We start from the raw sequence: 144,179 nt of genomic DNA, 5'->3' as shown, positions 1-144,179 counted from the left end.
AAGTTTTCATGGGCATGAACAAATTTCAAGGCTAGCTCCCACTTTAACAATGCTCGTCTCTCTCACTTTCACTTTTCTTTTGTGAAGTTTTAAGTTCCCCTCTATATTTTTTTGTTTTTAAACTTTAAAAATCACACAACAGAATAAAATGACTCCCTAAAACTTCTGGGTTGTCTCCCTGGCAGTGCTTTCTTTAAATCCATTAAGCTAGGCATAAAGTGCTCAAGTGATGGATCCACCCTGATCCCAAGGTATATCAAAGCCAATTTTAATTAGCAATGATTTGGAATTTAGTAGTGAGCACAAAGCAACATATATCATGCAATGATAGAGTCTAACTCTCTTCCTATGCATCGACATGTCATACAAGAACAATTCAGGCACATCTAGTAAAGGCCAATACATAGCATAAGCAGTTTCTTGCAACTTTATCATGTTGGAAACATAGAGAGGTGGAGATATAGTTCCTATCTCATAATAATTGCAAGTAGGAGCAGCAAGCGCATGCATATTATATTCATCAAAAATATCATGTGCAACGGTAAAAGGCAACCCATCAATGTAATCCTTAATAAGTGCAAATTTCTCCGATATAGTGTAGTTTGGAGAGTTCAAAAACATAATAGGACTATCATGCATGGGTGCAATAGCAACAATTTTATTCTTAACATAAGGAACTATAGAAATTTCATCTCCATAAGCATAATTCATATTGGCATCAAGGCCACAAGCATAGCAAGCATCAAGTTCATCAAAAAGGGATATTTCAAATGAATCAATGAGGTCATAGCAATTATCATAGCATTCATACTTTGGTAAGCATGAAGGTAAATTAAATAATGTATGAGTTGAAGAGTTACTCTCATTAGAAGGTGGGCACAAGTAGCTAATCCACTCTTCCTTGTTTTGTTCTTCGCTCTCCTCATCATATTTTTCATCCAATGAGCTCACAATTTCATCAATTCCTTCTTCCATAGACTCCTAAAAAATATCAGTCTCTTCTTGGACAGCGGAGACTTTCTCAATAAATACATCAATATCGGAGTATAGCAAAATTTCCATGTCTATAAACTGAATCATCAAAATATTCATACTTTTCAAACAAAGATTCAATTTCATAAGCACCCTTCAAAGCAACAAATTCTTCTATTCCTTCCAGATCATAGTAATCATATATACCATTAGCATAAGAAGCCAATGTTTCATTACACTAAATTCACATGAAAAGGGAAGGTGTGGAGCCTTCATCCTAGAGCAACAAGTATAATCATATCCCGAGCATACCAATGCAACATATGAATTTGATCCCATAAATGTTTCCCTTTTTGAGTCAAGCGATAATCCCTAAAGTATTCACGTTGATCCAACGTGCCTCCCATTATAAAGATGAATGGGGTTTTCTCAGGATTATCAAAGTAGTGCATAATATTTTTCACATAGCAAGCATCGAGGGTTTTAGGAGGTTCCCCATCTCCATGAGTAGCAAGTACAACTAAATATTTTTGGTGTTTCATGTTCCATATCCATAACTAAAGACAGAGACCAACTTAGAACAGAAAATAAAAACTATTAGTGATAAATCAAACAAGCACACACGACAATATTCACACCACGCTATTGCTCATCAGCAACGGCGCTAGAAAAAGGTCTTGATAACCCACAAGTGTAGGGGGTTGTTTGTAGCCTTCTTTGATAAATAAGAGTGTCGAACCCAACGAGGAGCTAAAGGTAGAACAAATATTCCCTGAAGTTCTATCGACCATCGATACAACTCTACGCACACTTAACGTCCTTTACCTAGAACAATAATAAAACTAGAAGTACTTTACGAGAATAAAACTATGAATAAATCGCGATATAATAAAAGTAGATAACTTTTGTCAATAGGAAAGTCATTTGTCCCTAGGCAATCGATAACTAGACTGGTAATCATTCTTGCAATTTTATATGAGGGAGAGGCATGAGGTAACATACTTTCTCTACTTGGATCATATGCACTTACGATTGGAACTCTAGCAAGCATCCGCAACTACTAAAGATCATTAAGGTCGTAAAACCCAACCATAGCATTAATTATGAAGTCCTCTTTATCCCATACGCAATGACCCCCAAACTCGGGTCTGTGCTTCAGTCAGTCACGCCACCCACCATAAGCGAACCATGAATGTATTGCAACACCCTACAACAGGGATCCCTCCGTTTGTGCGACACGAAGGGCATCGTAGTACAACATCAAAATTAAATATAATCCTCAAGCCAATCATGATCATCTATCAACCCATAGGACAAAACAGATCTACTCAAACATCATAGGACAACCACGTATCATTGGGAAATAATATATAGTGTTGAGCACCATGTTTAAGTAGAGATTATAGAGGGGGAAAGATGTGTTACACTGCTGCATAGAGGAGAGAAAGTTGGTGTTGACAGTAGCAAGGTTGTTGATGTAGATCGCCGTCATGATCCTAGCCCCGGCGGCACTCCGGCACCACCAGGAGAGAGGGGAAGAGAGCCCCCTCATTCTTCTTCTTCCTTGGCCTCCCCCTAGATGGGAGGAGAGTGCCCCCTCTGGTCGATGTCCTCCATGGCGGCAGAGGGGCTGGAGCCCTTCCGAGATTGGATCTCCCTCTCTGTTATCCTCTATTTCACCTTTTCCCGATCTAGCCAAAAACCGTTTCTTAAATATCCGTAGATACGTAACTCCGATTGCACTGAGATTCTAACACGATTTTTTTCCGGATATAAGCTTCCTTGCGCCCGAAGTAGAGCTCCAATGGACGTTCAAGGAGGGAACAACCCACCACCATGCACCTGGGCTGCCTGGCGCGCCCATTTGTCTTGTGGTGGCTGTGGGCCCCCGTTTGCGTGGATTCCACCTCCCAAAAATCACAAATATTCCAAAATAATTTTTCGTAAATTTTTATCACATTTGGACTTTGTTTGATATGGATATTCTGCGAAGCAAAAAAACATGCAAAAAACAGGAACTGGCACTAGGCACTTGTTCAATAGGTTAGTCCAATAAATCATATAAATTGTTGCCAAAAGTATGTAAAAGTTGTATAATATTGGGATGGAATAATAAAAAAATATAGATACAACGGAGACGTATCAGCAGCTCAAGATGACAGTGAGGGAATCCTGGATTAGGGGGTCCTCGGACAGCCGGACTATATACTTTGGCCGGACTATTGGACTATGAAGATACAAGATTGAAGACTTTGTCCCGTGTCTAGGTGGGACTCTCCTTTGCGTGGAAGGCAAGCTTGGTAATTCGGATATGTAGATCTCCTTCTCTGTAACCGACTCTGTTTAACCCTAGCCCCCTCCGGTGTCTATATAAACCGGAGGGTTTAGTCCGTAGGACAACAACAATCAGAATCATAGGCTAGCTTCTAGGGTTTAGCCTCTACTTTCTCGTGGTAGATCAACTCTTGTAATACTCATATCATCAAGATCAATCAAGAAGGAAGTAGGGTATTACCTCCATCGAGAGGGCCCGAACCTGGGTAAACATCGTGTCCCCCACCTCCTGTTACCATCAGCCTTAGACGTACAGTTCAGAACCCCCTACCCGAGATCCGCCGGTTTTGACACCGACATTGGTGCTTTCATTGAGAGTTCCACTGTGCCATCACGATAAGGCTTGATGGCTCGCCTTGTTATCATGGACAACATCACCTCTGGGGGATCCCTGGCTGTAGGCCAGACTCTCCAGCTGGGCGGCTTCGTCATGACCACCCGTTCGGCCGCCGCGCCGATGATGACTTCTCAGGTCATCAAGAACAGCCTCCACGTCAGCTCAGAATTCACCGAGCAGATGGATCCAATGGAGCTCTCCTCCCTGAACGAGCTCTTGGATCGCATCGCCACCCTGAGAGTCGCTATGGACTATGATCGGATAGGGCTTAAACCCGACCAAAGGGACATTAACTCTCCGCCGGTCACCCATCAGATAGCGGTGGTGGAGGAACAATGCAGCGATTCTTCCTCTATTTTGAGGACGAACTATGTCCGGATTCCCGAGCTCTCTGAACCGGATACCCGTCTACGGGAGGACATGGCCCAGGCTCCAAACCTAGAATCAGATGACGACCCAGGAAAATTGGGCAGCATCCGAGAGTCCGAGCCGCCAAGCTCGGAAGCTCCTCTGCCCCTGGGTCTCAGATCGGGTCAGGGTTTGGACTTAAGTCTACCCACCCACCCAGGCACAAGTGATCTTCCCCACATTAGACAAGAGCCCCAAGAGATAGTACATCACTTCTGGGCCAGATTCCTCCTTGTAATGAGCAAGGTTAAGGACTGTCACGAGGAAGACGCAATCTCATTCTTTTGCAAAAATTGCACGGACAGGGGAATTCTCAACGCCATAAGTCGTCGTGACATAGCACACTTTGCTGACTTGGCAGCCATAGTACATAAGTACTGTGCGATGGAAAGCGCATGGAAAACCCAAACAAAATTCTGGGATCCTCCGGCTCTCACTAAACGCCTCGTCTGAACAAAAAGGGTGCACTCTCGCAAGTCACCCGATCCAATTACAAAGAAACCAAAGCCCACTACAGGACGTGGAACCATATTGGAGGGATGGCTCAATGGGCCATGCAAAATTCACAGTACACCGGATACCATACCAACACACAGCCTTAGAGCATGTTGGATACTCTGACAGGTGGCTAAGAGCGGCGAGGATCTCCTCATCAACAATAGCGCAGAGCACCATCCCGCAGAAAATAACAATATAGTACTAACAGTCTTTGAGACTTTCGCCTCAAATAAAAGGCGTAAGCAAGCACTCCGCAGCCTCGCCGAAGTCTTCCATGTTGCAACAATAAATTCGTGGAACGACATGGCCATAACCTTCAATGCCAGTGACGAACCTCAATTTCGAACAGTCCGAGCACCAGCCGCTTTGGTCCTTAGTCCAATTGTGGATGGCTTCCGGCTTACTAAAGTGCTCATGGACGGTGGCAGCGGATTAAACCTCATCTACAAGGAAACTCTTAACAAAATGGAAATAGACATGAGCCGCATTAAGCAAAGCAGCACGACCTTCAGAGGTATCATCCCTAGTCGGGAGGCACGATGCGCGGGAAAAATCACACTAGATGTGGTATTTGGCACACCGGAGAATTATAGGTCCGAAGAAATCACATTCCAAGTGGCCCCGTTCAGTAGCGGATACCACACCCTGTTAGGGCAGGATGCATTCACGAGCTTCCAAGCTATACCCCATTACGGATACATGAAGCTCAAGATGCCCGGCCCCAATGGAATAATCACTCTAGCTAGTGATCCGGATGTAGCACTCCGCACAGAAAATAAAACCGCCGCTCTAGCCCTTGAGGCATTATCCAAAGCCCTCGCGGCCGAAGAACTAAATGCGTTGTGCTCCATGGTGGAAGGGACAACGTGATACTCGACAAACGACCCAAGTCCACCTCTTTCACACCAGCGGACAAAATAGTCAAATTCCAGGTCCACCAAACGGACCCTACAAAAACAGCATCCATCGGGGCACAGCCGAGCCCCACAATAGATGCCGCACTGCGAGAGTTCTTGCGCGAGAATGGGACATCTTCGCCTGACATCCTTCAGACATGCCAGGTATCCCACGCAGGCTGGCCGAGCATAGCCTAAACATACTGAAGGGATACAAGCCGGTCAAGCAGACTCTTCGGCGCTTTTCAGAACCTAAGCGACAAGCCATGGGAGAAGAGCTAGCCAAGTTACTCGAGGCCGGATTCATCAGAGAAATAAAACATCCGGACTGGCTAGCAAACCTGGTGATGGTACCAAAGAAGGACAAATCCTGGCGCCTATGTGTCGATTTCAAGGACCTCAATAAGGCTTGCCCTAAGGATCCCTTCCCCCTCCCCCGCATCGATCAAATCATCGACGCTATCGCAGGACACGACTCATTGTGCCTCCTCGACTCATACTCCGGATACCATCAAATCAAGATGGCGGAGTCTGATCAAGCCGCAACGGCATTCATCACTCCATATGGCCCCTTCTGTTTTAACACCATGCCTTTCAGGCTCAAAAACGCCGGTGCAACCTATCAACGCATGATTCAGACATGCCTGGAAACACAAATCGGCAAAACGGTGGAGGCATACGTAGACGATATGGTCATCAAAACCAGACACGTCGAATCCTTAATAGATGACTTGAGGCTTATGTTCAACAATCTACGAACATATGACATCAAGCTCAATCCGGAAAAGTGCGTCTTCGGCGTACCTACCAGAAAGCTCTTGGGCTTCATCGTGTCCAATGGAGGAATTGAAGCAAATCTGGCTAAAATTCGAGCTGCGTCACAGTTGGCTACCCCAACAGACCTTAAGCAAATCTAGAAATTAACTGGAAGCGTGGCTGCCTTAAGCTGCTTTATCTCCCGATTAGGAGAAAAGGCACTACCTCTTTATCGCCTTCTTCGACGCACCGAACACTTCAAGTGGACGGATGCGTCTACGGCCGGACTGGAACAAATAAAAGCCCTCTTGGCCAACAATCTAATCCTGGCCGCGCCAAATATCGACGAACCTATGCTCTTATGTATAGCTGCAACACATCAGGTTGTAAGCGTAGTGCTTGTCGTCGAACGAGAGACTGACGGACATAAGTTCCTGCTTCAAAAGCCGGTATACTACGTATCCACTGTCCTCACTCCATGCAAGTCACGGTACCCACATTATCAAAAGATAGCATATGCGGTCTTCATGGCATCCCAGAAACTACGACACTACTTTCTAGAGTGTTCAATCACGGTGGCCTCTGAAGTACCCCTTAACGATATAATAAATAACCGTGATGCCATGGGCCGGATTGCAAAATGGGCTATCGAGCTCCTCCCGTTCGACATAACATATAAACCATGGCGAGCCATTAAGTCACAAGTACTGGCTGACTTTGTCGCCGAATGGACAGAAGCCGAACTCCCTAAAGAATACGGCGCGTACTCCAATTGGATCATGCACTTTGACGGCTCTAAGATGCTGGCTGGTCTGGGGGCAGGCGTTGTCCTGACATCCCCCACCGGAGATACAGTCCAATACATACTCCAAATACTATACACAGACTCCAACAATGCAGCCAAATACGAGGCTCTGTTGCACGGTCTTCGGATGGCAGTCTCCTTGGGCATTCAATGCCTAGAAGTGTGTGGGGATTCGAACCTTGCAATATCTCAAATAAATGGAGACTTCGATGCCAAGGACCCAAAAATGGCGGCTTACCGCAACGTCGTCCTCAAAATGTCAGCTCGGTTCGAGGGGCTCGAATTCCACCATGTGGTCCAGGAAAATAATCAAGCGGCGGATATCCTCGCTCGCATCGGCGCCAAGCGCGACCCCGTCCCACCTAATATCTTCTTGGAACGTCTGTTCAAGCCATCCGTGGTGTGGGAAGGGGAGACCGGCAATACCAGTCAGGATCCGAACACAACCCCAGATCCCGAACACTCTGACGTAATCGGAGGCTCCGCCACTGAAATAACACCTTCGGCCCACGTGATCATGGCTGTCATCGCCCCGTGGACCGAACCCTTCTTAGCCTACTTAAATAGGCAAGAACTCCCTGAGGACCAAAATGAGGCACGTTGCATTGTGCGGCGCTCTAAAGCCTACAAGGTCCACGAGGGAGAGCTTTATAAGAAAAGTGCGACTAGAGTGCTCCAAAGATGCATCTCTGAAGAGGAAGGGCGGCAACTCTTGGCCGAAATTCATGCCGGACTCGGAAGCCACCACGCCGCAGCTCGGGACTCGTAAGCAAGGCCTTCCGTACATGTTTCTACTGGCTGACAGCCCGGGCAGACGCACAGGACCTTGTCCAACATTGCGTCGGTTGCCAGCTTTTTGCAAATCAAAGCCATATGCCACCTACGTCTCTCCAAACAATCCTCATAACTTGGCCCTTTGTAGTCTGGGGGCTCGATATGGTTGGACCCCTTAAAGGAGGAAGCCATAAGAAGAAATACTTGTTGGTCATGGTGGATAAATTCACAAATTGGATAGAAGCCAAACCGGTTAAAACGGCCAAGTCCGGACCAGTGATAGACTTCATATCCAGGGTCATACACCGTTATGGTGTCCCCCACAGCATCATCACCGATAACAGCTCAAACTTCATAGCCAACTTGGTGAAAACTTGGTGCGACAAAATGCGCATTAAGCTCGGTTATGCCTCCGTCTATCACCCCCAAACAAACGGTCAAGTCGAACGAGCAAATGGTCTTATTATGAGCGGCATTAAACCCAGACTAGTGTGATCCTTGAAGGAATCAGATACGCACTGGGTCAAGGAGCTCGACTCCGTACTATGGGGGCTGCGGACCACGCCAAATCGCACCACCGGATACACACCATTTTTATGGTGTACGGCGCAGAGGAAGTGCTACCCTGCGATATCATTCATGACTCACCTCGAGTGCGCATGTACGAAGAGAGAGAAGCCGAGTTGGATCGGCAGGACAGTTTAGATGCCCTGGAGGAGAAGCGTGACGTCGCAAAGGCCCGTTCCGCATTCTATCAACAGCAGGCTCGAAGGTAGCAAAGCAGAGAAGTACGGGCCAAAACTTATAACATAGGCGAACTCGTTCTATGCCTACCAGAGAAGAAAAAGGACAAGCTCAAGCCCAAGTGGGAGGGTCCCTTAATCATTGATAAAGTGTTCACTGGAGGAGCATACCGTCTGCATGATGCATCTTATAATCGACTTGAGCCGAACCCATGGAACGCGGCCAGACTCCGAAGATTCTACGCCTAGTGCCGAACTCTGTGTTCGTCTCCTTACCTCCGCCCTTCTTTTTTAAGTTATATCCTCTCTCTCTTTCTCTTTTATTTATATAGCCTTAAAAGCTCCAAGTATGCTTCAACCGCACACTCCTGCCACGCTACGCGCGCTCAATATACCTGGGGGCTTCTTATACAGAAGCTTAATATAATTATCTTATGGGCTTTATGCCCACCACATATGTGTCATTCCTCCATATGTACCTTTTTTCACCATTATATGCATCGATATGACTTAAGTTTTGGCCAAGCTGGGTTGCCTGGCTCTTGTGTTTATGCCCTACGTTCCCGTTAATTCGGCTAGGGCATAAGGGGAGCACCTCTGTGATTGTTACTGCCGGGTCAGCCGGATGTGTACCTCAGACTGGGTGAAGCTGAAAGCTAGCATTCTTAAGGGAATATTTGATCGGTGAACAAAAGATGTTTCTTACTTATTATAATACATGCCCCCAGATGTTTATATCCTGCGTCGCTTTTCGCAGTTCGGACATGCACATTAATGCATGCATACCCAGGGAAAGGAACCCTTAACGGAACTATTCTCCCTGGAAGATGTTTCTTACTATCCATGTAATATAACATAACTAGTTGGGTACTTGTCTGTTCAAGCACTTATGACCCCTACACCTGGTTTCCACGCGTGCCCCGGTTTTTACATAACTGAGCGGGTATTTGGAACACTCCGAACTGTCGGGTCCAGAGGTTGAAGCGAAAAGGTCCGCCAAGACAAATGATTTACAATCCGGCTAGGGACAAAATATGTCCTTTGAAGTAAAGTCACTTAGACTGACTAAATTCATCTTCTATACCATCCAACAGGCTGTCTAGCCTACAATCCTGTTGGGAATACTTCACGGCTAATGCTACCTGGTCATATACCAGACTAACAGGGATCTCTTTCCCATCTGACCCTATAGGTCCGACCTCGGCCATATGGTTTGGGTCAGCCTTGGTGTATCACGTCTTCACCATGGCCCAGGCTTCCCTTGCACCTTGTCGACAGGCCGATATCTTCCATAATCGGAAGCGCCGCCGTGCTCCCTTGAGCATCTCGACAAGCTCACCCATGCCCCCTGGCAGGGAGGCAGACGGCCACAAGGCCTGGGCAATACCCTGCATCACCTGCCGAATTTGTCCGTGCAGTTGCGAGAGCTCTTGCAGAAGATCGCCTGCAGATCCGGGCATATCCTCTTCGGGATGACCTGTCAGCATACCTACAGACATACTGTTAGCCCGCTTCTTCGCCAAACTCTATAAAGGTTTGTTCGAGCACTTACTAAAAATGCCGCATCAAAGCCTGTTATTCTCCTTCACGGAGTTAGCAAGCTGGGGCCGAACATCTTTTAGTTCAATGCCCAGCCGGGTATTCACGTCCTGGAGATCATTTTTCTCCCGTATAACCTTTGTAAGCATGCGCTCGCCAGCCTTTAGCTGTCGTTGAGCATGTTGCTCATCCCCCGATACGATCTTCGGATTACCTCCGGGATTGTCTGCAGAATTTATTGTTAGATTTGCATGCATGCCGAATACTAACTGGTATATGTCAGTACATTCTTTTCGATCAAGACAAATATTACGAGATGGGGCCTTCTTGGACTCCTCCATTTCAGCAACTGCGGCCCGCAGCTGGGCTTTGCACTCCTCCAGCTCTTGAGTCAGCTGGGTATTCTTCTCTGTAAGAACCTATGCATACAATCGATCCTTAAATCAGTTGGGCCAACTGTTTCAAGTCTCAGGGGCTACTGATATACATACTTAGCGGATTTTCTTACCTGTATATCCTTTACATACTGGTCCGTGGCTCTGGCGAGGCCATCTTGAGCAGCTCGGATGTACGCGTCCCCTGAGTTGAAGGCATTGAACGCCTCTTCAGAGAAATTAGGGTCGCGTAGTGTGGCCCGTCGGCACCTGTGATTCATGGCGCTCTCCACTTCGGAGTTTATAGCAGATAATCTATCCGCATCCTCTGTAGGAGGACCGTCCAGCGTGGTCCCCGCATTGACCTCCGCCCTTGAGTCCGGCCTTGGAGTCCGGCTGGTGGAGGCGTGGCCGGCAGGCTCTCCGGATACAGTCTAGCGAGCGCTTTTTCTGCGAGGGAACCATGGACATTGTTATATTTTAGAAGACGATAATTGTGTAACAGGTTTTTAATCATACCTCTGCAACGGCGTCTTGGTCCTGATCGCCTTCCTTTTAAGCCTACCCGGCTTCCGTGCCCCTTGTTGACGAGTCACCACGGGTTCGGCACGACGTCCCGATGGCCTCCTCTGTAAAACGCAGTACATGTGCGGTGGGAAAGGTGCAAAGAGGGGATCTTTCTTGGAAGTTGGGACCCCGGTTTTACTTACATGCGATGCAGGGAGTAGGCCAGGATAATCAGCTATGATGGCCACCAAGGCACCATCACAGCTTAACTAATAAAATGTCCTATGGACGAGTTCCATGAATATGTCTGGATCTTCTTTAAGTCTGGGTTCGAGGGCCCGTTCGGGGTCCTCTGGCTGTGGAGATGAGCTGTGGACCTCCCTCATAGCTTTTCGCAGTTCCTGCTATGAATTGGCAAGGTAAATATTTGTGACGGAGAATGCGGGAAAGACTGGAATAAAAGATAGCAGCTCACCCAGCTTGGGGGGTTGTACATGGAGAATCGATCCCGTGGCTTAATACAGATGAACTCCTCTTCTTCTCCTTTGTACAAATCGGACAACATTTTTGCCAGAGCGGCGGCGGAGTCCGGACCTTTATGGCCGCATCGGGTGGCGTCGTCTTCTCCATTGAAGTGCCACATGGGTTTCCCCCGATATTGAAGTGGCTGCACTCCCCACATTATACATATTGACATAACCTCAATTATTGTCAATCCTGATTTGGCCAGCGTCTTTTTGCTATCCATCAGGAAAAGGACTTCTCTGTTATCTTCCCCCTGGGGGCTCCAGGGGCGCCAGCTGTGGCGTTTCTTCAATAGGGCATTTGCAAACTCAGGAAGGCCCAACTGAATAGGGTTCGGAAGGGGGGCGTCCTTCATATAAAACCACTCTGAAGGCCAGTCTTCAGATGTCTTCTTCGGAATACCGGATAGGTATCCGGTCCCGGCGATGCGCCATATTTTGGCTCCGCCTACTTGATATATCGACCCCTCCTGAGTGCGGGGTACGAGGCAGAATAGCCTCTTCCATAGCTCGAAATGCGCTTCGCAACCCAGAAATAGCTTGTAGAAGGCGACATAGCCTGCAATATGTAGTATGGAGGCAGGAGTAAAGTTATGCAGCTGGAGGCCGTAGAACTCCAGGAGCCTGCGGAGGAACGGATGGATTGGAAATCCGAGTCCCCTCAGCAAATAAGGGACAAAGCATACCCGCTCCCCTTGGATGGGTTGGGAAAACTCTCCGCTTGCTCCCCGCCATTATAAGTGTCTAGTCCGGCTTGGACGGGGACCATGTACGCAGGCAGGAGAAACCGCTGGGTCTGCAACTCTACCAATCGGTTATGGGGGGACAGAACACTTCTCCCAATCGCCTGGCTTAGTGCTATGGGAGCGAGAGGAGGAGCTGCAACGGCCGGCCATGATGGGATGGTTTCTTCCGGGCGCGCTCTGACGAATACTCGCTGAGGGAGGATGGTGTGATTTTGATCTGAGGATCCCCATCTCTTTAAATAGACAATTTACTTACATGGTCAGGGTGGCAAATGTAAAATGCCCCGACTTCTCACATTCGCTCGACACGTGGAGATAGCCATTATTGAAGCACACAAGCCGAGGAGTTCAACATTAATGGGAAGCCGGACACTATTTGTTATAGCAGGTACTCAGGGATTTTTGGAGAAGAACCCGCCTTGCAATGCCGAAGACAATCCGCGCGCCGGACTCATCGTCATTGAAGCCTGGTTCGGGGGCTACTGAGGGAGTCCTGGACTAGGGGGTCCTCGGACAGCCGGACTATATACTTTGGCCGGACTGTTGGACTATGAAGATACAAGATTGAAGACTTCGTCCCGTGTCCGGGTGGGACTCTCCTTTGCGTGGAAGGCAAGCTTGGCAATTTGGATATGTAGATCTCCTTCTCTGTAACTGACTCTGCGTAACCCTAGCCCCTCTGGTATCTATATAAACTGGAGGGTTTAGTCTGTAGGACAACAACAATCAGAATCATAGGCTAGCTTCTAGGGTTTAGCCTCTACGATCTCGTGGTAGATCAACTCTTGTAATAGTCATATCATCAAGATCAATCAAGTAGGAAGTAGGGTATTACCTCCATCGAGAGGGCCCGAACCTGGGTAAACATCGTGTCCCCCGCCTCCTGTTACCATCAGCATTAGACGCACAGTTCGGGACCCCCTACCCGAGATCCGCCGGTTTTGACACCGACAGCCAGAGCCAGAGGGGACAATCACAGTTCATGGGAATCGAAACTCACCTTGGAGTGCGAGGAAGGTGATGCAGCTTATGTAGAGTCGGCCTGTGCCATGGAGCAGCTCAAGTATTATAAAGATAATGTTGACCCGACTAATATAACCCCTTTCAAGAAGCCTACCACTGAGAAAGACCCTTTGCTCAAGTTTAAGTCGGCAAAGGACACACAACAAGTTGACTTTGTCCCTTGTGATTCTTCTTAGCAGTTCACCATTGGGAGAGGGATGGATCCTAAATAGGAAAGCACACTCATCGAGTTTATCCGTGAGAATCAGGACATATTTGCATGGAAACCTTCTAACATGCATGGTGTACTGGGAGAATTCACTGAGCACCACCTTAATGTGGATCCTAAGATGAAACATGTTCGACAGTTTCTCCATCATTTTGATGAGGAGAGGCGTAAGGCCATCGGAGAAGAAGTGGCCTGACTCCTAGCTGCCGGGTTCATTGTTGAAGTCTTTCACCCTCAGTGGTTGGCTAATCCCGTTATGGGACTGAACGGAGAACTGAAAGGTGAACTCCTAGCTGAAGTCCATATCCAGCAGGCTCACCCCTCGGATCGCCATTGCAGTGTCTTCAAGTGAACGAGTGAGTAGGCGGCAGCAGCAGTTCGTTTTTCAGCTCTTGGGGAACTGGATTCAACAGTAAACTAAGTGTGTACAGGCGACAACAGTTACTACCCCTCCTTCGCCCGCTGGACGCCCGGCAGAATATGCACCCTCAGCGCATTCAAACGCCTCCATTAAGAAACCTATTCCGACCACACACGTCGGTTCATGAGTGGGTCTGTATTGGTACTTGATACGTCTCTGTCGTATCTATAATTTTTGATTGTTCCATGCCAATATTATTCAACTTTCATATACTTTTGGCAACTTTTTATACTATTTTTTGGGACTAACATATTGATCTAGTGCCCAGTGCCAGTTTCTGTTTGTTGCATGTTTTATGTTTCGCAGAAACCCAATATCAAACGGAATCCAAACGGGATAAAAACGGACGGAGAATTATTTTGGAATATTTGGGATTTTCTGGAGGAAGAATCAACGTGAAACAGTGCCCGAGGTGGCCAGGAGATAGGGGGCGCGCCTGGCACTCTCCTGGGCCACCCGTAAGGCGGTTGACGCCCTTCTTTTGCTGCAAGAAAGCTAATTTATGAGAAAAATATGGGCGAAAGATTCACCCCAATCGGAGTTACGGATCTTCGGATATAAAAGAAATGGTGAAGGGGCAGAATCTGAGAATGCATAAACAGAGAGACAAATCCAATCTCGAAGGGGCTCTCGCTCCTCCCACGCCATGGGAGCCAAGGACCATAGGGGAAACCCTTCCCCCATCTAGGGAGAAGGTCAAGGAAGAAGAAGAATAAGAAGGGGGCCCCTCTCCCCCTTGCTTCCGGTGGCGCCGGAACGCCGCCGGGGGCCATTATCATCACCGCAATCTTCACCATCATCATCACCGCCTTCATCACCAACTCCTCCCCCCTCTATGCAGCGGTGTAACTCCTCTCTTACCCGCTGTAATCTCTACTTAAACAATATGCTCAACGCTATATATTATTTCCCAATGATGTATGGCTATCTTATGATGTTTTAGTAGTTCCGTTTTGTCCTATGGGTTAATTGATGATCGTGATTGGTTTGAGTTGCATGTTTTATTACTGGTGTAGTCCTATGGTGCCCTCCATGTCGTGCAAGCGTGAGGGATTCCCGCTGTAGGGTGTTGCAATGCGTTCATGATTCACTTATAGTGGGTTGCTTGAGTGACAGAAGCATAAACCCGAGTAAGGGGATTGTTGCGTATGGGATAAAGAGGACTTGATACTTTAATGCTATGGTTGGGTTTTACCTTAATGAATCTTTAGTAGTTGTGGATGCTTGCTAGAGTTCCAATCATAAGTGCATATGATCCAAGAAGAGAAAGTATGTTAGCTTATGCCTCTCCCTCAAATAAAATTGCAATAGTGATTACCGGTCTAGTTATCGATTGCCTTGGACAAATAACTTTCTCCGAACAAAAAGCTCTATACTAATATTTACTTTATTGCATCTTTATCAAAACAGCCCCTAGTTTTTATTTACGTGTTCTTTTTTATCTTGCAAACCTATCCAACAACACCTACAAAGTACTTCTAGTTTCATACTTTTTCTAGGTAAAGCGAACGTCAAGCGTGCGTAGAGTCGTATCAGTGGCCGATAGGACTTGAGAGAGTATTTGTTCTACCTTTAGCTCCTCGTTGGGTTCGACACTCTTACTTATCGAAAGAGGCTACAACTATCCCGTATACTTGCGGGTCATCAGTACTGTACTAACAAGTGTTAGTGGTCACTTTACTTAAATGTAATTAGCTTTAATTAAAATGTATTCTTAAAACAAGCAATGCATTGGCTCGTTCTATCAGTGCCGCAGGATCAACATGCACAACAATTAGAATTATTATTCTAAGGATGCACATGATCAGCACATTTGCCGCACTTCCACACAGAAAATACTACCAAGTTTGAACAGTTTGTTATGGTTGTTGTCCTCTGCATCATCATGACATGTTTCCCAGCTTGCAAGATTCAGAACCAACAAATAAGATTCAAGTAATAAGTAATGCCTACACATCTCATTGATTCCCAGCTTCCAAGATTCAGAACCAACAAATAAGATTCAAATAATAAGTACAACAAAGAAGCCTACACATCTCATTGATTCCCATCTTGCAAGATTCAGAACCAGCCCATTAGAGCCTTTTGATAAAGTGAATATCCGGATTAAATCCATCTTGGCTAGCCGTGTCATACAACCGAAGAACTTGGCGAATGCTCTTGACCATCACAACATCTGTAGTAGAGTATTCATGTTTGCACAGATAAGAAAGAGTATGATTACTATAATAATGGCACTAGTTGAAGCAACCGGTGTGAGGGGCCCTATACCGCCATGACTTGATGTGCTGAACCTGCAACTCCACTTGGATGAGGTCAACTTGCAGATCCATGATTCAATTCATGCGTCTTTTTCTGCAGTTCACCTGAAATGAAGCAAAGATTGCATCATTTAGCTAGCAAGAAGTACTTGCTCTCATGAGCTGGCAGGTTCTTCTTTAGTAGTTGCACTAAAATTCAGCAACATTGAGGTTGGTTGTCCTGCTCATGTAAAGTGCAACTATAATTTGCTTATCCTTTTGTGCAGTTCCACTAAAATAAAGTGCCATTGTGGTGACAGTGATGGCTCATCTTGCAAAAGCCAATAAAATGTCGCACGAGATTATCAGCAGAATTTGATGGAGATTTTAGAAACTCCAATCACCATTTTGTGCAGTTCCATCAAAATTGAGAGATGTTGCCCACGTGACATTTTAATTGAACTATACAAGACACTCATTCCAAAAGAAAGTGTTTTGTGCAGTTCACCAAAAGGTCACAATAGCAACAGGTGAAATGGATATCCCTATCTGCACAAAAAGATAGAAACTAAACAGTTGTTGGTCAATAAGAATATACGAAACATACATGAAATGAAAAGAAGCATATTAATTATGTTCATGGCAATCACGCAAGGACAGTAGAAATTTTAAAACATCAGCAATGCTTCATGTTACCGGAAGCATTACGATCAACTATGACATTCGTCAAATATGGGATTACTTTAATGGTGGCATTGCTTGTTTACTAGATACAGTAAATCAACAGCAGCTAAAGAGTTGGTTTGAGGGCATGGGACCATGGGGACACCAGGTCACTCAGCAGCGTAAAGAAGCAACTTACTTATCATACTTGGGAAAATAGTAGGAGTACCATTTGTTAACACAGTTTAATTGCATCATACCACTGGAGGCATTAGATTAACAATAACACTGGTTAGACATGTCCTTAAGGTAACAGTGTGATCGCTTCATTTTACATGCGCCCTTACATTAACAACAACAAAAGGTTGGTATAAGGACATGCGACAATGGACGCATCAACACAATGTACCTACAAGGAGGCATAAAGTGGTGATGCCAAGTTTGTTCATGCTCTGTGAGGGCAGCAAATCTAATCCTGGAGAACTTTTCCTATGTGAGGGTAGCAAATCTAATCCCGGAGACCTTTTACTATGTGAGGGCAACAAATCTAATCCTGGAGACCCTTTACTATGTGAGGGCAGCAAACCTAATCCTGGACATACTCTGTTGACTTGTCCACCAGCCGCCACTTTCTATCCTTTTTTCAACCAATAATAGATATGTTCCTTATCCAGTTAGTACTGAGTTTTCCCATTATTTCCCATTTCAACCAAGAGACTGGTTGGGTACCTGGTCTCTTACTACTTTCCCCCTGTTATTTCCACTTTGAATCAAGTCCTAGATTCATGCTATGATTTCCCCCCTTTCTTCGTTGTTTGAACCAAGTCCTAGATCCGAATTCATGAAGTATCTTTGCCTCTAATAATACTAAAAATTTAGGTGGATTTGGAAGAGCTGGTGGAAGTACAAAAAGATGCACATGCAGACACGTTGGGAGCTGGGGTAGTAGAGCAAGGCCGCTTTCGAAGAACTTGTACCTGAGGTTCGTCGGGATGTCGGTGGTGGCAGGTCCAATCTGTGCACAATACGGCAGGGAGGAAGAATGGTCGGAGGACCTCCCAAGGTGGCGCTGTGTCAGAGAGAACGGCACGGGCAGAGGATCGGGCCCCGCCGGCAGTTGTGGGTTTCCTCCCTCGACGGCGATGACCGCGTGAACGATGCACCTTTTTGTCCTCTACACACATCGACCAAAGGGATCCGGCCAGATCTGTGACCAGCGGTGAGCAGAGAGAAAATGTTGCTACCGCTGTCTTGTTTAGATCTGGAGAGGATGAGAGAATGAAGAGAGCAACCCTAGTAAAGCAAGCTCTCAGGCCCCTGCGTACATATATAGTGGAGTGATTATCTTTTTCTCTCCATAACAAACGTTTCAATTTGTGTACGTGGCATTAAAGAAAAGAAACTCTTTATTTAAGGTGACTAACTGTACGACTCCTACTTACTACTAGTAGTACTAGTATTGTTCACTTGTGCTCCCCGGCCCTCCATTCATTGAACAACCCCACAGGTGAATAAACATACAGTAAGTATTTATATAGAACGAACAAGCTTGAACTATTTTCACGTAGTTAAAAGTTGAGGGCGGGGCTTTTCCCGGGCAGTACACGCGACAGTTTTCGGGTAGGTGGTTTGACAGAGAGGCGAGGAGGGTGAGGGAGTGGCGGATTCTCAAACTTACTGCTGGAAAGGTCGGGTTGTGCAATTTGACAACGCGTTACTGCTGGAAAGAGTTGTGATATGACTACTCACTATAGTCATGAATTACTAGTGCTACGACCGGGGTGATGCCTCCCTTCCGTTCCGCACTCTAATCTGGTGCATGACACGTCGACCCGGATGCTGGCTCTCCCACATGTCGGCGAAGTAGTGCGTAGTAAGAAGGAGCAAAGAATGATGCGGTATATACTACTACTACTACTACTCAGGTTGGAGGAGTGCGAACCACGACAGCCCAGTGGACCAGCAATGCGAACCACGGTAGCCCAGTGAACCAGCAGTAGTAAACAATGTGGTGATATGGCCATAAAAAACAATGTGCTACGATGCAGACTGTAGCATGTACAGTACTACTCCTCTTTGTTTGGATCCCTGAGTTAGAGCTAGTTTGGGTTGAAATAGCCTCAAATTATCAAAACACGAGGGGTTAGTTTGAGCTAGTTTCCTCTAACCCAGCTGAAAAAACAAGCCCGGTGGAGAGGTTCTAATTGGGTTAGTTATCATCGGGCCCACTAAAAGAGAACTAAAAAATCTCCCCTGCCCGCACCAGATTGCTCCCTCCCCCCCTCGCACGACTCCTCTCTGTTTCCCATAGGGCCGCCCGCTCAAGCGCCGCTCTGCCGTTCACCCTCTCTCTCCTCCGGACGCCCTCTCCTTCCGGCCTCCGCCGCTCTACTCCAGCCACCCTCTCGCACCGGCCTTCGAAGGTCGCCCCGCTCCCCCTTCACCGGTCATTTTTCTCCCTCTGTCATGCGTGGCGGCGGCGCATCTACCAGGGAGGTCGCGAGAGGGGTGAGTTTGTTCGTTCCTTCTCTCTCTCACATCCATATCATTGATCTTGCTCGCTCTAGCACTAATTCTGATTTGGAAAAGTAGATCCTCATCAAACTTGGTATAGATTTGTGGTGCCCGCATGGAATTGTTTGATGCTGCTTGAGGAGGTAATAAATCTTTCTCTAGAGGCCCAAAGATTCAGTTCACCTTTCTAGGTATTTAAGTTTCAGGCTTGCATTATTTCTAGAGGCCCAAAGATTCAGTTCACCTTTCTAGGTATTTCAGTTTCAGGCTTGCATTATTTCTAGAGGCCCAAAGATTCAGTTCACCTTTCTAGGTATTTTAGTTTCAGGCTTGCATTATTTCTAGAGGGCAAAAGATTAAGTTCGCAGTCGGCGGCAAGCGGCCCTACTACCCATGCCGGTGTCGACCTCAACTCGCAAGCGCTAGCGTCGGAGGGGTTCCCAGGGCTTGGGCTCTACAGAGCCTTTCTCCAGAGAGACGATGACGAGCTCCTCCCTCGGTGCTTGAGGGGCTCCGGGCTCCCTCCCTATCGTGAATGACTACCGTGATGAGTTAGCTCATGCTTTGTTTCATGGAGTGTTGTGAAGCTTGATTGACGACTTGTATGTTTAAGTGGGGTATCTCATTTGTATGGACAAAGTAAAATTTATCATCTTTTGCATGCTTGATTTGTAAAGATGGTTCGTTTATGTCAATTGTGAGCGGGAGGAGGCCACACAAGAGCCGGCCACACCAAATCCGACAGGAAATAGGGTCCAAGTAGTCAAATAATTGAGAAAGAGCATTTATTGTCAATCTAACCCTGCCATCCATACACCTCTTTGGTTTAGAGTTAGTTCAGGGTTAGTTCAGGGTTAGAATCTAAATCTAACCTATAACTGAGTTAGAGTTCTCCTCGTCTCGGTTCATAGCCATCATACTTTCCCCATTCCTGTGTTTTCAGTATCCTGTGAATCAAAGAGGCCCTTTTTTTGTGGGAAAAATCAAAGAGGCCCTTAGACTGGTTTAGGTCCGGTTATTATTTATAAACGTGTTATGTCCAAAATTTAATGAACGTGCTCCGGTTTCTACGAAAATAATCCGGTTTCATGTAGTAATTCATTCATTTATTTATTCTTCTGCAGGGGGTTCGCATGTAATTCGTGAGGTCTGAAATGTAAAGTACCCCAACATATGCTCCGAGTCATGCATGCACTACAACCCAGATGCTCTATGTCCCACATGTCGGCGAAAGGGATCACGTGGAAATAGCCTAGGAGTACATATAGGAGGATAAATGCGTGAAAAAATATGTACTGTGAAGCGTAGCTGCGGTTCGAAAAGGAGACCTAAAGTGATGACAACTATAGGTCGCACGCACCCAACTAGTGGTACTAGACATACGACTATTTTTTCCTCAAAAAAAGAGGTACAAGTGCTCGGTACTCCTATTATATCAACATGAGTCCCTTCTGACAACAGCGTCGGTGCTACAGCTAGCTCTCCTCCCTCGTTTCTCTCTTCTAGTAATTCTAAACTCGGCCGACGCCCGGTGGGTGGGGTGAGTCTACTCAACTGCGGCCCCACCTCACAGTGAGAATGTTATGACTGGAATAAAAATGCCATATACTCCCTCCGTTCCTAAATATAAGCCTTTTTAGATACTATTTCAAATGGAATACAGCATACGGATGTATGTAGACATAGTTTAGAGTGTAGATTCACTCAATTTGCTCAGTATGTAGTAGTCACTTGCAGGAATCTTTAGAAAGACTTATATTTGAGAACGGAGGGAGTACTATACTAATAAAACATTAAGGACACGAGGCGATGCAGTGTTGGTTACAGGAGGCAAGAAGAAGAGATGCATCCATCGACGACGTCCACCTCCTCGACTCAGGGCACCGGCCCAACGAACGGCGCCTAAGTAGCAGCGGCTTTCGTGGCCAGGTCAACATGCTTCTAAACAATGGCGTCCAAAGATTCCAGCCGCTGGAAGAAGGCCAACGTCTTTCTGTCCTCGCTTGCCTTGTAGTGGCCTATGGAGACAATTTCCTCGTAGATGTGGATGTGCAGGTCGACGGTTTCTTGCATGGCGAGGCGCTGCGCGGTGAGCGCGGCCTCGAGGTGCACATTCTTCGTCGCGACCTCCGGCACCTGCATGGCTACCAGGGCTTGAAAGAGTTCATCACCATTGAGGGAGTCCTGGATTAAGGGGTCCTCGGACAGCCAGACTATATACTTTGGCCGGACTGTTGGACTATGAAGATACAAGATTGAAGACTACGTCCCGTGTCCAGGTGGGACTCTTGTTTGCGTGGAAATCAAGCTTGGCAATTCGGATATGTAGTTCTCCTTCTCTGTAACCGACTCTGTGTAACCCTAGCCCCCTTCGGTGTCTATATAAACCGGATGGTTTAGTCTGTAGCACTGCAACAATCAGAATCATAGGCTAGCTTCTAGGGTTTAGCCTCTACGATCTCATGGTTGATCAACTCTGGTAATACTCATATCATCAAGATCAATCAAGCAGGAAGTAAGGTATTACCTCCATCGAGAGGGCCCGGACCTGGGTAAACATCGTGTCCCCCGTCTCCTGTTACCATCAGGCTTAGACGCACAGTTCGGGACCCCCTACCCGATATCCGCCGGTTTTGACACCGACATTGGTGCTTTCATTGAGAGTTCCACTGTGCCGTCATGATAAGGCTTGATGGCTCCTTCAATCATCTTCAACGATGCGGTCCAGGGTGAGATTTTCCTCCTCAGATAGATCTTCGTATTCGGTGGCTTTGTACCGCGGGCCAACTCGCTTGGCCATCTGGAGCAGATCGATAGCTACGCCCCTGGCCATCAGGTCAGGTTTGGAAGCTTGAACTATACTGCCGACATCCGCGGAGACTTGATCTTCGATGGATTCGAGCCCATGTCAGGTGTGCCGAACAGTCACGACAAGCATGACCTAGATCTGCCATCGAACAGTGTCCGAGAGATCGTGCCTGCGGCTGCCCCGACCTTCAATCCGAAGCTAGCCAAGGAGCCGCTTCCTCATGCTTAACCTTCACTGCCGACTTTGATCGCCCCGAGCGTGTGCGCTACCCTTGGCGCGAGTTCGGCTGGAGAGGTAGGCCGACCCGTGGTGTACCTTGAGCCCGTGGGCACGCTGCTCTTCCTTCGCGAGCTCTCCCCGGGCACAACCAGCCTGCCCCGGGCTCCTCCGCTGATCATAGGCGGCGAGTGGTTGAAGTCGATCTTTGTTTCCTCCTTAGGGGGTGGATCGACGCCGGGCTGGGACCCTTGCGGGGCTCGTCCGGCGATCGTGGGGGCACCAGCCCCCAGCCCCTGCCAAGAGGGGGCGAGCCACTCCAGGGTCCTCCACCGGCGCCGATGGCGGAGGACGATGTTGACGACGTGCTCAGGCGTGCGCGGGAGCGCAATGCTGTCCGCCGAGAGTTCCTCTAGAGGGCGACAGATGCAGTGAGCCAGCTTGGTGCAGAGCTTGTGGGCGAGGACGCGCGTCTTGAAGCCGAAGTCCTGCGGCTGATCGAGGAGCGACGCAAGCTGAAGGCAGCTATTGGTCTCGCGCGCCACCAGCGTGATCTCGACAATGCCAAGGCCGAGGTATCTCTGGTGGCCTCACGGGAGGCCTGCTCCCGAGCCATTGAGGAGGCTCAGGAGGCAGATCGGCGACGTGAAGTTGAGGAGGAGCGCGCGTGGGAGCTCCAAGACCGGTGCAATTCTCTGGAGCAGCAAGTGGAGTTGCGCCGAGCTGCCCTTGGGTCGCTGAAAGGGGCGCCCGCCGAAGAGCAGGAGCTCCGGAGGCGCAACGAAGTGCTAACACTGGAGGCTGCCGAGCGCAACCTCGATCTTGAGCGGTTGGAGACGAGGAGCGCCAGGTCACCCAGGCGAATGACGACGTCGGTGCGCGGGAGGCCCGGATCCACGAAGAGATTGACCGCCGCGTGGCGGAAGCTCGCGCGGGTCTTAAGCGCGAGTATGTAGAGAGGCTAGAGCTGATCAAGGCCGAAGCCGCGGGTAGGATGCTGCTCTCAGAACCAAGCTGACCGAAGCAACACAGCGAGCCGAGGCCACTGCAGTCGCCCTAGGCATGGCGTAGGCTGAGCTGGCCTCCTTCCGCCCTGAGATGCCTCTTCTTCAACGGCGGGTCGATGATGCCGAGGCCGTTGCGCAGCGGAACGAGGATGAGATTTGCCAACGGCAGACGCTGGAGCACATGCATGGCCCCATGCTCCGAACACTCACGGAAAGGGCCAACGCGGCCTTGGGCAACATCTGCGAGGCGCTGCTGGGGAGCCGCATGTGACCAACTACACCGGCAATCTCCGGTTCTTCACTGACGTGGTGACGCATCTGGAGAGCCACTCTGAGAGGTCTCGCTAGCTGGTCGAGGAATAGAGCTGTGGCCTGCTCGCACGGGCGTTCTCTCGCATCTTCAGCCATCTCCAGAACATCGAACCCCTCTTCGACTTCGACGCTGCCATCGCCCCGGTGCCTGAGGCCGTCCGAGGTGACTTAGCGCGATGGGTGGAGGACAATGTGGATGCACCTATCTGAGCCTTCACCTCTGAATATGACGGGGTGGTTGTCGCTGCTGATGAAGGCGGTGTGGTGAACGGCGGTGAAGATGGTGCCAACGACGGCGGGGGTGAGGATAGTGACAGCGACGGCAGTGCCAGCTATGCTTCTCGAGGTGTTCAAGAGGATGCGGTGAGCGGCATGTCCGATTGATCCTTCGCCCCTGCTGGTTACCCTGCGCAGAGAAAGCTCGGGCGCGGCCCTGAAGGTCGTAAGAGCATTTTGGGAGGGTAAGCCCCTCATGTAAAAACGATTATTGTCCCTGCGTTATTAAGGACGGCACTGAATGGGCGCCCGTATGATGTCATGATTTCCGCGATGAGTTGGTCGTCGTGGTTTTACCTTTGTCTTGGAAAGCTTCGAGTGGGCTCGCAGCATCCATCCGAGGGTCTCTTGGAGGTCCTGTTTTACCACGTGGCGAGAGCGAGCGCCGGCTACGAGACGGCGGGCGCACATGTTGGGCCCTGCCCTGCCCGCGAGGAGCTCGCGAGAGGGAGGCAGCTGGTGCGAATTTCAACTTGAGCAGAAACTGAAACACAAGAAAGCACACGAACAAGACAAGACGCCCCTTCCTGCATACACAAACACAAATTCAACTTCGACTTTGATCCGAAACAAGAAAACTCGACCACACAAAAGGGAGCAAAAGTAAAAGGCTGCATCCAGCACCTAGTCTAGTCTTCGACGTCTTCTCACCAGCGCGGAGCTAAGTGCTGCCACTTGTGTGCGAGGGATCCCCCGAGGCCAGAGGGCGGCTCTCCGGAGACTCCGGGGCGTGTACAACCCCAACTCATTATTACGTGAGACTGTCACGGGCGGCGAGCTTCACAGGCACTGGGCCTTCTTCACAGGTACCGGCCTTGCTTCATATCGCCAGATGAGGGCCCGTGCTGTGCGCCACCCTTGACCACCATTGACGGTGATGCCAGAAGGTCAAACTTCCGGGGCTAGACACATGGGAGAGAAGGCTCCCCTGGGCATCGACGACAGGGGCGGTCTTGCATTCGGCCCCAAGACGACGCGATTCCTGAGACCAATATGGCTCCAAAATTGGGCAGGCGGCCTCCCTCGACTGGAGGGGGTGAGCCTGTTCCACCGGCAACCTCTGTCCAACCAAAGGTGTCGGATACTTTATCGGCAGCGCTAAAAAGCGCCTCCATTGTCAATGAACACCGTGCCCTTATGGCCGCAGTGATTGAGAAGATTCAGTCCACTGAGAGTGGACTGGATGAAGCCTGCATAGCCTTATAAGAGGCTTTGAGGTATGTTTTATGAGGTTTGGAAGAGTGTCATAGTATAGATAGTAGCCCCTGATACACTGTTCGGTGAAAGAAAGAACCGGATAGAGGATCAAATTTATGTTCGCATGAGACTCTGTTGATGACATCTATTTCTTTTAATAAGCAGGCGTCTATAGCGACTACTGCCTCTCATACTGCGGAAGTATTTAGACTGAGGCATAGTCTAGAGCGGGCCGAAGGAGAACTTGGCCGAGTGAAGAAGCAGTTGGAGGATAACCAAGGTATGCAGAAACCTTGTTCATTTAGCACAAATGAATAAGTGTGCATGATGAAAATATTTTTATGATGTGCTCTAGGGGCGACGACCGAAATTGAGGCTCTTTAGAAGGTTGTGGATGAAGCCGAGAAGAACGTAGCCGCAGAGCAGGCTCTTTGCAAAAAGCATGAGGCCAAGGTTATTGAAGCTGAGGGAGAGATTTAGGAGGCCGTGAAGAAATGCGAGACCTTGGAGCAGAGTTTATCAGGGAAAGAATCCGAACTCTCCCAGGCTCGCCAAGCCGCAAGTGATGCCCGGGGGGAAGCCCAAGGTGCCCTGAAGGAAATCCAGGAGGCGAGGAAGATTGCGGCCGGTAAGGCTTTTTCTATACAAAGCAAGTATTTGAAAGGAGAAAATCAAGTCGATAATTTGAATGCTGATTTCTCCAGGGGTATTGCAGAGCTGTCACGCAGCATATCTGATGCCGCCCAATTCTACCAAGCCGAAGAAAGGAAAACTACGGATAAGCTCTTCTGGATGCAGTATCTGGCACCAAATTATTCGGTGCCTTTTGCCGACCAACTGAAGCAGCTGATCGAACTGCATAAGGCGGCCGAGCTAGCCATGAAGGATTTAATTATCCGGCTATGGCCCGCCAAGCCGATTCCGAGCAGTTACTTCGGGCTCGTGAAGCGGCTTGTGAGTGTCTGCCCTCGACTCGAAGTCATCAAGCGGCCGGTCTGTATGGAGGGTGCACGAATGGCCTTCGCCCGTGAAAAGGTGCACTGGGGGAAGATGGATGCGGAAAAGCTGATGACCGAGGGACCACCGGAAGGGAAGGAGCACCGCATGCCTGAATTATATTATGATAGTGTCTTGAAAGAGCAATGCACCAAGGACATTATATTTCCATGAATACAGTCATGTTGTCCTTTGTAATGTTGAACAAGGTCGTTTCTATTATTTATTGCTTGTTATGTGAAAGTTTTTCCTCCTGTGCGGCCGTTTTATATATATCAATCCTGAGAGTTGGCCAGTCGTTGGCTTCTGCCCCCACGTAGTAAGTACGGGGGTGTTCGGGATAAACCTGAGCACTCTTTATCCCAGTTTTGGGTCCTTGAAGGAGGTGTTCAGCATAGCGAACCAGACAATCAGACTATAGGGCTTTATCACTCTCACTTAGCCATATGAGTTTGACAAAAGGAAGGTAGGTGCATCCCCTGGTGTTCGGAAGACCGCACGAGGGGCTCTATAAGCACCTGATCGGAAGAAAAGCCGATCCATCACACGCTGCATTGGCTATGGCAATATGCGGAAGAAATCCTTAAAGATGTTACAACCTCTCGAACAGCTGACTAGCTCTCGCTATATCATGACAGTCAGTTTTCGGCTTTCTCTACTGAGGTGCTCGTCCGGAAGAACCGGGACACAATCATAGCAGTTCTCCCTGTGCTACCTTAGCCGATATAGCGGAACGTAAGGTACCAAAACATGGGAGCCGGGCAAACCCAACTATTGACCCAAGACCTGATTCGGAGCTGATGCATATAATGCTATAAGTTCGGGGTGTCGAACTGCTGTGAAGTTGTTCAGCCTTTATTGCCGTATTATTTGTATAATGAAGCCCCTGGCATATTAAGGCATATCGCGATGTGCAGCTGCCTTCTGACAAAAGAGTTTTAATAAGAAATAACAGGAGATAAGCATCATATAAATCCACATGTTGTATTTGAATAATACATCGATGCGTATGAGTATAGGTAATGTGATAAAAAGAAATATGACTGCGGAACCTGCTGAGACTTGGCGGGAGGAAGTTGTATGCGGATCTGGAGTGTAGTCGGATGGTCATCAAGGGGAATATCTAAAGATTCCCTTACGCGTTCGAACTGTTTCCACTCCATCAGTCTTGGCCTATGCAAAGGTGAACTAGCAAGGAAAATGCAAGAAATGTTTGTGTGCCACAGAGCGGTTGAGCCGCAGTATGTGGCCTGTCTTAACTTTTGCCGGAGTGTTTAATTGAGCTCCGGACGAGCCGGGCTATCCTGCCGCGCAGTAGTTCGGACTCCTTTGGCGGTGTCCGGGAGCTTGGCCGTCGACTCAAGGTTCGATTGAAAGGTGCCACTCGTTGCTTTTGCTGTTAAAGCGGCGGTAGACTCTTCGGCTGTGAGGGGAAGTTCGACCCTGCCATTAACCGTGATGACGTCGCGCGGACCGGGCATCTTGAGTTTACGGTAGGCATAATGTGGCACCGCGTTGAATCGGGAGAACGCGGTTTGTCTGAGCAGTGCCTGATAGTCACTGCGAAATGGGACGATGTCGAAGACTAACTCTTCGGTACAGTAATTGTTTGGTGATCCAAAGACTACCTCCAGAGTGATGGAGCCTGTACAGCTAGCCTCCACACCTGGTATAACACCTTTAAAGGTGGTTTTAGTGGGTTTGGCCATCCAATGATCGATACCCATCTTGCGCGCTATGTCCTGATACAACATGTTTAGACTGCTGCCTCCGTCCATAAGGACTCGTGTGAGGTGGAATCCATCAATTATTGGGTCCAGGACAAGTGCGGCCAGATTGCCCTGATTGGTATTGGCCGGCCGATCCATATGATTGAAGGTGATCAGCCATAGGTTATATTGTGGGGCGACTGGCTCCGTTAAGTCGACATCCCTAAGAGTGCACGTCCGTTCCAGCTTGGGAATGTGGGTGGCGTTTATCATATTCACCGTTTTGATTTGCGGGGAAAATTTCTTTTGCCCTCCTGTATTCGGTGATCAGGGCTCCTCGTCGTCATCATCGCTTTGAGACCCCTTCTCCTTGTTTTCGGCACCTGACCTGCCGGCTTGTTTGAAGACCCAGCATTCTCCGTTGGTACGATTGGCTTGTGTTCCTGGGGTGCCATTAATTTGGCATGGACGGTCGAGTATGCAGTCCAGACTGGACGGGTTCGAATTGTTATTTTTGAATGGCTTTTTCCGCTGACCGGACTTAGAGCCACTGAATCCGGCATTGATTGCCGTGTATTTGGCGTTATCACCATTTTTGGGACGCTTGTTTTTGTTGCGTCGGGGCTTGCCGTTGCTATCTCTGGCTTCTAATGTGCCAGGATTTCTTGCTGTGTTGTTGCTATGGGCTAACCAGCTATCCTCGCCTGCACAAAAGCGGGTCATGATTGTCGTGAGGGCTGCCATGGACTTTGGATTTTCTTGGCCGAGGTGTCGGGAAAGCCACTCGTCACGGATGTTGTGCTTAAAGGCCGCTAGGGCTTCGACATCCGGACAGTCGACTATTTGGTTCTTTTTAGTTAGGAATCGTGTCGAGAATTTCCTGGCTGACTCTCTGGGCTGTTGAGTTATGTGAGTTAAATCATCTGCGTCCGGTGGTCGCACATAAGTGCCCTGGAAGTTATCCAGGAATGTGTCTTCCAGGTTCTCCCAACTTCCGATGGAGTTTGTCGGCAAGCTATTCAGCCAATGTCGAGGCGGTCCCTTGAGTTTTAGTGGGAGGTACTTAATGGCGTGTAGATCATCCCCGCGGGCCATGTGAATGTGGAGAAAGAAATCTTCTATCCATACCGCGGGGTCTGTAGTACCATCATATGATTCAATGTTCACGGGTTTAAACCCTTCTGGGAATTCATGATCCATTACATCATCAGTGAAGCATTGGGGGTGTGCGGCGGCTCTATGCCGGGCTACACTGTATTCGGTCCGGCCGGATTTGTTGGTATATCCGGCGTGACAGTCGTCGTCATGCGTTGGGGCGCGCCCCCGTGATCCATAGATTGATCTTGGCTGTCCTGCTTTGTTTTTCAATTTGTCTCGCAGGTCATGCGTGGAGCCCCGGGCCTTTGTGTTTTTGCTTGATTGGCGACAGGGTGCGGGCTGGACATCGGGCTGATACGCCGCTTCGTCTCGGCCACGAGGTGGCCGGTCAGCCGCATCATGCGCTGGTAGTGTAGGGTTTAATGCCTCCTCCTCGAGTTGAGGTAGCAACCTGCGCTTTGGGTAACTTTTGTAGGGCGCTCGAGTCCGTATTCCTCGGCTGCCAGGACTTTAGTCCATCTATCCGTTAGCAGATCTTGATCTGCTTGAAGCTGCTGCTGCTTCTTCTTCAGACTTTTTACAGTGGCTATAAGCCCGCGCTTGAAGCGCTCCTGCTCGACGGGATCCTTAGGCACGATAAATTCTTCGTCACCGAGGCTCACCTCGTCTTCGGAGAGGGGCATGTAATTGTCATCCTTTGACTCTCCATCTGTTGCCTGTTCCTTAGGGCTAGCTTGCCCGTCCTCCCGATTGGCCTGCTCGAAGCCTGGCTGGGCGGGATTGTTTTTGTCTTCGGCACCATCCGAATTGCTATCATCTCTTGTGCTGGTATTACTATTTTTGCTTTGGCGGGGCTTAGAGCGGCGCCTATGACGCTGGTGCTTAGATTGCTTCTCAGGGGGACTATCCTCCATTGCCTCATCGCCATTGCCTTCTTTGGGCGTATCCACGATATATATATCATATGATGGGGTGGTTGTCTAGCGCCCTGTGGGTGGTGGTTCCTCTTCTTCTCCTGCATCGTCGTCCATACCGTCGATGTCTTCGGAGTTGAAGTCAAGCACGTCATTTAAGTCATCGACAGTGGCTATTAAGTGGGTGGTGGGTGGGGAACGAAATTCTTCGTCATCGACTTCCCACTCCAGTCGGACATAGTTCGGCCAAGAGTCCCTTGACAAAGAGAGAGACCTCAATGAATTCAGCACATCACCTAAGGGCGAGTGTTGAAAGATGTCCGCGGAGGTAAACTCCATGATCGGTGCCCAATCAGATTTGATAGGCACGAACATACGCGGTTCGCCGCCTGTGGCCGGAGATGAGTCCGAGGGTCTGATGAAACAGATTTCTTTGGATGTGAAGTCTGTGTCCGGCTCTAGCGCTGATGAGTGTGCGGCCTCCGTGGAAGGGTCCATCCACCCGTCCTCGGATGGCATGATCTGCTCCGGATTGAAGGTCGGGGCAGTCGCAGGCGCGATCTCCCGGACACTGTCCGATGGCAGATCTAGGTCATGCTTGTCGTGACTGTTCGTCACACCTGACATGGGCTCGAATCCGTCGAAGATCAAGTCTCCGCGGATGTTGGCAGTATAGTTCAATCTTCCAAACCTGACCTGATGGCCAGGGGCGTAGCTATCGATCTGCTCTAGATGGCCAAGCGAGTTGGCCCGCAGTACGAAGCCACCGAATATGAAGATCTGTTCGGGGAGAAAACCTCACCCTTGACCGCATCGTTGAAGATGATTGAAGGAGCCATCAAGCCTTATCGTGAAGGCACAGTGGAACTCTCAATGAAAGCACCAATGTCGGTGTAAAAACCGGCGGATCTCGGGTAGGGGGTCCTGAACTGTGCGTCTAAGGCTGATGGTAACAGGAGGCGGGGGACGCGATGTTTACCCAGGTTCGGGCCCTCTCGATGGAGGTAATACCCTACTTCCTGCTTTATTGATCTTGATGATATGAGTATTACAAGAGTTGATCTACCACGAGATCGTAGAGGCTAAACCCTAGAAGCTAGCCTATGATTCTGATTGTTGTTGTCCTACGGACTAAACCCTCCGGTTCATATAGAGACCGGAGGGGGCTAGGGTTACACAGAGTCGGTTACAGAGATGGAGATCTATATATCCGAATTGCCAAGCTTGCCTTCCACGCAAAGGAGAGTCCCACCCGGACACGGGACGAAGTCTTCAATCTTGTATCTTCATAGTCCAATAGTCCGGCCAAAGTATATAGTCCGGCTGTCCGAGGACCCCCTAATCCAGGACTCCCTCAACTGCCACTCGCGTCTATCACGTGTCAGGAGACGTTCCCGTCGACGACGAGGTGCCTATGGTGACTTTGTAAAGTTCAAGATGATAGTGCCGGCTCAGTCTTTTGGAGGTGCTCATAGGGGTATGGTGTGCGTGTGTGCGTTCATAGGGGTGAGTGTATGCACGTGTATATGAGCGCTTGCGTCTATACTGTGTCAAAAACAACATAAATGCGTGTCAAAAAGAGAATAGTCAGTATACTCAATATTGTGCACCTCGGATAGGAAAACGAGAGAATTACGTATTTCTTTACGGTGCAGATTCACTCATTTTGCTCCATATGTACTCCGTCTCGGTGTAGTCAAGTCACTTGTTGAAATCTCTAGAAAGGGAAATACTCCTTTCTAGTGTACAGGGCTATACTAGCAAGTACGGACTACAATAGTGGGCTCACATAGCAATTTTGTCTCATCCAAGAGCCTGGCTATATGCGTGCTCCAATGTTCACAACTGCCACATCCTGGTTGCGCTTGGCTCGTTGCCTCTTCGAGAAGACGAACAATGATGTTACTACTACTGCTTCTACAGTATCGAATCCACTGCTGCATGTCCGTCCACCGCGAGCGGGAGGGATAGCTTGTTGTAGTACTATAAGCAAAAGCCTGTCCTCGTTTGCGAGCAACCGCGCGCATGGGCGAGGGAGAAGGCGTGTAGTTGTAAAATCAAGCTTCTCCTCGTTGTACGAGTTGAAGCGACACATCATAGCACTAGCCCCACATGCTTGCCTCTAAACTTGGCTGAAAGACCCGCAATGTACAATATATTTGCTGCAACCTTTAACATTTACCCACCACAAATAAAAAAATATAATCCTGTCTTGACCAGATGAGCGTGCAAACTACAACCACCTGGATGACAGGTAGGGCCAGAAGACTATTTTAATTAAAAAAACTTCAAGACGGCCACATAGCATGGAGCCGACCCCAACGATTTTAAGCTTACAGGCACTATACACGCTATCCTAGACTACTCTACACATGAAACTGCCACACGAGCGTCTGGGTTGCGCTTGGCTCTTCGCCTCTTCGGGAAGTCGAACAATGATGGAGTACTACTGCACTGGAGGAGTACTACAGTACGCTTCTGGCCATCTGACACCGATTGAACTGCTACATGTCCACTGCGTGCGGGAGGGAGAGCGTGTAGCGAAAGCTCCTCCTAGTCCTGCCAGCCACCACGCTCATGGGCGAGGGAGGGACGCTCATGCCTTTGCGTGTATGACACGTGGGCCCAACAGGTGGGTGGCCAACCTCTCATACAGCCAAAGGTAGGTGCAGTTAAGTCCGCGAGGGAGAGGATAATCAAACTTCTCATTGTTGTACGAGTTGACGCAACACATCAAAGCACTGCACTCGATATATTTCAATAATTTGCGTTTATCGATGCATTAATTACAATGCATGCATGCATGCCCTGACTCTCCTTTTGATACTTGCATATGTTGATTTAATGCACCTTGAAGTAGTATAAATATGTGACGGTAAAGCTTTGTAATGCCCCGGCCCTAAAGCAAGAGATGATTGTGAACGAGGAGGGCGAGATCATGCAGACGGAACAGGACCCGACGATGGAGCTCTCTATGGTCTCGGTGGACCTCACTTTGCTCCACTGCCCCTTATGCCTCCGCCCCTTGACGCCTCCAGTGTATGAGGTTCGAATACACCTAGTCCATTCGGCTGATCGAGCAAGGTGCAAGTTTCTTGATTGATGTGTTGTTCGATTGATTTCTGCAGTGCAAGGGAGGGCACCTGGCCTACGCGGACTGCCACGTCGAGTGGCTCGGGAACCAGCGGCAATGCCAAAAGTGCGAGCGCGGAGGTGGCTTCGACGCGCGGAACACGGCGGTGGACGTCGTCCTTTCGTCAGTGAGGGTGGAGTGCCCGCACGAAGGTCGTGGGCTCTGCGTCACTTACCACAAGCTCGCCGATCACTAGAGCGTGTGTCCGCTCACGCCCTGCAAATGCCTTGTGCCTGTCTGTGGCTACGAAGGCCCGCCACTGGCGCTGTACCACCACATCAGCATCGCGCATCCCATGCCCGTGCATAGTATCCAATACGGCAAGGTGCTCCAGCTGCAAGTGCCACTGTCGGAGCCACGACTCTTGTTGGTCGCGGAGGAGGACGGCCGCGTGTTTTTCTTGGTCGGCGGCATGCTCGACATTGGCGTGCCTATTGCTGTGCTGGTCGTCTGCATCAGAGCAGGGGCGTCTCCGCTGCCGCACTACGTGGCCAAGCTGTGGGCGAACAGCCCGCCGGGGGAGCCCAAAGGCATGACCGACTCCATCAAGGTGGAAATGGAGGTGACAAGCAGCAAGGATCCCGGTGACGTCTTCGTGCAGGAGGTGGTCTTCTTCACAGTTCCGCCCAAGCTGCTGGCCGGGGCTAAGCTAGTGTCCCTCCACATTCAGATTGACAAGCTCACGTCCTAAATGTTTCTATAGTGCCTTCTGTTTATCTTAGTAATATGCTAATATATGGATTAGCTCAGTCTACTTTAGCTTAAGAAATGGTGGGTGAGGGAGTCCTGGATTAGGGGGTGTCCGGATAGCCGAACTATCATCATCGGCCGGACTCCAAGACTATGAAGATACAAGATTGAAGACTTCGTCCCGTGTCCGGATGGGACTTTCCTTGGCGTGGAAGGCAAGCTTGGCGATACGGATATGTAGATCTTCTACCATTGTAACCGACTCTGTGTAACCCTAGCCCTCTCCGGTGTCTATATAAAGCGGATGGCTTTAGTCCGTAGGACGAACAACAATCATACCATAGGCTAGCTTCTAGGGTTTAGCCTCCTTGATCTCGTGGTAGATCTACTCTTGTAACACACATCATCAATATTAATCAAGCAGGAGGATTTTACCTCCATCAAGAGGGCCCGAACCTGGGTAAAACATCGTGTCCCTCGTCTCCTGTTACCATCCGCCTAGACGCACAGTTCGGGACCCCCTACCCGAGATCCGCCGGTTTTGACACCGACATTGCTGCTTTCATTGAGAGTTCCTCTGTGCCGTCGCAATCAGGAAGGATGCCTTTTCCCGTATTTAAAGACGGCGCCGTCGTCAAGGGAGCTTTGGCCGCCGGCCAAACTATCCGGCTAGGTGGTTTTCTTATGACCGCCTGTTCGGCCACCGCTCCGACGGTGACCTCTCAGGTCATCAAAAGCGATCTTCACGTCAGCTCGGAATTCGCCGAGCAGTTAGATCCGATTGAGCTATCCTCTGTAAACGAGCTCTTGGATCGCATCGCCGCCCTGGGAGTCGCTACAGACTACGATCAGATTGGGCTTAAAACCGATCTGAGAGAAATTAACTCCCCCAGGCTACCCACCACATCGTTGTGGTAGAGGAACAATGCGGCGACTCTTCTTCTATGTTGAAAACCAACTATGTCCGGATTCCCGATCCCTCCATGCCGGATTCCCGCGGAGGGACGGACGCCAATCAAATACTGAACCTAGAGTCAGGCATCGGACCAGATTCGTTGGAAAGCATCCAACAAACCAAGCTTCCAAATCCGGAAGCTTCTTGGCCTTTGAGCCTCAGGTCGGGCGGGGTTCCGAACTTAATTCCACCCGCCCACCCAAACATAAGCGATCTATCTCAAATACGGCAAGAGCCCGATGAAACAGTACATCGTTACTGGGCCAGATTCCTCCAGGTTATGAACAGGATAAAGGACTGCCGTGAAGAAAGCGCGGTTTCAATTTTCTGCAACAATTGCACGGACAAGGGAATCATAAACGCCATCAGTCGTCGCGAAGTTACACGCTTTGCCGACCTAGCGACCATTGTACAAAAATACTGTGCGATGGAGAGTGCCTGGAAAACAGAAACTAGGTTCTGGGACAATCCGGCCCTGAATACAACCCCAGTCCGAAATAAAAGAGTGCGTCATACTCAAGCACCTGGGTTAAAAACCAAAAAGCAAAAAACCCCCTAAAGGGTACGGAACCGTACTGGAGGGATGGCTCAACGGACCCTGCAAAATCCACAGTACGGAGGGCGCCACTCCAACACATAGCCTTCGAGCATGTTGGATACTACGGCAGGTGGCCAAAAGTGGCGAAGGCTTTTTAGCCCCGGGCAACCAGCCCAGCAGTACCAGTACGGTATTAACAGTCTTCGAGACTTTCGCATCAAATAACATGCGGAAACGAACAATCCGCAGCCTCGCCGAAGTCTACCAAGTAGCAACAGCAAATCCATGGAGCGACACGGCTATCACCTTCAATGCCAGCGACGAACCTAAATTCCGAACAGCTAGAGCACCAGCCGCATTGGTCCTCAGTCCGATAGTGGACGGCTTTCGTCTTACCAAGGTACTCATGGATGGCGGCAGCGGATTAAACCTCATCTACGAAGAAACCCTTCAAAAAATGGAAATTGACTGGAGCCGCATTGAGCGAAGCAGCACAACCTTCAGGGGAATAATCCCTAGTCGAGAAGTACGCTGCACAGGAAAAATCACGCTAGATGTAGTGTTCGGCTCGCCGGACAACTACAGGTCCGAAGAGGTCACATTCCAAGTGGCCCCATTCGGCAGCGGATATCACGCCTTGTTAGGGCGAGAGGCATTCACAATCTTCCAAGCTATACCCCATTACGGGTACATGAAGCTCAAAATGCCCGGACCCAATGGAATAATCACTCTTGCCAGTGATCCAGATACAGCACTCCGCGCTGAAAATAAGACAGCCGCACTGGCCCTAGAGGCATTATCCGAAGCCTTAGCGGCAGAGGAACTAACTGCGCTGCGCTCCACGGTGGATAGGGACGATGTGATACTCGATAAGAGGTCCAAGTCCACCTCTTTTAAACCAGCAGACGAAATAGTCAAATTCCAGGTCCATCCAACGGACCCCACAAAGACGGCCTCCATTGGGGCACAATTAAATCCTGATGTAGAAGCCGCACTACGAGAATTCCTTCGGGAAAATTGGGACATTTTCGCCTGGCACCCTTCAGACATGCCAGGAATCCCACGCAGGCTGGCAGAGCACAGCCTAAATATCCTAAAAGGATTCAAGCCAGTCAAACAGGCTCTTCGGCGATTTTCCGAACCCAAAAGACAGGCAATGGGAGAGGAGCTAGCCAAACTCTTAGAAGCCGGATTCATCAGAGATATCAAACATCCGGACTGGCTAGCCAACCTGGTAATGGTACCAAAAAAGGACAAATCCTGGCGCCTTTGTGTCGATTTCAAAGACCTTAACAAGGCCTGTCCAAAGGACCCCTTCCCTCTCCCTCGCATCGACCAAATCATCGATGCTACCGCAGGGCACGATTCATTGTGCTTCCTCGACGCATACTCCGGATACCATCAAATCAAGATGGCGGAAAAAGACCAGGCTGCAACGGCATTTATTACTCCATATGGACCATTCTGCTTCAACACAATGCCCTTCGGACTCAAAAACGCCGGCGCGACATATCAGCGCATGATTCAGACATGTCTGGCCACCCAGATAGGCAAAACAGTCGAGGCATACGTAGACGATGTGGTTGTCAAGACCAAACACGTCAAAACTCTAGTAGACGACTTGAGGGTGACATTCGACAACCTCCGAGCATATGACATTAAGCTCAACCCGGAAAAATGTGTTTTCGGCGTACCAGCCGGAAAGCTCTTGGGCTTCATTGTATCCGGTAGAGGAATTGAAGCAAACCCAGCCAAGATCCGAGCTCTGTCACAATTGGATATCCCAAAAGACCTCAAGCAAATACCAAAACTAACCGGATGCGTGGCGGCTCTAAGCCGCTTCATCTCCCGTTTGGGAGAAAAGGCACTGCCCCTCTATCGCCTCCTCTGGCGCACCGAACATTTCGAATGGACGGATGCTGCCACGGCCGGACTCGAAGAAATTAAAGCCGTATTGGCAACAAATCCGGTCCTGGCCGCGCCCAACCTGGGCGAACCAATGCTATTATATATCGCAGCAACACATCAAGTTGTCAGCGCGGTACTCGTCGTCGAACGAGAAACAGAAGGGCACAAATTCCCTCTTCAAAAACCAGTGTACTACGTATCCACTGTCTTGACTCCATGCAAGTCCCGGTACCCACATTATCAAAAGATAGCGTATGCGGTGTTCATGGCATCCCGGAAGCTGCGACACTACTTTCAAGAGTGTTCCATAACGGTGGCCTCCGAAGTACCTCTCAACGATATTATAAACAATCGCGACGCAACGGGCAGGATTGCAAAATGGGCCATCGAGCTCTTACCATTTGACATAACCTACAAACCACGGCGAGCTATAAAGTCGCAAGTCCTGGCTGACTTCGTCGCCGAATGGACCGAAGCCGAACTCCCTAAAGAGTACGGCGCATACTCCAATTGGATCATGCATTTCGACGGCTCCAAAATGTTGGCGGGCTTGGGGGCTGGCGTCGTCCTGACGTCCCCAACCGGAGACACAGTCCAATACGTACTTCAAATAATGTACATGGACTCCAACAATGCAGCCGAATACGAGGCCCTTCTACATGGCCTCCGGATGGCAATCTCCATGGGTATTCAACGCCTAGAGGTGCGCGGGGATTCAAACCTCGCAATATCCCAAATAAATGGAGACTTTGACGCCAAGGATCCGAAAATGGCAGCCTACCGTAATGCTGTGCTAAAAATGTCAGCCCGGTTTGAGGGACTCGAATTCCACCACGTAGCCCGGGATAATAACCAGGCAGCAGACGTGCTGGCACGTATCGGCGCAAAACGCGACGCCGTCCCTCCAAACATCTTCCTGGAACGGCTCTTTAAGCCATCCGTATTATGGGAAGGGGAGTCCGGAAATAACAACCCGGAACCAATTGCACCACTCGACACAGAACATTCTGACACAATCGGTGGCTCAGCCAATGATATAACACCTTCAGCCCACGAAATAATGGCAATAATTGCCCCGTGGACGGAACCATTCCTAGCCTCCCTAATTCGGCAGGAACTTCCCGAAGACCAAAATGAGGCCCGCTGCATAGTTCGGCGCTCTAAAGCCTACAAGGTCCATGAGGGAGAAATTTATAAGAAAAGCACAACCGGAGTCCTTCAAAGGTGTATCTCCGAAGAGGAAGGGCGAAATCTCCTGGCTGAAATTCACGCCGGACTCGGCGGGCACCACGCGGCAGCCCGGGCCCTTGTAGGCAAGGCCTTCCGTACAGGATTTTATTGGCCGACAGCCCGGGCAGATGCTCAGGACTTAGTCCAACGATGCGTTGGTTGCCAGCTCTTTGCTAATCAGAGCCACATGCCACCCACCGCCCTCAAAACTATACCCATCACTTGGCCGTTCGCGGTCTGGGGGCTTGACATGGTTGGACCCCTTAAAGGGGGAACCCACAAGCACAAATACTTATTGGTCATGGTGGACAAATTCACCAAATGGATAGAGGCCAAGCCGGTTAAAACGGCAGAATCCGGACCTGTGATAGACTTCATATCCGGGGTAGTACACCGTTTTGGCGTCCCCCACAGCATCATCACTGATAACGGCACGAATTTCACGGCCGACGAGGTTAAACTCTGGTGCAAAAACATGGGCATCAAGCTCGACTACGCTTCAGTCTACCACCCTCAAACTAACGGTCAAGTGGAACGAGCAAATGGTCTACTGATGAGCGGCATCAAACCCAGATTAGTGCGATCCCTCACGGAATCTAACACGCACTGGGTAGAGGAGCTCGACTCCGTACTCTGGGGGCTGCGGACCACGCCAAACCGCACAACCGGATTCACACCATTTTTTATGGTATACGGCGCTGAGGCAGTTTTGCCCTGCGACATAATTCATGACTCACCTCGCGTGCGCATGTACGAGGAAAGAGAAGCCGAGTTAGATCGGCAGGACAGTTTGGACGCTTTAGAGGAGGAGCGCGACGTGGCAAAATCCCGTTCCGCATTCTATCAACAGCAGGCTCGAAGATATCAAAGCAGAGAAGTACGGGCCAAAACTTACAACGTTGGCGAGCTAGTTCTACGACTGCCGGACAAGAAAAAGGACAAACTTAAGCCCAAATGGGAAGGTCCCTTCATCATTGACCAAGTCCTTACCGGCGGTGCATACCGTCTACGCAACGCATCTGACAACCGACTCGAGCCAAACCCATGGAACGCAGCCCGTCTCCGAAGATTTTACGCCTAGCGCCGGACTCAGGGTTCGTCTCCTTCCTCCGTCCACCTTTCATATTTTTTTCGCTGTCTTTGTTTTCCCTCCTTTCTCCTCCCCTTTCTTCAGCACAACCCTCTTGAGGGCTGATCTGCGCTTTGTTCGCACTTACTCGATGTGCTACTCGCACTCGTTATACCTGGGGGCTTCTTTAACAGAAGCTTACTTATATGGGCTTCATGCCCAACACATGTGTCACACTTCCGCATGTACCTTTTGATCACCATTGTATGCATCGATATGACTTAAGTTTTGGCCAAGCCGGGTTGCCTGGCTCCTGTGCTTACCCCTACGTTCCCGATTGTTCGGCTAGGAGGTAAAGGGAGCACCTCTGCGATTGTTACTGCCGGGTCAGCCGGATGTGTACCTCAGACTGGGTGAAGCCGAAGGCTAGCGTTCTTAAGGGAATATTCGGTCGGTGACCTGAAAGATGATTTATTACTTACTTATTTATCTGCCCCCAGATGCTTTTTCTGCTATTTTCGCAGTCCGGACATGCACTTTAGGGCATGCCTCCCAGGGAAAGGAACCCTTAACGGAACTATTCTCCCTGGAAGATGTTTCTTACTAACCATGTAATATAACATAGCTAGTTGGGCACTTGTCTGATAAAGCAATTATGACCCCTACGCCTTGTCTCCATGCATGCCCCGGTTCTTTTATAACCGTCAGGGTATTCGGACACACTCCGGACTGTTGGGTCCCGAGGTTGAAGCGAAAAGGTCCGCAAAGGCAAACGATCTACAATCCGGCTAGAAGGCATTTTACATGTCATTTTAAAATTACATCGTCAAACTGACTGATTGTACTCCTCTTCAATCCCATCTAACAGGCTGTCTAATTTACAGTCCTGTTGGGAATATTTCGCGGCCAGCTCTACTTGGTCGTACATCAAGCTCACAGGGATCTCCTTCCCATCAGGCCCCGCAGGTCCGACCTCGGCCATGTGGTTTGGGTCAGCCTTCGGGTACCGCGTCTTCACCATGGCCCAGGCCTCCCTGGCACCTTGACGGCAGGCCGATATCTTCCACAGACGGAGACATCGCCGTACTCCCTGAAGCTTCTCAGCAAGCCCTCCAAGGCCCTTAGGTAGGGAGACGGATGGCCATAAGGCCTAAACGACGCCACTCATCGCCTGCCGAACACGTTCAAGCAGTTGCACCAGCTCGGGAAGTTGGTCACCCGTTGAACCGGGCATTTCCTCCATAGGGCGACCTGTGAGCACACCTATAGACATATTTCTGTCAACCGACTTCCTCGCCGAACTCTTCTTTTCAAAAGAGTTTGCTCAAGCACTTACTATAGATGCCGTGACGAAGCCGCTAATTCTCCTTCAAGGAGCTAGACAGCTGGGCCCGAACACCTTTTAGCTCTTCTCCAAGCTGGGTGTGGGCATCTTGGAGCTTGTTCCTCTCCTGCTGCACCTTCATAAGCACCCTCTCACCGGCCTTCAACTGGCGCAGTAGCTGTTGCTTGTCCGGATCTAGTGCGGCACCCTCTGCAATACTATTGTCAGACTATACACACACGCTGCACTTCATAAACTATTACTCTTTTCAAAATATGAATTACCAGCGGGGGTCTCCGTGGCTCCCCCGGTAGCGGCTAGTGTGGCCTCAAGTTGGGCCTTGCACTCTTGAAGCTCCTGGGACAGGCGGGTATTCTTCTCAGTAAGATCCTGCATAAAAATGATCCTTAAATCAGTTAGTTTAACTATTTTAAGTCTCGGGGGCTACTGGCATATATAGCCATTAAAATTCCTTACCCGTATGTCCTTTACATACTGCTCCGTGGCTTTGGTTAAACCATCTTGAGCAGCACGGAGGTGCGCGTCTCCCGCATTAAAGGCATTTAACGCCTCAGGGGAGAAACACGCGTCACGAAGAACTGTCCGACGGCGCCTATGATTCATGGCGCTCTCCACCTCAGACCTGGTGGCGGACAACCTGTCGGCATCCTCCGTTGGAGGAGCGTCCGACTCGCGCCTTGCGCTTGCTTCCCCTTCCGGACCAGGCGTTGGAGCCTGGCTGGCGGAGGCTTGGTGGGCACCCTCTCCGGACTCAGTCCGGCGAGCGCTTTTTCTCCTAGAAGAATCATGAGCATTTATATGCCTCCCAGGAGTCTTTCCCTTAAAGGACAATGGTGCACCGTACCTTTGCGGCGATGTTTTGATTCGCGCCGCACTCCTCTTCCGCCTGCTAGGCCGCACTGACCTCGTTTGGTCAGTCGCCGTGGGCTCGGCTTCCTGCCGAGAAGGCACCTCCTGCCGAGCACCATTGGTGCATGGTGGTCAGAAATAAGCATTAAAAAAGTAACGGTGTCAGGACTTCGGTCGTACTCACCTGGGAAGCCGGACACAAACCAGGGTAGTCAGCCGTAATGGCGACTAAAGCATTATCTATGCTGAGCTGGTGGAACACCCCGTCAATCAAATCCACCTTAATGTCCAGATCCTCTTCGGAGGCCGGATCAAGGGATCTTCCTGGATCCTCGGGTTGTGGAGTCGGGCTTTTTATGCCCTCCACATCCCGGCGCAGTTCTTGCGTCGAAACCATAAGGTAAGACACTTATCTTTGAAAGCGTGGATCAGATATTTAAGCGTCCGCTTACCTAGCTTCGAGGGTTATTCATGGAGAATCCATTAAATGGACTCGTGCGGAGGAAGTCCTCCTCCTCCCCCTTGTACAAGCCGGACAGGATCTTCACCAGATCGGCGGCCGATCCTGGTCCCGTGTGGCCATGACGGGTGGCGTCATTCTCCCCGTTAAAGTCCCACATGGGGTGGCCCCTATATTGGAGCGGCTGCACCCCTCGCATAATGCATGTGGCCATGACTCCAATCATGGTTAGTCCGGAATGGGCTAGTAGCCGTATCCGACCCATCAGATAATGGACGCTCCTATCCTCTTCCCGTTGAGGGCTCCTCGGGCGCCAACTTAGGCGTTTCTTCAGAGGAGCGTTGCTAAACTCTGGGAGGCCGATCCGAACTGGATCCGGCAGCGGGGCGTCTTCCATATAGAACCACTCCGAAGGCCAGTCTTCGGACGCCTTCTTCGGAGTTCCGGATAGATATCCGGTCCCGGCGATGCACCATATTTCGGCTCCGCCCACTTGATATATCGACGCCTTGTGAGAATGGGGTACGAGGCAAAACAGCCTCTTCCACAGCGCAAAATGGGGCTCGATGCCCAAGAACAGCTCGCAAAGAGCTACAAAGCCCGCTATGTGCAAAATAGAGGCAGGCGTGAGGTGGTGAAGTTGGAGTCCATAAAACTCCAGGAGCCCCCGGAGAAACGGATGTATAGGAAATCCGAGTCCCCTTATCAAGTAGGAGACGAAGCATACCCGCTCTCCTTTGGAGGGATTGGGGACGCTCTCCGCCTGCTTCCCGCCCTTGTAGGTGGCCAGTCCGGCTCGAACTAGAACCATAAAGGCCCGGGGAAGGTATCCCTCTGTTTGGAGCGCCACTAACTCGCTATGCGGGACTGAGCATCTCCTCCAATCTCCTGGCTTAGGACTGGGAGCGCGAGAAGAGGAGCCGCGTCGACTGTCCATGTTGGAATGGATTTTTTGTCAGATGCGCCTCGATGAGTACTTGCGGAAGGAGGGTGGTGTGGTTTGGATCTGGATCCTCGCCTCTCTTATAGGCAGCTTATCCGCGCAGCTAGGGGGGAAAATGTAAGAATACCTTGGCCTTTTGCATTCGTACGACACATGGAAGAAGGCCATTATTGAACGTAGAAGCCAAGGAGCGCAGCATTTATGAAGCAACCGGACACTATCCAGCAAACACATGGAGCGTGAAGAAGAACCCGCCTTGCAAACGCCGAAGACAACATACGCGCCGGACTCGTCGTCATTGAAGCCTGGTTCGGGGGCTACTGAGGGAGTCCTGGATTAGGGGGTGTCCGGATAGCCGAACTATCATCATCGGCCGGACTCCAAGACTATGAAGATACAAGATTGAAGACTTCGTCCCGTGTCCGGATGGGACTTTCCTTGGCGTGGAAGGCAAGCTTGGCGATACGGATATGTAGATCTCCTACCATTGTAACCGACTCTGTGTAACCCTAGCCCTCTCCGGTGTCTATATAAACCGGATGGCTTTAGTCCGTAGGATGAACAACAATCATACCATAGGCTAGCTTCTAGGGTTTAGCCTCCTTGATCTCGTGGTAGATCTACTCTTGTAACACACATCATCAATATTAATCAAGCAGGACGTAGGGTTTTACCTCCATCAAGAGGGCCCGAACCTGGGTAAAACATCGTGTCCCTCGTCTCCTGTTACCATCTGCCTAGACGCACAGTTCGGGACCCCCTACCCGAGATCCGCCGGTTCTGACACTGACAGTGGGATTTGGTGGCGATGCAGCAATTACTTCGACATCGGATCAGTAATTTTGAATAGTTGAACGAATATTGTCGGATGTTGGGTTCCGGCAGACCCTTAAGGTTCGAACTCTGGGGTGCGCATGAAGAACTCTCCCCTAACGATCTACGTCGGATCGTCTCGTGAGATCTAAGCTAAAAACGATGAAAAACACGAGGGACGCAAGGTTTATACTGGTTCGGGCCACCGTTGTGGTGTAATACCCTACTCCAGTGCGTGGTGTGGTAGATTGCCTCTCGGGCGGATGATGAATAGTACAAGGGAAGAACAGCCTCGCGAGAGGTGTTCTTGAGCTGGTGCGATGAACTGCTTGGGTCAGTTCGATCGCCTCTCTCTCTCTACTGAGCGCTCGATCTGTCCCTAAAACTGGATCCCTCTCTACTGTGGTGGCTAGTCCTATATATAGAGGCCCTGTGCCTCTTCCCAAATATTGAGCGGGAAGGGTGCCAACAACGGCCATTTTGAAGGGGAACATACAGTACAAGTTATCCTGACTAAAGTTGGTCTTCGGCTGCCAAAGGCACTGGCGATGACGCCGTCTTGGGCTCCATGGTGACCTCCACCCTGCCGCTCCATTGGTCTTGGTCTCGTTGCACTGAAATGGCAACCTTTGCCTGATGCCTCGGTACTCCGCGTCTGTGCTTGCCCCCTTTGCACCAAAGAGGAAACAAGGACACTGTAGAGGCCGGCGCCCGTCTGGCGCCCGCCTGGTCTCGATCGTCATGGCTTGTGTCACGAGCACCTCGCGAGGTACCCTGCCTTGATCTCTTCGCGTCCTTGCGAGCCTGCCTGGCGAGGCTGTTCCTGAGGTAGCCTTGCGTCTTCCGCCCCACGAGGCTTGGCCCCTCGCGAGGGTCTTGAATCTTGTGCTGATGAAGATGGGCCGTACTGGGCCCCACTTGAGCCACGCCGCAGGCCGCAGGCAGGCAAGTCTTGGGACCCCCTTTCCCAGAATACCGATAGTAGCCCCCGGGCCCAAGGCGCGCTCGGACTTGGCTTATCAGAGAAGCGAAGGGGCAAGTGCGGAGCGCCGCGGGCCCCATCAGCCTGCGGCCTTGGGCGCCGCGTGGCGGTTGATTGGACGTGGGCGTCTCTGCTTCCCCATGCTCCCTCATTATGCGCCTGGCTAGGCGGCCACGAGGCTTGTACATAGTTATCCTCCCTTCGTAGCTTACGCGCTCCTTCTTCCTCTTTCCACCTTGAGCCTCTGCTTCCGCCTCCAATCCATCTCGAGCTCTTCCCCCTTTCCATTGCCATGGCGCTAACGAAAAAGGATAAGGGGAAGAAACCTATGCCTTCGACCAGCACGCCTCCGATGGCTGCTCCCGCCGTTGACAAATCGCTCATACTCAACCTGGAGGCCCTGGAAAAGGTATGCTCCGCGCTTTCCTCCAGCTTTAATGAGTGCGGGAAGACGATGGTCTGGCCCGCGTCCCACGCCTCCTTTGACAGGGTCGTCATGGAGGTCCGACTCTTCGCCGACGCCTTGTGGGCAGGCCTGGTTCCCCCTTTTCTACCTTCTTCAATGCGGTGCTTTCCCATTACCAGATCCACATGATGCATCTTGGCCCCCAATCCATTGCTCTGCTTGCTGTCTTCGCCTTCGTCTGCGAGGCCATGGTGGGGATTCCCCCTTCCGTTGTCCTTCTGCGCCACTTCTTCTCTCTGTGCTTGTCTGACCCTTCCCAGTGCTCGAGATGCGTGAGCTTCTAGGCCGTGCCGGAGACGGCCGCCTCGGGGATCGATTTCGGCCTCCCACCTTCCGCGAGCGGGTCTGGCTGTATTTGGACGTTGGGTGCCCAGCCCCCTGCTCGCGCACCCGACGCAGCCTGCCATTCTCAATCCTGGCTAGGGTCACGAGAAGCTCATGAGCCACCAGCTTGCCTTCACCTGGCATCGCTTCGAGAGGTTGAGGGAGCTCGGGGTGACGGTGCCCCGGGTGGTGAAGGAGTTCCTCCAGCGTCACATCGCTCCTCTCCAGCGCCATTCCTGCCCAATGTGGGCTTACTCCGGTAGTCAGGACCGCATGAGTATCCAGGAAGGGGATCTCGCACCTGAGACGCTGAAGAAGGTGCTGCTGGTCCTGACTGGCGACCCCTCTCCTGGCAGCGTCCGTCACGGGGGTGCCCTGTTGTATCTTTGCTCAAATAGGGTAGACTTCATGAAGCAGATGCCCCACTTTGATGATGAGGGTTGCGCCCGGCTGGCCTTGTGGGGCCCCACGAGAACCCGGTTGCTGTGGTCCTTCCCCCGGCCGCCTGCGCCGACCTTGCCTCAGGAGTTGCTGCAGGGAGGCAAGCATTGGCAGGAGCCGGGGGGCCTGATGTCGTGGTGCTGATGTCATGCGAGGCTCCTGAAGCATCATCCTCGGGAGTTAATGGTACCCCTCACTAGGTGGTGGCTGACGAGGGAGCGTGACCTGCCGCTCCCGAGGCCAAAGCCCCCGAGGCCTCGGCAGGCCACCAAGAGATGGCACCTGATCGCCCCTCTCAGGATGGTGCCCTTGATGTAGGTCATCCCAAAGCCTCGGCTCATATGCCACGCGCCGGCCCTCACGTCACGAGCTTGTCCCGGTTCCGCATAGATTTTGAGGCTCTTCGCAAGAGGAAAGAGGCTTCCGGTGGTGATGATCGCCCGTACCGCCCGCTGAAGCATAGGAAGTACTTTGCCATGGACGAGTAAGTCCCTCCTTTTCATAGTTCCTGGCCTGCCTCTCCCTTTGTTGACTGTGGCCTTTCAGGATTCCTTATGACGAGCCCGTGGAGCCATTTGAGAAGCCGCTTCCTCAGGCTTCTCCTACATCACCGACCCCGTTCGCCCCGAGTCCGCGTGCCGCCCTTGGTGCGAGCTCGACTGGAGACGCAGGCCGGCTTGCAGCGTGCCTTGAGCCTGTCGGCGCGCCGCTCTTCCATCGTGAGCTCTTCTTGGGCACGACCAACTTGCCCCGAGTTCCTCCATTGATCATAGGTGGCGAGTGGCTGAAGTCGGTCTTTGGGTCCTCAACGGGAGGTGGATTGGCGCCCGGCTTGGTCCCTTGCGGGGCCCGCTCGGTGATCGCAGGGGCACCAGCCCCCAGCCCCCTGCCGAGAGCGGGCGAACCACTCTGAGGACCTCGACCAGCATTGATGGTGGAGGATGGTGCTGACGACGTGCTTGGTTGTGCGCAGGAGCGCAACACTGTCCGCCAAGAGTTCCTCCAGAGGGCAGCCGATGCAGTGAGCCAGCTCGGCGCAGAGCTGGTGGCTGAAGACGCGCATCTCGTAGCTGAAGGCTTGAGGCTGGTCGAGGAGCGGCGTAAGCTGAAGGTGGCTGTTGGCCTCATGCGCCACCAGGGTGACCTCGAAAACGCCAAGGAAAAGGCATCCCTAGTGGCCTCTCGAGAGGCCCGTTCCCGGGCCCTTGAGGAAGCTCAGGAGGAAAACAAGAGACACAAGCTGCGGAGGAGCGCGCGTGGGAGCTCCAAGACTGGTGCAACTCCTTGGAGCAGCAGGTGGAGCTGCGCCGATCTGCCCTTGGACTGTTAAAAGGGGGGCCCGCTGAAGAGGAGGAACTCCGAAGGCGCGAGGAAGCGCTGACGCTGGAGACTGCCGAGCGCAACCTTGATCTAGAGCAGTTGGAGACGAGGGAGCGCCAGGTCGCCCAGGCAGAGGACGACGTTGGCGCGCGGGAGGCCCGAATCCAGGAGGAGATCGACAGTCGCGTGGCGGAGGCTCGTGCTGGCCTTGAGCATGAATATGAAGAGCGGCTAGAGTTGATCAGGGCTGAAGCCGCGGGCAGGACTGCTGCCCTCAGGACCAGGTTGACTGAAGCCACACAGCGAGCCGAGGCTACCGCTGCCGCGCTAGGCTCGGCACAGGCTGAGCTGGCCTCCTCCCATGCCGAACTGCTCCTTCTTCAATGGCGGGTTGATGATGCCGAGGCCGTCACGCAGCGGAATGCGGACGAGATCCGCCAGCGGCAGACGTTGGAACACATGCACGGCCCCATGCTCCGGACGCTCAGGGAAAGGGCTAACACGGCCTTGGGCAACATCTACGAGGCTGTCGCCGAGGAGCCGCATGTGACCAACTATGCAGGCAATCTCCAAATCTTTACTGACATGGTGACGCATCTGGAGAACTGCTCTAAGAGGTCTCACTAGCTGGTGGAGGAACGGAGTCGCGGCCTGCTTGTGCGAGCATTCTCCCGCGTCTTCAGCCATCTCCAGAACCTCGATCCCCACTTCGACTTTGATGCCGCCATCGCCCCAGTGCCTGAGGCTGTCCGAGGTGATCTAGCATGGTGGGTGCAGGACAACGTAGATGCGCTCATCCGGGCCTTCACCTCCAATGATGACGGGGTGATCGTTGCTGGTGATGAAGGTGACGTGGTAAACGGTGGGGGAGGCGGTGTCAACAACGGCAATGAAGAGGCTGGCGGCGACGACAGCGGTGCCAGCGACGCCTCCGGGGACGCCTTGGGGGATGCGGCAAGCGATTTGTCCAACTGATCCCGCGCTTCCCCCGCTGCTTGCCCTGCGCAAGAAGAGACTCGGGCGTGGCCCTAAAGGTTGTGTGAGCATTTTTGGGAGGGGAAGCCCCTCATGTAAGAAAATTGTTGCCTACGTGTTGTCAAGATTGGCGCCGGATGGGTGCCCGCATGATGCCATGATTGTCGCGATGAGTAGGTTGCCATGGTTTTCCCTTCATCTTGGCAAGCCTCGAGTGTGCCTGCGGTGTCCTTCTGAGGGCCTCATGAGGGTCCCATTTGACCATGCGGTCAGAGCCTGGCTGGAGCGAACACCGGCCACGGGATGGCGGGCGTGCAGGCCGAGCCTTGCCCTACTCGTGAGGGGCCCGCGAGAGGGAGGCAGCTAGTGTGAATTCCAACTTGAACAGAAATCGGAGCACGAGAAAGCACAGGAATAAGACACAACACCCCTTCCCGCATATGCAAACACAAATCAATTTCAACTTAGATCCGAAACGAGAGATCTTGTTCGCACAAAAAGAAAGCAAGAGCAAATGGCCGCGTCCGGCACCTAGTCTAGTTTTCGACATCTTCTCACCAGCGTGGAGCTAAGTGCTGCCACTGGGCGTGGGAGGGAGCCCCCGAGGCCCGAGGGCAGCTCTCCAGAGATTCCGGGGCGTGTACAACCCCAACTCATTATTACATGAGAGTGTCACGGGCGGCGAGCTTCACAGGCACTGGGCCTTCTTCACAGGTACCGGCCTTGCTTCATATCACTAGATGAGGGCCCCACCTTGCACCACCCTTGACCCCACCGACAGAGACCAGAAACCAGGACGACGCCAATGGGGAAAAGGGGACGCCAGCGGTTCCCCCGACAACCACGGGTCCTCTGCCGGGGCGGGCCCTGGGGTACCTCCCCGGCAGAGGGCCTACCTCCGAAGAACACCTTGCTCCGCACGCCGTGGGGAGGAGCCTGGCTCTCGACCCCTCTCCTACTGCCCCCAGTGCCCTCCTCCTGAGGGGAAGGAGATCGCCGCACTGGGGCAGCCTTCCGCTGCGGTGACTTGAACCTCCTGCGACCCATGGTTAGCATAAGCCTGCTCCTGCGGAATTAGCGGTACCAGTTAGTTGTCGAGGCTCCCGTGAGGCTCGTGAAGGAGCTCAGCTTCTGGCGCCTCTTCCTCCCAGCCTAACCCGAGGAATGAGTCGTGATCTTCCTCCAGCGCGTACCCTCGATCCACCATGTGGGGCACATAGGCCTCTGGGTCACCACCCCAAATGCCTCGCCGTGGTGCTCCGCATGCCATGCAGTTCGACTTGAAGCTCCATCTTGGGGATGGTAGGGTGGCGGCGCGCTGGGACCAAAGGCAGCAATGTGCATGCTCTCGCTTACCAGGGGCGATGCCGGCGCAGCTTGCTGCTCGACGCTCATTGTCGGGCCGGTGTTGATGAATCCTTGAGGCGTGCCTCGGGGCACGTGAGCGCGGATCGGTCCACCTCGTGATCCTCCCGGGGCCTGCCGTGGAAGCTGGACGCAGAACGGGGGAGCCCCCGACGCAGTAGCGTCCAGGAGCTCGGCGACGCGTTCCAGCAGCACGTCGCAGCTGCTTTCCTGCAGTCTGCACCGAAGCAGCTCTCGCGCCACCATGAGCGCGGCCTTCATGTTTGCCTGCTCCCATCGGGTGTGCGGCGCCGTGGCCGCAGCGTGGCTTGAGGCCCTCGCTGCCGATCGTACTTGCCGTGGAGTGAGGGCAGGGGACCCCTGACCGCGCCGCCCACACCCCACAGCGTTCTGCGGGGCACGGGCTGCCTGAGATGCGGGGTTGAGGTCACCTTGGGCAGGCGGCACGGCATGGGCAGGCCATGCCCCCCAACGATCGGAGTTGGCCGTCGGGTCGCCGGACATGGAGGCGGTGAAGCGGCGGAACGTAGGACGGAAGAAGGAAGATTCCAGCGCACCCTTACCTGGCGCGCCAAATGTCGGATGTTGTGTTCCGGCAAACCCTTAAGGTTCAAACTCTGGGTTGCGCACGAAGGACTCTCCCCTACCGATCTATGTCCGATCGTCTCGTGAGATCTAAGCTAAAAATGATGAACAACACGAGGGACGCAAGGTTTATACTGGTTCGGGCCACCGTTGTGGTGTAATACCCTACTCCAGTGTGTGGTGTGGTGGATTGCCTCTGGGGCGGATGATGAATAGTACAAGGGAAGAACAGCCTCGCGAGAGGTGTTCTTGAGCTGGTGCGATGAACTGCTTGGGTGAGTTTGATCGCCTCTCTCTCTAATGAGCGCTCGATCTGTCCCTAAAACTGGATCCCTCTCTACTGTGGTGGCTAGTCCTATATATAGAGGCCCTGGGCCTCTTCCCAAATACTAAGCGGGAAGGGCGCCAACAATGGGCATTTTGAAGGGGAACATATAGTACAAGTTATCCTGGCTAAAGTTGGTCTTCGGCTGCCAAAGGCACTGGCGATGACGCCGTCTTGGGCTCCACGGTGACCTCCATCCTGCCGCTTCGCTGGTCTTGGTCTCGTTGCACTGAAATGGCAACCTTTGCCTGATGCCTCGGTACTCCGCGTCTGTGCTTGCCCCCTTTGCACCAAAGAGGAAACAAGGACACTGCGCAGGCCGGAGCCCGCTTGGTCTCGATCGTCATGGCTTGCGTCACGAGCACCTCGCGAGGTACCCTGCCTTGATCTCTCCGCCTCCTCGCGAGCCTGCCTGGCGAGGCCGTTCCTGAGGTAGCCTTGCGTCGTCCGCCCCGCGATGCTTGGCCCCTCGCAAGTCTGGGGACCGTACTGGGCCCCACTTGAGCCACGCTGCAGGCCGCATGCAGGAAAGTCTGGGGACCCCCATTCCCAGAACGCCGACAAATATTTTGTGTCTGTTGGATATAAAGTTCCTTTGGGTAAGAAGTACTACTTGTCATCAGAATGGATAAAAGGAGATGTATGTAGATGTATTTTAGTTCTAGAGACGTCCCTTTTTGTCCATTTTTATGACAAGTACTCCCTCTGTTCCACAATACATGCCTTCCATTTGTCAAAAAAATATATGTATCTAGACATGTTTTAGTATATAGGTACATCCATTTTTGGACAAATGGAAGTCAAGTCGTATTTTGGAACGGAGGGAGTATATGCTTGTTTGTTCACGAAGTGTTTCATACTTGTGCGAGTTGACGCGACACATCAAAGTAGTACTACTACTAGTAGTACTCCCTCTGACCCTAATTTCTCCGCGCATAAGTTGAGGCGCAAATACCAAGCAGGGCCTGGTTGTGTTGGACAACTCACCAGACTGCGCACTAGGCAGACGAAGCTCGTTTCGTGTTGGTGCCGTGTGCGGCCCGCACATTAACCAAAACCTCGCACCTCCAGCTTAGCCTTCGCGTTTTAAACTTCTCAATCTCAAGGCCAAGGAGCAACGTGAATCCTATGATAGAGCCAATCGGATGGTTGAGAACACTACAATTCGTACCTACAGATGCGTGTGTGACTCCCAGATGCAGAGGCCGGGAGTCATCATCCTCCTTTTCGAGAAAAAACAGATGCGTGTGTGAGAGAGGACGAGTGCGTGCGTGCACCTCTTCTCTTCCTGTATAAGGTACTAAACTCAGAGTACAAGTGTATGTGGGTGGCATCAACCTAGGGAGCTAGAGATGGTGCATGCGAGAAGTCCCGAGAGACAGGTTTAATGCGTCTGAAAAAAAGACTAGTCTATAGCTCACCACGCGGTTATTCCTGTCGAACGCGCCTATAACCGTAAGATATGTATCCGACGGTGCCAGTTATTGCACGTACAGAACAGTAGAAAAAGAACTACCATGGCATATGCTACACCACGGCCGAGAACACGTGCCCATGTTACGCCATCCGGGAATAGTGTCGCACTTCGAAACTATAACCGTCAATAAATTTTGAGCTTGCGTCTTGTCACATTCCAAATTACTACTACTACCACGCTATATTTAATTGCAAACATGTTCACATCAATCACAACCTAAACGGTTTCCCACTTAGGAGCGTATTAGTACTCGGTTATAAATAGTACTATGCTAAGATGATTGCACATTCCTCCTCAACTCCTCATCCACAAAAACAAACAAGTCATTCAGCATCCTTCCCTTGCATCTACCATGGCCAGCGTGAGTTCTGGTTCGAGAGATTACCACCAGGGAGAGACGAGCATGGAAGCGGAAGCACGAGAGATGTCCCGCCTCGCTGCGAAAGCAGCCGACATGTCCCGCCGCACAGAAGTAGCAGCACAGAGGTCCTGCTGTGCCGCCGAAGCAGCACGGAGGTCCCGCCGCGCCGTTGATGCAGCAGACTGGTCCGGCCGCACCGCGGAAGTAGCAGAGATGTCCCGCCGCACCATGGTGGCCTGGTAAAATGTCTCCGAGAAGGCGACGACTCTTACAAGCGCATGCATGTGATCGTCCATAGCCAGATGGATCAGATCTTTGGCTGGGCGAGGTTGTAGGACGGCATCAAAGCCTCATTTGAACAGGCTACCAGCATCATCCGGCAACTAAGGGAGGGCAATGAGAGGCTCCGGGCCGAGCGCGACCTCCTGAGGGCGAAGATCATCCAAAGTGCAGACCAGTAGGAGGAGACTAGTGCCTTTTTGAAGAGGACCGGCGTCATCGTCAAGAAACTTATGGACGAGAATGACATGCTCCGCATCGAGCGCCAAAGGCTGGTGGAGGAATCCGTGGATGCTCTCAAGCAGCATCTTGAGGACACGAAAGAGCTCATCGCCGCTCGCCGCGGAGACTAGTTCCCGCAGCCTGCAGCAACGCTTCAAGAAAGTAGAGATCAGCGAGCCAGATCGTTGTCTTCCTTCTTCTTTTGCCCTTGTGTATTTCGGGCATAGCCGCATGTGGTTTTTTTAATTATCTTCCTAATTATGTAAGACATTTATTATCCACTATCGTCGTCCTTATATATTCATCAGTCTTGCTATAAGTCGCACTAGATGCTATATAGGTCTGTCGGATCTTACATCAAGATCCGTGCTTTCAGATTTTCTTTTTTCTCTCTTAAATCTCTGTCGAGTGAGACATAGCCACGCCATTAAACAGAGCCTTGGGCGCCATTAATGGAGACCTTGGGAGAAAGGTGGACGACAGATGGAGGTCAAAGGGCTCTCCTCCCGATAAGCACGCTCAGGGGTCTGATCGCACGCCTCTCATACTCAAATAGCTACCCTGCACGACGCCTCCTAGCTAATAAAAAAAGGGGACGTGTGGCGGCACATAAATGGTAAATAGAACACCCACAGTTTCAATAATACTTGTGTTTCCGATTGTAACATGACAACACTTGTTCCAAAATGACTTTGTTGATTGTTAATGTGTGCGCCTTCGCAAATCGGACTGCAAAATTACCATAGCATGTTGGTGCCATGTCATGGCACCAAGCCAAGTTTCATTATTTTCATGCGTGTTTTGGATTTACAGGAATTAAAAAAACTAAGTTTCTCAATGTTTCCAGCCTAGCCACGATGCCCAGAATTTTGAATTTCATTCCCATTTCTTGCATGGAACCTAGAAATTTACCCGAGAACACACATGTGATTTTTCAACTAACTTTGGTGCACTAGAGCATGTGCTTTTATTTCAAATTTGAATTATGGACACAAAGGTGACACTTTCCCTCTCAGATCCACGAGCCTTCTTGAGAGAAGCTCCGGTTTGCAAGAAGCTTATAGCAAAATTCGTTCCTATCCGGCCATTTTTTTTACCACAGCATGGTACTACCATGACATGACACCATGCCAAGTTTCATGATTTTCAAGTGTGTTTTGGATTTACAAGAATTTTAAAACCAAGTTTCTCAATGTTCTCGGCCGAGCCACGATGCCCAGATGTTTGAATTTTATTCCCATTTCTTGCATGGGACCTAGAAATTCATCTGAGGACAGAGATGTGATTTTTCAACCAACTTTGGTGCACGAGAGCATGTGCTTGCAGTTAAAATTTGAATTATGCACATTAAATGACCAGAAACCTAATTAATGTATAAAAAGGCCAAATGAACCCAGAATAATTCCAAAATTTAACAGGGCACTCATGTAGTTCTATATTGTCTTTGTAAAGAAACTCAAGGGGGACAGCGTATATCGTTTCGCACTCAAAGGTGGCATGCTCCCTCTCAGAACCATGAGCCTTCTTGAGAGAAGCTTCGGTTTGCAAGAAGCTTATACCAAAATATGTTCCTATTTGGCCACTTCTTTACCACGGCATGGTAGTACCATGACATGACACCATGCCAAGTTTCATGATTTTCAGACGTGTTTTGGATTTACAAGAATTTTAAAACCAAGATTCTCAATGTTCTCGGCCGAGCCATGATGCCCAGATGTTTGAATTTTATTCCCGTTTCTTGCATGGGACCTAGAAATTCACCCGAGGACACATATGTGATTTTTCAACCAACTTTGGTGCACGAGAGCATGTGCTTGTAGTTCAAATTTGAATTATGCACATTAAATGACCAAAAACTCAATTAATGTATAAAAAAACGACAAACGAACCCGGAGTAATTCCAAAATTTAACAGGGCACTCATGTAGTTCTATGTTGCCTTTGTAAAGAAACTCAAGGGGGGGCAGCGTATATCGTTTTGCACTCAAAGGTGGCATGTTCCCTCTTAGAACCATGAGCTTTCTTGAGAGAAGCTTCGGTTTGCAAGAAGCTTATGGGGCTGTTTGGATGGCAGCCCCAAGCTGCCCTTCTAAAATTTTGATTGTTGACCACAAGTTGGGCCAGTGTTTGGATCGCAGCAAAGTTTTTGGCTCACAACCAACTTTTTGGCCAGCCATTGTGATTCCGCACTAGCGTGTGGGCGAGTTCCCGGCGGCTATTTCCTTCGCCAAAATTTTGGCATGACGTCGTTTTGGTCGGGCTGGTGTGGGCATAATCCAAACGGCCCATGTACCAAAACTTGTTCCAAATCGGCCCAATTTTTTACCACAACATGTTAGTGCCATGACATGACACCATGCCAAGTTTCATGATTTCCAGGCGAGTTTTGGATTTACATGAATTTAAAATCCAAGTTTCTCGTTGTTCTCGGCCGAGTCCCGACGCCTAGATGTTTGAATTTCATTCGCATTTCTTCCATGGGACCTAGAAATTCAACCAAGGACACACATGTGATTTTTCAACCAACTTTGGTGCACCGAAGCATGTGCCTGCAGTTCAAATTTGGATTATGCACATTAAAAGTCCAGAAACTCAATTAATGTATAAAAAGGCCAAACGAACCTGAAACAATTCCAAAATTAAACAGGGCACTCATATAGTTCTATGTTGCCTTTGTAAAGAAAATCAAGGGGGCAACATATATTGTTTCGCACACAAAGGTGACATGTTCCCTCTCGGAACCACGAGGCTTGTTGAGAGAATCTCCGATTTTGCAAGAAGCTTATACCAAAACTTGTCCCAATTCAGCCAAAAATTATACGTATGAAAATAGGGTTAAGATTGTCCCGAACATCTCGCTACCTAGACCAATATACTATGATTTGAATTCAACACAAAATGGATACACATATTTGAATTGGAGATCCTATGGTACATGTAGTTCATAGTGAAATATGATTACTGCTATATGCATGTTTTTTGTTATCAAGATAATTTTTAAATGATTGTATAACTTGACAACAATCGTATTCAAATAAGGAAAATTGATTAAAATTTAGTCCGTATGGTAGACGATAATATATATGTTCACAGGGTGGAGTAAACTGTTGATATATGATGGAAGATCAAAATGTACAACTACATCAATTATAAACCGCAAGGTCACCTAACGATATATTCGAATTCAACTTAACATGGATTCAAAAATTCAAATTCAAGATCCTGGCATTTGTAATCATATAAAAAGGGACATTACTCTTTCTTTTGGTGGGACTTGATTTGTTTTTTGTTGTTGTTGAGGGAAGTGCGAATCGATTTGGTACTGTACAGGGTAATCCAGGGTAATCTTGTTCTCCCTATTTTTTTACATTTTTCTTGTAGTTTTTTCAATGGCATCTATAACAATATAGTAAAAGGGGACATGAATCTCTTGTGTCTTGTATGAATTATTTTTTTACACGTTAAGTTTGTTCTGCCGAACAAGGGATCTGCACCTTGTTATCCCGAAATTTTCAAGCTCGAGTATCTTTTGTCTCACCTGCTTTGAAACTCCCGCCTCTTCAACACGCGCCGTGCCTTGTTATCCTGAAATTCGACGCGCGCGAAACCTCCCTCCTCATCCGAAATCGGTCCTGCAGCCCAGACACGCAAAATCCCTCTTCTACCCTCAGCCGAAAATGAAGCTCGATGTCGTGGTGTCAAAACCGGTGGTGGTACGCTGGTAACTTACCCTACATTTCGGACAAGCGCGTCCCTAAGCCATGGCTCCCCTCCCTTCCCCTTTGTCCCCGCCCCATTCGTACACCGAGGCCGCCAAAATCTGTGAAACCCCATGCCCCTCCGTCGGCCTCCCGACCACCACCCAGCCGGAGACTCTTCCCCGACTATGTCGTCCACCGCAACAGCTCGCCGTCCCTCATCCACCTCACCAGATGAGGATCCGTCGTCGATCTTGTCGTCCTGCCGGATCAGCCGCCCCGGCCTCCACCTCCAAGGAGCTGCCCCGATGTTCGCCTCGTCTATCGCGCCACCTCCATCCCCACAGCGTTGTCTTGACCTGCCCCACCGGAACCACAGCACCCTCACCAATTCCTTCGATGAAGCCGAGGCCAACTCGGCGCCACCAAGGAGGTTCTGCACTCACTGCTGCATTTTACCTTTTATTCCATCTCACGGGGTTGTCGGTGCTCGATACCGATCAGCCATGGCGGGTCTCCATCGACAACATCGTCGCCGGCCACATCATCCACGACGTCTCTCCCCCATGTCATTGCTTCCTCGGTGGCGACTTCCACACTGGCACTAGTTGCAGCTGCTCAGGCTCTCGCTCGCACTACGGATATGTTCTTGCTGTCGGTCGCACTGTTGCACTGCTCTTTCTTTCGTTCGTGCTGCTGCTCTGCTCTGCTATTGTTGTCGGTCGCGTTGTTGCTCCGCTCTTGCTCTAGTTCGTGCTTCTTCTCTGCTCTTTCTCTCGCTCCCGCTGCTGCTACTGCTGCATGACCTCCGGCAGCTATAGGAGTTGCTGCTTTAGCACTCGCTCACGGTGCTACTGCACGACTTGCTCTTTGCTAGTGCATTCCCTGCACGAGCGTCTGCTGATTTAGATCACTGCTTCTCTACTACTAGTGATAAAACGCCCTAAACATCTATTGCAATGCTCCACTACTAGTTCAATCTGTTTCGACCATAAAATTCAGTTTTGGCTGTAAAGTTCAGTTTCTTCAATTAAGTTCAGAGTGAACAGTACTTACAACATCTGTCGGAGTGGCCGTGGCGCGGATGATGTGTTTTACATCTAGCACTTTTTGGTGATGTATTTTACATCATCTACTTCAGATGATATTAGAGTCCCACTTCATATTAACATTGTCTGTCTTGTCCTACTTCAGCCTCGCCGCCGTACACCTCACCGGAGCTGCTCCAACAACGGAACCATCCATCACAGCGGAGCAGTACCCTCGGTGCCGTTTCCACAGGCCTCAGATCTTCTTCCCTGCCTCCGACAGTCGCACCAGCATCACCATCCTCCACGTCCAACCCAATGATACTGAGGTCCACAAGGCTATGCCAAAGAGGTTGTACACTCGTCGCATCACTTTGTGACTCTGCATTCACGTCGATCCCCCAGGGATGCTTTGCTATGGAACTACTATGGTACTACTATTCGTGTATTTGGTTACAAGGAGTGGAGCAAAGCAAAACTAGAGGATTTTTTTTCCTTTGGTGTCTCTTTCGAAGAAAAAACATAGGAATTTTAATATTCACTTAAACGTCCTTTTCAAATTAATATGCATGAAGAACAGAACTAATTGCGTTACTGGCATAATAAGATTCTTATTTTTTTTCATTTTCACGTGGTTTGACTTTAATTTGACCATGTTTCTCCATTCCTGTGTTCTTTCAATTCATGTGAACCAAACACCCAGGTTGACTGAAATCCTATGTTTCCAAATGGTCTGTTTTGCACGTGCATTCCTATCCTATTCCTGTGTTTTTCGTGTCCCTGCGTTTATAGAATCCTCCAGTTCTAAGGAGCCCTTACAGATTTACTTCATTTTCAGATAGGCGTCAAAAAAACTCTGTGTGTTATGTCCTGTTCCTACCGTGCCGTCATCCACCCCACCTGAGGTGCACCATCGGTAAAAGCGTTCACTACAGCAGAGATCACCCCTGCAGACTTTCTTTCGCCGCCTTAGATCATCTTCCCCGTTGCCGGCAACCATGCCAACTGCATTACCATCATCGACTGAGCAGATGAACCTAAGGACTACACAGTTCCGGAAGAGAGGCCGTAGTCTTTCGTGTTTGCTTATGTTATACATCGGTTATTATTACCTGCTACTTTATCGTTCAAACTTGAGTTTTAAAATGCCTATGGGTCTCATATCGAGGCAGCAACGAATAGTATATGTCTACTATCTGGTTCATCTGGGGTCTTCTATGTGGTTCATGTTGGGTGGGCAACAAACAATAGATGATCCATTGTCTATCTTTTTAAACTGAAGCTATAACCTACCTGCTATCATTAGTTTTGGATCCATCCACTCGTTTGCTACCATCAGTCTTGATTTTTGCATGGACCCCTTAGGCCTTACAAAATCTAACTATTTTTTTATTATGCATGTCAAATATTGTACACAATCATACTGAACATGTAGAGAAAAAGAGAAGATCGTTGCATGGGAATATTATGTCATGCAGACGCCACTCCATGGTGGGCGAAGTGGGGCACCCTCCTGCATTTCTAGATTGTATTCCAGAGGAAGATAACTGTTCAGATGGGGATTCACAAGGAGCCGACCACTCCTGTTTACCACCTGAGGTGTTTGCTCTAACCTGGCATGCTGATGTTGGTCATATCATGCATATGGCGCCTCACATTGCTTACATTATACATCTTATATGTCATCAGCTTAGTTTAGATTTGCTTTGTGTGAATTCCACCTATTTGGTTTCTATATCATACTCCCACCGTTCCTAAATATTTGTCTTTTTAGAGATTTCAACAAGTGACTACATATGCAGCAAAATGAGTGAATCTACACTCTAAAATATGTCTATATACATCCATATGTGGTAGTCCATTTGAAATATCTAAAAAGACAAATATTTAGGAATAGAGGGAGTATATGAGAATTATGCAATGCCATCTTCTTTAGCCAGGCATCATATACGTGAATCATGCAATGCCATCCTGTTTAGCCAATCATCGTATATGTGAATTGTATCGTGCCACATTTTTTTTCATAATGTATTCCATTTGTCAACAATGTTTATACATTCATCTACTCTTCCTGTGCATCAACCATTTGAGTCGGTCATGTGGAAATCTGGAGTGAAAACAAGGTCTTCTGAGCAGTCGGTGCTACCTGTCGATGTAGATTTCTTGCTAGTTACAGATAGCTCCTCAGAGGAGGATTCAGAGACAGATGAATAGTCATATCCCCCCCCCCCCGAGGTGCATGCTCTAACTTGGCATGGTTATATTGCTCATATCATGCATATGATGTCTTGCATTGCCATGCCATCTGCTTAGATTAGACATGCTTTGTGTGAATGCCTCCTATTTGATTTCTATATCAGATATGTGAATTATGCAATGCCATGTTTTTCAGCCAGTTATCATATATGTGAATTATGCACCGCCATGTAGCCAGACATCATATATGTGAATTATCTCATGCCATCTTTTTTTTTTCATTACGTATTCCATTTGTCGATAATCTGTGTATATTGAACTACTCTTCATGTGTATCAGCCATTTGAGCTGGTTATGGAAAAATCTGGAGTGAAAACAAGGTCTTCAGAGCAGGCAATGGTACCTGTTGAAGCATATATCTTGATGGTTACAGGGAGCTCCTCAGAGGAGGATTCAAAGACAGGTGACCAGTCCTATATCCCACCTGAGGTGTATGCTCTAAGTTGCAATGTTTATATTTCTCATATCATGCATATGGTGTCCTACATTGCTTAGTTTAGACATCATATGCACAATATTGAATTCCATCTGCTTAGTTTAGAGATCATACATGCGAGTGCCAGCTACTTAGTATATGAATCAATTATGTCAATTATATCATGCCATCATGTATACTTAGACAACATGTATGTGAATTATTTCATCCCAACCTATCTTAGAAAGACATCATATAGTTTTGTCATGTCATCTTGTTTAGATACTCATCATATGTTGAATTATGCCATTATATCCTGTTAAGTTATCTATCATATATCTGAAACTGTGTCATGCTATCCTGTTTAGTTAGCCATCATATATGTGAAATTGTGTCATGTTGTCCTGTTTGGTTAGACAACATATATGTGAATTACCACATCTGTCTATCATACAATGTCTGTACGTTCAATTTCTTTTCTTGTTTATCAGCCATTTCAATTAGAGGGGTGATGGCAGTATCTAAGGGAGCAAAAACCCGTTCTTCACAAAAGACAGTGCTACCCATTGATGCAGGTAGAACCATGGTTGTACTGGCCCACAAAGTAGCCCCAGCACACATAATCGAGACTCTTACAGATTGCACACTTACACCGTTGGGCAGAGAACCAGCTACAACCCATCTAACCGCAACCCCAGCGGATAGCACTTCTAGTTGACAAAGCACCATGTCCACCACAAAGTACCCCCACATGAGCAGTTTGTAAAGCAACTGCAGTGCCCAAAGCATGAAGACCACCACAGCTAACCCAAACTCCACGTTCAAAGCAGAAGAGCAACTATTCTCAGGTCAGATTCCGTAGCTATGGTCCATACTCCTTTGTTGTTGCATCACTATATTTACTCATACCAACTACTTTCGAATTTGAAGGATCCAATTGAAACTCCAATGGCGCAACAGGTATGTTTTAAACATATTTCTTTAACTGGATTGCTGTTCTAACTTCCTACTCTATGTTGATTTCAGTTTAAGTTGTATAAACACTTATGTTCTCATGTGATGCACATTACAAGTGTTGCCAATGTTGTGTAGTTTCTCACACTTATATTCTGTCTATGCTGTTGTGTCTTAAAAATATATGAGTTGAACTGTGTCTCTATCTTGATTAGGCAACATAAACTATAATGGTATGGACAATACAGTGACCATAGTACATTTATATGTTTGTTTCATGTTGTTATCATGTCCACCTTACTACTGAACCGGTTTACCAAAATGAGTTTCGTATACTACATGCTAAACCTCTGATGTGTCTGCTTGTTTCTCTTGTAGTATGCAAACAAAATATTGGAGAAGAGCACCCCACTATGCAATGGTAGAGAAAGTAATGAAGATAAGGTTCAAGATAGTGAGACAACCCTGTTGGTCTCCAAGAAAGGTGATAAAACGATCTTGTAGACAGTGAGAAAATCCCACAGTCCTGCGTTGATGTAGTGTTCGAGTTACTGGCCAGTACCGCTGGCACAAGCTCTTTGAACTCGTTGCCTGAATCACTTCGGCTTCTTCAGTCTTAGCTACAAGCTAAAAGGCATCAGTCAGCTGTGCTGCGGCAAGAAGCCGAAGGACTGAGGAAGTCCCTGCAGAATTCAGATGCGTACTTTCTTGTGCAACAGCAAGCGCTGGAGGATTTAAGAGCCAAACAAGAGAAAGTTAATAAGCTTGCTAAGCATCTTACCAGCATTATGGGTACCTAGGATATTGTTTCTTCAGCTCTTCTGAACTGGTTTCAGTTCTGGACTTGTTTTGCTGAGGCGTTTATATGCTGCTTTGTTCCCTATATTTGCACTGGTGGCGAACTTTGATGCCCAGTGGATGTAATATGTGTAATAGCCGTGATAGCCTAGCGTAAGTTGCTTTTTTATTTATTTCCTTGTTGTCTTGTTTATTTGTTTGCTTGTAGTCAGTGTAGTTCTTTTTCCGCGGTTTGCTAGTGGCCGCAATAACCTATTTTTTAAAACTAGGCCACAATAACCATGGGCTACATATTTACTATAGTGACACTGGGCCTCCTACCGGCCGTAGAAACAATGAGCCTTCTACGGGCCGTAGAAACAATGGGCCTTCTACGGGCCATAGACACAAGGGGCCTTCTACATGCCGTATCATCAATGGGCCTTATATGGGTCGTATGATCGATTGGCCAAACATGGGCCAATAACAGACCGCATTATGGCCGTAAATGGGCTAGAGTTGGAATCGTCCGTTCATGCACAGACCATAACGGGCTAGCGTTAATAGGCCGTATTTGATGACACTATGAAAACGGCCCAACGTATTAACGGGCCACAAACGGGCCGACTGTAACAACGGGCTGAATTTGGCCCACAAGCATAAAATGACAGTAATGGGTCATAAATAACAGAATGCTGGAAACGAGCCCAAGAATATATGGGCCCTGAGAAGGCCGAAAGATAACATGGGCTGGAAACGGCCCAATGGAATAATGGGCCATTAATGGGTATAAAGTGATACATTGTTCATTACGGGCCAATTTCACCTTGGGTCGTGAATGGGCCAAGAGTTACAAAGGGCCTCATATGGGTCGAAAGACGTCATGGGCCATACATGGGCCGGAAGTTAAAACAGGCTGGAATCATATTGGACGGCCCAGATGACGCTATTGGGCCTAACTCGGATAGGTCGTAACGGGCCCTGTGTTAGCGGGCTATAAATGGGCTATATGCGAACATGTCGTTAACAGCCTTTCCGTGGGCCGGCCCGCCACCTTTTGACCAAGTCAAATGGGCCGACCTTTTCACAGGAATGGGCCTCTGTTGGGCCGTGCCACGTGTCGATGTATCATAGGAGCCTTCGGTCCAATGAGTGGATGACATTTGTCCCAACGGTGACCCGACACATGTTTCCTCCAGCCAATGATGATTTTACACGTGGAAAATCCCCATTGGTCGGGGCTGTTAACGGGTTATCGGATCCAAAACCGGACCCGATAGCTTAACGGTGTTCCATTACGGTAGACGCCACGTGTTAATCACCCTGGACGAAAGCACTTCTGTGACGCGCAATTTATCGTCATAGAAGTGGACACCACTTCTACGACAGCACAGATATGACTATCTTGATTCTGTCATAAAATCGTCATGGATGTACATGCATGACAGAAAACGCGACCTACTGTGACAAACACGTATCATCACGGAAGTGTATTTTTTTGTAGTGGTATCAACGATGTTCAGCGCCTGGCGGGTCGTATTGCATCCCTGAGCTGGTTTATAAGCCGCATTGGAGAGAAGGCGATTCCCTTGTATCAAATGATGAAGAAGACTGATCACTTCGTTTGGAGCTATGCTTCTAATGAGGCATTTGAGGCGCTTAAGAAATAGTTGGCTGAGCCGCCCATCTTGGCTGCCCCATAGACAAAGAGCCTTTCCTCCTATACATGGCAGCTAATAATAATGCCGTCGGTGTGGCAGCTTTTTGTGGAGCGCAAGGAGGCGGGCAAACAATATCTTAGTCCATAGGCCGTCTTATTATGTTGGTGAAGTTCTCACAGAGTCCAAGCAACGATACCCACATTGGCAGAAGCTGGTGTTCGGAGTGTTCATGGCCAGCCGCAAACTTAAGCATTATTTCCTGGGACATCCAATCACGGTGGTCAGTTCTGCTCCCCTTGGCGACATAATTCAAAATAGAGAGGCTACCAGCCGGGTTGCTAAGTGGGCAACTGAGCTTGGGTCGCACCATCTAAAGTATGTGCCCAAAAAAGCCATCAAGTCTCAAGCTTTGGTGGATTTTATAAATGATTGGACAGAGCTGCAAACACCTGAGGAGAAGGCTTACAAAACATATTGGATGATACACTTTTATGGGTCCAAGCAATTGGAAGGCTCGGGGAATGGAGTTATTTTAGAATCTCCACACGATGATAAATTTTGTTATGTCTTAAGGCTCATGTTCCCTTGTACTAACAATACAGTTGAGTATGAAGCTTTGCTCCATGGACTTTGAATGGCTAAGGACATGAACTTAAGCCGGGTTAGATGTCTGGGTGACTCATATTTGGTGGCATAACAAGTTTCAGGAAAGTGGGATTCTAAAGACCCGCTTATGGTGGCTTATTGTCAAGCAGTGAATAATATCACTAGTCACTTTAAAGGTTATCACGTGGATCACATAGACTGGCGGAAAAACAAGGTGGCTGATGCATTATCTCGGCTTGGGTCACATCATAAGCCGGTTCCCCCCAATGTGTTCCTCGAAGTGATGCATAATCCTTCTATTAAATTTCCTTCAGAGGAAGATCTTTTTATACCTGACCCGGAGGGACAGTTAGTGGCGTCTTTACGTGCTATTCCGGATTGGACGATGTCTTATCTGGCTTACCTGACTCATGGTGAGTTGCGTGAAGATGAAAATTTGACGCGGCAGATTAAGGCGGTCTAAGTCCATGACTATCGTTAATGGGGAGTTACACAGATGTAGTGTGACCGACATGTTTCAACGATGTGTTTCCCCTGAAGAAGGTTGTGAGATCCTACAAGAAATTTATGCAGGTCATTGTGGTCATCATGCCGGGTCACGATCTTTGGTGGCTAAGGATTTTCATCACGGTTTTTTTGGTTCACGGCTCATGCTGATGCAGAGGGCGTTGTTAGCACGTGCAATGGGTGTCAGAAATTTGCAAGGCAAGCTCATGTGCCGGCTCAAGAATTGCAGATGATCCCAATTACTTGGCATTTGTGGTCTGGGGGCTTGATATGGTCGGGCCGTTCCAGAGGTCTAAAGACAAGAAGACCCACCTTTTGGTGGCAGTTGATAAGTTCACCAAGTGGATTGAAGTAGAGCCAGATAACAATTGTGAAGCAACGACTGCAGTTCAGTTTGTTAAAAGGCTGATCTTCCGCTTTGGTTATCCTCATATTATCATCACTGATAATGGTACAAACTGTCTAAAGGTGCTATCAAGGAGTTCTGTCAAAGAGAATACATCCGTCTTGATGTACCCTTAGTGGCTCATCCATAGTCTAATGGTCAGGCAGAGTGTGCTAACCAGGAGATTTTACGAGGGATCAAGCCCCGGCTTATGGTTCCTGTAGAATGAATGTCGGATTGTTGGGTTGAAGAGCGTCCTGCAGCTCTTTGGAGTATCAAGACCACCCCAACAGATCAACAGGCTACACGCCCTTTTTCTTGGTTTATGGCGCAAAGGCGGTTCTCCCAAGTGATATTCATCATGACTCGCCAAGGGTGGTGGCTTACGTTGAAGCAGACAACAAGACGGCGCGTCAAAACACTCTAGATGCCTTGGATGAAGAACGTGACCTTGCGGCGGCTCGATCTACAATCTATCAGCAATACCTATGTTGCTATCACAGCCGTAGAGTTCGAAGCCGGACGTTCGAGGAAGGCAACTTAGTGCTCTGTTTGATACAAGACTAGACAGGCAAGCATAAGTATTCACCTCTGTGGGAAGGGCCCTTTTTGTTCAGAAAAAACCTCAACAATGGTGTTGGGAAACGTTGCATGGAAAACAAAAAAAATTCTACGCACATGCAAGATCTATCCATGGAGATTCATAGCTACGAGAGGGGGAGAGCATCTTCATACCCTTGAAGATCGCAAAGCCGAAGCGTTTATCAATGCGGTTGATGTAGTCATACACCTTCACAATCTGTCCGATCAAGTACCGAACATACGGCACCTCCGCGTTCAGCACACGTTCAGCTCGATGATGTCCTCGCCTTCTTGATCTAGCAAGACGAGCGAAGTAGTAGATGAGTTTCGGCAGCACGACGGCGTGATGACGATGTTGGTGAAGACCAATCTCCACAGGGCTTCGCCTAAGGCCAACTCCACCGCATGACCCCAAACGGACGTCCGTTTTGTGCAGATTCTGTTCGTTTGGGTAGGGCAATGGGGTCGTGTCCGGGCCTGTCCTGGGATGCAGTGGCCGTGCACCCAGCGTGCAGCCGCATCCTTTTACCCCATCCTGTTCGCCTCCATTTTCAAACGACAATGTTTCAAATTCCAGCAGCCGGCCTAGTCCACACTAGTGGCCCTAGTTCAAGCCCGACAACAAAGCCAGCGGCCTACACATCCTCATCGGCAACACAGCCAGCGGCCAGCAACACAACCGGCCTCCAAAATGAATAGTTTTGTTCGCTGACAACACAGCCAGTGGCCGGCAACACAACCAGCCTTCAAAATGAATTAGGCTCTCGCCGGCACACTGCTAGCAGCCCAGCGGGCGGCACCCATGCCAGCCTCCAAAAAGAATGTCCACGACCGATCGGACGACCTAGTTCAGGCCGTCGGTGTCGAACATCTCCTTCTGCCTGGGCTCGAACCAGCTCCTTGTCTTGTCGCTCATCTTGATCAATTCAATGCTCATGATCGCAAGGGCGACCTCCTTCGCTTTGGTTGCGACATTGGTGGCCTCGATGTCGAGCTGCCTCTGCCTGGCCTTGACGTTCTCAGCCTCGATGTCGAGCTGCCTTTGCCGCACCGCCTCCTCCATGTCGATATTTGGTCTCTTGGCCTTCCTCCTCCATCTCAAGCTTCTTCCTTTGAAGCTCTAGGTATTGCTTCATTTGCTCGTCCTTGCTTTGCTGCTTCTTCTCATCCCTCACATCCTTTTGAGACATCATGCCATGCAACGTCTCATGCAAGGCCATGGATGAGGCATCACGTATGTCGTCCACCTTGGAGTTGGTCTTGGCCCTCGGCCTCTTCAACGCCTCACCATCTCCTCCTCCGGCAAACTTGGCCGTCTTCTTGCCTCTCTTCCTTTGAAGCTCACGGTATTGATCCTTGAACTTAGGAAAATTGTTAATGATCGTCCAACAATGCGTAAGATTGAATGGCTTGTCATTGTGTCGGGCCTTGAATGCTTCCAATCATAGAAATGCCTACACCACAAGATCAACAAGAATTGGACATGCAAACATGTACAAGGCCGAAGTCACTTGGCCGTAGTAAGGAAAGGACTAGGATGAGGAGAGCATACCATGTCCCCAACATCGAGACCACTCACGGGCCGTGCTTCAACGCTCTCAAATGCGGCGCAGTATTTGTTGCACTCTTGTTGGATGAACAACCACCTCTTTTGAATCGAGGTGATGCCATGGTTGCTTGTGATTTGGTAGGGCTCAAACATCTTCCTTTCATGGAAAGTTTTGTGGACTCTCGTCCAAAAAACTAGGCCCTTTTGTTGTGCGCCCGTCCTCGGATCTTGGCTAATCTCCATCCAACATTGGAAAATCAACTTGTCCTCATCTTGTGTATATGAACCCGTGCGAATGCTCTTCCTCCTCTTTTGCGCTTCCGCTCTTTGGGTGAGCTCGTAAATGAACAATGGCTCGCCATTAATATCAATGTCATTGCCTTCTTCTTCATCACCATCACCTTCAACATAGATGTCATTGTCCTCATGCCACGAGTCACCATGGTCGTAGTCAGCACGGTCGTCGGCCTCTTCATCGGTAGTGAACTGGCCGCAGCCATCCTGACTTTGGGTCTCCTCGGGGTCGTAGACAGGGACATGCCCACCCTCGTAGATCACTTCCTCCATGAACTGGTCATAGTAGGGGTCGTCGACCGGTGGCGTTGGTGTTGGGATTCCGTCGAACAAGATGCGGGGGGATGGCATGGTGCCCGTAAATGGCGGTCGTGCTTCCTTTCTTTGCATCTCGACGGACAGCTGATCGACGCTGCTAGACCCAGGTTGACGTTGAGGTCGATGACGGCTGCCGGGCGTGGGGTGGACGGCGCGATCACGCTCACGTCCGACAACCCCGAGAAACGGGTCTGCCCACCGTGCCTTGGCGGGGGGAAGCCGGGCGACATTGGCATGGTACGCGACGTCGGCGACTGGCAATGCAAGGCCGGGCGACCGAATAGCCTGTGCTCGCCGGACCGATGGCCGCTCCAGAGAAACCGGTCGGACGATAAATGCCCATCACGAGGAGGGCGTGCGCTTTGCTGACGATGGCCACCTTCTCCTCGACCTTGGCCTTGCGCCGCGCGGCCTCAATCGCAGCATGATACGTCTCCAACGTATCTATAATTTTTGATTGTTCCATGCTATTATATTACCCCTTTTGGATGTTTATGAGCTTTACTTTACACTTTTATATCATTTTTGGGACTAACCTACTAACCGGAGGCCCAGCCCGTATTGCTGTTTTTTTTGCCTATTTCACTGTTCGAAGAAAAGGAATACCAAATGGAGTCCAAACCGAATGAAACCTTCGGGAGCGTGATTTTTGGAACGAACGTGATCCAGAGGACTTGGAGTGCAAGTCAAGAAGCAATCGAGGAAGCCGCGAGGGTGGAGGGCGCCCCCCCCTACTGGGCATGCCCCCTATCTCGTGGGCACCTCCGGTGTCCACCGACCTACTTCTTCCTCCTATATATACCCACATACCCCGAGAACATCAAAGGCGACCACGAAAAACTATTTCCACCACCATAACCTTATGTATCCGTGAGATCCCATCTTGGAGCCTTCGCCAGCGCTCCGCTGGAGGGGGAATCAACCACGGAGGGCTTCTACATCAACACCATAGCCTCTCCGATGAGTTGTGAGTAGTTTACCACAGACCTTTGGGTCCATAGTTATTAGCTAGATGGCTTCTTCTCTCTCTTTGAATCTCAATACCATGTTCTCCTTGATCTTCTTGGAGATCTATTCGATGTAACTCTTTTTGCGGTGTGTTTGTCGAGATCCGATGAATTGTGGGTTTATGATCAAGTTTATCTATGAGAAATATTTGAATCTCCTCTGAATTCTTTTATGTGTGATTAAGTTATCTTTGCAAGTCTCTTCGAATTATCAGTTTGGCTTGGCCTACTAGATTGATCTTTCTTGCCATGGGAGAAGTGCTTAGCTTTGGGTTCAATCTTGCGGTGTCCTTTCCCAGTGACAGCAGGGGCAGCAAGGCACGTATTGTATTGTTGCCATCGAGGATAAAAAGATGGGGTTTATATCATATTGCATGAGTTTATCCCTCTACATCATGTCATCTTTCTTAATGTGTTACTCTATTCTTTATGAACTTAATACTCTAGATGCATGCTGGATAGCCGTCGATGTGTGGAGTAATAGTAGTAGATGCAGGAAGGAGTCAGTCTTCTTGTCACGGACGTGCTGCCTATATACATGATCATTCCTAGATAATCTCATAGTTATTCGCTTTTTTATCAATTGCTCGACAGTAATTTGTTCACCCACTGTAATACTTATGCTATCTTGAGAGAAGCAACTAGTGAAACCTATGGCCCCCGGGTCCATCTTTTATCATATAAGCTTTCAACCTACTTTTATTTGCATCTTTACTTTTCCAATCTATATCATAAAATACCAAAAATATATTTATCTTATCATAATATCTCTATCAGATCTCACTTTCGCAATTGGCCGTGAAGGTATTGACAACCCCTTTATTGTGTTGGTTGCGAGTTCTTGTTTGTTTGTGTAGGTGCGTGGGACTTTTGAGGAGCCTCCTACTGGATTGATACCTTGGTTCTCAAAAACTAAGGGAAATACTTACGCTACTATTGTTGCATCACCCTTTTCTCTTCAAGGAAAACTAACGCAAGCTCAAGACGTAGCAAGAAGGATTTTTGGCGCCGTTGCCGGGGAGGTCTTTGCTCAAGTCAAGACATACCAAGTACCCATCACAAACTCATCTCCCTTGCATTTACATTATTTGCCATTTGCCTCTCGTTTTCCTCTCCCCCACCTCACCTTTGACGTTTTTATTCGCCCTCTCTTTCCCAATCTCCTCTCTCTCGCTTGTATTTTGTTTGCTTGTCGCTATGGCTAATCCCTTATCCGCTCCTATGTCTCCCGAGTTTGAAGTTCTTCACTTCAAGCAAAGGCAAGGAGAAAATTTAAAAGATGCTTGGTATAGGATGATGGAATATTATCGTAATTTCACCCTAGATGTGAATTTTAGAATTCTACTTCGCAATTTTTATGTTGGGCTAAATATGTCTCATAGACAACTCTTGGATTGTATTGCCAAAGAAAATTTATTGAAATTGATCCTAGTATTGCGCATGAAATGATAGAGGGAATAGTGGGAACACTACCTCAAAAAGGGGGATCTCATCCTACCTAAGAAGAAAGACAGGTGTTTGAAAAGATTTGCAAAGTTACAAAAATCTTACAAAAGTCTCTTGAACCTCTCAAGAGTGTCAGCGGAAATCTTCACCGCATGAATATGTTGATTACTCTTTGCAATAAGCGGTTGGACTCTTTAGATCTAAAATTTTTTGAATATGAAGGGAAACGTAAAGAGCCTCCCGGATTCAAGCATGACTCCACTAAAAAACTAAAAATCAAAGGTGGCAATACTTAGATCTATCCTCGCTTTTATGCCTAGCTAGGGGCGTTAAACGACAGTGCTAGTTGTGAGGCAACCCAATTTTATTTGTGTTTTTTGTTTTTGTTTTTGTTTAGTAATAAATTTTGCATCTACCTTCTGTTTAGATGTGTTTTTATGTTTTAATTGGTGTTTGTGCCAAGTAGAACCTATAGGATAACCTATGGTGATAGTTAATTTGATTCTGCTGAAAAACAGAAACTTTACACGCACGAAACTAATTTTAGTAATTCACAGAAACGTGATTTTGCGTTGATTCTTTTTGCTATAGATCAATAAAAAATTTGCCCAGGACTTCTTATTTTGGTAGGAGTTTTAGAGTTTCAGAAGTATTTGAGGGTTACAGATTGCTACAGACTGTTCTGTTTTTGACAGATTCTGTTTTTTGTGTGTTGTTTGCTTATTTTTGATGCATCTACGGCTAGTATTAGGTGGTATGAACCATAGAGAACTTGGAATACAGTAGGTTTAACACCAATATATATAAAGAATGAGTTCATTACAGTACCTTATGTGGTGGTTTTTCTTTCTTTCGCTAACGGAGCTTATGAGATTTCCTGTTGAGTTTTGTGTTGTGAAGTTTTCAAGTTTTGGGTAAAGATTTGATGGACTATGGAATCAGGAGTGGCAAAAGCCTAAGCTTGGGTATGCCCATGGCACCCCAAGATATTCAAGAATAACCAAAATCCTAAGCTTGGGGATTCCCTCGGAAGGCATCCCCTCTTTCGTCTTCGTTTATCGGTAACTTTACTTGGAGCTATATTTTTATTCGCCACATGATATGTGTTTTGCTTGGAGCATCTTGTATTATATTAGTATTTGCTTTTTAGTTTACCACAATCATCCTTGCTGTACACACCTTTTGGGAGAAACCCACTTGATTGGAATTTGTTAGAATACTCTATGTGCTTCACTTATATCTTTTGAGCTAGATAGTTTTTGCTCTAGGGCTTCACTTATATCTGTTAGAGCACGGCGGTGGCTTAATTTTGTAGAAATTGTTATTCTCTCATGCTTTACTTATATTATTTTGAGAGTATCTTAGAACAGCATGGTGTTTTCTATGGTTATAAAATTGGTCCTAGAATGGTGGGCATCCAAGTTGGGTATAATAAAAACTATCATAGAAAGTGAATTGGATGCTATGATCAATTTGATACTTGATAATTGTTTTGAGATATGGAGGTAGTGATATTAGAGTCATGCTAGTTGGGTGATTATGAATTTAAAGAATGCTTGTGTTGAAGTTGGCAAGTCCCGTAGCATGCACGTATGGTTAAAGTTGTGTGACAAATTTGAAACATGAGGTGTTCTTAGATTGTGCATCCTTATGAGTGGCGGTCGGGGATGAGCGATGGTCTTTTCCTACCAATATATCCCCCTAGTAGCATGCGTGTAGTGCTTGGTTTTTCATGACTTGTAGTTTTTTGCAATAAGTATTGAGTTCTTTTGACTAATGTTGAGTCCATGGATTATACGCACTCTCACCCTTCCATCATTGCTAGCCTCTTCGGTACCGTGCATTGCCCTTTCTCACCTTGAGAGTTGGTGCAAACCTCACCGGTGCATCCAAACCTCGTGATACTATACACTCTATCACACATAAACCTCCTTATATCTTCCTCAAAACAGCCACCATACCTACCTATTATAGCATTTCCATAGCCATTCCGAGATATATTGCCATGCAACTTTCCACCTTTTCGTTTATCATCATGACATACTTTATCATTGTCATATTGCCTTGCATGATCATGTAGTTGACATCGTATTTGTGGCAAAGCCACCACGCATAAATTTTCATACATGTCACTCTTGATTCATTGCCCATCCCGGTACACCGCCGGAGGCATTCATATAGAGTCATATCTTGTTCTAGTTTTGAGTTGTAATTCATGAGTTGTAAATAAATAGAAGTGTGATGATCATCATTATTAGAGCATTGTCCCCAAATATAAAAAAAAGGCCAAAAAAAGAAAGGCCCAAAAACAAAACAAAAAAAGAAAATAAAAAGGGGGCAATGTTACTATCCTTTTCCACACTTGTCCTTCAAAGTAGCACCATGTTCTTCATATAGCGAGTCTCATATGTTGTCACTTTCATATACTAGTGGGAATTTTTCATTATAGAACTTGGCTTGTATATTTATACGATGGGCTTCCTCAAAATGCCCTAGGTCTTCGTGAGTAAGCAAGTTGGATGCACACCCACTACTTTCTTTTGTTGCGCTTTCATAAATTTATAGCTCTAGTGCATCCGTTGCATGGCAATCCCTACTCCTCATGTTGACATCAATTGATGGGCATCCCCATAGCCTAGTGATTATCCTCGTCAATGTGAGACTTTCTCCTTTTTATGTCTTCTCCACACAATCTCCATCATCATATTCTATTCCACCCATAGTGCTATATCCATGGCTCACGCTCATGTAATGCGTGAAAGTTGAAACAGTTTGAGATTATTTAAGTATGAAACAATTTCTTGGCTTGTCATCAGGGGTGTATAAGATGGGAGCATTTTTGTGTGACAAAAATGAAGCATAGCCTAACTATATGATTTTGTAGGGATGAACTTTATTTAGCCATGTTATTTTGAGAAGACATGATTGCTTTGATTAGTATGCTTGAAGTATTACTATTTCTTATGTCAATATGAACTTTTATTTTGAATCATTTGGATCTGAATATTCATGCCACAATAAAGAAAATTATATTGAGAATTATGCTAGGTAGCATTCCACGTCAAAAAATCTGTTTTTATCATATACCTACTCGAGGACGAGCAGGAATTAAGCTTGGGGATGCTTGATACATCTCCAACGTATCTATAATTTTTGATTGTTCCATGTTATTATATTACCCGTTTTGGATGTTTATGGGCTTTACTTTACACTTTTATATCATTTTTGGGACCAACCTACTAACCGGAGGCCCAGCCCGTATTGTTGTTTTTTTGCCTATTTCAGTGTTTCGAAGAAAAGGAATACCAAACGGAGTCCAAACGGAATGAAACCTTCGGGAGGGGTTATTTTTGGAACGAACATGATCCAGAGGACTTGGAGTGCAAGTCAAGAAGCAATCGAGGAAGCCATGAGGGTGGAGGGCGCGTCCCCCCTACTGGGCGCGCCCCTATCTCGTGGGCCCCTAGGGCGTCCACCGACCTACTTCTTCCTCCTATATATACCCACGTACCCCGAGAACATCAAAGGCAACCACGGAAAACTATTTCCACGACCGTAACCTTACGTATCCACGAGATCCCATCTTGGAGCCTTCGCGGGCGCTCCGCCGGAGGGGGAATCAACCACGGAGGGCTTGTACATCAACACCATAGCCTCTCCGATGAGTTGTGAGTAGTTTACCACAGACCTTCGGGTCCATAGTTATTAGCTAAATGGCTTCTTCTCTCTCTTTGAATCTCAATACCATGTTCTCCTTGATCTTCTTGGAGATCTACTCGATGTAACTCTTTTTGCGGTGTGTTTGTCGAGATCCGATGAATTGTGGGTTTATGATCAAGTTTATCTATGAGAAATATTTGAATCTCCTCTGAATTCTTTTATGTGTGATTAAGTTATCTTTGCAAGTATCTTCGAATTATCAGTTTGGTTTGGCCTACTCGATTGATCTTTCTTGCAATGGGAGAAGTGCTTAGCTTTGGGTTCAATCTTGTGGTGTCCTTTCCTAGTGACAGCAGGGGCAGCAAGGCACGTATTGTATTGTTGCCATCGAGGATAAAAAGATGGGGTTTATATCATATTGCATGAGTTTATCCCTTTACATCATGTCACCTTTATTAATGTGTTACTCTGTTCTTTATGAACTTAATACTCTAGATGCATGCTGGATAGTGGTCGATGTGTGGTGTAATAGTAGTAGATGCAGGTAGGAGTCGGTCTACTTGTCACAGACGTGATGCCTATATACATGATCATGCCTAGATAATCTCATAATTATTCGCTTTTCTATCAATTGCTCGACAGTAATTTGTTCACCCACCATAATACTTATGCTATCTTGAGAGAAGCCACTAGTGAAACCTATGGCCCTCGGGTCTATCTTTTATCATATAAGCTTTCAATCTACTTTTATTTGCATCTTTACTTTTCCAATCTATATCATAAAATACCAAAAATATATTTATCTTATCATACTATCTCTATCAGATCTCACTTTTGCAAGTGGCCATGAAGGGATTGACGACCCCTTTATTGCGTTGGTTGCGAGTTCTTGTTTGTTTGTGTAGGTGCATGGGACTTTTGAGGAGCCTCCTACTGGATTGATATCTTGGTTCTCAAAAACTGAGGGAAATACTTACGCTACTATTGCTTCATCACCCTTTTCTCTTCAAGGAAAACCAATGCAAGCTCAAGACGTAGCACAACGCGGTCGGTGGCGAAATTGGCTGCGGCGATGTTGTCCTTGGCGACCGCCCTCCAGCTCCTCCTCTTCGCCGATTCCGCGTCCAACTTGGCGATCTCCTCCGGCATGCACTCCGACCGCGGCTTCCTTGGCGCCTTGCCCTTCTTCTTCTTGGCCATTCCGGGCGGATCAACGGCCAGCCCGCCGGAGTTCAGCTGGGCATCGGCCATGGACGAAGGAGGGAGTGGGATGGAGGGACGTGGGAGGGTTTGGGGGGAAATGGCGCCAAAGGGGCCGCAGGGGTTTTTGCTTTGTGTCACTGATAGGCGGGCCAGGGGCGGACAAGCGCGCGTGTCCTGCCTGTCCGCGCGCTGTCGGTTTCACCCCAAAATCGGCGCAAACTTGGTCCAGGGATGGGTCGAAAGAGGACACAAAATGGACAAAAGTCCGTTTGCTCCCGCGCGCTGGGCTGCCCGGTTTGTCCCTTTTACCCCAAACGGATGGGGCCGGACAGGATGGGGTTGCGCGGCGGAGTTGGCCTAAGCACTACAGAAACTATGATAGAGGATAAACTAGAGGGGACGGGGTTTGTGGCACACGGCTTGATGAATCTTGATTTATCTTGGTTGCTAGCCCTACCCCTCTATTTATATGTTGAGCCCTAGGGTCTAAACTTGGAATAAAAGCGTTCTCAAAGTCGGTTTTGCCCAAAAGGCAAGAGTCCTTCTCGGACTCCACGGATAGACACCAGGGTTCCCGGCGTCTACCCCCAGATGCCAGGGTTCCCGACGTCTGGCCCTGGTCTCCGAAAATCTTCCTTTTGCACTTTCCAAGGCCTCGTGGGCTTTCCCCTTTGACCCAAATAAAGTGTTCTTGTGCCCAAACATTTCGGGAAACATCCAGAACTTCTTCCAGTGAATTTCGGAACCTTTCCGAATACCAAACACTATTATCCCATATATTGATAACCCACAAGTGTAGGGGGTCGCAACAGCTTTCGAGGGTAAAGTATTCAACCCAAATTTATTAATTCGACACAAGGGGAGCCAAAGAATATTCTTGAGTATTAGCAGTTGAGTTGTCAATTCAACCACACCTGGATAACTTAGTATCTGTAGCAAAGTATTTTGTAGCAAAAGTGGTATGATAATAAAAGTAACGGTAGCAAAAGTAAAGATAATTGATTTTGGGTTTTTTGTAGTAGTTTTAACAGTAGCAACGGAAAAGTAAATAAGCAAAGAACAATATATGAAAAGCTCGTAGGCAATGGATCAGTGATGGATAATTATGCCGGATGTGATTCCTCATGTAATAGCTATGACATAGGGTGACACAGAACTAGCTCCAGTTCATCAATGTAACGTAGGCATGTATTCCGTAAATAGTCATACGTGCTTATGGAAAAGAACTTGCATGACATATTTTGTCCTACCCTCCCGTGGCAGCAGGGTCCTAGCGGAAACTAAGGGATATTAAGGCCTCCTTTTAATAGAGAACCGTAACAAAGCATTAGCACATAGTGAATACATGAACTCCACAAACTACGGTCATCACCGAGAAATATCCCGATTATTGTCACTTCGGGGTTGTCGGATCATAACACATAATAGGTGACTATAGACTTGCAAGATAGGATCAAGAACACACATATATTCATGAAAACATAATAGGTTCATATCTGAAATCATGGCACTCGGGCCCTAGTGACAAGCATTAAGCATAGCAAAGTCATAGCAACATCAATCTCAGAACATAGTGGATACTAGGGATCAAACCCTAACAAAAGTAACTTGATTACATGGTAAATCTCATCCAACCCATCACCGTCCAGCAAGCCTACGATGGAATTACTCACGCACGGTGGTGAGCATCATGAAATTGGTGATGGAGGATGGTTGATGATGACGACGGCGACGAATCCCCCTCTCCGGAGCCCCGAACGGATTCCAGACCAGCCCTCCCGAGAGAGATTAGGGCTTGGCGGCGGCTCCGTGTTGTAAAACATGATGAAACTTTCTCTCTGATTTTTTTCTCCCTGAACATGAATATATGGAGTTGGAGTTGAGGTAGGTGGAGGTCCAGGGGGCCCACGAGATAGGGGGCGCGCCCTATAGGGGGGGGGGCGCCCCCCTGTCTCGTGGACAGGCCGTGGGTCCCCTGGTGTATTTCTTTCGCCCAGACATTCTTATTAATTCCAAAAGGTGCCTCCGTGGATTTTCAGGACATTCCGAGAACTTTTCTTTTCTACACATAAAACAACATCATGGAAGTTCTGCTGAAAACAGCGTCAGTCCGGGTTAGTTTCATTCATGCAAGTTAGAGTCCAAAACAAGAGCAAAAGTGTTTGGAAAAGTAGATACGTTGAAGACGTATCAACTCCCCCAAGCTTAAACCTTTGCTTGTCCTCAAGCAATTCAGTTGATAAACTGAAAGTGATAAAGAAAAACTTTTACAAACTCTGTTTTCTCTTGTTGTTGTAACATGAAAAGCCAGCATTCAAGTTTCAGCAAATATTATGAACTAACCATACTCATAATAGCACTTAGGTCTCACAATTACTCATATCAATAGCATAATCAGCTAGCGGGCCATAATAATAAAACTCGGATGACAACACTTTCTCAAAATAATCATAACATGATATAAAAAATGGTATCTCGCTAGCCCTTTCTGAGACCGCAAAACATAAATGCAGAGCACCTTTAAAGATCAAGGACTGACTAAACATTGTAATTCATGGTAAAAGAGATCCAGTCAAGTCATACCCAATATAAACCAATAGTAATGAATGCAAATGACAGTGTGCTCTCCAGCGGGTGCTTTTTAATAAGAAGGGTGATGACTCAACATAAAAGTAAATAGATAGGCCCTTCGCAGAGGGAAGCAGGGATTTGTAGAGGTGCCAGAGCTCGATTTTAAAATAGAGATTGAATAACATTTTGAGCGGCATACTTTTGCTATCAACGCAACAACTACGAGATGGCCATATCTTCCATACTACATGCATTATAGGCAGTTCCCAAACAGAATGGTAAAGGTTTATACTCCCCCAACCACCAACAAGCATCAATCCATGGCTTGCTCGAAACAATGAGTGCCTCCAACTAACAACAGCCCTGGGGGAGTTTTGTTTAATTATTTTGATTTGCTTTGATCTTTTTGGATCATGGGACTGGGCATCCTGGTTACCGGCCCTTTCTCGTGAATGAGGAGCAGAGTCCACTCCTCTTGAGAATAACCCACCTAGCATGGAAGATATAGGCAGCCCTAGTTGAAACATGAGCTGCTCGAGCATACAAAACAGAATTTCATTTGAAGGTTTGGAGTTTGGCACATACAAATTTACTTGGAACGACAGGTAAATACCACATATAGGAAGGTATAGTGGACTCATATGGAACAACTTTGGGGTTTAAGGAGTTCGGATGCACAAGTAGTATTCCCGCTTAGTACAGGTGAAGGCTAGCAAAAGACTGGGAAGCGACCAACTGAGAGAGCGACAACAGTCATAAACATGCATTAAAATTAATTCACACCGAATACAAGCATGAGTAGGATATAATCCACCATGAACATAAATATCATGAAGGCTATGTTCATTTGATTCAACTACACGTGTGAACATGTGCCAAGTCGAGTCACTCAATACATTCAAAGGAGGATACCATCCCATCATATCACATCATAATCATTCTAATAGCATGTTGGCACACAAGGTAAACCATTATAACTCGTAGCTAATCAAGCATGGCACAAGCAACTATATTCTCTAAAAGTCATTGCAAATATGTTTACCACATAATAGGCTCACTCAGAAACGATGAACTCATCATATTTACAAAACAAGAGAGGTCGAGTTCATACCAGCTTTTCTCATCTCAATAAGTCCATCATATATCGTCATTATTGCCTTTCACTTGCACGACCGAACGATGTGTATAATAATAAGAGTGCACGTCCATTGGACTAAGCTGGAATCTGCAACCATTCAACTCAAGAGAGAAGACAGGGTAATATGGGCTCTAAGTTAAATAAACAATCATGCATATGAGAGCCACTAAACATTTTCAATATGGTCTTCTCGACCCCCAAAGAACAAAATGAAACTATTTACATGGGAAAGCTCCCAACAAGTAAGAAGAAGAACTAGAATTCTTTTGGGGTTTTCAATTTAATTCTACTACAAGCATGGAAATTAAACTAACTAATTTTTTTGTTTTTTCTTAAAGTTTATCAAACACGCAAGAAGAAAACTAGAAAAAGAAATTTAAACTAGCATGGATAATACAATGAAAGAGTATGAGCACCGACGACTAGTGTGTGAACATGAATGTAAAGTTGGTGAGAAATACATACTCCCCCAAGCTTGGGCTTTTGGCCTAAGTTGGTCTAGTACCAAGGACCGCCTGGCTGATATCCATAAGTGAAACTGGGGTCGTACTGAGATGCAGCGGCAACCGCCTCCTGAGCTACGGCGTGTTGGCGAGCTGCCTCCGGTCTCCTCTCGTCTTCAGCTACTTCCTCCCTGGTGACAACATATCTTCCTTTTGCCTAATAATCAAAAAGGTAGGGAGCAGGAAGAGTAACATGGACGATGTTGCGTCTGTCATAGATTAGTCGATATTGGAGGAATTGTTCATTCCTCCCAAGAAGTTGATGATTGAACATAGCTTCTTTATCCAAATAAACAGGAGGTAAAATCATATCCCCCTCTCGTGGGGCTATATTAAGATAATTAGCCACACGGGTTGCATAAATTCCTCCAAATAAATTTCCCTTTCTACTATTATTCTGAAACCTACGTGCAACTATTGCCCCCAAGTTATAACCTTTATAACCTAACACAGCACTCTTGAGGACACACAAATCAGGAACACACATGTGACATGCTTCGTCTTTACTATTAATGCATCTACCAATAAAGAGAGCAAAATAATGTATAGCAGGAAAATGAATACTCCCTATGGTAGCTTGTGCTATGTCCCTAGATTCCCCCACAGTAATACTAGCAAGAAAATCTCTAAATTCAGATTTGTGAGGATCATTAATATTACCCCACCACGGGAGTTTGCAAGCAGTTGTGAAATCCTCTAAATCCATGGTATAAGATGTATCATAAATATCAAATATGACACTAGGAGAATTACGCGCACAATTATATTTGAACCTCCGCACAAAAGAATCAGTCAATTGATAGTACTGTGGACACTTATCTTATAATAAGTCCTCCAGCTCGGCATTACGCACATATGCGTCAAATTCCTTCTTGAAGCCTACTTCGACCATAAAATCATCGGATGGCCACTCACAAGCTCGTACATCCGCGTCCCTCGGCAATTCAACATCTTGCTCACGTATAGCAATCCTGGGCCCTTTCTTCACCGAGGAACCACCTTGGTACATTCTTCTAAACATAATTCTTTTTCTGAAATAATTCTAAAATTTTAGTAACTTCAAAATAAAAGTGAATAAAACTAAACAAGATTGATAGCAACTACTCCTACAAGTGCCTAGAGCCTATATCATGCATCAAAATTGCTTGGGACCTCATAAATTTAACATGCAAGCTCAAGAACATGGTCACCTATGCAGCAAAAATTTGCAATGAATAAAGCACTAGAACAAAAACTAATTGGACCAATGGAGGAGTCACATACCAAGCAACAATCTCCCAAAGCAGTTTTGTGAATGGAGCTTTGAGCAAGGAGATCGAAAATCACAGCGAAATGAGCTAGAACTCGTGCTTGAGCTGGATGGGGATTTTTTTGGGTAGAAGATGAAGTGTGTGGAAGCTGGCATAAGTGGAGGGGGGCCACCAGGGGCCCACGAGACAGGGGGCGCGCCCTATAGGGGGGCGCCCTCCATTCTCGTGGCCTGGTGCTTGCCCCTCCTACAGTGATTTCACTGCCTAAAATCCTCAAATATTCTAGAGAAAATCATACTAAATTTGAAGGGCATTTGGACCACTTTTATTTTCGGGCTATTTTTTAATGCACGGATAATTCAGAAAACAGACAGATAATACTATTTTTGCTTTATTTATTCTAAATAACAGAAAGTAAAAAGAGGGTATAGAAGGTTGTGCCTTCTAGTTTCATCCATCTCGTGATCATCAAAATGAATCCACTAACAAGGTTGATCAAGTCTTGTTAACAAACTCATTCCGAATAACACGAAACCGGAGAAATTTTGAATAACACTAAGTTACCTCAACGGGGATATGGAAATCCCCAACAATAAGAATATCATACTTTTTCTTGACAGTAGGAAGAGGAAATTCAAAACCTCCAATAATGATAGTTGGAACTTTTCCAATAGAATTGATGCTATGAACTTGAGATTGTTTCCCCGGAAAGTGTACCGTATGCTCATTGGCATTAACATGAAAAGTGACATTGCCTTTGTTGAAATCAATAACAGCCCCTGCAGTATTCAAAAAAGGTCTACCAAGGATAATAGACATACTATCATCCTCGGGAATATCAAGAATAACAAAGTCCGTTAAGATAGTGACATTTGCAACCACAACAGGCACATCCTCACAAATACCGACAGGTATAGCAATTGATTTATCATCCATTTGCAAACATATTTCAGTAGGCGTCAACTTATTAAATTCCAGTCTACGATATAAAGAGAGAGGCATAACACTAACACCGGTCCCAAGATCACATAAAGCAGTTCTAATATAATTTCTTTTAAAGGAACATGGTATAGTTGGTACATCCGGATCTCCAAGTTTCTTTGGTATTCCACCCTTAAAAGTGTAATTAGCAAGCATGGTGGAAATTTCAGCTTTTGGTATCTTTCTTTTAGTTGTGATGATATCCTTCATATACTTCGCATAAGGATTTACTTTCAGCATATCAGTTAAGCACATACGTAAGAAAATAGGTCTAATCATTTCAGCAAAGCGCTCAAAATCCTCATCATCCTTTGACTTGGATGGTTTAGGAGGAAAGGGCATGGGTTTCTGAACCCATGGTTCTCTTTCTCTACCGTGCTTCCTAGCAACAAAATCTCTCTCATCATAACGTTGATTCTTTGATTGTGCGTTATCAAGATCAACAGCAGGTTCAATCTCTACATCATTGTTCTTGCTAGGTTGAGCATCAACATGAACATTATCATTAACATTATCACAAGGTTTATGTTCATCACCTGATTGTGTTTTAGCATCAGAAATAGAAATATCATTGGGATTCTCAGGTGTGTCTACGGTAGGTTCACTAGAAGCATGCAAAGTTCTATCGTTTTTCTTTTTCTTCTTTCTAGAAGAACCAGGTGCCTCTAAATTATTTCTCTGAGAATCTTGCTCGATTATCTTAGGGTGGCCTTCAGGATACAAAGGTTCCTGAGTCATTCTACCAGTTCTAGTAGCCACTCTAATAGCAAAGTCATTTTTATTATTTAATTCCTCAAGCAAATCATTTTGAGCTTTAAGTACTTGTTCAGCTTGAGTAGCAACCATAGAAGTATATTTGCTAACGAGTTTGAGTTCATCTTTAACTCTAGCCAGATTATAGTTTACACGTCCTATCTCGAAAGCATTATACTTTAACTCTCTACCAACATAAGCATTAAAAATTTCTTGTCTAGCCATAAAGTCATCAAATTCATCTAAGCAAGGGCTATGAAATTTAGTAGAGGGGATTTCAACTTTATCATATCTATAGAGAGAATTTACCTTTACTACCTGTGTCGGGTTATCAAGACAATGTGGTTCTTCAACAGGCGGTATATTAAGACCATGTATTTCTTCAATAGGAGGTAAATTATTACCATCTTCAGCTTTAATACCTTTTTCTTTCATTGATTTCTTTGCCTCTTGCATATCTTCAGGACTGAGAAATAAAACACCTCTCTTCTTCGGAGTGGGCTTAGGAATAGGCTCACGAGTTGGCTCAATTGGTTCAGGAATTGCCTCAGGAATTGGCTCAAGAAGAGTCCAATTATTTTCATTAGTCAACTTATTATTCAATAATATTTCAGCTTCGTTGATTGTTCTTTCCCTGAAAAAACAACCAGCACAACTATCCAAGTAGTCCTTGGAAGCATCGGTTAGTCCATTATAAAAGATATCAAGTATTTCATTTTTCTTAAGAGGATGATCAGGCAAAGCATTAAGAGACCGGAGAAGCCTCCTCCAAGCTCGTGGGACACTCTCTTCTTTGATTTGCACAAAATTATATATTTCCCGCAAGGCAGCTTGTTTCTTATGAGCAGGGAAATATTTAGCAGAGAAGTAATAAATCATATACTGGGGACTACGCACACAACCAGGAGTAAGAGAATTATACCAAGTCTTAGCATCACCCTTTAATGATAACGGAAATATCTTAAGGATATAAAAATAGCGAGAATTCTCAGCATGAGTAAACAGGGTAGCTATATCATTCAACTTGGTAAGATCTGCCACAACAGTTTCAGATTCAAGGCCATAAAAAGGATCAGATTCAACTAAAGTAATAATCTCAGGATCAACAGAGAATTCATAATCCTTATCAGTAACACAGATAGGTGAAGTAGCAAAAGCAGGATCCGGTTTCTTCTAGCATTAAGAGACTGTTGCTTCCATTTAGCTAATAATTTCTTAAGATCATATCTATCATTGCAAGCAAAGATTTCCCTAGCAGCTTCTTCATTCATAACATAACCCTTAGGAACAACAGGCAATACATAATCATTGGGAGAACCTTCATCATCACTATCATCAATAATAGGTTCTTTAGTAATTTCATTCCCCCTAACTCTAGCAAGTTGTTCATCAAGAAATTCACCTAATGGCAAAGTAGTATCGAAGTAGTTTCATCATGCATAGCAGAAGTGGCATCATCAATAACATGCGACATATTAGAATTCATAGCAGTAGCAGGTTTAGGTGTCGCAAGCTTACTAATAATGGAAGGAGAATCTAGTGCAGAGCTAGATGGCAGTTCCTTACCTCCCCTCGTAGTTGAGGGAAAAATCTTGGTTCGGTCGTCTTTCAAGTTCTTCATAGTGATCAACAGATATAAATCCCAAGTGACTCAGAGAATAAAGATATGCTCCCCGGCAACGGCGCCAGAAATTAGTCTTGATAACCCACAAGTGTAGGCGATCGCAACAGCTTTCGAGGGTAAAGTATTCAACCCAAATTTATTGATTCGACACAAGGGGAGCCAAAGAATATTCTTGAGTATTAGCAGTTGAGTTGTCAATTCAACCACACCTGGATAACTTAGTATCTGTAGCAAAGTATTTAGTAGCAAAAGTGGTATGATAATAAAAGTAACGGTAGCAAAAGTAAAGATAATTGTTTTTGGGTTTTTTTGTAGTAGTTGTAATAGTAGCAACGGGAAAGTAAATAAGTGAAGAACAATATATGAAAAGCTCGTAGGCAATGGATCAGTGATGGATAATTATGCCGGATGTGATTCCTCATGTAATAGCTATAACATAGGGTGACACAGAACTAGCTCCAGTTCATCAATGTAACGTAGGCATGTATTCCGTAAATAGTCATACATGCTTATGGAAAAGAACTTGCATGACATCTTTTGTCCTACCCTCCCGTGGCAGCGGGGTCCTAGCGGAAACTAAGGGATATTAAGGCCTCCTTTTAATAGAGAATCGGAACAAAGCATTAGCACATAGTGAATACATGAACTCCTCAAACTACGGTCATCACCGAGAAGTATCCCGATTATTGTCACTTCGGGGTTGTCGGATCATAACACATAATAGGTGACTATAGACTTGCAAGATAGGATCAAGAACACACATATATTCATGAACACATAATAGGTTCAGATCTGAAATCATGGCACTCGGGCCCTAGTGACAAGCATTAAGCATAGCAAAGTCATAGCAACATCAATCTCAGAACATAGTGGATACTAGGGGATCAAACCCTAACAAAACTAACTTGATTACATGGTAAATCTCATCCAACCCATCACCGTCCAGCAAGCCTATGATGGAATTACTCACGCATGGCGGTGAGCATCATGAAATTGGTGATGGAGGATGGTTGATGATGACGACGGCGATGAATCCCCCTCTCCGGAGCCCCGAACGGACTCCAGATCAGCCCTCCCGAGAGACATAAGGGCTTGGCGGGGGCTCCGTGTCGTAAAACGCGATGAAACTTTCTCTCTGATTTTTTTCTCCCTGAACATGAATATATGGAGTTGGAGTTGAGGTCGGTGGAGGTCCAGGGGGCCCACGAGATAGGGGGCGCTCCCTATAGGGGGGCGCCCCCCTGTCTCGTGGACAGGCCGTGGGCCCCTGGTGTATTTCTTTCGCCCAGAAATTCTTATTAATTCCAAAAAGTGCCTCTGTGGATTTTCAGGACATTCCGAGAACTTTTCTTTTACACATAAAACAAAATCATGGCAGTTCTGCGGAAAACAACGTCAGCCCGGGTTAATTTGATTCAAATCATGCAAGTTAGAGTCCAAAACAAGAGCAAAAGTGTTTGGAAAAGTAGATACGTTGAAGACGTATCATATATCAATCTTTACCTCCGGAACATTCTGGAGCTCCTCATCATGCCTGTGATCTTATTCGGGACTCCGAACAACATTCGGTCACCAACATACATAACTCATATAATATTATATCGTCAACGAACGTTAAGCGTGCGGACCCTACGAGTTCAAGAACTATGTAGACATGATCGAGACACCTCTCCGGTCAATAACCAATAGCCGAACCAGGATGCCCATATTGGTTCCTACATATTCTACGAAGATCTTTATCGGTCGAACCTTATGACAACATACGTGATTCCCTTTGTCCATCGGTATGTTACTTGCCCGAGATTTGATTGTCGGTTTCTTCATACTTAGTTCAATCTCGTTACTGGCAAGTCTCTTTACTCGTTCCGTAATACATCACCTTATGACTAACTCTTTAGTCATTTGCTTGCAAGCTTATGATGTGTATTACCAAGAGGGCCTAGAGATACATCTCCTATACTCGGAGTGACAAATCCTAATCTCGATCTATCCCAACTCAAGAAACACCTTTGCAGATACCTGTAGAGCATATTTATAATCACACAGTTACGTTGTGACGTTTGATAGCACACAAGGCATCCCTCCAGTATCCGGGAGTTGCATAATCTCATAGTCGAAGGAATGTGTATTTGACATGAAGAAAGCAATAGCAACAAAACTGAATGATCATTATGCTCAGCTATCAAATGACAACACATGTCTATGGTTAGGAAACCTTACCCATCTTTGACCAATGAGCTAGTCTAGTAAAGGCTTACTAGGGACACGATATTTGTTTATGTATTCACACTTGTATTTAAGTTTCTGATCGATGCAATTCTAGCATGAATAATAAACCTTTATCATGAATAAGGAAATATAAAATAACAACTTTGTTATTGCCTCTAGGGCATATTTCCTTCAGTCTCCCACTTGCACTAGAGTCAATAATCTAGTTCACATCGCAATGTTATTAACACCCATAGTTCACATCGCCATGTGATTAACACCCGTAGTTCACATCGCCATGTGTCCAACACCCAAAGGGTTTACTAGAGTGTGATCATGTTTTGCTTGTGAGAGAGGTTTAGTCATCGGGTCTATCACGTTCAGATCCATATGTATTTTGCAAATTTCGATGTCTACAATGCTCTGCATGGAGCTACTTTAGCTAATTGCTTCCACTTTTAATACGTGTCCAGATCGAGACTCAGAGTCATCTGAATCAGTGTCAAAGCTTGCATCATTGTAACCCTTTACGACGAACTCTTTATCACCTCCATAACCGAGAAATATTTACTTAGTCCTCTTAGGTAAATAGGGATAATTTTGACTGCTGTCCAGTGATCCACTCTTGGATCACTATTGTACCCCCTTTCTAGACTCATGGCAAGGCACACAACTGATCTGGTACATAGCATGTCATACTTTATAGAACCTATGGCTGAGGCATAGGGAATGACTTTCATTCTCTCTCTATCTTCTGCCGTGGTTGGGCTTTGAGTCTTACTCAACTTCACACCTTACAATACAGACAAGAACTCCTTCTTTGACTGATCCATTTTGAACTCCTTCAAAATCTTGTAAAGGTATGTACTCATTCAAAGTCTTATCAAGCGTCTTGATCTATCTCTATAGATCTTGATGCCCAATATGTAAGTGGCTTCAGTGAGGTCTTTCATTGAAAAATTCTTATTCCTTTTATGCTATCCAGAAATTCTATATCATTTCCAACCAACAATATATCATTCACATATAATATCAGAAATGCTACAGAGGTCCCAGTCACTTTCTTGTAAATACAACTGAAAGTTTGTAAAACCCATATGATTTGATCACTTCATCAAATCGTATATGCAAACTCTGAGATGCTTGCACCAGTCCATAGATGGATCGCTGGAGCTTGCACACTTTGTTAGCACCTTTAGGATCGACAAAACCTTCTAGTTGCATCATATACAATGCTTCTTTAAGAAATCCATTCAGGAATGCAATTTTGACATCCATTTGCTAGATTTCATAATCATAAAATGCGGCAATTGCTAACATGATTCGGACGGACTTAAGCACCACTATGGGTGAGAAAGCCTCATCGCAGTCAACCCCTTGAACTTGTCAAAAACCTTTTGCGACAAGTCAAGCTTTGTAGATAGTAACATTACCATCAGCGTCAGTCTTCTTCTTGAAGATCCATTTATTTTCTATGGCTTGCCGATCATGGGGCAAGTCCACCAAAGTCCACACTTTGTTCTCATACATGGATCCTATCTCGGATTTCATGGATTCAAGCCATTTGTCGGAATCTGGGCTCATCATAGCTTCTTCATAATTCATAGGTTCGCCATGGTCCAGTAACATGACTTCCAGGACAGGATTATCGTACCACTCTGGTGCGGAACGTGCTCTGTTCGACCTACGAGGTCTAGTAGTAACTTGATCTGAAGTTTCCTGGTCATCATCATTAACTTCCTCTTCAGTTGGCGTAGGCATCACGGGAATGGATTTCTCTAATGTGCTACTTTCCAAATTGAGAGAAGTTACAATTACCTCATCAAGTTCTACTTTCCTCCCACTCGCTTCTCTCGAGAGAAACTCCTTCTCTAGAAAGGATCCATTCTTGGCAACAAATATCTTGCCTTTGTATTTGTGGTAGAAGGTGTACCCAATTGTTTCCTTAGGGTATCCTATGAAGACACACTTCTCCAATTTTGGTTCGAGCTTATCAGGCTGATGCCTTTTAATATAAGTGTCGTAACCACAAACTTTAAGAAATGACAGCTTAGGTTTCTTGCCAAACCTCATTTCATACGGTGTCGTCTCAACAGATTTAGATGGTACCCTATTTAACGTGAATGTAGCTGTCTCTAATGCATAACACCAAAACGATAGTGGTAAATCGGTAAGAGACATCATAGATCGCGCCATATCTAAGAAAGTGCGGTTACGACGTTCGGGCACACCATTATGCTGTGGTGTTCTAGGTGGCGTGAGTTATGAAACTATTCCACATTGTTTTAAATGAAGGTAAAACTCGTAACTCAAATATTCGCCTCCGCGATCAGATCGTAGAAACTTTATTTTCTTGTTACGATGATTCTCCACTTCGTTCTGAAATTCTTTGAACTTTTCAAATGTTTCAGACTTGTGTTTCATTAAGTATATATATCCATATCTGCTTAAATCATTTGTGAAGGTTAGAAAACAACGATACCTGCCGCGTGCCAAAACACTCATTGGACCACATACGTTGGCATGTATTATTTCCAATAAGTCATTGGCTCGCTCCATTGTTCCGGAGAACGGAGTTTTAGTCATCTTGCCCATGAGGCATGGTTCGCAAGTATCAAATGATTCATAATCAAGTGATTCCAAAAGTCCATTTGCATGGAGTTTCTTCATGCGCTTTATACCAATATGACCTAAATGGAAGTGCCACAAATATGTTGCACTATCATTATCAACTTTGCATCTTTTGGCATTAATATTATGAATATGTGTGTCACCACAATCGAGATTCAACAGAAATAGACCACTCTTCAAGGGTGCATGACCATAAAAGGTATTACTCATATAAATAGAACAACCATTATTCTCTGATTTAAATGAATAACCGTCTCGCACTAAACAAGATCCAGATATAATGTTCATGCTTAATGTTGGCACCAAATAACAATTATTCAGGTCTAAAACCAACCCCGAAGGTAGATGTAGAGGTAGTGTGCCGACGGCGATCACATCGACCTTGTAACCATTTCCGATGTGCATCGTCACCTCGTCCTTAGCCAATCTTCGTTTAATCCAAAGCTCCTATTTCGAGTTACAAATATGAGAAACCAAACCAGTATCAAGTACCTAGGCGCTACTACGAGCATTAGTAAGGTACACATCAATAACATGTATATCAAATATACCTTTGTTCACTTTGCCATCCTTATTATCCACCAAATACTTGGGGCAGTTCCACTTCCAGTGACCAGACCCTTTGCAGTAGAAACACTCAGTTTCAGGCTTTGGTCTAGCTTTGGCCTTCTTCCCGGGAGTGGCAACTTGCTTGCCATTGTTCTTGAAGTTCCCTTTCTTTCCCTTACTCTTTTTCTTGAAACTAGTGGTCTTGTTAACCATCAACACTTGATGCTCCTCTTGATTTCTACCTCCACAGCTTTAAGCATTGCGAAGAGCTCAGGAATTGTTTTGTTCATCCCTTGCATATTATAGTTCATCACGAAGCCTTTGTAGCTTGGTGGCAGTGATTGAAGAACTCTGTCAATGACACAATCAACTGGAAGATCAACTCCCAGCTTGAGTCAAGTGATTATAATACCCAGACATTTTGAGTATGTGTTCACTAATAGAACTGTTCTCCTCCATCTTGTAGCTATAGAACTTGTTCAAGACTTCATATCTCTCAACTAGGGCATTTGCTTGAAATTTTAACTTCAACTCTTGGAACATCTCATATGTTCCATGATGTTCAAAACATCTTTGAAGTCCTGGTTCTAAGCCGTAAAGCATGGCACACTAAACTATCGAGTAATCATCAGATCAAGCTTGCCAGACGTTCAAAACATCAGCATCTGCTCCTACGGCAGGCCTTTCACCTAGCGGTGCATCAAGGACATAATTCTTCTGTGCAGCAATGAGGATAATCCTCAAGTTATGAACCCAGTCAGCGTAGTTGCTACCATCATCTTTTGACTTAGCTTTCTCTAGGAACGCATTAAAATTCAGGGGAACGGTAGCACGGGCCATTGATCTACAACATAGATATGCAAATACTATCAGGACTAAGTTCATGATAAATTAAGTTCAATTAATCAAATTACTAAGAAATCCCACTTAAATAGACATCCCTCAAGTCATCTAAGTGATATGTAATCCAAATTAACTAACCCATGTCCGATCATCACGTGAGATGGGGTAGTCATCAATGGTGAACATCTCTATGTTGATCATATCTACTATATGATTCACGTTCGATCTTTTTATCTCTAGTGTTCCGAGGGCATGTGTGTACATGCTAGGCTCTTCAAGTTTAACCCAAGTATTCCACATGTGCAAAACTGTCTTACACCCATTGTATGTGAACGTAGAGTCTATCACACCCAATCATCATGTGGTGTCTCAACAGGATGAACTATAGCAACGGTGCATACTCAGGGAGAACACTTTTATCTTGAAATTTAGTGAAGGGATCATCTTATAATGCTAACTCTGTACTATGCAAAATAATATGCATAAAAGATAAACATCACATGCAATCAAAATATGTGTAACGCCCCAGATTCAATGCGCCAGGTGTCTGCCAGTTATTCGCCGTCATTCTCATGTCGTTTGCTTGTGTGTTGCATTTTGCCATGTCATCATGTGCATTGCATTGCATACGTGTTCGTCTCATGCATCCGAGCATTTTCCCCGTTGTCCGTTTTGCGATCCGACACTCCTATTGTCCTCAGGCGTCCCCCTTTTGTCTCTTGTTGTGAGCGGGTGTTAGACATTCTTGGAATGGACCGTGATTTTCCAAGCGGCCTTGGTACGCCACCGGTAGACCACCTGTCTAGTTTCGTGCCATTTGGAGTCCGTTTGATACTCCAACGGTTAACCGGGTAGCCGTAAAGGCCTCTTTTGTGTGCAGCCCAACACCCCTCCAAATCAGCCCACTAACCCATCCAAAACCCCTCCATGCTCTCGGTCGTTCGATCACGATCGTGTGGCCCAAAACCGTGCCTCATTTGGAGTCTCCTAGCTCCCTCTACCTATATAAACACCCCCTCCCCCAAATTTTCGGATCAATTTCACCCCTAACCCTAGCTCTACCCTCCTCTACGCCACCGGACACGTCCGTCCCGCGCAGGACATGTCCAGCGCCACCGCCCCGTCCAATCTCACCGCACCACTTGTCGGCCGCCGTCTCTCCCGCCGCCGCAGCCCGCCGGGCCCAGGCGCGGCCCGCCCAGGCCCACGCGGCCGCCCGTCCGCCCCGCGCGCCGCTCCCACGTGGCTCCTCCCGAGCGCCGCTGGAGCCTCTGCCCCTCACCGTCGCACCTCACCCCCGGGCTTTGCCGCCGCCACCGCGCCTCGCCCGTCCGCCTGCCCCACCGGCCCTCGCCTCGCCCCTCGCCTCCAAGCTCTCCACCGCCGGAGCCCCATGGCCGCCGCCACCCCTGCTCCGGTCAGATCCGGGCATGGAGCCCCCGGATCCGGCCAACTTCGGCCGCCCCGCAGCGCCCTGCCGGACCTCGCCCCTCCACCGCGCGCCTCGCCGGCCTCCTCCCTGCGCCGCCCTAGCCGAAAGCCCACCGCGCCTCGCTGGAGACGAAGATGGATCAGATCCACCAGGAGACGAAGCAAACGGCATCCCCGCGTCCTCGATATCTCTGTCCCGAGTTGACTTTTCTGGAGGTTGATTTTCTCTAAGTCCCTGGATCTGTGACATTTTCATGCCATGTTCATCGCATCATATCTCCTAGCATACTGCTCCGTTTTGCGTGCACGATATGTCAAAATGTTCATCAGAATGTTCTCTACATTTTGTACCATTGTGCCATGTTCATTTGAGCTCATCTTCATGCCCTAATCATCGCTACAAGAGTGCTATATAATGTTGTCTGCTGTCTGTTAGCAGAACTCGTTGTTTTGTCTTTTTCATTGCATTTTGTGTGTGCATCCTATGAGCATGAGCTCTACATGTGTTTTGAACTACATCATGTCAACTTTACAGGGGTGCTTGTCTTGTATTTTTTTTTTGAGTCTTGTAGTGAGTGCATCGAGCTCGTGAAGTAGGGTACTTGCTGTTGCTCTTTTGCTAGTCTGAATCTGCTATATCATGATGCTATGTAAACCTGCTGCTACAAGTCATTCTATGCATAATCTGGAGATGTTCACTAAAGATGTTTCGTTATACATGTCATGATATATCCATTCATGCCCCTGGTTGCATTTATAAACTGCTGTAACTTGTTGTTATTTTGCTCCAAACTTGCTAAATAATGTTGCTGTCAGCCTGATTAACATTAAGTTCAATGTTGCCATGATTGTTGTTAGTGATCCAAGCATGCTATGAACTTTCTCTTGCCTTGTTTAGCTTCATAAACATGTATTATTACTGTTGGTCACCTTGTCATGCCATGTATTGCTCTGTGGTGAGTGGTACAAGCTCACCAACATGCCTACTGATTGTTGTTCCTGCCATGTCTGAATCTGTCATATCATTTGTCATGTTTGCAAGGCTGCTACCATATTTTCTGTTGATCTTTAGAATTAGTTCAGTAAGGGAGTTTTGTTCTTTGACTTTAGTATTAGCATGCCATGCCTTTGTTTGCCATGTTAAGTTCTTTAACATGTTGTTTTATAGCTCTAAACATTGCAACCTGATGTTATTTCTGCAAACTATTATTATTTGCAATTTTGTCATGTCCTTTTGTTTGCCATGCCTTTCTTTGACTTTAGTCTGTAAATTGTTATTATTTGCAATCTTGTCATGTCCTTTTGAGCATGTTATAGTGTTTTATGGAGATAGCTCAGTGTTCATGTTTTGTCATTATTTACCTGTACTTCATGCCCATGCCTTTTGTTTTCATGTTTAGTTGTTGTAGCATATTGTTTTCATGCTTGCAAGATGCCTAGTTGCTGTTTTGGACAGCTTGTCCTTTAAACTTGTATTGTGTGTATGTGTTGAACCGTTGCTCCGTTTTGGGTGTGCTCTATATGAAACTTGCTTAGAATTGCATGTAGTTTCATATATCATGTTGCATCCATGTTATGAGAGTGTTTGCTTGATGTTTGAATGCTTTTTGCATCAATGTCATGTTTAACTTGTTTTGCTCATATCTTCTAGGCCGTAGCTCCGAACTAAATGAACTTTATATGTAAATTGACAAGAATTTCGTGTAGACCCTCTTGGTGCTTTTTAACTTGCGGTTTAACAACTTCAACTTAATGTTTGTTCAGTTCTGGACCAATTTCTAAATTTGCATATGAGGACTTACCGGAATTGTTATATGTTGTTTCCGATCGCATTTAACCTTGCTTTGATGTGTTGTTCTTGTATGCATCATTTCTTGCCATGAGTAGCTTCATGTAGTCTTGTCTTGCATCATACTTGGTTGAGCATCATGCCTTGTTCATGTGTGGTGTGTTTACCATGTTGTGTGCTTCTTCTCGATAGTTCCCGTTTTTTGCGATCGTGAGGATTCGTTCGTCTACGCTTGGTTCGTCTTCGTGGCTTCATCTTCTTCATGGAATCGTTCTTCTTCCTTGCAGGATTTCAGGCAAGATGACCGTCACCTTGGATCTCATTACTATCATTGCTATGCTAGTTGCTTCGTTCTATCGCTATGCTGCGCTACCTATCATTTGCTCCTTAAGCCTCCCAAACTGCCATGTCATCCTCTAACCTTTTCACCCTTCCTAGCAAACCATTGCTTGGCTATTTTACCGCTTTTGCTCAGCCCCTCTTATAGCATTGTTAGTTGCAGGTGAAGTTGAAGATGGCTCCATGGTGGACAGGATTATGTTGGGATATCACAATATCTCTTATTTAATTAATGCATCTATATACTTGGTAAAGGGTGGAAGACTCGGCCTTATGCCTGGTGTTTTGTTCCACTCTTGCCGCCCTAGTTTCCGTCATACCGGTGTTATGTTCCTTGATTTTGCGTTCCTTACACGGTTGGGTGATTTATGGGACCCCCTTGACAATTCGCTTTGAATAAAACTCCTCCAGCAAGGCCCAACCTTGGTTTTACATTTGCCTCACCTAGCCTTTTTCCCTTGGGAGTCGCGCTCCTGAGGGTCATCTTATTTTACCCCCCCCCCCCCCGGGCCAGTGCTCGTCGTGATTGTTGGTCCAACCTGTCAGCCGCCGGTGGCCACCAGGGGCAACTCTGGGCTGGCCTACCGGAAGTTTGGACAATCCGGTGTGCCCTAAGAACGAGATATGTGCACCTACTATCAGGATTTGTCGGCACATTCGGGCAGCTTTGCTGGTCCTGTTTTACCATTGTCGAAATGTCTTGTAAACCGGGATTCCGAGACTGATCGGGTCTTCCTGGGAGAAGGAATATCCTTCGTTGACCGTGGGAGCTTGTGATGGGCTAAGTTGGGACACCCCTGCAGGGTATAAACTTTCGAGAGCCGTGCCCGCGGTTATGTGGCATATGGGAATTTGTTAATGTCCGGATGTAGATAACTTGACACCAGATACAAATTAAAACGCATCAACCGCGTGTGTAGCCGTGATGGTCTCTTTTCGGCGGAGTCCGGGAAGTGAACATGGTTTTGGGTTATGCTTGACGTAAGTAGGAGTTCAGGATCACCTCTTGATCATTGCTAGCTTCACGACCGTTCCTTTTGCTTCTCTTCTCGCTCTCATTTGCGTATGTTAGCCACCATATATGCTTAGTCGCTGCTGCAACCTCACCACTTTACCACTTCCTTTCCCATTAAGCTTTGCTAGTCTTGATACCCATGGTAATAGGATTGCTGAGTCCTCGTGGCTCACATATTACTACAACAACAGTTGCAGGTAGAGGTTATGGGATGATCTTGACGCGAGAGCGATGTTTGCTTGTTTTGGAGTTCTTCTTCTGCTTCTTCTTTGATCAGGGGATAGGTTCCAGGTCAGCAGCCTGGGCTAGCAGGGTGGATGTCGTTTGAGCTTCTGTTTGTGTTTCATCCTTAGTCGGATGTTGATCTTATGGATGATGTATTGAGATGTTGTGTTCGTGTGGCATTGTATGCCTTTCGTGTGGCATTGCAAACGGCATCCCCGCGTCCTGGATATCTCCGTCCCGAGTTTGCTTGTGTGTTGCATTTTGCCATGTCATCATGTGCATTGCATTGCATACGTGTTCGTCTCATGCATCTGAGCATTTTCCCCGTTGTCTGTTTTGCGATTCGACACGCCTATTGTCCTCAGGCGTCCCCCTTTTGTCTCTTGTTGTGAGAGGGTGTTAGACATTCCTGGAATGGACCGTGATTTTCCAAGCGGCCTTGGTACGCCACCGGTAGACCACCTGTCTAGTTTCGTGCCATTTGGAGTCCGTTTGATACTCCAACGGTTAACCGGGTAGCCGTAAAGGCCTCTTTTGTGTGCAGCCCAACACCCCTCCAAATCAGCCCACTAACCCATCCAAAACCCCTCCATGCTCTCGGTCGTTCGATCACGATCGTGTGGCCCAAAACTGTGCCTCATTTGGAGTCTCCTAGCTCCCTCTACCTATATAAACACCCCCTCCCCCAAATTTTCGGATCAATTTCACCCCTAACCCTAGCTCTACCCTCCTCTACGCCGCCGGACACGTCCGTCCCGCGTAGGACATGTCCAGCGCAGCCGCCCCGTCCAATCTCACCACACCACTTGTCGGCCGCCGTCTCTCCCGCCGCCGCAGCCCGCCGGGCCCAGGCGCGGCCCGCCCAGGCCCGCGCGGCCGCCCGTCCGCCCCGCGCGCCGCTCCCACGTGGCTCCTCCCGAGCGCCGCTGGAGCCTCTGCCCCTCACCGTCGCGCCTCACCCCCGGGCTCTGCCGCCGCCACCGCGCCTCGCCCGTCCGCCTGCCCCGCCGGCCCTCGCCTCGCCCCTCGCCTCCAAGCTCTCCGCCGCCGGAGCCCCATGGCCGCCGCCACCCCTGCTCCGGTCAGATCCGGGCATGGAGCCCCCGGATCCGGCCAACTTCGGCCGCCCCGCAGCGCCCTGCCGGACCTCGCCCCTCCACCGCGCGCCTCGCCGGCCTCCTCCCTGCGCCGCCCTAGCCGGAAGCCCACCGCGCCTCGCTGGAGACGAAGATGGATCAGATCCACCAGGAGACGAAGCAAACGGCATCCCCGCGTCCTCGATATCTCTGTCCCGAGTTGACTTTTCTGGAGGTTGATTTTCTCTAAGTCCCTGGATCTGTGACATTTTCATGCCATGTTCATCGCATCATATCTCCTAGCATACTGCTCCGTTTTGCGTGCACGATATGTCAAAATGTTCATCAGAATGTTCTCTACATTTTGTACCATTGTGCCATGTTCATTTGAGCTCATCTTCATGCCCTAATCATCGCTACAAGAGTGCTATATAATGTTGTCTGCTGTCTGTTAGCAGAACTCGTTGTTTTGTCTTTTTCATTGCATTTTGTGTGTGCATCCTATGAGCATGAGCTCTACATGTGTTTTGAACTACATCATGTCAACTTTACAGGGGTGCTTGTCTTGTATTTTTGTGAGTCTTGTAGTGAGTGCATCGAGCTCGTGAAGTAGGGTACTTGTTGTTGCTCTTTTGCTAGTCTGAATCTGCTATATCATGATGCTATGTAAACCTGCTGCTACAAGTCATTCTATGCATAATCTCGAGATGTTCACTAAAGATGTTTCGTTATACATGTCATGATATATCCATTCATGCCCCTGGTTGCATTTATAGACTGCTGTAACTTGTTGTTATTTTGCTCCAAACTTGCTAAATAATGTTGCTGTCAGCCTGATTAACATTAAGTTCAATGTTGCCATGATTGTTGTTAGTGATCCAAGCATGCTATGAACTTTCTCTTGCCTTGTTTAGCTTCATAAACATGTATTATTACTGTTGGTCACCTTGTCATGCCATGTATTGCTCTGTGGTGAGTGGTACAAGCTCACCAACATGCCTACTGATTGTTGTTCCTGCCATGTCTGAATCTGTCATATCATTTGTCATGTTTGCAAGGCTGCTACCATATTTTCTGTTGATCTTTAGAATTAGTTCAGTAAGGGAGTTTTGTTCTTTGACTTTAGTATTAGCATGCCATGCCTTTGTTTGCCATGTTAAGTTCTTTAACATGTTGTTTTATAGCTCTAAACATTGCAACCTGATGTTATTTCTGCAAACTATTATTATTTGCAATTTTGTCATGTCCTTTTGTTTGCCATGCCTTTCTTTGACTTTAGTCTGTAAATTGTTATTATTTGCAATCTTGTCATGTCCTTTTGAGCATGTTATAGTGTTTTATGGAGATAGCTCAGTGTTCATGTTTTGTCATTATTTACCTGTACTTCATGCCCATGCCTTTTGTTTTCATGTTTAGTTGTTGTAGCATATTGTTTTCATGCTTGCAAGATGCCTAGTTGCTGTTTTGGACAGCTTGTCCTTTAAACTTGTATTGTGTGTATGTGTTGAACCGTTGCTCCGTTTTGGGTGTGCTCTATATGAAACTTGCTTAGAATTGCATGTAGTTTCATATATCATGTTGCATCCATGTTATGAGAGTGTTTGCTTGATGTTTGAATGCTTTTTGCATCAATGTCATGTTTAACTTGTTTTGCTCATATCTTCTAGGCCGTAGCTCCGAACTAAATGAACTTTATATGTAAATTGACAAGAATTTCGTGTAGACCCTCTTGGTGCTTTTTAACTTGCGGTTTAACAACTTCAACTTAATGTTTGTTCAGTTCTGGACCAATTTCTAAATTTGCATATGAGGACTTACCGGAATTGTTATATGTTGTTTCCGATCGCATTTAACCTTGCTTTGATGTGTTGTTCTTGTATGCATCATTTCTTGCCATGAGTAGCTTCATGTAGTCTTGTCTTGCATCATACTTGGTTGAGCATCATGCCTTGTTCATGTGTGGTGTGTTTACCATGTTGTGTGCTTCTTCTCGATAGTTCCCGTTTTCGTTGCGATCGTGAGGATTCGTTCGTCTACGCTTGGTTCGTCTTCGTGGCTTCATCTTCTTCATGGAATCGTTCTTCTTCCTTGCGGGATTTCAGGCAAGATGACCGTCACCTTGGATCTCATTACTATCATTGCTATGCTAGTTGCTTCGTTCTATCGCAATGCTGCGCTACCTATCATTTGCTCCTCAAGCCTCCCAAACTGCCATGTCATCCTCTAACCTTTTCACCCTTCGTAGCAAACCATTGCTTGGCTATTTTACCGCTTTTGCTCAGCCCCTCTTATAGCATTGTTAGTTGCAGGTGAAGTTGAAGATTGCTCCATGGTGGACAGGATTATGTTGGGATATCACAATATCTCTTATTTAATTAATGCATCTATATACTTGGTAAAGGGTGGAAGACTCGGCCTTATGCCTGGTGTTTTGTTCCACTCTTGCCGCCCTAGTTTCCGTCATACCGGTGTTATGTTCCTTGATTTTGCGTTCCTTACACGGTTGGGTGATTTATGGGACCCCCTTGACAATTCGCTTTGAATAAAACTCCTCCAGCAAGGCCCAACCTTGGTTTTACATTTGCCTCACCTAGCCTTTTTCCCTTGGGAGTCGCGCTCCTGAGGGTCATCTTATTTTACCCCCCCCCCCCCGGGGCAGTGCTCGTCGTGATTGTTGGTCCAACCTGTCAGCCGCCGGTGGCCACCAGGGGCAACTCTGGGCTGGCCTACCGGAAGTTTGGACAATCCGGTGTGCCCTGAGAACGAGATATGTGCACCTACTATCAGGATTTGTCGGCACATTCGGGCAGCTTTGCTGGTCCTGTTTTACCATTGTCGAAATGTCTTGTAAACCGGGATTCCGAGACTGATCGGGTCTTCCTAGGAGAAGGAATATCCTTCGTTGACCATGGGAGCTTGTGATGGGCTAAGTTGGGACACTCCTGCAGGGTATAAACTTTCGAGAGCCGTGCCCGCGGTTATGTGGCAGATGGGAATTTGTTAATGTCCGGATGTAGATAACTTGACACCAGATACAAATTAAAACGCATCAACCGCGTGTGTAGCCGTGATGGTCTCTTTTCGGCGGAGTCCGGGAAGTGAACATGGTTTTGGGTTATGCTTGACGTAAGTAGGAGTTCAGGATCACCTCTTGATCATTGCTAGCTTCACGACCGTTCCTTTTGCTTCTCTTCTCGCTCTCATTTGCGTATGTTAGCCACCATATATGCTTAGTCGCTGCTGCAACCTCACCACTTTACCACTTCCTTTCCCATTAAGCTTTGCTAGTCTTGATACCCATGGTAATGGGATTGCTGAGTCCTCGTGGCTCACATATTACTACAACAACAGTTGCAGGTAGAGGTTATGGGATGATCTTGACGCGAGAGCGATGTTTGCTTGTTTTGGAGTTCTTCTTCTGCTTCTTCTTTGATCAGGGGATAGGTTCCAGGTCAGCAGCCTGGGCTAGCAGGGTGGATGTCGTTTGAGCTTCTGTTTGTGTTTCATCCTTAGTCGGATGTTGATCTTATGGATGATGTATTGAGATGTTGTATTCGTGTGGCATTGTATGCCTTTCGTGTGGCATTGCAAACGGCATCCCCGCGTCCTGGATATCTCCGTCCCGAGTTTGCTTGTGTGTTGCATTTTGCCATGTCATCATGTGCATTGCATTGCATACGTGTTCGTCTCATGCATCCAAGCATTTTCCCCGTTGTCCGTTTTGCGATCTGACACGCCTATTGTCCTCAGGCGTCCCCCTTTTGTCTCTTGTTGTGAGCGGGTGTTAGACATTCTTGGAATGGACCGTGATTTTCCAAGCGGCCTTGGTACGCCACCGGTAGACCACCTGTCTAGTTTCGTGCCATTTGGAGTCCGTTTGATACTCCAACGGTTAACCGGGTAGCCGTAAAGGCCTCTTTTGTGTGCAGCCCAACACCCCTCCAAATCAGCCCACTAACCCATCCAAAACCCCTCCATGCTCTCGATCGTTCGATCACGATCGTGTGGCCCAAAACCGTGCCTCATTTGGAGTCTCCTAGCTCCCTCTACCTATATAAACACCCCCTCCCCCAAATTTTCGGATCAATTTCACCCCTAACCCTAGCTCTACCCTCCTCTACGCCGCCGGACACGTCCGTCCCGCGCAGGACATGTCCAGCGCCGCCGCCCCGTCCAATCTCACCACACCACTTGTCGGTCGCCGTCTCTCCCGCCGCCGCAGCCCGCCGGGCCCAGGCGCGGCCCGCCCAGGCCCGCGCGGCCGCCCGTCCGCCCCGCGCGCCGCTCCCACGTGGCTCCTCCCGAGCGCCGCTTGAGCCTCTGCCCCTCACCGTCGCGCCTCACCCCCGGGCTCTGCCGCCGCCACCGCGCCTCGCCCGTCCGCCTGCCCCGCCGGCCCTCGCCTCGCCCCTCGCCTCCAAGCTCTCCGCCGCCGGAGCCCCATGGCCGCCGCCACCCCTGCTCCGGTCAGATCCGGGCATGGAGCCCCCGGATCCGGCCAACTTCGGCCGCCCCGCAGCGCCCTGCCGGACCTCGCCCCTCCACCGCGCGCCTCGCCGGCCTCCTCCCTGCGCTGCCCTAGCCGGAAGCCCACCGCGCCTCGCTGGAGACGAAGATGGATCAGATCCACCAGGAGACGAAGCAAACGGCATCCCCGCGTCCTCGATATCTCTGTCCCGAGTTGACTTTTCTGGAGGTTGATTTTCTCTAAGTCCCTGGATCTGTGACATTTTCATGCCATGTTCATCGCATCATATCTCCTAGCATACTGCTCCGTTTTGCGTGCACGATATGTCAAAATGTTCATCAGAATGTTCTCTACATTTTGTACCATTGTGCCATGTTCATTTGAGCTCACCTTCATGCCCTAATCATCGCTACAAGAGTGCTATATAATGTTGTCTGCTGTCTGTTAGCAGAACTCGTTGTTTTGTCTTTTTCATTGCATTTTGTGTGTGCATCCTATGAGCATGAGCTCTACATGTGTTTTGGACTACATCATGTCAACTTTACAGGGGTGCTTGTCTTGTATTTTTGTGAGTCTTGTAGTGAGTGCATCGAGCTCGTGAAGTAGGGTACTTGCTGTTGCTCTTTTGCTAGTCTGAATCTGCTATATCATGATGCTATGTAAACCTGCTGCTACAAGTCATTCTATGCATAATCTGGAGATGTTCACTAAAGATGTTTCGTTATACATGTCATGATATATCCATTCATGCCCCTGGTTGCATTTATAGACTGCTGTAACTTGTTGTTATTTTGCTCCAAACTTGCTAAATAATGTTGCTGTCAGCCTGATTAACATTAAGTTCAATGTTGCCATGATTGTTGTTAGTGATCCAAGCATGCTACGAACTTTATCTTGCCATGTTTAGCTTCATAAACATGTATTCTTACTAATGGTCACCTTTCCATGCCATGTATTGCTCTGTGGTGAGTGGTACAAGCTCACCAACATGCCTACTGATTGTTGTTCCTGCCATGTCTGAATCTGTCATATCATTTGTCATGTTTGCAAGGATGCTACCATATTTTCTGTTGATCTTTAGAATTAGTTCAGTAAGGGAGTTTTGTTCTTTGACTTTAGTATTAGCATGCCATGCCTTTGTTTGCCATGTTAAGCTCCTTTAACATGTTGTTTGATGGCTCTAAACATTGCAACCTGATATTATTTCTGCCAAGTCTATAAACTGTTATTATTTACAATCTTGTCATGTCCTTTTGAGCATGTTATAGTGTTTTATGGAGATAGCTCAGTGTTCATGTTTTGTCATGCTTTGCTTGTACTTCATGCCCATGTCTTTTTTTTCACGTTTAGTTGTTGTAGCACATTGTTTTGATGCTTGCAAGATGCCTAGTTGCTGTTTTGGACAGCTTGTCCTTTAAACTTGTATTGTGTGTATGTGTTGAACCGTTGCTCCGTTTTGGGTGTGCTCTATATGAAACTTGCTTAGAATTGCATGTAGTTTCATATATCATGTTGCATCCATGTTTTGAGAGTGTTTGCTTGATGTTTGAATGCTTTTTGCATCAATGTCATGTTTAACTTGTTTTGCTCATATCTTCTAGGCCGTAGCTCCGAACTAAATGAACTTTATATGTAACTTGACTAGAATTTCGTGTAGATCCTCTTGGTGCTCTTTAACTTGCGGTTTAACAACTTCAACTTAATGTTTGTTCAGTTCTGGACCAATTTCTAAATTTGCATATGAGGACTTACCGGAATTGTTATATGTTGTTTCCGGCCAGATTTAACCTTGCTTTGATGTGTTGTTCTTATATGCATCATTTCTTGCCATGAGTAGCTTCATGTAGTCTTGTCTTGCATCATACTTGGTTGAGCATCATGCCTTGTTCATGTGTGGTGTGTTTACCATGTTGTGTGCTTCTTCTCGATAGTTCCCGTTTTCGTTGCGATCGTGAGGATTCGTTCGTCTACGCTTGGTTCGTCTTCGTGGCTTCATCTTATTCATGGAATCGTTCTTCTTCCTTGCGGGATTTCAGGCAAGATGACCGTCACCTTGGATCTCATTACTATCATTGCTATGCTAGTTGCTTCGTTCTATCGCTATGATGCGCTACCTATCATTTGCTCCTCAAGCCTCCCAAACTGCCATGTCAGCCTCTAACCTTTTCACCCTTCCTAGCAAACCATTGCTTGGCTATGTTACCGCTTTTGCTCAGCCCCTCTTATAGCATTGTTAGTTGCAGGTGAAGTTGAAGATTTCTCCATGGTGGACAGGATTATGTTGGGATATCACAATATCTCTTATTTAATTAATGCATCTATATACTTGGTAAAGGGTGGAAGACTCGGCCTTATGCCTGGTGTTTTGTTCCACTCTTACCGCCCTAGTTTCCATCATACCGGTGTTATGTTTCTTGATTTTGCGTTGCTTACATGGTTGGGTGATTTATGGGACCCCCTTGATAGTTCGCTTTGAATAAAACTCCTCCAGCAAGGCCCAACCTTGGTTTTACATTTGCCTCACCTAGCCTTTTTTCCCTTGGGAGTCGTGCTCCTGAAGATCATCTTATTTTACCCCCCCCCCCTGGGCCAGTGCTTATCGTGAGTGTTGGTCCAACCTGTCAGCCGCCGGTGGTCACCAGGGGCAACTCTGGGCTGGCCTACCAAAAGTTTGGACAATCTGGTGTGCCCTGAGAATGAGATATGTGCAGCTCCTATCAGGATTTGTCGGCACATTCGGGCGGCTTTGCTGGTCTTGTTTTACCATTGTCGAAATGTTTTGTAAACCGGGATTCCAAGACTGATCGGGTCTTCCTGGGAGAAGGAATATCCTTCATTGACCGTGAGAGCTTGTGATGGGCTAAGTTGGGACACCCCTGCAGGGTATAAACTTTCGAGAGTCGTGCCCGCGGTTATGTGGCAGATGGGAATTTGTTAATGTCCGATTGTAGATAACTTGACACCAGATACGAATTAAAATGCATCAATCGCGTATGTAGCCGTGATGGTATCTTTTCGGCGGAGTCCGGGAAGTGAACACGGTTTTAGGTTATGTTTGACGTAAGTAGGAGTTCAGGATCACCTCTTGATCATTGCTAGCTTCACGACATTCCTTTTGCTTCTCTTCTCGCTCTCATTTGCGTATGTTAGCCACCATATATGCTTAGTCGTTGCTGCAACCTCACCACTTTACCACTTCCTTTCCCATTAAGCTTTGCTAGTCTTGATACCCATGGTAATGGGATTGCTGAGTCCTCGTGGCTCACAGATTACTACAACAACAGTTGCAGGTACAGGTTATGCGATGATCTTGACGCGAGAGCGATGTTTTCTTGTTTTGGAGTTCTTCTTCTGCTTCTTCTTCGATCAGGGGATAGGTTCCAGGTCGGCAGCCTGGGCTAGCAGGGTGGATGTCATTTGAGCTTCTGTTTGTGTTCCATCCGTAGTCGGATGTTGATCTTATGGATGATGTATTGTGATGTTGTATTCGTGTGGCATTTTATGCCTTTTGTATGTATCCCCATCTATTATGTAATGTTGATGTAATGATATCCACCTTGCAAAAGCACCTCCAATATGCGCTTCTATCCTTAGCAGGACCTTCGAGTTCCTTTAGGATAGGGTCGCATATTGGGCGTGACAATATGTGACATGATATGGTCATCATCATCTCATGCTTTTGATATCCATCTCCAAAGCATCGTCATGATCTCCATCGTCACCGGCTCGACACCTTGATCTCCATCGTTGCGTTGTGGTCGTCTCGCCAACTATTGCTTCTACAACTATCGCTAACGCATAGTGATAAAGTAAAGCAATTACATGGCATTTGCATTTCATACAATAAAGAGACAACCATAAGGCTCCTGCTGGTTGCCAATAATTTACAAAACATCATCATCTCATACAATAACATTTATCACGTCATGTCTTGACCATATCACATCACAACATACCTTGCAAAAACAAGTTAGACGTCCTCTACTTTGTTGTTGCAAGTTTTACGTGGCTGCTATGGGCTTCTTACCTACAGCAAAAACCACAATGGTGATTCGTCAAGTTTGCTGCTTTGACCTTCTTCATGGACCGGCCGTAGTCAAATTTGATTCAACTAAAGTAGGAGAAACAAACACCCACCAGCCACCTTTATGCAAAACTAGTTGCATGTCTGTCGGTGGAATCGGTCTCATGTACGTGGACATGTACGGTTGGTCCGGGCCGCTTCATCTTACAATACCGTCGAATCAAAATAAGACGTTGGTGGTAAGCAGTATGACTATCACCGCCCACAACTCTTTATGTTCTACTCATGCATATCATCTACGCATAGACCTGGCTCTGATACCATTGTTGGGAAACATTGCATGGAAAACAAAAAAAAATCTATGCACACGCAAGATCTATCCTTGGAGATGCATCGCTACAAGAGGGGGAGAGCATGTTCATACCCTTGAAGATTGCAAAGCAGAAGCATTTATCAATGCGGTTGTTGTAGTCGTACACCTTCACGATCCATCTGATCAAGTACCGAACGTACGACACCTCCGCCTTCAGCACACGTTCAGCTTGATGACGTCCTCTCCTTCTCGATCCAGCAAGACAGGTGAAGTAGTAGATGTATTCCGGTAGCACGACGGCGTGATGACGATGTTGGTGAACAAAAATCTCCATAGGGCTCCGCCTAAGCACTACGGAACCTATGACAGAGGATAAACTAGAGGGGACGGGGTTGCCGGCACACGGCTTGGTGAATCTTGATGTATCTTGGGTGCTAGCCCTACCCCTCTATTTATATGTTCAGCCCTGGGGTCGAAACTTGGAGTAAAAGCCTCCTCAAAGTCGGTTTTGCCCGAAAGGCAAGAGTCCTTCTTGGACTCTAGGGCTAGATGCCAGGGTTCCCGGCGTCTACTCCCAGACGCCAGGGTTCCTGGCGTCTTGCCCCTAGTCTCCAAAAAACTTCCTTTTGCACTTTCCAAAAGCCTCATAGGCTTTCCCCTTTGGCCCAAATAAAGTGTTCTCATGCCCAAACATTTCGGGAAACATCCGGAACTTCTTCCGATGAATTCCGGAACCTTTCCGAAGACCAAACACTATTATCACATATATCAATCTTTACCTCCGGACCATTCCGGAGCTCCTCGTCATGTCTGTGATCTTATCCGGGACTCTGAACAATATTTAGTCAATAACATACATAACTCATATAATACTATATCGTCAACGAACGTTAAGTGTGCGGACCCTATGGGTTTGAGAACTATGTAAACATGACCGACACACCTCTCCGGTCAATAACCAACAACGGAACCTGGATGCCAATATTGGTTCCTACATACTCTACGAAGATCTTTATCGGTCGAACCTTATGACAACATACGTGATTCCGTTTGTCCATTGGTATGTTACTTGCCCGAGATTCGATCGTCGGTATCTTCATACTAAGTTCAATCTCGTTACTGGCAAGTCTCTTTACTCGTTCCGTAATACATCACCTTGTGACTAACTCTTTAGTTGTTTGCTTGCAAGCTTATGATGTGTATTACCGAGAGGGCCCAGAGATACCTCTCTGATACTCGGAGTGAAAAATCCTAATCTCAATCTATGCCAACTCAACAAACACCTTTGGAGATACCTATGGAGCATCTTTATAATCACCCAATTAGGTTGTGACATTTGATAGAACACAAGGCATTCCTACGGTATCCGGGAGTTGCATAATCTCATAGTCGAAGGAATATGTATTTGACATGAAGAAAGCAATAGCAACAAAATTGAACAATCATTATGCTAAGCTAGCGGATGGGTCTTGTTCATAACATCATTCTCCTAATGATGTGATCCTGTTATCAAATGACAACACATGTCTATGGTTAGGAAACCTTAACCATCTTTGATCAACGAGCTAGTCTAGTACAGGCTTACTAGGGACATGGTATTTGTTTATGTATTCATACATGTATTTAAGTTTCCGATCAATACAATTCTAGCATGAATAATAATCATGAATAAGGGAATATAAAATAACAACTTTATTATTGCCTCTAGGGCATATTTCCTTCAAATGGGTCATATTATCTCATTGACATACGTGAACACAATAAATCACGTAAATCTGAGGAGGAGACTAGCAGGCCCTGGAATATTGCTCATCTTTGGCCTTACTATACTTGAGTTCCTTGTTCCAATCATTGTACATACATATCATGTATATATTTTTATGATCAACATAATAAAGCCGGCATCCCTGAAACTCGGGACCTCTGTCGTTTCATCTCATATATTGTGCATGAGTCTTTTATTAATTGATCATAAGGTCGCTTGGGGGCTTCCAACTCACCGAGTTTAGCTATCTTACCCTCTTCACCAGCAAATAAACACCATTATATAGGTTATTGAACTTGCATGTATGCTTGATGCTACTCCAATAGGTGACCCGCCGTACCTTTGGCAGTTAATCTTTATGACCCTGAACTTGTCAAGGTTAGAACGACAACTTATGTCATGAGAGAACTGGCTTACAGAGAGCGAGGATAGACCTACCTGTTTTGTCTGTTGCTTCTCCAAATATGTGACATGTCGTATTCTTGACAGTCAATCTTCATGACCCTGAACTAGTCAAGGTTAAAATGGTTATGTCATGAGAGAGCCGGCTTACAGGATAAGTCAAGGCTATTATGCCAAGCTTCTTTGAAGTAGGACCTTAGCTTTAAAAGACGGTCTTTTTGTCGAGCCTTGGAAGCCTACTTATACATATCATGTTTGTACTATCTATTTTTTTCGTTTTTACAGAAATTTTTATGCTTGTGCTCATATTTCTGGGTCAGAAGAAGTCCGGGTTAGCGTTGATCAGTATTGAGCTTATTGAGGCCATGAGCCGCTAAGTTTTCAACTCAAAGATTTTTATGACAATGACTTATTGGGTTACTAACCCGCCATTACTTTTAAGCAGTCAAATATTGTGACTATAAGTCGCCAGCAAGAGTACCGTCGGGTTATTATTACAACCCCATATAGTATGTGTCAAATTATCAGATAGGCAACCTTATTCAAAGGGTGGTGCAAAGAAAGGATATATAGGAAACTGGTTCAAACATCCAAAGAGGATTGGTATGACAGTGTTGGATCAAATAGTTACAATGTGCATGAAGGCACGACAGGGCAACCAAGTGTTTTTAACTAAGACTATTACAAGGCTTTAGTTGAGCCCAAAGTTTCAAAGAAAGTTTTTTGGAGTTATATTACACCTTTGAGCCGGCCTCTATGTCGTCCGGGTTGGAACCTTCTAGGTTAACACCCGGTTGCTGCCCTGTCGTGGAAGTCCCTGGGTCATCCTGAGCCGGCTCTTCTTCGCTTCTTATCTGAAGATTGTCCGAGGTCCAGTCAATACCAGTTAAGGCCTCAAAGATTGCTTCACCGTTGATGATAGAGGAAGGGTCGATATCAGAGGCAAAAATATGCTTACGCATTTGAGGAGTCAGATCTACAATGTCAAATGAAGGCACCTTGATGCGAGTGTTGTTGTTGTCATAAGCCGGCTGGTACTTCTTCAGGTTAAGTTCTTGTAAAAGTTGACACGCCAATGGCTGCATTTCTTTGATACACTTGGCAAAGTCTGCTTCACTAAATACAGACCCGTCATCTTTATATTCCGGAAACCCATCAGCCATTTCTTTAGGATCCAATTCTGATTGGTAAGCTTTAGCCCGGCTAGCGAAGTTATCGCTCCTGCCCGAGCAGCTGACAACTTCATCTCTTCAATCTGTTTGGGCACTGTTGAGAATTGATCCAGCACATCCTTTATAACTTGTGGTGGTTTCTTGCCATTGGATACCGCCACAAGAGTACAAAGGCTTCCAGTGTATAATTTTTCCGTCAAGGAGTAGACGGCTTTCAGCTTGGTTAGCATGTTTTGCCCAAGACTGGAGCTCCTGACACCTGTGATGTATTCAAAAACATGAGTCACCAGGCGAGTTACATTTCAAGTCACCAAGTTAGTTACATTTCAAGTCGCTAGGCGGGTTATTTCAATTGATTTAAAGTTTTGCTTACCAAAAATGGCTTCAGTCATTTGAGAAATATGGCATTTTAAGCCAGTCAGCTCTTCAGTCACGGGTTTTCATTGATCTTCCGCGTCTTGGTCCCATTTTCGTAAAGCGGCCTTTTCAGTTTCAAAGGCGGATCTCTCAGTGTCAAAGTTTGCCTTGATTTTTTCCAAGTCTTTAAAAGAAGATTTCAAGCTTGATTCCGCCTTAGCACGTTCAGCCTGTTCGGATTCCAAAGGTTTCTTTAAGTAGGTTAAATTTGACTCGCCCAGGCTTAAAGCTTCCTGCAAAAGATAAAAAGAAGTTTATCATTCATAGAGAACAATATAAGTCTGCTAGATTGGTTAAGTCGACATTTGACAGATGTTATAGTCTATTCAAGTCCCAAACACATTGCAGCAATGTCCTTGGCACTTGGGGGCTAATGTACGTCACTCTTTTCAATGTATACTATAGAAGACCCTGCTCATCTCATGAAGCTAAGACGGCCCTTTGGGGCTATACCTAATTCTTCAATGTGGTCGTACTGAAAGAACCGACTCATTTCATGAACATAAGTCGGCCCTTGGGGGCTACATGATGTTTTCTTTTCAAAAAAGACTAAAGAACCGGCTTATCATTTGCATGATAACCTGGCCCTTGGGGGCTACACTTTGGAATCTACAGATCTTTCTTCAAGTCTTAACCATACTCAAAGACTTTCCTATGATCAAGACTTGGGGGCTACATAAGGATATATAACAAGAGAAAATAGAGTGTACCTCATATTTTTTTCTTCATCATATTTACTAAGTCGGCCTCCATGTCCCGACTTGTAGCCAAGCGGCTTAAGTAGCCAGCATGAAGGTCTTCAACACTGAGATCTTCATAACTAGGTAGATCAAGTTTTGATTTGCCGTTTTCAAGCAAGGGCGTCACTTCTTTTGTTGTGTGCTTAGTTAGCACGTTGGAGGCTTCTGGTGCTTGATAAGCTGCCCCAATAATGGCAATGTTATCATCATTTTTCTCTAGAGGGGTCTCTTCAGTTGACTTAACAGGAATTGAAGAAGGATTGGACTTGGCGGGTCTAGGTTATCTACCGAGTTGGAATCATCATCCATGGCCTCAGAGGCCGCTACCTCAGTTTGCGGGGCGAGTCATCCTGACCGTCATGATGGTCTTCAGCTTCTTTGATATTGGCCTTAGGGGTCACGAACACTTGATCCGCCGACTCAGGAATCTTGGGTTCTTTGAAGAGTCGCCCATTTTCTGTTTCTTGCTTTTGGCTTTGGCCCTGTGATCAGAGTAGATGGTTTAAAACACATGCCAACAAAGTTAAGCTTTCAACAATTAAAGTGCAGTTCTTTACCCAGGGTTGATGACAAAATCAGGCAGCTGTGTTGAAGATGAACCACCTGAAAACGGTGGCGACTCCTGGTAATTGGAATCAGAGGGGTTAAGAGGACGTCTCCTAAGGCCGGCTTTGGGTAAAGGAGTTGGACTGTGTGGCACCTCAGCAGGCCGTTTATGAGCAGAAGGTTCATGAGTTAACCCGACCACCAGATCTCCAGGGCCGCCACTCTGGGTTTGGTGCCTTGACTCATGTTGAGTTTTCTTCAAAATAAAGTATGGGTCTAAATGAGCATCTGGATGAGAAAAAGCTTACTTTTCGAACGACCCGCCTTATCTTCTTTGGAGGCAAGGAGTCTAAGCTGGAGGAGATAGAAATTACCTCAGCATCATCAGCATGGCTATTCACTACCTCCTCCTGAGAACAAGAGGCGCCAGATAATTCAATAAAGAGGCATCCAAGAGAGTCAAGTTCTACCTCTGATTGATCGTCAGCATCTGGTGACTCACCCACAGGAGCCAATTCAGTCACAACAGCTGTTTTGTTCTTTTTCTGCCTTGGGCCAGTCCTGGTTTTAGCCACAGCAGTTTTCCTCTTCTTGTTCCAAAAGGGAGAGTCGGGCTGTATAATGAAGAGGGATTAGCAAGAGAAACACAGAATGAGTCAAAAGATATTTAAGTCGGATATAAATGAATACTTATAGGTGCGGTCGGGTTGAGCTTGAAGAACGATAACATCCATGTCTTGTTACAATTTTCTTGAGGCTCCCCAAGAAAAATCTTCAGTCTCATTGACCTCGTCAGCGGTAAAATTATTGAAGTCGTACCGCTGAGGGTCATTTGACTCAGCTAAGAATTCGCACATTAAGCCAGAGCGGTGACTTAAGGGGAGGATTCTCCAGGAGACCCAACATCGGGCTAAATCAACTCCAATTAACCCATTAGCTAGCAAGGCCTTTACTTTTGAGTAATGTGGGAGCACTTCAGCATGGTCCTGTGGAATAATCTTGCTTGGTGGGTCAAAATATATGGGAAGGTGGTCAGCCCTATAACCCGGCAGAGGGTTCTCGTCAGCTGGGGAAGTATTCTTGCAATAAAACCAAGTTTTAACCCATCCTTTAGGGTGACTTGGTTGGGTAGCTGAAGGAAAACCGCCATCCCTGCGTCTCTGGATTGAGATTCCACCCAATTCTTGACTCGGGCCATCCGCACATTCAGTTTGGTGGTTCATATAGAAGAATTCTTTGAAGAGAGCGACAGTGGGATCTATTTGCAGATATGCTTCACAGAAAATTTGAAAGTGGTAGATATTTGATACTGAATTTGGGCCTATATCTTGAGGTTGAATATTGAAATAGTGTAGGACGTCCCGTAAGAACTTTGACTCGTGAGGTGTGAAGCCTCTAAGGATATGATCAGTAAAAACTACTGCTTCTCCTTCACTTGGTCTAGGAACATTATCCTCTTGACTGACTCGCCAACCAATTTCTTCCTGCACCAAGAGACCTTGGTCTTGATAATCTCTAAGGATGGCTTCGGTGACTAGGGAAGGCCCCCAATTGCAGATAGTGGTTTTCAACATACTGAGTCGTCTAAATACAATGAAAGACTGCAGAAAACATAAAGGGGCGGGTTACTCAAGAAAGCAATGACTCATTATCATGGTTATATGAATAAAGCAGCATAGGGGTAAGTCACTCTAAACAATGGCAAGTTATTTAAAACAAGTAGTTTCTGAAACATTGGCGAGTTGCAGATATATTGGTAAGCCGCCCAAGATGCAAGGGCGTGTTAGCTATGATCGGGATTGTTGAATTTTTGCTAAGTGTGGAGCAAACAAGTTTCAGATTGAAAATCTGTATTTATGGATCTATGGGCAGTTCAAAAGGGAAAAATAATGGCTAAACCTAATAGTGGCCATAGAGCTACTAAGGAACTGTTTAAAGATTCTGAATGAAGCAGGGTCTGTTCATATGCTAGAGATTGGTGTCAAAACTATTCCGCAATGCTTCGATGGTCATCTTAGATCCAATATGAAATCTACTCAAGATATATGTGAAAGAATGGACGAACACTGACGAACTCTATGAACTCCGATAAGAAAATGTGAATCTAAGGAGGAGAAGTTCCAATACCTGACTATGCTGGCTGAGAGCGGAGGTGCACCGCAGAACTCCGGTGAAGGCGGAGTGGTGCGCAGCCCCAAGCAAGACGGCTACCATAGGTCGACGGCGCGGTGGAGCTTGAGTTGCAAAGGATTTCACGAGGAAGAAGAAGTGGAGGAGACGAGGTAAAAATGAGAAAGGGGGCCCCGTGTGTATTTATAAGGGGGGGTAATAGTGAATGGCAAGTGCGAAAATTGAGGAGGCGCAATAACTTTTACAATAAAAAGACGGCTCGGTTTTTTGGATGAATGTATTTACACAAGATTCGTTATGACATCATGAAGGGGTTCCCAAAATTATGGAGATGACATCAACTTTTCTTATGGTGGGTCATGAAGATTTTCAAAACTAAGATTAAGAGACATAGAGGGAAGACTCGCCAGACGGAAGGATTGGAGATTGACACGAACAAGTTCAAATCAATCTGGGCCTAATGTTGGGGATATGACTGAGGGAGTCCTGGATTAGGGGGTATCCGGACAGCCGGACTGTATACATCGTCCGGACTATTGAAGCGTGAAGATACAAGACTCAAGACTTCGGCCCGTGTCCGGATGGGACTCTCCTTTGCGTGGAAGACAAGCTTGGCAATCCGGATATTGTGTTTCCTTCCTTGTAACCGACTCCATGTAAACCCTAGCCCTCTCTGGTGTCTATATAAACCGGAGAGGTTGGTCCTTAGAAGGTCGATCACAATTACAATCATACCATCATAGGCTAGCTCTTAGGGTTTAGCCTCTACGATCTCGTGGTTGATCTACTCTTGTACTACTCATATCTTTAATATTAATCAAGCAGGAAGTAGGGTTTTACCTCCATCGAGAGGGCCCGAACCTGGGTAAACATTGTGTCCCTTGCTTCCTGTTACCATCAGCCTAGATGCACGGAACGGGACCCCCTACCCGAGATCCGCCGGTTTTGACACCGACATTAGTGCTTTCATTGAGAGTTCCTATGTGTCGTCGCTGCAGGGCTTGATGGCGCCTTCAATCATCAACAACACGGTCCAGGGGGAGACTTTTCTCCCCAGACAGATCCTCGTGTTCGGCGGCCTCGCACTGCGGGCCAATTCGCTTGGCAATCTGGAGCAGATCGATAGCTACACCCCCGGCCACCAGGTCAGGTTCAGAAACTTGAACTACACGGCGGATATTCGCGGAGACTTGATCTTCGACGGATTTAGGCCTACGCCAGGAGCACCGAACAGTCATGATGAGCACGGATTAGACCTGCCGTCGGACGAAGATCGGGATATCATCCCCGTTGTGGCCCCGGACCTAAATCCAGAGCAGGATGCGTCGCCTGAGGACGGAGGGATAGGCCCCGCCCCGAAGGATGCACACTCATCGGCGGTGGAGCCAAACACGGGTCTCGCCTTTGTGGTGGCTTGTGACTCCGGACCCACGGATTCACATCCGGATGTTGGTTCCTGTCTGCACACTCCCGAGCCAGTCGAGCCAGGTTGGGCTCTGGTAATGGAGTTCACTGCTTTGGATATCTTCCGGCACTCTCGCTTTGGCGACATGCTGAACTCATTAAAAACTCTCTCTTTGACAGAAAATTCCGGGCCGAACTATGTCCGGCTCGAGTGGGAAGCAGGTGACGAAGAAATTTGTTGCCCACCCACCACCCACTTCATAGCCACGGTTGATGATTTAACCGACGCGCTTGACTTCGACTCCAAAGGCATCGACGGTATGGATGACGATGCAGGAGAAAATCCAGAATCTATGGGGTGCCGGACTTCCGCCTCATCACACGACATATACATGGTGGATATGCCCAAGGAGGACGACAGCGACAATCCGGAAGATAAAACCCCCGGGCAAAAGCCAAAGCGACGGCGCAGACGCCGTTCCAAGTCCAGCAACAGTAAAAATAGCAGCAAGAGCGCCAGAAGGATCGATACTCTGGTCAACCCCGAGGGCAACAACAACCATACGGAACCAGCGATGGAGCAGGACAAGCCAGGTCACGCTGAACACATTTAGAAGCAGATGCTCGATGACAATGATCCTGAAGGACGAGGTCATCAAACCAAACTAGCACAAGAACAAAATCCGGATGACAACGCATTCATCATCCCGAAAACACGCGTGGAACAAGATAACCTCCACCGAAATCTTATGGCCACCGCAAGAAGTCTAAAGAAGCAGAAGCAACGGCTCAAAGCCGCACAGGAAACGCTCAATCGCAGATGGAATAAAGTGCTAGACACTGAAGAAAGATACGGCGACGATCGCCATACAAAGAGCTATCCAAAACGCAAGCTAATACCATAATTCGATGACAAGGCCGCTCCACCAAAGAGTAACACGACCTGGAGGCCAGACATACCACTTCACAACCACAATGGAACGGCCACTGACGCCGCGCACGATCTACGTGAGCATCTGGACAAGCAAGCTGGTGCGGCTAGGTCCATCTACGGATCTAAAGGACAAACCTCAGTGAGGCACTATGGTCACCAGAACGATCATACAAGCCAAATACCAGTTCAGAATAAACACCGGACACAGCAAAAGCTGACCGCATGCCACAGCGCGTCTAGATACAGAGGGGCTGCTCACCCCCTGTGCTTCACCTAAGAAGTACTGGACCATGAATTCCTACAAGGTTTTAAACCTATCAACATAGAGGCATACGACGGAACGACAGACCCAGGGGTCTGGATCGAGGATTTTATCCTACATATTCATATGGCTCGTGGGGATGACCTCCACGCCATCAAATACCTTCCCCTAAAGTTGAAGGGACCAGCTCGACACTGGTTGAAAAGCCTCCCCAAAAACTCAATTGGGAGTTGGGAGGAACTTGAGGACGCTTTCGGGGCCAATTTTCAAGGGACTCGTGTACGGCCTTCGGATGCGGACGACTTAAGCCACACAATCCAACAGCCTGGAGAGTCCGCCCACAAGCTTTGGAACAGATTCCTCACTAAGAAGAATCAAATTGCCGATTGTCCGGACACCGAAGCCTTAGCGGCATTCAAACACAGCATCCGAGACGAGTGGCTCGCCAGACACCTCGGCCAAGAAAAGCCAAGGACAATGGCAGCCCTAACAAGCCTTAACCCGCTTTTGCGCGGGTGAAGATAGCAGGCTAGCCCATAAAGGCACCAGCGACCCCAGCACATCCGAAATAATGGATGGCAATGGGAAGCCACGGCGTAATAACAACAAACGCCAAAACAAGGAAGAGAGCCCGAATAACATAGCGGTTAATGCCGGATTCAGGGGCTCTCGACCTGATCAGCAAAACAAGCCATTTAAAGGCAGAAAAGAGGGACCGTCTGGTCTGAATAGAGTCCTAGACAGACTGTGCCAAATTCATGGCACCCCTGACAAACTTGCGAACCACACGCACAGAGAGTGCTAGGTCTTCAAGCAGGCCGGCAAATTAAATGCCGAACACAAGGGAAGGGAAACACCAAGTGAAGACGAGGATGAACCTCGCCAACCGAACACTGGGGGACAGGAAAAATTCCCCCCAGAGGTTAAAACAGTGAACATGATCCACGCGACTTGCACATCCATGAGAAGGCACGAACGCGCGCATAGAGACACGCGCGATATAGAGCGCATCGTACCCACACCTAACTACTGGATGTCTTATCCGATATCCTTCGATCACTTGGACGGCCAAACTAGTATTCGGCACAGAGGATCAAAGGCCTTGGTGCTTGACCCAATAATCGATGGATACCGTCTCACCCGTGTCCTCATGGATGGCGGCAGTAGTCTCAATTTAATATACGAGGACACTGTCCACAGGATGGGGATAAAACCATCCAGAATTAGCCAAAGCAACACCGCCTTTGAAGGGGTGATACCAGGCGTTGAAGCCTACGGCAGGGGCTCCGTCGTACTGGAGGTAACATTTGGCTCCCCAGGCAGTTCCAGAAGCGAAGACTTACTCTTCACCATCGCACCCTTCCAAAGCGGCTATCACGCATTGCTTGGAAGAACGGCCTTTGCCCGCTTCAACGCATTACCGCACTATGGCTACCTTATACACAAGATGCCCGGTCCACATGGCGTCATCACCGTAAATGGAATCACAGAGCGCTCTTCACGCGCAGAGGAACACGCGACGGCCCTAGCGGTCGGACTATAAGCGGCCTCCAATATCAAAAACATGACTGGTCATTAAGACCACAGACACGGTTAGACGAGTCCGGTAGCCTGGACAAAATTGAACCAGGGCACCGTACATGTAATCCCATAGCGGACACCAGGGGCTATAAATATTTAATACATCCCCACACTTGGCTCAACCTTATTCGCAGGCCAACATCCTACACTTTTACTATCCATCGCATACTTACGAGTTTTCTTTTTTCCACAGACAACGTTCACGCGATACCCTTCCAGGATACGGCACAACGGAGATAAAGGCGCAGACGTGCAGTAGGGCCCCATTCAACAGGTTTCTTTTTAGATTAAGCCCATGTGTAGACCTTTTCTATTGCCTCTTGTTGTTTAACCATCACATGGGTTTCATACCCACAGAGGATACTGCCGTTATTGTCATTTCGTCACGACATATTAAAGCACGTACCTAGAAACACAGGATTTATAATGAATGGGCATTCTTGAGCCCATCTTCTATCATAAAGTCCGAATACCTTCGGGAGTGTTCGGCGTCATGAGTTTGGCCTTATATGCATCAGCTTCGAATCATGTCTTTGGTCAAATGTTGGGTTTGCCCGGCTCCTGGGTTTGCCGCCTTACGTTCCGTCATTATCGGCTAAGGCGGCCAAAGGAGAATTACTGCGATTGTGCCCTGGTTATTCCGCATGAGCACCTCAGTAGAGAAAGCCGAAAACTGACTGTCATGATACAACGAGAGAATGATCAACCACTCGAAGACTCATCGGAATCTTTAGGATTCCTCCGCATTAACGAAGGGCCATTTCCTGGTCATGTACATACGCGCCCGTATTTGGATGCACACGAAGGTACCAGGGGCTACATAGTAGCCCCAACGTTAGACTCCCATGGCTAAGCGAAAGTGTTACAGCTATATAGTCCGGTTTCCTAGTTCGACGTGCGATCACCTCCTTAATGGACCAAGACGTTGGATCAAGTGTGATTAAGCATATTTTTCGCGAACACCTCCGCATTGTATACGTGGGGGCTGAAGCCAACGACTGGTAACTTTCAGATTATATATATATATATATATATATATATATAGGAGTAGGATTTTCTACAATAGCTTGCCACAGAACTAGTTAAGGATTTCGACGGTGTAAAAGTTCTTAAAAATCATGAAAGAAAGACTGAACCAACAACCTATAATATAACATGATCCAATGGAGGGATTAAGAAAATATGACTGCATGTGTCCTGGACAAAAAGAACAAATGTTTCAATATATATTGATCCTGAAGTGAGCTGAAATGCTTGTTTTCTTCGCTGAGCACACATAAATGCATATTTTCACAATCACACCGTTGGATCATCTTATTATACTAGAGTGAGGCTCCCCTATTTACTTCATATTTTTTACTTACTTTTAAACCGTTAAATGTGTAACAAGCCTTAACTAGTTCTGTGGCAAGCTATGATAGACACAGTTTTACCTATATATATATATGTGTGTGTGTGTGTGTGTGTGTGTGTGTGTGTGTGTCTATATATATATATATATATATATATATATATATATATATATATATATAAACGGCCGCACAGGGGACACAATCATATTTTCAGGCAAACAGTATAAATATAGCCTCATAATCAAAATAAACATTGTTTTTACAATGATTCAATTCATCACTCGAACAAGACATTCTTCGAGCACTGCGCCGGATATTGGCCCCCCGCCGGATCCTGGGTTGCTATAATGATGGCCTCCATATCCATCCAATAGGCTTTAACGCGGGCAAGGGCCATTCGCGCACCCTCTATGCATGTCGACCTTCTCATGGCGTCGATCCGAGGCACGGCCCCAAGGAATTGTTGCACCAAACCAAAGTAATTGTCCGGCTTAGGCCCCTTCGGCCAAAGATGGTCTATTACAGACCATATTGCAAGCCCGGACAGCCTGTGAAGCTCCGCTACAGCAGCCATCTTGTCACTTAACGGTAGCAGGTGAGTGGGAGCATTGAATTCCAACCAGAAAAGCTTCTCCACTTCCTTATCACCCTGATCCTCGAAGAACTTGGCAGCGTCAGCTGTACTCTTCGCCAAATCCGCATACGCGTCCGCAGGACTCTAGCGTCCATCCAGGGGAGCGTACTTCGGATCGAAAAACTTCGTCCGCAGCAAGTAGGAGCCCCCAGCCGCGATTTTACCGGCCTGTTGAAGCTCCTCCCGCGCACCCCTGAGCTTGGTCTGTATTTCCTTGGTGCCATTAAGTGCCTTGTTCAGGTCGGCTGAACTATCCTTATGCTCCTTTTTAAGGAGCTCATACCGGTCAGTGGCATTTTTTAACTCCACAACCATTTCGGCTATCTTTTCGTCGCTTCGGCGATGAGCAGCCTGTTCGACTCTCAATTCCTCGGCCGCCTTTACGGCAGCCGCATTGCTAACCCGAGCTTGTTCCTTGGACTAGGCAAGTTTCGCCCTCAGGGCTTCCGCGGCAGCAGCACCGTCTGCAGTCCAAACACATTGCATTAATATTATGCCCCCCCTCACACTTTCCTATACAACATAATAAGGGAAGCAGAGCACATACCCTGTGACTCATCCAGCCGCTTGTTCACCAGCGTGATATCGGCATCGATAGATCCGATTTTCCTCCTTAGTTCGGCAACCTCAACAGACTGGTCGGCTGTCGGATCGTTAGACACCTGCGCACATGTACAGCTCAGCCATTACTATATGATCCCCCGTTTGCCGCCTATGGCGGGCAACCAGAGTATCAGGGGCTACTATCCATAAGGACCACACCTAGCGCGTGCCTTACAGCCAAAAAATAGTGCATTTTTTACTACATACCTCAAAGCCTCTGAGCAGGCTCGTAAATGCCTCATTCAAACCGCTTGTAGTGGAGGAAATCTTCTTAAGCACTGTGCTCTTTAATGAGCGGTTCTCCTCCCAGAGTGCAGCTCGCTCCAGTAGGCCTGTCAGTACGTCCGGCCAGACATTGAACTGCGCCGGACCCTTCCCATCGCCCCTCGTGGGAGCCAAATGCTCCGGGCTCAGGGCGGCTTACGCATTGCTTCCGGCTTTGGCAGATCCGGACTCCTCCATGATGACACCTCGGTGTCGCCCACTTCATGAGTCGGAGAGGTGGGTGGGGTCTCACTCTCCATCATCTCCGGAGGAAGATCCCCCGAAGATGAACTCTGTTGAGAAGAGTTGCTAGCCGAACTGCAAAAGACGAATCCTGGTTATTGATCTAGGAGAAACACAGTACCTTCAAATTAACGATTGACTTACAGCTCGGTGGAGGGCTGGCCCGTTGGCAGGCATGACGCGGTGAGGGTGCCCGTCGGGGCAGGGGCCCCTGGGGATACCTTTTTCCCTGGTTTGGGCATCTCCGTCTCCAAGTCTTCGGAGGCAGCCCTCTTCTTCACGCGCTGGTAGGACGCCTTAGCCTCCCCTTCCCGACTATCCTCCTTAGGGGAGGTAACAATTCCCCCGGTTCGGATGCGTAGCGTATGGAGTTCGGTTTCTTCGTTGTTCCCCTTGTCTTTCCCTGAAGGCATCCTGCTGAGTACCCGGTCAAGCATCTTGGCCATGGTGGGACCAAGTGAGCCTTCGGGAAGTGGCATCGGACACCTGATTCTCTCCACCTTGCTGAGCCATTCCTGGCCACGGATGATTTTCAGAATAAACAATTATGACAAATACAAAACAAGGTGTCCGGTATCAAGGTTACTTACTTGGGTATCTAGGCGATTGCAGCTTAGGCCCGCATCCTCGGTGGTGTCCGTACACTCTACTTTCGGTCCGAAGAATAATTTGCACATCCCTTCGATCTTCAAGCCGAAGAAGTGTTTAACAGTCCGCGGACCCTCTGGATTGAACTCCCACATCCGGAGAGGCTGGCGTTGACATGGCAACATCCGTCGGATTAACATCACTTGCATTATGCTGAGAAGGTTAATGTCCCTCTCAAGAAGCTCTCGAATGCGGCTCTGCAGTACTGGTACATCGCCAGTGGGCCCCCAATTCCATCCTACGTCGGTCCAAGACGCTAGTTGTGACGGAGGGCCCGAGCAGAACTCGGGGAGGCCACCCACTTTGTGCCTCTGGGAGCCGTGACATAAAACCACCTCTATTGCCATACGTCAGATACTTCTGGGAAAGAACCCTCTGGCCATGGGGCATCGACGTTCCTGCTTACTACGGCACCTCCGCACTCCGCATGTCGCCCCTCGATCATCTTCGGCTTCACATTGAAGGTATTGAGCCATAAGCCGAAGTGTGGGGTGACATGGAGGAAGGCCTCGCACACTATAATGAACGATGAGATATGGAGGATGGCGTCCGGATCTAGATCATGAAAATCCAACCCATAATAAAACATGAGCCCCCTCACAAAAGGATCAAGGGTGAGGCCCAAGCCATGGAGGAAGTGAGGAACAAACACGACGCACTCGTTGGGCTCCGGTGTAGGGATGACCTGCCCTGGAGCAGGAAGCCTATGCTGGATGTCGGCGGTCAGATATCCGACCTCCCTAAGTTTCACAATGTCTTCCTTTTGAATCGAGGAGGCCACCCACCGGCCTTGAGGGTTGGATCCGGACATATTGGAGGATCTGGGGTGTTGGAGCTTAGGTCTCGGGTGTTAGAACTCGAGGTGCGAGAAGGCGCGAGGAAGGTGGAAAAGAGGCATAGGCCTTGACCCCTTTATAAAGGTGGTGAATATCAAGAGTCCTCGGCGTGACCGCTAGAGACTTATCCAAAAATACACAGAGTCATACCAACGGTCGTCGTGGGGTTACGCACGCCCATATTGATGGAAAATCCCGTAATAAGGGGAACACGATCTCTGCTTTGACAGGATGTGCCGATAAAACCGCCTCGCAACGCGAGTCGAGGTGGGGCAAGAAACGCCGGTTCGTGTTGGACCAGGCCACGATGCAAGGGCATGACGTACGAAGATTGCCAGTAGATTAGATTTACGCTATGTTCCTTACAATGGTATGTGAAGATTATCTTGCAGATCCGGACACAGTTTGAGTGTTCGATAGCTACTTTGGAGTATTCGTAGAAGGAACCCGCCTTGCAATGCTGAAGACAAGACTGTGCACCAGACTCATCGTCATTGAAGCCTGGTTCAGGGGCTACTGAGGGAGTCCTGGATTAGGGGGTATCCGGACAGCCGGACTGTATACATCGTCCGGACTATTGAAGCGTGAAGATACAAGACTCAAGACTTTGGCCCGTGTCCGGATGGGACTCTCCTTTGCGTGGAAGACAAGCTTGGTGATCCGGATATTGTGTTTCCTTCCTTGTAACTGACTCCATGTAAACCCTAGCCCTCGCCGGTGTCTATATAAACTGGAGAGGTTGGTCTTTAGAGGGCCGATCACAATTACAATCATACCATCATAGGCTAGCTCTTAGGGTTTAGCCTCTACGATCTCGTGGTTGATCTACTCTTGTACTACTCATATCTTCAATATTAATCAAGCAGGAAGTAGGGTTTTACCTCCATCGAGAGGGCCCGAACCTGGGTAAACATTGTGTCCCTTGCTTCCTGTTACCATCAGCCTAGATGCACAAATCGGGACCCCCTACCCAAGATCCGCCGGTTTTGACACCGACAATGACCCCACGATATAACCCGTCCTGAGAGGGTCGGGCTAAGTCATTGGCGACTTCTGGGGCTAGGCCTTAGATGGGCCAGCACGATTAAGATACAAGACCAGAAGGGCGGTTCACAAGATGGGCCGGATTAGGACCTGAAGCCAAGAGGCGGCAGGCGGCCTGGAGGTGTAAGCCGCCATATGATGTCTCGCCATAGAAGGTAAGGCAACTTAGAGTTAGGCTCGGTCATGGACCGTGACCCGACCCAGATTCTTGTAAGCCAGAGGCCTCAACCTGTATATAAAGGTGAGTCCCTGGCATAGAATAGGGCAAGTTATAATCAATCGATAGCTAGGTCAAGCGGATCTGCTCCCTTGTAATCGATACTCAAGCAATAAGCAGAAAAGCAGGAGTAGGCTTTTAACTAGTTCAGGGTCTTATTGAAAAGAGTAATTGTTAAGAGTATAAAGGGGCCACATGGCGAAGAGACTGCCACAACATGTGAGTTTATCCTTGCTCTCTGTAAGCCGGCTCTCTCGTGACAAAGGTTGTTGTTTGAACCTTGACTAGTCAGGGTCTTATTGAAAATAGTAACTGTTAAGAGTTCGGCGGGTCACCTAGCGGACTAGCATCTTCCAAACAGGCAGGTTTAACCCAAATTCGGCTTGAAAACTGGATCACATGGGTGTGAACAGCTATGCTCGGTGAGCAGGAATCCCCCATGTGACCAATGAGTCGACTTGAAAACTGGATCAAGAGGGTGTGAATAGCTATGCTCATTGAGCAGGAAGCCCGCAAGTGACCAATGAGTCGGCTTGAAAACCGGATCAAGAGGGTGTGAATAGCTATGCTCATTGAGCAGGAAGCCCCCAAGTGACTAATGAGTCAGCTTGAAAACCGGATCAAGAGGGTGTGAATAGCTATGCTCATTGAGCAAGAAGCCCCCAAGTGACCAATGAGTCGGCTTGAAAACCGGATCAAGAGGGTGTGAATAGCTATGCTCATTGAGCAGGAAGCCCCCAATTGACCTTATGAACAGACAATAAAGACTCAAATACTTTGAAATGAAATGATAGAGGCCTCGGATTTTCAGGGATGCCGGCTTTATTATACTGATCAAAATATATACATTGATGAAGGTATGTACAGCACAAGAGTCGATGGCTCAAGTGTAATATGGTTGCAGTTGAGCAATGTTCCAAAGTTAGTGGGTCTCCTCCTCTGATGTGCATGAGTCCTTATTTTCTCGAATATCAACAAGGTAGTATGACCCGTTGTTCAGATTCTTGCTGACCACAAAAGGCCCTTCCCAAGGCGGGGATAATTTGTGCATATCTGTTTGATCCTGGATGAGTCGGAGCACCAAGTCACCTTCTTGAAAGGTTTGAGTTTTAACCCGGAGGCTATGATAATGATGTAGATCTTGCTGGTATATCGCCGAACGAGCCGCCGCCAGGTCACGCTCTTCATCCAACAAATCAAGAGCATCCTGACGTGCTTTTTCATTATCAGCTTGAACATAAGCCACCACGCGAAGCGAGCCATGACGGATATCACTTGGAAGAACCACCACAGCCCCATAAACCATGAAGAAAGGTGTGTAACCCATCGATCTGTTGGCAGTCGTGTTTATACTCTAGATCACTAAGGGAAACTCCTCAACCCAGCAACCCGGCATCCTTTGCAAAGAGACCATATGTCGGGCCAAGGTTTGATTCCTCTCAAGATTTCTTGATTGGCTCGTTCAGCTTCACCATTGGACTGGGGGTGAGCTACAGATGAGACATCAAGATGAATATGTTCTTGATGACAAAACTCTTTCATAGCACCTTTGGATAGATTAGTGCCATTATCAGTTATGATGTTGTGAGGATAACCAAAACGAAAGATTACTTTTTTCATGAATTGAACCGCCATGGCTACATCACACTTGCTGACTGCTTCTGCTTCAACCCACTTAGTGAATTTATCAACTGCCACCAAGAGGTGGGTCTTATTATCCTTAGACATTTTGAAAGGTACAACCATGTCGAGCCCCCAGACTGCAAACGGTCAAGTGATTGGAATCATCCTCAATTCTTGAGTCGGCACGTGAGTCCGTCGAGAAAACTTCTGACAGCCATCACATTTGCTGACCAGATCTTCTGCATCAGCATGAGCTTGTAACCAATACAACCCATGACGAAAAGCTTTGGCCACAAGGGATTTAGAGCCGGCATGATGGCCATAGTCTCCTTCATGGATCTCCCTTAGAAATTCCACAGCCCTCTTCAGGAGAAACACATCGCTGGAACACGTCTGTGACACTGCATCGGTGTAACTTGCCATTGATAATAGTCATGGACTTAGAACACCGGGTTACTTGCCTGGCCAGAGCTTCATCCTCAGGCAACTCTCCCTGGGTCATATAAGCTAAATAAGGAACTGTCCAATCAGGGGTGGCGTGAAGAGCCGCCACTAACTGTGCCTCCGGATCCGGGACCGTAAGATCTTCCTCAGACAGCAATTTAACCTAAGGATTATGCAATATGTCAAGAAAAACATTGGGAGGCACCGGCTTACGTTGAGACCCTAGCTGGCTCAAAGCGTCCGCTGCCTCATTCTTTCTGCGATCAATGTGTTCCACTTAGTAACCCTTGAAGTGACCAACGATGGCATCAACCGCCCGGCGATAAGCCGCCATGAGCGGGTCTTTAGAGTCCCAAGTACCTGAAACTTGCTGAGCCACCAAATCTGAGTCGCAAAAGCACCTGACCCGGCTTAAATTCATCTCCTTGGCCACTCGCAGGCCATGAAGTAGGGCCTCATACTCAGCCGCATTATTAGTACAAGGAAACATTAACCTGACAGCATAACAAAACTTGTCACCTCGTGGGGAAGTCAAAATAACTCCAGCCCTCAAGCTGCTTAGACCCATCAAAGTGGATTGTCCAGTAAGTATTGTACGGCTTATCCTCGTGCATCTGCAACTATGTCCAGTCATTAATGAAATCCACAAGATCTTGAGACTTGATGGCTGTCATTGGCGTATATTTCAAACCATGGGGTCCCAGCTCAATAGCCCACTTGGCCACTCGACCTGTGGCGTCTCTGATTTGAATAATATCGCCTAAGGGAGCAGAGCTGACTACCATAATGGGATGACCAAGAAAATACTGCTTCAATTTGCGACTGGCCATGAACACCCCATATACTAGTTTCTGCCAATGTGGGTATCTCTATTTTGACTCAATCAAAACCTCACTGACATAATAAACCTGCCTTTGGACTGGATACTCCTTACCCGGCTCTTTCCTTTCCACCACAACTGCTACGCCGACGGCTCTGCTATTTGCTGTCACATATAAGAGTAAAGGTTCCTTCTCAATAGGAGCTGTGAGAATCGGCGGCTCAGCTAGTTGATTCTTAAGCGCTTCAAATGCCTCATTGGCAATATCACTCCAAGCAAAATGATCTATTTTCTTCATCATCTGGTACAGAGGAATAGCTTTCTCTCCCAGGCGACTTATAAACCGGCTTAAAGCTGCAATGCGACCCGCCAGTCATTAAACATCATTAATGCATGCCAGCTTAGCTAATGGGGTGATAGCCTTGATTTTCTCCGGGTTAGCCTTGATGCCTCTCTCGGAGACCAAAAAACCCAAGAGCTTGCCTACAGGTACACCAAAAACACACTTGGCCAGGTTAAGCATCATCTTGTAGACCTGGAGATTATCAAAGGTCTGTTTCAGATCTTCCAATAGTGTCTCCTTCTTTCTGGATTTCACAATGATATCATCCACATAGGCATGAACATTGCGCCTAATCTGACTGTGAAAGCAGTTCTGTACACAACGCTGATAAGTCGCCTGGGCACTCTTAAGCCCAAAAGGCATGGACACGTAGCAGAAAGCTCCAAAAGGTGTGATAAAAGCCATCTTCTCTTGGTCTTTGACCACCATCTTGATCTGATGGTATCCAGAATAAGCATCCAGAAAACACAAACGCTCACAACCCGTCGTAGCATCTATGATCTGAGGGAGGGCCAAGGGATCAGCTGGGCAAGCCTTATTAAGGTCTGTGTAATCCACACACATGCGCCAAGTGCCTTTTTCTTAAGTACCATCACCGGGTTAGCCAACCACTCAGGGTGGAAAACTTCAACGATGAACCCAGCTGGTAAGAGCCGGGCTACTTCTTCTCCAATGGCCTTGCGCCTCTCTTCATTAAAACGACGAAGGAATTGTTTGACCAGTTTAAACTTGGGGTCAATATTGAGAGTGTGCTCAGCGAGTTCCCTCGGTACACCTGGCATGTCTAAAGGTTTCCATGCAAAGATGTCCTGGTTCTCATGGATGAACTTGATGAGCGTGCTTTCCTATTTAGGATTCATATTAGCACCAATGGTGAACTGTTTGGATGAATTGCCAGGGACAAAGTCAACCTGTTTGGTGTCGTCTGCCAACTTAAACTTCAACAAAGGGTCATCTTCTGTTGTTGGCTTCTTCTAAGGGGTCATATCCGCCGGGTCAAAATTGTCTTTGTAAAACTTCAGCTCCTCCGTTGCACAGACAGACTCAGCATAAGCAGCATCGCCTTCTTCACATTCGAGAGCTATTTTCCTGTCACCTTGCACTGTGATGGTACCCTTGTGACCCGGCATTTTAAGCTGCAAATACACATAGCAAGGTCGTGCCATAAATTCGGCGTAAGTGGCCGCCCAAACAGAGCATGATAGGGGCTTTTGATCTTGACCACTTCAAAGGTTAATGTCTCTGCCCTGTAATTGTGTTCGTTGCCAAAAGCTACTTCCAAAGAGATCTTACCAACTGGGTAGGCTGACTTACCCGGCACCACTCCATGGAAGACTGTAGAGGATGACTTAAGATCTTTGTCAGTCAGATTCATCCGGCGAAAAGTATCATAATAAAAAATATTGATACTGCTGCCTCCGTCCATGAGCACCTTAGTGAACTTGTAACCTCCAATCTGAGGAGCCACCACCAAAGCTAGCTGACCTGGATTATCAACCCGGAGCGGGTGATCCTCATGGCTCCATATGACTGGCTACTCTGACCATCATAAGTATCGAGGTACGGCTGGCTCAACCATACTCACCGCTCGCTTATGAATCTTTCTAGTCTCGCTTGCATAAGCTAGTAGTAAAAACATGATACTGGCCACTACTTAGCTGCTTTGGGTTGCTTTCATACCCTAATTGTTGTTGCTGGTTGCCCTAATTGGGCTGTTGGTTAAAGCCGCCTTGATTGCCCTGACCTTGAAAACCGGAATTTGAACCGCCACCTCCAAAGCCGGACTCGTGCGAACCGAAGCCTGACCCACCGTGCGGGCCATTACCATTGTTGTGGTCCTGGTAAAGGCCGGAATTCCTATACTCCCTCATGATACTACAATCTTTCCATGGGTGGGCTGATGGCCTATCAAGATGACTATGTTTTGGTTCAATATCGCCTCTAAATTGAACTTCGGCCCTCCAGACTTAGGCTGGAATTTTCCCTTACAACGGCGATCACCTTTCTGTGCATTAGTGTTGGCCACAAAGTCTGATCCACCGTTAGTGTGCTTGCGCTTGCCATTGTTACCTTGACTCTGACCTGTGGTATTCTGCTGCTGCCCCTTGCCGTTCTTCTTCCCCTTACCGGACTTCTCCTCATCTGAATTGGGATCCTTAGTATTGTCTGAGTTGGTGTATTTAATAAAGAGCCGCCATGAGCTCTTCCATGTCCTTGCAATGACGTTTAAGCTGTTGGGGAACATAGTGATTTCAAAAAAAATCCTACGCACACGCAAGATCATGGTGATGGTATAGCAACGAGAGGGGAGAGTGTTGTCCACGTACCCTCGTAGACCGTAAGCGGAAGCGTTATGACAACGCGGTTGATGTAGTCGTACGTCTTCACGATCCGACCGATCCAAGCACCGAACGTACGGCACCTCCGTGTTCAGCACACGTTCAGCTCGATGACGTTCCCCGGGCTCCAATCCAGCAAAGCGTCGGGGATGAGTTCCGTCAGCACGACGGCGTGGTGACGATGATGATGTTCTACCGGCGCAGGGCTTCACCTAAACTCCGCGACGATATGACCGAGGTGGAATATGGTGGAGGGGGGCACCGCACACGGCTAAGGAACAATCCGTAGATCAACTTGTGTGTCCTAGGGGTGCCCCCCTCCCCCGTATATAAAGGGGGAGAGGAGGAGGGGCCGGCCAAGGGGAGAGGTGCGCCCTAGGGGGGGCAATCCTACTCCAAGTAGGTTTGCCCCCCCCCCCCTTTCCTATTAGGAGTAGGAGAGGGAAGGAAGAGAGGGGAGGAAAGAAGGAAAGGGGGGCCGGGCCCCCTCCCAATTCGGATTGGGCTTGGGGGGGCGTGCCCCCTCCTTTTCTCCTTCTCCCTCCTTTCCACTAAGGCCCAATAAGGCCCATATACTTACCGGGGGGTTCCGGTAACCTCCCGGAGCTCTGGTATATTCCCAATCTCATCCGGAACCTTTCCGGCATCCAAATATATCCGTCCAATATATCAATCTTTATGTCTCGACCATTTCGAGACTCCTCGTCATGTCCGCGATCACATCCGGGACTCCCAACAAACTTCGATACATCAAAACTTATAAACTCATAATAAAACTGTCATCGTAACGTTAAGCGTGCGGACCCTACGGGTTCGAGAACTATGTAGACATGACCTGGAACCATTCTTGGTCAATAACCAATAGCGGAACCTGGATGTCCATATTGGTTCCTACATATTCTACGAAGATCTTTATCGGTCAAACCGCATAACAACATACGTTGTTCCCTTTGTCATCTGTAAGTTACTTGCCCGAGATTCGATCGTCGGTATCCAATACCTAGTTCAATCTCGTTACCGGCAAGTCTCTTTACTCGTTCCGTAATACATCAGTTCATAACTAGCTCATTAGTTACAATGCTTGCAAGGCTTAAGTGATGTGTATTACTGAGAGGGCCCAGAGATACCTCTCCGACAATCGGAGTGACAAAACCTAATCTCAAATTATGCCAACTCAACATGTACCTTTGGAGACACCTGTAGAGCACCTTTATGATCACCCAGTTACGTTGTGACGTTTGGTAGCACACAAAGTGTTCCTCCGGTAAACGGGAGTTGCATAATCTCATAGTTACAGGAACATGTATAAGTCATGAAGAAAGCAATAGCAACATACTAAACGATCAAGTGCTAGGCTAATAGAATGGGTCATGTCAATCACATCATTCTCCTAATGATGTGATCCCGTTAATCAAATGACAACTCTTTTGTCCATGGCTAGGAAACATAACCATCTTTGATAAACGAGCTAGTCAAGTAGAGGCATACTAGTGACTATATGTTTGTCTATGTATTCACACGTGTATCATTGTTTCCGGTTAATACAATTCTAGCATGAATAATAAACATTTATCATGATATGAGGAAATAAATAATAACTTTATTATTGCCTCTAGGGCATATTTCCTTCAGTCTCCCACTTGCACTAGAGTCAATAATCTAGATTACATAGTAATGATTCTAACACCCATGGAGTCTTGGTGCTGGTCATGTTTTGCTCGTGAGAGAGGCTTAGTCAACGGGTCTGCAACATTCAGATCTGTATGTATCTTGCAAATCTCTATGTCTCCTACTTGGACTTGGTCCCGGATGGAATTGAAGCGTCTCTTGATGTGCTTGGTCCTCTTGTGAAATCTAGATTCCTTTGCCAAGGCAATTGCACTAGTATTGTCACAGAAGATCTTCATTGGTCCCGATGCACTAGGTATAACACCTAGATCGGTAATGAACTCCTTCATCCAGACTCCTTTATTTGCTGCTTCCGAAGCAGCTATGTACTCCGCTTCACATGTAGATCCCGCCACGACGCTTTGTTTAGAACTGCACCAACTTACAGCTCCACCGTTTAATAAAAATACGTATCCGGTTTGCGATTTAGAATCGTCCGGATCAATGTCAAAGCTTGCATCGACGTAACCATTTACGACTAGCTCTTTGTCACCTCCATATACGAGAAACATATCCTTAGTCCTTTTCAGGTATTTCAAGATGTTCTTGACCGCTGTCCAGTGATCCACTCATGGATTACTTTGGTACCTCCCTGCCAAACTAATAGCAAGGCACACATCAGGTCTGGTACACAGCATTGCATACATGATAGAGCCTATGCCTGAAGCATAGGGAACTCCCTTCATTTTCTCTCCATCTTTTGCAGTGGTCGGGCATTGAGTCTAACTCAATTTTATACCTTGTAATACAGGCAAGAACCCTTTCTTTGCCTGATCCATATTGAACCTTTTCAACACTTTATCAAGGTACGTGTATTGTGAAAGTCCAATCAAGCGTCTTGATCTATCTCTATAGATCTTGATGCCCAATATGTAAGCAGCTTCACCGAGGTCTTTCATTGAAAAACTTTTATTCAAGTATCCTTTTATGCTATCCAGAAATTCTATATCATTTCCAATCAACAATATGTCATCCACATATAATATTAGAAATGCTACAGAGCTCCCACTCACTTTCTTGTAAATACAGGCTTCTCCAAAAGTCTGTATAAAACCATATGCTTTGATCACACTATCAAAGCGTTTATTCCAACTCCGAGAGGCTTGCACCAGACCATAGATTGATTGCTGGAGCTTGCACACTTTGTTAGCTCCTTTAGGATCGACAAAACCTTCCGGTTGCATCATATACAACTCTTCTTCAAGAAATCCATTCAGGAATGCAGTTTTGACATCCATTTGCCATATTTCATAATCATAAAATGCGGCAATTGCTAACATGATTCGGACAGACTTAAGCATCGCTACTGGTGAGAAGGTCTCATCGTAGTCAACCCCTTGAACTTGTCGAAAACCTTTCGCAACAAGTTGAGCTTTATAGACAGTTACATTACCATCAGCGTCAGTCTTCTTCTTAAAGATACATTTATTCTCAATGGCTTGCCGATCATCGGGCAAGTCAACCAAAGTCCATACTTTGTTCTCATACATGGATCCCATTTCAGATTTCATGGCCTCTAGCCATTTTGCGGAATCTGGGCTCATCATCGCTTCCTCATGGTTCGTAGGTTCATCATGGTCAAGTCACATGACTTCCAGAATAGGATTACCATACCACTCTGGTGCGGATCTTACTCTGGTAGACCTACGAGGTTTAGTAGAAACTTGATCTGAAGTTTCATGATCAATATCATTAGTTTCCTCACCAATTGGTGTAGTTGTCACAGGAACCGGTTCTTGTGATGAACTACCTTCCAATAAGGGAGCAGGTACAGTTACCTCATCAAGTTCTACTTTCCTCCTACTCACTTCTTTCGAGAGAAACTCCTTCTCTAGAAAGGATCCGATTTTAGCAATGAAAATCTTGCCCTCAGATCTGTGATAGAGGGTGTACCCAATAGTTTCTTTTGGGTATCCTATGAAGACACATTTCTCCGATTTAGGTTCGAGCTTATCTGGTTGAAGTTTCTTCACATAAGCGTCGCAGCCCCAAACTTTAAGAAACGACAACTTTGGTTTCTTGCCAAACCATAGTTCATAAGGCGTCGTCTCAATGGATTTTGATGGTGCCCTATTCAACGTAAATGTGGCCGTCTCTAAAGCATAACCCCAGAACGATAGCGGTAAATCAGTAAGAGACATCATAGATCGCACCATATCTAGTAAAGTACGATTACGACGTTCGGACACACCATTACGTTGTGGTGTTCCGGGTGGCGTGAGTTGTGAAACTATTCCGCATTGTTTCAAATGTAAACCAAACTCGTAACTTAAATATTCTCCGCCACGATCAGATCGTAGAAACTTTATTTTCTTGTTACGATGATTTTCCACTTCACTCTGAAATTCTTTGAACTTTTCAAATGTTTCAGACTTGTGTTTCATTAAGTAGATATACCCATATCTGCTCAAATCATCTGTGAAGGTGAGAAAATAACGATACCCGCCGCGAGCTTCAACATTCATTGGACCACAAACATCAGTATGTATGATTTCCAACAAATCAGTTGCTCGCTTTATAGTTCCAGAGAACGGTGTTTTAGTCATCTTGCCCATGAGGCACGGTTCGCAAGTACCAAGTGTTTCATAATCAAGTGATTCCAAAAGCCCATCAGTATGGAGTTTCTTCATGCTCTTTATACCGATATGACCTAAACGGCAGTGCCACAAATAAGTTGCACTATCATTATCAACTCTGCATCTTTTGGTTTCAACACTATGAATATGTGTATCACTACTATCGAGATTCAATAAAAATAAACCACTCTTCAAGGGTGCATGACCATAAAAGATATTACTCATATAAATAGAACAACCATTATTCTCTGATTTAAATGAATAACCGTCTCGCATAAAACAAGATCCAGATATAATGTTCATGCTCAACGCTGGCACCAAATAACAATTATTTAGGTCTAAAACTAATCCCGGTGGTAGATGTAGAGGTAGCGTGCCGACCGCGATCACATCGACTTTGGAACCATTTCCCATGCCATCGTCACCTCATCCTTAGCTAATCTTCGCTTAATCCGTAGTCCCTGTTTCGAGTTGCAAATATTAGCAACAGAACCAGTATCAAATACCCAGGTACTACTGCGAGCATTAGTAAGGTACACATCAATAACATGTATATCACATATACCTTTGTTCACTTTGCCATCCTTCTTATCCGCCAAATACTTGGGGCAGTTCCGCTTCCAGTGTCCAGTCTGCTTGTAGTAGAAGCACTCAGTCTCAGGCTTAGGTCCAGACTTGGGTTTCTTCTCTTGAGCAGCAACTTGTTTGTTGTTCTTCTTGAAGTTCCCCTTCTTCTTCCCTTTGCCCTTTTTCTTGAAACTAGTGGTCTTGTTAACCATCAACACTTGATGCTCCTTCTTTATTTCTACCTCCGCGGCTTTTAGCATTGCGAAGAGCTTGGGAATAGTCTTGTCCATCCCTTGCATATTATAGTTCATCACGAAGCTCTTATAGCTTGGTGGCACTGATTGAAGAATTCTGTCAATGACACTATCATTAGGAAGATTAACTCCCAGTTGAATCAAGTGATTATTATACCCAGACATTTTGAGTATGTGTTCACTGACAGAACTATTCTCCTCCATCTTGCAGCTATAGAACTTATTGGAGACTTCATATCTCTCAATCCGGGCATTTTCTTGAAATATTAACTTCAAATCCTAGAACATCTCATATGCTCCATGACGTTCAAAACGTCATTGAAGACCCGGTTCTAAGCCGTAAAGCATGGCACACTAAACTATTGAGTAGTCATCAGCTTTGCTCTGCGAGACGTTCTTAATGTCGTCAGTTGCATCAGCAGCAGGCCTGGCACCCAGCGGTGCTTCCAGGATGTAATTCTTCTGTGCAGCAATGAGGATAATCCTCAGGTTACGGACCCAGTCCGTGTAATTGCTACCATCATCTTTCAACTTTGCTTTCTCAAGGAACGCATTAAAATTCAACGGAACAACAACACGAGCCATCTATCTACAACAAACATAGACAAGCAAAATACTATCAGGTACTAAGTTCATGATAAATTTAAGTTCAATTAATCATATTACTTAAGAACTCCCACTTAGACAGACATCTCTCTAGTCATCTAAGTGATTACGTGATCCAAATCAACTAAACCATGTCCGATCATCACGTGAGATGGAGTAGTTTTCAATGGTGAACATCACTATGTTGATCATATCTACTATATGATTCACGCTCGACCTTTCGGTCTCCGTGTTCCGAGGCCATATCTTTATATGCTAGGCTCGTCAAGTTTAACCTGAGTATTCCGCGTGTGCAACTGTTTTGCACCCGTTGTATTTGAACGTAGAGCCTATCACACCCGATCATCACGTGGTGTCTCAGCACGAAGAACTTTCGCAACGGTGCATACTCAGGGAGAACACTTCTTGATAATTAGTGAGAGATCATCTTAAAATGCTACCGTCAATCAAAGCAAGATAAGATGCATAAAGGATAAACATCACATGCAATCAATATAAGTGATATGATATGGCCATCATCATCTTGTGCTTGTGATCTCCATCTCTGAAGCACCATCGTGATCACCATCGTCACCGGCGCGACACCTTGATCTCCATCGTAGCATCGTTGTCGTCTCACCAATCTTATGATTCTACGACTATCGCTACCGCTTAGTGATAATGTAAAACATTACAGGGCGATTGCATTGCATACAATAAAGCGACAACCATATGGCTCCTGCCAGTTGCCAATAACTCGGTTACAAAACATGATCATCTCATACAATAAAATATAGCATCACGTCTTGACCATATCACATCACAACATGCCCTGCAAAAACAAGTTAGACGTCCTCTACTTTGTTGTTGCAAATTTTACGTGGCTGCTACGGGCTGAGCAAGAACCGTTCTTACCTACGCATCAAAACCACAATGATAGTTTGTCAAGTTGGTGATGTTTTAACCTTCGCAAGGACCGGGCGTAGCCACACTCGGTTCAACTAAAGTTGGAGAAACTGACACCCGCCAGCCACCTGTGTGCAAAGCACGTCGGTAGAACCAGTCTCGCGTAAGCGTATGCGTAATGTCGGTCCGGGTCGCTTCATCCAACAATACCGCCGAACCAAAGTATGACATGCTGGTAAGCAGTATGACTTATATCGCCCACAACTCACTTGTGTTCTACTCGTGCATATAACATCAACGCATAAAACCTAGTCTCGGATGCCACTGTTGGGGAACGTAGTGATTTCAAAAAATTTCCTACGCACACGCAAGATCATGGTGATGGTATAGCAACGAGAGGGGAGAGTGTTGTCCATGTACCCTCATAGACTGTAAGCGGAAGCATTATGACAACGCGGTTGATGTAGTCGTACGTCTTCACGATCCGACCGATCCAAGCACCAAACGTATGGCACCTCCGTGTTCAGCACACGTTCAGCTCGATGACGTTCCCTGGGCTCCAATCCAGCAAAGCGTCGGGGATGAGTTCCGTCAGCACGACGGCATGGTGATGATGATGATGTTCTACCGGCGCAGGGCTTCGCCTAAACTCCGTGACGATATGACCGAGGTGGAATATGGTGGAGGGGGGCACCGCACACGGCTAAGGAACAATCCGTAGATCAACTTGTGTGTCCTAGGGGTGCCCCCCTCCCCCGTATATAAAGGGGGAGAGGAGGAGGGGGCCGGCCAAGGGGAGAGGCGCGCCCTAGGGGGGGGCAATCCTATTCCAAGTAGGTTTGGCCCCCCCTTTCCTATTAGGGGTAGGAGAGGGAAGGAAGAGAGGGGAGGAAAGAAGAAAAGGGGGGACGGGCCCCCTCCCAATTCGGATTGGGCTTGGGGGGGCGCCCCCTCCTTTGCTCCTTCTCCCTCTGAGGGAGTCCTGGATTAGGGGGTGTCCGGATAGCCGAACTATCATCATCGGCCAGACTCCAAGACTATGAAGATACAAGATTGAAGACTTCGTCCCGTGTCCGGATGGGACTTTCCTTGGCGTGGAAGGCAAGCTTGGCGATACGGATATGTAGATCTCCTACCATTGTAACCGACTCTGTGTAACCCTAGCCCTCTTCGGTGTCTATATAAACTGGATGGCTTTAGTCCGTAGGACAAACAACAATCATACCATAGGCTAGCTTCTAGGGTTTAGCCTCCTTGATCTCGTGGTAGATCTACTCTTGTAACACACATCATCAATATTAATCAAGCAGGACGTAGGGTTTTACCTCCATCAAGAGGGCCCGAACTTGGGTAAAACATCGTGTCCCTCGTCTCCTGTTATCATCCGCCTAGACGCACAGTTCGGGACCCCCTACCCGAGATCCGCCGGTTTTGACACTGACATTGGTGCTTTCATTGAGAGTTCCTCTATGCCGTCGCAAACAGGAAGGATGCCTTTTCCCGTCTTTAAAGACGGCGCCGTCGTCAAGGGAGCTTTGACCGCCGGCCAAACTATCCGGCTAGGTGGTTTTCTTATGACCGCCTGTTCGGCCACCGCTCCGACGGTGACCTCTCAGGTCATCAAAAGCGATCTTCACGTCAGCTCGGAATTCGCCGAGCAGTTAGATCCGATTGAGCTCTCCTCCGTAAACGAGCTCTTGGATCGCATCGCCGCCCTGGGAGTCGCTACAGACTACGATCAGATTGGGCTTAAAACTGATCTGAGAGAAATTAACTCCCCCCAGGCTACCCACCACATCGTTGTGGTAGAGGAACAATGCGGCGACTCTTCTTCTATGTTGAAAACCAACTATGTCCGGATTCCCGATCCCTCCATGCTGGATTCCCGCGGAGGGACGGACGCCAATCAAATACTGAACCTAGAGTCAGGCATCGGACCAGATTCGTTGGAAAGCATCCAACAAACCAAGCTTCCAAATCCGGAAGCTTCTTAGCCTTTGAGCCTCAGGTCGGGCGGGGTTCCGAACTTAATTCCACCCGCCCACCCAAACATAAGCGATCTATCTCAAATACGGCAAGAGCCCGATGAAACAGTACATCGTTACTGGGCCAGATTCCTCCTGGTTATGGACAGGATAAAGGACTGCCGTGAAGAAAGCGCGATTTCAATTTTCTGCAACAATTGCATGGACAAGGGAATCATAAACGCCATCAGTCGTCGCGAAGTTACACGCTTCGCCGACCTAGCAACCATTGTACAAAAATACTGTGCGATGGAGAGTGCCTGGAAAACCGAAACTAGGTTCTGGGACAATTCGGCCCTGAATACAACCCCAGTCCCAAATAAAAGAGTGCGTCATACTCAAGCACCTGGGTTAAAAACCAAAAAGCAAAAACCCCCCTAAAGGGTACGGAACCGTACTGGAGGGATGGCTCAACGGACCCTGCAAAATCCACAGTACGGAGGGCGCCACTCCAACACATAGCCTTCGAGCATGTTGGATACTACGGCAGGTGGCCAAAAGTGGCGAAGGCTTTTTAGCCCCGGGCAACCAGCCCAGCAGTACCAGTACGGTATTAACAGTCTTCAAGACTTTTGCATCAAATAACATGCGGAAATGAACAATCCGCAGCCTCATCGAAGTCTACCAAGTAGCAACAGCAAATCCATGGAGCGACACGGCTATCACCTTCAATGCCAGCGACGAACCTAAATTCCGAACAGCTAGAGCACCAGCCGCATTGGTTTTCAGTCCGATAGTGGACGGCTTTCGCCTTACCAAGGTACTCATGGATGGCGGCAGCGGATTAAACCTCATCTACGAAGAAACCCTTTAAAAAATGGAAATTGACTGGAGCCGTATGGAGCGAAGCAGCACAACCTTTAGGGGAATAATCCCTAGTCGAGAAGTACGCTGCACAGGAAAAATCACGCTAGATGTAGTGTTCGACTCGCTGGACAACTACAGGTCCGAAGAGGTCACATTCCAAGTGGCCCCATTCGGCAGCGGATATCACGCCTTGTTAGGGCGAGAGGCATTCACAATCTTCCAAGCTATACCCCATTACGGGTACATGAAGCTCAAAATGCCCGGACCCAACGGAATAATCACTGTTGCCAGTGATCCAGATACAGCACTCCGCGCTGAAAATAAGACAGTTGCACTGGCCCTAGAGGCATTATCCGAAGCCTTAGCGACAGAGGAACTAACTGCGCTGCACTCCACGGCGGATAGGGACGATGTGATACTCGATAAGAGGTCCAAGTCCACCTCTTTTAAACCAGCAGACGAAATAGTCAAATTCCAGGTCCATCCAACGGACCCCACAAAGACGGCCTCCATTGGGGCACAATTAAATCCTGATGTAGAAGCCGCACTACAAGAATTCCTTCGGGAAAATTGGGACATTTTCGCCTGGCACCCTTCAGACATGCCAGGAATCCCACGCAGGCTGGCAGAGCACAGCCTAAATATCCTAAAAGGATTCAAGCCAGTCAAACAGGCTCTTCGGCGATTTTCCGAACCAAAAAGACAGGCAATGGGAGAGGAGCTAGCCAAACTCTTAGAAGCCGGATTCATCAGAGATATCAAACATCCGGACTGGCTAGCCAACCTGGTAATGGTACCAAAAAGGACAAATCCTGGTGCCTTTGTGTCGATTTCAAAGACCTTAACAAGGCCTGTCCAAAGGACCCCTTCCCTCTCCCTCGCATCAACCAAATCATAGATGCTACCGCAGGGCACGATTCGTTGTGCTTCCTCGACGCATACTCCGGATACCATCAAATCAAGATGGCGGAAAAAGACCAGGCTGCAACGGCATTTATTACTCCATATGGACCATTCTGCTTCAACACAATGCCCTTCGGACTCAAAAACGCCGGCGCAACATATCAGCGCATGATTCAGACACGTCTGGCTACCCAGATAGGCAAAAAAGTCGAGGCATACATAGACGATGTGGTCGTCAAGACCAAACACGTCGAAACTCTAGTAGACGACTTGAGGGTGACATTCGACAACCTCCGAGCATATAACATTAAGCTCAACCCGGAAAAATGTGTTTTCGGTGTACCAGCCGGAAAGCTCTTGGGCTTCATTGTATCCAGTAGAGGAATTGAAGCAAACCCAGCCAAGATCCGAGCTCTTTCACAATTGGATATCCCAAAAGACCTCAAGCAAATACAAAAACTAACCGGATGCGTGGCGGCTCTAAGCCACTTCATCTCCCGTTTGGGAGAAAAGGCAATGCCCCTCTATCGCCTCCTCCGGCGCACCGAACATTTCGAATGGACGGATGCTGCCACGGCATGACTCGAAGAAATTAAAGCCGTATTGGCAACAAATACGGTCCTGGCCGCGCCCAACCTGGGCGAACCAATGCTATTATATATCGCAGCAACACATCAAGTTGTCAGCGCAGTACTCGTCGTCGAACGAGAAACAGAAGGGCACAAATTCCCTCTTCAAAAACCAGTGTACTACGTATCCACTGTCTTGACTCCATGCAAGTCCTGGTACCCACATTATCAAAAGATAGCGTATGCGGTGTTCATAGCATCCCGGAAGCTGCGACACTACCTTCAAGAGTGTTCCATAACGGTGACATCCGAAGTACCTCTCAACGATATTATAAACAATCGCGACGCAACGGGCAGGATTGCAAAATGGGCCATCGAGCTCTTACCATTTGACATAACCTACAAACCACGGCGAGCTATAAAGTCGCAAGTCCTGGCTGACTTCGTCGCCGAATGGACCGAAGCCGAACTCCCTAAAGAGTACGGCGCATACTCCAATTGGACCATGCATTTCGACAGCTCCAAAATGTTGGCGGGCTTGGGGGCTGGCGTCGTCCTGACGTCCCCAACCGGAGACACAGTCCAATACGTACTTCAAATAATGTACATGGACTCCAACAATGCAGCCGAATATGAGGCCCTTCTACATGGCCTCCGGATGGCAATCTCCATGGGTATTCAACGCCTAGAGGTGCGTGGGGATTCAAACCTCGCAATATCCCAAATAAATGGAGACTTTGACGCCAAGGATCCGAAAATGGCAGCCTACCGTAATGCTGTGCTAAAAATGTCAGCCCGGTTCGAATTCCACCATGTAGCCCGGGATAATAACCAGGCAGCAGACGTGCTGGCACGTATCAGCGCAGAACGCGATGCCGTCCCTCCAAACATCTTCCTGGGACGGCTCTTTAAGCCATCTGTATTATTGGAAGGGGAGTCCGGAAATAACAACCCGGAACCAATTGCACCACCCGACACAGAACATTCTGACACAATCGGTGGCTCAGCCAATGATATAACACCTTCAGCCCACGAAATAATGGCAGTAATTGCCCCGTGGACGGAACCATTCCTAGCCTACCTAATTCGGCAGGAACTTCCTGAAGACCAAAATGAGGCTCGCTGCATAGTTCGGTGCTCTAAAGCCTACAAGGTCCATGAGGGAGAACTTTATAAGAAAAGCACAACCGGAGTCCTTCAAAGGTGTATCTCCGAAGAGGAAGGGCGAAATCTCCTGGCTGAAATTCACGCCGGACTCGGCGGGCACCACGCTGCAGCCCGGGCCCTTGTAGGCAAGGCCTTCCGTACAGGATTTTATTGGCCGACAGCCCGGGCAGACGCTCAGGACTTAGTCCAACGATGCGTTGGTTGCCAGCTCTTTGCTAATCAGAGCCACATGCCACCCACCGCCCTCAAAACTATACCCATCACTTGGCTGTTCGCGGTCTGGGGGCTTGACATGGTTGGACCCCTTAAAGGGGGAAACCACAAGCACAAATACTTATTGGTCATGGTGGACAAATTCACCAAATGGATAGAGGCCAAGCCGGTTAAAACGGCAGAATCTGGACCTGTGATAGACTTCATAACCGGGGTAGTACATTGTTTTGGCGTCCCCCACAGCATCATCACTGATAACGGCATGAATTTCACGGCCGACGAGGTTAAACTCTGGTGCAAAAACATGGGCATCAAGCTCGACTATGCTTCAGTCTACCACCCTCAAACTAACGGTCAAGTGGAATGAGCAAATGGTCTACTCATGAGCGGCATCAAACCCAGATTAGTGCGATCCCTCGCAGAATCTAACATGCACTGGGTAGAGGAGATCGACTCCGTACTCTGGGGGTTGCGGACCACGCCAAACCGCAGAACCGGATTCACACCATTTTTTATGGTATACGACGCTGAGGCAGTTTTGCCCTGCGACATAATTCATGACTCACCTCGCGTGCACATGTACGAGGAAAGAGAAGCCGAGTTAGATCGGCAGGACAGTTTGGACGCTTTAGAGGAGGAGCGCGACGTGGAAAAATCCCGTTCCGCATTCTATCAACAGCAGGCTCGAAGATATCAAAGCAGAGAAGTACGGGCCAAAACTTACAACGTTGGCGAGCTAGTTCTACGACTGTCGGATAAGAAAAAGGACAAACTTAAGCCCAAATGGGAAGGTCCCTTCATCATTGACCAAGTCCTTACCGGCGGTGCATACCGTCTACGCAACGCATCTGACAACCGACTCGAGCCAAACGCATGGAACGCAGCCCGTCTCCGAAGATTTTACGCCTAGCGCCGGACTCAGGGTTCCTCTCCTTCCTCCGTCCACCTTTCATATTTTTTTTGCTGTCTTTGTTTTCCCTCCTTTCTCCTCCCCTTTCTTCAGCACAACCCTCTTGAGGGCTGATCTGCGCTTTGTTCGCACTTACTCGATGTGCTACTCGCACTCGTTATACCTGGGGGCTTCTTTAACAGAAGCTTACTTATATGGGCTTCATGCCCAACACATGTGTCACACTTTCGCATGTACCTTTTGATCACCATTGTATGCATCGATATGAATTAAGTTTTGTCCAAGCCGGGTTGCCTGGCTCTTGTCCTTACCCCTACGTTCTCGATTGTTCGGCTAGGAGGTAAAGGGAGCACCTCTGCGATTGTTACTGCCGGGTCAGCCGGATGTGTACCTCAGACTGGGTGAAGCCGAAGGCTAGCGTTCTTAAGGGAATATTCGGTCGGTGACCTGAAAGATGATTTATTACTTACTTATTTATCTGCCCCCAGATGCTTTTTCTGCTATTTTCGCAGTCCGGACATGCACTTTAGGCCATGCCTCCCAGGGAAAGGAACCCTTAACGGAACTATTCTCCCTGGAAGATGTTTCTTACTAACCATGTAATATAACATAGCTAGTTGGGCACTTGTCTGATAAAGCAATTATGACCCCTACGCCTTGTCTCCATGCATGCCCCGGTTCTTTTATAACCGTCAGGGTATTCGAACACACTCCGGACTGTTGGGTCCCGAGGTTGAAGCGAAAAGGTCTGCAAAGGCAAACGATCTACAATCCGGCTAGAAGGCATTTTACATGTCATTTTAAAATTACATCGTCAAACTGACTGATTGTACTCCTCTTCAATCCCATCTAACAGGCTGTCTAATTTACAGTCCTGTTGGGAATATTTCGCGGCCAGCTCTACTTGGTCGTACATCAAGCTCACAGGGATCTCCTTCCCATCAGGCCCCGCAGGTCCGACCTTGGCCATGTGGTTTGGGTCAGCCTTCGGGTACCGCGTCTTCACCATGGCCCAGGCCTCCCTGGCACCTTGACGGCAGGTCGATATCTTCCACAGACGGAGACGTCGCCGTACTCCCTGAAGCTTCTCAGCAAGCCCTCCAAGGCCCTCAGGTAGGGAGACGGATGGCCATAAGGCCTGAACGACGCCACTCATCGCCTGCCGAACACGTTCAAGCAGTTGCACCAGCTCGGGAAGTTGGTCACCCGTTAAACCGGGCATTTCCTCCATAGGGCGACCTGTGAGCACACCTATAGACATATTTCTGTCAACCGACTTCCTCGCCGAACTCTTCTTTTCAAAAGAGTTTGCTCAAGCACTTACTATAGATGTCGCGACGAAGCCGCTGATTCTCCTTCAAGGAGCTAGACAGCTGGGCCCGAACACCTTTTAGCTCTTCTCCAAGCTGGGTGTGGGCATATTGGAGCTTGTTCCTCTCCTGCTGCACCTTCATAAGCACCCTCTCGCCGGCCTTCAACTGGTGCAGTAGTTGTTGCTTGTCCGGATCTAGTCCGGCACCCTCTACAATACAATTGTCAGACTATACACACACGCCGCACTTCATAAACTATTACTCTTTTCAAAATATGAATTACCAGCGGGGGTCTCCGTGGCTCCCCCTGCAGCGGCTAGTGCGGCCTCAAGTTGGGCCTTGCACTCTTGAAGCTCCTGAGACAGGTGGGTATTCTTCTCAGTAAGATCCTGCCTAAAAAATGATCCTTAAATCAGTTAGTTTAACTATTTTAAGTCTCGGGGGCTACTGGCATATATAGCCATTAAAATTCCTTACCTGTATGTCCTTTACATACTGCTCCGTGGCTTTGGTTAAACCATCTTGAGCAGCACGGAGGTGCGCGTCTCCCACATTAAAGGCATTTAACGCCTCAGGGGAGAAACACGCGTCATGAAGAACTGTCCGACGGCGCCTATGATTCATGGCGCTCTCCACCTCAGACCTGGTGGCGGACAACCTGTCGGCATCCTCCGTTGGAGGAGCGCCCGGCTCGCGCCTTGCGCTTGCTTCCCCTTCTGGACCAGGCGTTGGAGCCTGGCTGGCGCAGGCTTGGTGGGCACCCTCTCCGGACTCAGTCCGGCGAGCGCTTTTTCTCCTAGAAGAATCATGAGCATTAATATGCCTCCCAGGAGTCTTTCCCTTAAAGGACAATGGTGCACCGTACCTTTGCAGCGACATTTCGATTCGCGCCGCACTCCTCTTTAGCCTGCTAGGCCGCACTGACCTCGTTTGGTCAGTCGCCGCGGCCTCGGCTTCCTGCCGAGAAGGCACCTCCTATCAAGCACCATCGGTGCACGGTGGTCAGAAATAAGCATTAAAAAGTGACGGTGTCAGGACTTCGGTCTCACCTGGGAAGCCGGACACAAACCAGGGTAGTCAGCCGTAATGGCGACTAAAGCATTATCTATGCTGAGCTGGTGGAACACCCCGTCAATCAAATCCACCTTAATGTCCGGATCCTCTTCGAAGGCCGGATCAAGGGATCTTCCTGGATCCTCGGGTTGTGGAGTCGGGCTTTTTATGCCCTCCACATCCCAGCGCAGTTCCTGCGTCGAAACCATAAGGTAAGACACTTATCTTTGAAAGCGCGGATCAGATATTTAAGCGTCTGCTTACCCAGCTTTGAGGGTTATTCATGGAGAATCCATTCAATGGACTCGTGCGGAGGAAGTCCTCCTCCTCCCCCTTGTACAAGCCGGACAGGATCTTCACCAGATCGGCGGCCGATCCCGGTCCCGTGCGGCCATGACGGGTGGCGTCATTCTCCCCGTTAAAATCCCACATGGGGTGGCCCCTATATTGGAGCTGCTGCACCCCTCGCATAATGCATGTGGCCATGACTCCAATCATGGTTAGTCCGGAATGGGCTAGTAGTCGTATCCGACCCATCAGATAGTGGACGCTCCCATCCTCTTCCCATTGAGGGCTCCTCGGGCGCCAACTTAGGCGTTTCTTCAGAGGAGCGTTGCTAAACTCCGGGAGGCCGATCCGAACTGGATCCGGCAGCGGGGCGTCTTCCATATAGAACCACTCCGAAGGCCAGTCTTCGGACGCCTTCTTCGGAGTTCCGGATAGATATCCGGTCCCGGCGATGCGCCATATTTCGGCTCCGCCCACTTGATATATCGACCCCTTGTGAGAACGGGGTACGAGGCGAAACAGCCTCTTCCACAGCGCAAAATGGGGCTCGATGCCCAAGAACAGCTCGCAAAGAGCTACAAAGCCCGCGATGTGCAAAATAGAGGCAGGCGTGAGGTGGTGGAGTTGGAGTCCATAGAACTCCAGGAGCCCCCAGAGAAACGGATG

This window comes from Triticum aestivum, chromosome 4B (genome assembly GCF_018294505.1).
Source record: "Triticum aestivum cultivar Chinese Spring chromosome 4B, IWGSC CS RefSeq v2.1, whole genome shotgun sequence".
NCBI classification, from domain to species: Eukaryota; Viridiplantae; Streptophyta; class Magnoliopsida; order Poales; family Poaceae; genus Triticum; species Triticum aestivum.
The sequence above is the reverse complement of the archived record's forward strand: the minus strand, read 5'-3'. Positions refer to the sequence as shown.